General features: G+C 42.3%; 2 protein-coding genes and 1 long non-coding RNA gene across 4 annotated transcripts; 1 reads left to right on the forward strand and 2 right to left on the reverse strand.

The window, feature by feature from the left end:
• Positions 1-13,332: 13,332 nt before the first annotated feature.
• On the reverse strand, positions 13,333-18,513 carry gpr85 (G protein-coupled receptor 85). Its single transcript, XM_059652436.1, has 2 exons — positions 18,314-18,513; positions 13,333-18,160 (listed from the first exon to the last, which is right to left on the reverse strand). Exon 2 carries the CDS (start codon positions 17,864-17,866, stop codon positions 16,739-16,741), a length of 1,128 nt encoding a protein of 375 aa, XP_059508419.1. The 5' UTR covers positions 17,867-18,160; positions 18,314-18,513; the 3' UTR covers positions 13,333-16,738.
• Positions 18,514-34,130: 15,617 nt separating this feature from the next.
• LOC125460901 (small integral membrane protein 30-like) lies at positions 34,131-37,472 on the reverse strand. The gene is made up of 2 exons (XM_059652437.1): positions 36,277-37,472; positions 34,131-35,340 (listed from the first exon to the last, which is right to left on the reverse strand). The coding sequence occupies exon 1, from the start codon at positions 37,308-37,310 to the stop codon at positions 37,134-37,136; it is 177 nt and encodes a 58-aa protein (XP_059508420.1). The 5' UTR covers positions 37,311-37,472; the 3' UTR covers positions 34,131-35,340; positions 36,277-37,133.
• Positions 37,473-48,245: 10,773 nt separating this feature from the next.
• LOC125460902 (uncharacterized) lies at positions 48,246-70,973 on the forward strand. Of its 2 annotated transcripts, XR_007249359.2 has the most exons (7): positions 48,246-48,398; positions 49,024-49,106; positions 50,679-50,886; positions 55,584-55,775; positions 66,602-66,829; positions 70,065-70,283; positions 70,728-70,973. It is a non-coding gene; the product is annotated as an uncharacterized LOC125460902 (long non-coding RNA). The 2 variants fall into 2 exon arrangements; XR_009446880.1 differs by lacking the exons at positions 48,246-48,398; positions 49,024-49,106; positions 50,679-50,886 and adding an exon at positions 54,238-54,447 and having other exon boundaries at positions 70,065-70,973.
• The last annotated feature ends 73,206 nt before the right edge of the window (positions 70,974-144,179 follow it).

A 144,179-nucleotide genomic window follows, 5' to 3' on the forward strand; every position in this document is an offset into this window, starting at 1 on the left:
AAGTATCAGGAAGGCAAATAGAATTTTGGCCTTTATTTCAAAGAGAATGGAGTTTAAAAAAATGCAGCCATGTTGTTAAAACTGTACAAGGCACTAGTTCAACCACACCTGGAATATAGGTCTCCCGATCTATCGAAAGGTATACTGGCATTGGAGGAAGTCCAGGCAAGGTTCAAGAGATTGATATCTAGCATGAAGGATTTTCTTATGAGGAGAGGTTGAGTGGGTTGGGCCTTTACTTATTGAAGGTTATAAGAATTTTAGTTGACCTTATTGATTCATCAGTGATTCTCAGGGATCTTAACAGGGTATATGCAGAGAGCTTGTTTCCTTTGAGAGTCAGTCTAGGATCACAGGGCATAATAAGGAGTTGACTTGTTAGGGCAGAGATAAGAAGAAATTTATTCTCTCAGATGGCTTTAAAGACCTCTGGTTCTAGATTCTCCACAAGACAAATTATCTTTTTGGCACCCTTCTTGACATGTAATTTAAGGATCCTAATTTTCAATTAAGTCACCTCTGACTCTTCTAACTCCAGAAGATCCTTGACTCTGGTATCTCGGAGCTATATCTATAACCACAGAAATATATATCTGTTCCTTTAAATACACGAGGGAAGAGGGATTTAGAATTAAATTAGCCATGATTTCATTGAATGATGGAGCAATGTTGATGGGCTGAACAGCCTAATTCTGCTCCCACATTCTATGGTCTTTTACCTGTTATAGACCATGTAGTCCTTTTCAGTAACAGACATTGCCTTTCAGCCATCCAATTTTTAGTGCATTTTCCCAATCTTCCATAACCAGCTTACTCCTCATTCTTTCACTGTTTTGTTCAGATTTCAGACACATTTCAGAATGAACCCATATTGCATTCAAACATATTGCAAAATGTTATCATTATAGTTAATATTTCTCAAAAGCCCCATTTGCAACAAGGCTATTAATTAGCCCTTCCTCATTACACACTAAATCCAAAATTAGCCGATCCCTCATTGGCTCCTCAATGCATTGCTCCAAAATATACTTCATCCGTACTCCAGAAATTCACGATTAACAAAACAAGTGCTGAATATCCCATTAATACTGTATTACCCGCACTACATGTATTTATAATCATTTATGGCATGCACACAATTACAACTAGTTTTATGGCCTATAAACAACTGTAATCAATATTTGTTGTCCTTTGCTGTTTCATTGCTACACCTAAACAAATTCTTCATCTTGATTCTTCGATCTAAGATCCTCTCCTGTCAATGTACTGAACTCGTCCCTCATTAAGAAAGCAATCCCTCCGAGGTGTCAGTGTCTTTGGATTTCAGTTCCCAATCTTGGTCACTCTGTACCACATCTCCATAAAAGGAATTAAATCACACCATTTACTTTAATTTGTACAATTAAATCAATAATAATTTTATGAATGCTACATACAGTCATATATAATACTCTTAATCCAGTTCTTTTAATATTATTCTGTTCTGATCTTACTTGATACTTGCCTTTGCTTTGTCCATTTATTATTTTTGCGAACTGTTTTTCTACTTGATTAACAGAAATTGAGCTCCATCTTAGGTTCACATCCCCTGATTATCTTTAAACTCTCTCTTGACATCCCTGGAAAGATGTCAGTCCAGTCCTGATAACGTGCTATCCATCCATCTAATGCAAGAACCAATGTTCCAGAATCAATCTCAATGCTTGAAAAACTTGATGTCTTCTCTTTTATGCCACTTCTTCAGCCCATGATTTCAATCTTCCAGTTCTCCTATTTCTCTGCTCACTAGCATACAGGACTAAGAGTAATCCTGAGATTATTGCTTTTGAGGTAATGATTTTCAATCTCCTTCAAAGTTTTCAGAAGTCTGCTTTTAGGACCTTATCATTTTTCCTGCCTTAATTATTTTTACCAATATGGACCATGAGCTCGCCATGTCAGTCTCCCCAGAAGAATGTCCTACAGCCAATGCACAATATTTTAGACCCTGGCATTTGCAAGGCAACATAAATTCCTTGATTCATGCCTACAGCCACTGAAACACCCATCTGTTCCTCTGAATAACAAATCTTTGATTGGTATTCAAAAACAAAAGTTGCTGGAAAAGCTCAGCAGGTCTGGCACCATCTGTGAAGAGAAATCAGTATGAACGTTTTGGGTCCATTAACCCTTTGGGGTCAATGATAGCTAGGAAAATGTCAGTCTGAATGCGGAAGATAGGGTGGGGGAGAGGGTAAGGAGTAAACAATAGGTGGGGATAGAGCCCAAAGAGAAAGAGCAGTAGGACAGACAAAAAAGTATCTCGGCTACTGCATTCACTGCTCACAACGGGATCTCCTCTGCACTAGGAAAATGGAGTGATGACTGTGACCACCTGTAAAAATGACACTGAGCTTCCAGTTGCCTGCCACTTTAACGCACCCACCATTCCCTGGCTAACATCCCTGTCTCAGACCAGTTGCAGTGTTCCAGTGAAGCTCAGTGCAAGCTGGAAGAACAATACCTCATTTTCCGCTTGGGGACCCTGCAGCCCTCGGGACTCAATATCTATGTTCAAAAATTTTAGGGCCTGAGCTCTCCCATGTCCTAGACCCCAACTCCCCACATCAGGTCTTGCTATCTCATAGTCTGCCATTACAGACTGCCTATTGTGAGCCATTAACAGTGTCCATTAAGAGCTATTCACCTTCCTAGCCAGATCATAATCTAGTCCTTTGTCTATCCAACTGCTCTCTTCTCTCTCTGGGTTCAATCCCCACCTATTGTTTACTCCTTAGCCCCTCCCTCCACTCTATCTTCTGCATATAAACCACCATTTTCCTAGCTACCATCAGTTCTGAGTAAGGGAAACTGGATCCAAACGTTAACTCTGATTTTCTTCACAGATGCTGGCAGACCTGCTGAGCTTTTCCAGAAACTTCTGTTTTTGTTTATGATTTACAGCGTCCACAGTTCTTTTGGTTTTTATTCACTATTACTATTGGTCTTCTACTCTTCTTCTTCACCTGTTGTTCAGCTGAGTCACCAAGAATACGACAAACTTGGTTCTGAAATAACTCCACAGAGGCCGGTATACCATCACCAAGTCACCCTTTATTGACACGTGGACAGTCCTTGACAATGATCCAGCTTCCTCACAGCCAGCTCTGACAGTAAACACAACCTCTAACATGCCTGTTTATATCTGTCAGCTAGGGTTCCCTGATTGGACCAGATTAACTGACCCAATCGAGGAGCTCATATTCTATGAGGTCAACCTGGTTGACCTAACTACAATTACTACAATTCTGACAGCACTCTTCTAAACAACTAATATCCTATTATAAAGCTGACTGGTGAGTGCAACCTCAGGAAACTCAGGTGGTACCTTGGCTCAGTTGTTAGCACTGCTGCCTCACCGCGCCAGGGACCTGGGCTCAATTCCACCTTTGTGCAAACTCCAGACAGTCGCCCATTCTCCCTGTGTCTGCGTGGATTTTTTCTGGGTACTCTGGTTTCCTCCCACAGTTCAAAGATGTGCAGGCTAGGAGGATTGATCATGCTAAATTGTCCGTAGTGTTCAGGGAATACTAGTTTAAGTGGGTTATACGAAGATGGGTCTGGATGGGTGCTCTGACGGTTGGTGTGGACTTGTTGGGCCGATGGGCCTGTTTCCACACTGTAGGGATTCTATAATGAAAACACCTAAACTGGTTGTCTTGACCTGCCTGGTGGCCACCCTTTCCCTTCATCCTTCCATGCTCCTACAATGGAGTGTGATCACCTTTATGAATCTCCTAAATTCATAACTCTCAGCCTCACTGATGCACCACAGTGACTCTAGTTGCTGATCAAGCTCTGAAACAGCAGCTGGTGACACATCTTACACATTCAGTTGTCTAGGTAACTGGTAGTATCCTCAACTTCCCACATGCTACAGAACACAAATTCTATATGGCCGTGTCGCCCTGCCATGTCATAAATTTACTTCACTTGTGTTGACTCAGTTTTACTTTATTTATTTATATCACTTTATTTTACTTACCTTAACAATTTTAATTTCCCTTTCGCTTGAGTTTCTTAACCAAAGCAGACACTTTTAAAAAAGGATGCATGTTTTTAATTTTCAACTACACATGGACTCACCAGAGCAGCTGTTTTTCATCAACCAATCAACTTATGGTTTTTCTTGAGATTTCACTTATTTTTTCAAACTTATTCAGCTCCTGAGTGGAGGTGAAGGCACTGGGCCTTTTATCTCTATTTATCTGGGCCTAAGCAGAGGAGCTCCCTTGTGGTCTGGTGCTGTTCTCTGGAAATGTACATTGAAGGAACATTTATCTTTTTACTCGGAGACATACAGACACTTGTATGGGTCTGAGCTATGGCTGCCTCTTTATAGGACATGTGGAATTATCCCTTTTCCGCTGTTACATTGGTAGCATCCCTCACCTCTATCTCCACTATGTTGATGCCTCATGCTCCCATGGGTTGCTTGAACAGTTCATCAACTTTACTAAAAACTTTCACCCCAACCTCAAATTCACCTGAACCATCTCTGATACCTCCTTCTCCTTCCCGTTCCTCTCTGTCTCCATCTCTGGTGACTACCTCAACACCGACATCTATTTCAAACCCTCTGACTCCGACTGCTACCTGGACTACACCTCCTCTCACCCACCCTCCTGCAAGAATGTGATCCTTTACTTCCAATTCCTCCATCTTCATCGCATCTGCTCCCAAGATGGAGCATTTCACTCCTGGGCATCCCAGATTTCCTCCTATTTCACAGACCACGACTTGTCAGATCTGGTGATCAAACACGTCTTCAACAAACATGCCCTCATCTCTTGCATTTCCAGTGCTTCTGCCCTCAAAGCCCCTCCCCACAACAAAAATAAGGACAGAGTCCCCCTGGGGTCCTCACATACCACTCCACCAACCTCCACATCCAGTGCATCATTCTCCGCTACTTCTGCCACCTACAAACCGACCTCACAACCAAAGAGATATTTCCCTCGCCAGCCCTATCTGCCTTTTGTAAGACCACTTACTCCATGACTCTCTCATATTCTGCCTCTGGAGTCTACAGCCCAATGGCCTCAACATAAAATTCACCAGTTTTAAAATCTCCCCAATCCCACCCTCATTCCACACCCAAACCTCCCTCTCATCCCCACCTCCCTGACCTGACACAACCTGTCCATCTTCTTCCCTATCAGCCCCATGCATCCCACTGGCCAATCCCCATCACTCCTGACTTGCATCCACCTCTCACCATCCCACCTACTTTTCCCCACCCCTCTTCCCTCTATTTATTTCCCAGCTCCCTTACCCCCTTCGTAGTCCTGATGAAGGGTCCCGACTCAAAATGTCAACTTTCCTGCTCTTCTGTTGTTACCTGACCTGCAATGTTCCTCCAGCTCCACACTGTATTGTCATTATCCTTTTTACTTCTTGGATTGCTGCCTGTGAAAATTCTTCCAAGTGTTTGGCTGATAACCCTCCTTAATTACAGCCACTGCTGCTGGATGTCAGGGATTCCCTACAGGTGATGTCAGATTCATATTAAGTTTGAGAAAGTAAAACCATGTCGTAGAAATCACATTTGGAAGGAGGGGCATGAAATGAATGTTCTTCACAGTACAAAATCAGCTCAGTGTGATCCGGCAGCTGTTTTCACCATGTCAGTTTTTAATTTTCATTAATGTTGAAAAGATTCCCAACATTTTGTTTTAATTTCACACTGAACAAGGCAAAAGTGAAACTTGGAAATGGGATTCCAGAAATTTGAACTACTATCCTGTACATTAGTGGAAAGAAAATGTGACACTGTAAATAATCAGCTGCTGATTCACTATGAGCCTGTTTTCAATTGTTGATGTCAACCAATTTTCATCCACCAATCTCAGATCTTTGTGAACAACATTTTCCTGACCAAAAAACCTGGACCTCCCATCAGTTTATTTTATCCATTTACAGTGCAAACAGGCTGCACAATATTTCAAAATGCATACAATAAATAATACTCAGAATTCTAAATAAATCTTTCTGGTGAAAGAGCATTCTTCAATTCACCTCCTTTGTTTTATTATATAATAATGTTTTTCCTATATAAAGATGATTTTATTACCACTATGATCCTGCAATTCTGCAATGATATCATCATACTGCATGCTGTGTGTAGGTAAGACTCCACAAAGAAGAAAAATAAAAATGATAACATTTCAATCAGGGGTACTTCAACAACAGCAGCATGACTGAAACTGTTGCAATCACTACTGCAAATGCTTCTGGCTATGAATATATTGGGGAGCACCAAATCTTTCATGAAGATAACTGTGCAGTGTCAAGCAGTTTCAGATTTGAAATGCAACTTCTCAATGTGCAGCAGGTTTCTACTTAAAATTTTCCATGAGTTCCATTTCATTTTTGTTTAGTTTTTGAAAAGATGCATTGAATTTAAAATAAAAACATAGATTTGTATTAAAATAAGAAATTAGTTTATTCAAAATGTTTTTCCTCCTTTTGCAAATTGCTGTGGGTTCTTTACTGGTATTATGTTCTTCAAAGAAGAGGACCAATAAATAGTTTATTATCAGATTTCTATTGGTGCTGGCCTGGGCTGTTCACCCATTGGATTTTAGTGTAGGGCGAGTTTACTTATCCTGTATTGGTCTATTTGCTTCTAGAAGACCATTTGTCAGAGAGTTCCAGCTCTGAATAAGGATGTAATGTCCGGTGAATTTTGAGAGTTTTGCATCCTATTCACAGACTGGTCGTGCACATTTTTAGAATTCATATTGTATTGTACGTGGACCCAATTCTGTCTGGATTTGATTTTAAAGATTTGGACAGAAGCAAACCCAAAGTATTAACTAGTAATTAGCTATCACACAACTGCATGACTGTGTTAGAAAACAGGCTGCATTTCTTAAATAAATATAATCAGTTTAAGCCAAGCTGCTTTTGGTAAATTTGCAAAATATGCAATACTGCTTACCAAGGTGACTTCAAAGCAATGTTATTTTATTGGAGAAAGGGAACTTGGTTTTGTGGTTATGTAATAATCTAATTTACAATACACAATTCAATTAGCCATACCCTGAGCATAGTTAGAAGCAGTCTACAATCTCATCCTCAGTGATTTTACTGATGCTACGTAGCATGTTCAGAAATCTTTTATTTTATTATATTGTTGATTTAACATGTAAAATTTGGCTTTGAATTTGAATGATCTTAAGCAGACACTAATATTGGCTTTGGTCCAAATTTTCATCTCAATTATTTCATTTTACTGTAGTCTAAATTTATGTGCCATTTGCAAAATAAGGTATTTAGACATTGCTATGAAAGCACACTGCTAAGACACAACAAAGGATGTTTTTAAAGTGTTAATTTGGTGAAGAAGTAACACATTTCTCTCTGTGGTGCTATAGTCAGATACTTGCAGGCTCAAGCTCGCATTCTGGTTCGCAGCATGTAAACTGATACTAACACGTTAGTGTAACACCTCAGACTGAAGGGAATGCTGTCTCTCGGATTAGACATTAAACAAAGATACTGAGAATGGCATCATTTGATCAAGAATACTTTGTTTTCCCGGTATCCATGCCAATATCGCTTCTTCAACCAATATCACCAAAAACAAATGAACTGACCATTTATCACATTTGCTATTTTGTAAGGTGTCTTGTGTAGCAAACTGTCACACTGCTAAATGGTTCACAAACTGTGTAACATTATATGACATTTACAAGAAGTGAAACAATATTAAACAATATTACTCTTGTTCGGGGGGGTGGGGTTTAAAAGTTGTAAAGTGTCTAATTTCTCAATATTGTCTTTATTCATAGATTCATACAGCATGGAAACAGACCCGTCGGTCCCACCAGTCCACACCAACTATGTTCCAAATTAGTCCTACCTGCCTGCACTTGGGCCATACCTCTCCAAACCTTTCCTATTCATGAATTTATCCAAATGTCTTTTAAATGTTGTAAATAACTGCATCCACCACTTCCTCTGGCAGCTCAGTCCATGCATGGGGAAGCTGTGCCCTACTGGTGTTATCGCTGGACTGTTAATTCAGAGACCCAAATAACATTCTGGGGAACTGGGTTTGAATCCTATCATGGCAGATGGTGGAATCTGAATTCAATAAAATATCTGGAATTAAGAAACTAATAATGACCATGAGACCATTTTGATTGTTGGGGGGGAAAGTTTTTAAAGACCCCTCCCCCCAGAACAAGAGTAATATAGTTTAGAAGCAATGTAAAACTCAGATTTGCAGAACATGTTTCACTTCTTCTGGATGTCATATAATGTTACACAGTCTGTGAACCATTTAGCAATATAACAATTTGCTACACAGGACAACTTACAATGTCCTTTAGGGAAGGAAACTGCCATCCTTATCTGGTTTGGCCTACACATGACTCCAAACTCACAGAAATGTGGTTGACTCTGAACAATTAATGATGGGGCGATAAATGCTGACTGGTTAGTGAAGTCTTCATCCCATGTGAATTTTTAAAAATTCCATTTATGAACCATTCTCTGCGTAAAAAAAGTTTTGCCTCATGTCCTTTTAAAATCTTTTTCCTCTCACCTTAAAAATATGCTCCCGAGTTTTGAACATACGCACCCAAAAAGGAAGACTCTTGTCATTCACCTTATCTATGCCCCTCATAATCTTATAAACATCAATAAGGTCACACCTCAACCTCCTATGCTCCAGTGAAAATAGTCCCAGCCTTTCCAATCTAATTTTATATCTCAAACCCTCCAGCCCTGGAAACATCCTGGTAAGTCTTCAGTGTGTGGATACTCATGTTTCTTAGCTGTGTTATTGTCTCCCTTGATTTTCTGAGCCTCCAAGTTGTATATTATTTGTCTGAGAAGGTTGGCAATTCCCTGCTTTGGAGCATCTACTGTTCTAACACTAAGAAGCTTGTGAACTCATTAGTGGCAGAATGGAGAGAAACAATTCCACATTCTATTGTTTTGTAGTGTGCAATAATGAGATCTCAAATGTGCTGCCTTATTATGATCACACTTAATCAAGAAGACTAATATTTCAGTTCATTCTCAGAATACCACAAATTAAATAAATGCAATCAATTTTGAAAATCTCTTTCAACCTACGTGAGAACATTTAATAAACACATAAAAACAGAAGTTATACGAAAGTAGATACTTTCAAAGAATATTGATTAGAAAACTTAAAAACTACAAGCAGCAAGCAAAGGTCAGTGTGTTGTTAGTGAAAGTATTTTTTGTTGGGTTGGAAACTGATGATTAATCTGATACATCCAACTGCATACTGCCCATACCAGGTGGATCATAATTAAAGAATTATGCATTCTGGATTATTCAATTTTCTGTTGATCAAGACTCAACTTGTTACATTGTTAGGTTATGGATTTCATAAGCAACATTTTGACAGGTTTTTCTATCCAGGTTCAAATTGTGCATAATCCAAAGTACCACATTAGCCTTTTTATTTCTACAACATATATCTTGTCAGTTATAGAATGATTTAGGCGTTGAGTTTTCAGTCAGTTTAAATGCTTGGTTATTAGTATGTCAGTGAAAGTAATTTGGTAGCCCAGGGAGTTGGACAGACAGTGTCACTACTGACCTGCATGAGTACCAATGACAATATTAACTATCTATATTTCACAATTATGGAATCAATCAAGATCAAATTTATTTCAGTTTATTAATAATGGCTGCATTCAACAAAAACACAAGCTAGGCCATGTAATTGTTAACAGAACAACCCTCCCATAACTACTAAGTGAACTGATGGCAACAGTTAAATTCTCCCATTCATATTTTGATCAAACATCTAAATACATCATATTACCCCCTTTCTCCAATAAATGGTCACTTTCTCCACATTGTTGCAAGTCAAGTTCGTTGCTAGATATAATATGAAGCAACGGCAGAAGCTAACAGGTTAAGAGTATGGTGATTTGGAAAAATTTCAAATGTACGTAAATTAGCAGAATGGCCAAAAAAACAGAAACAATTTGACATAAAGCACAAGGTAGTACATTAGTTCACAGAATGGGAATTAAGGTCAAAATGCAAATTAAGTGTTTTGCTAGTTCAAAAACGATTTTAAAGGTCCAGATGTTGATAAAATCTTACCTACAGATATCAAATGCACCAGGAAACCGGAATAGATCTTATAAGATATGAAATATGCAAATACTACCATTATTGCACAAAACTTCAGTGAGACCTAAACTGGAATACCGTGTCCATTTTTTAAGTGACTCATTTTTGAGTTTTGGAGAAAGCATAGCAATGAATCACTAAAATTATACCTGCAATAAATTTACTTAATTCTGACATCCAGGCAAACTTGGGTTATTTCTCTCAAGATAAGGAGGCACAGAAATATAGGAACAAAAGCAGGTCACTCATCACTTTTGAGTTTGTCTTTTAATTAGATCATGGCTGCTGTGGGTCTTAACTACCACATTAGTTTTATAAGTCTTAATACTTTTATCTAAAATTTAAAGATACTTAAGACAAAAAAGTGCATTTTATAATTTCTTTTATGAATTCATAGACCCAAAGCATTCTACGTATGTGAATACAGACTGTTAGAATAAAAGTTGGCTAATTACGATAACTGACCCAGATTGAAATTTAAAATACTGATCTGGCAAGGTGTTTAAAGATGAAGAAGGGAGTTGCAAGACATAGAGTTTGGGTAATTGAGTTGCAGAAGCTCGGATCTCAATAATTGACACCCTAGCACCAAGTCGGAAAAAAATGAGGGGCTGGGCAGGGGCACACAAAGGGGTAGATACTGATGCATGGTACATTGAAGTCAAGAAATCAAGTCACGGAACCATATAAACCTAAAATGGTGCAAAAGGACATCATTCAGTTCACATGCTATTCTGATACTCTCTAGAACAACCCAATCAGTCCATTGCTCTGTTATATTCCTATAACTGTGCTAGTTTCTGTCCTTCAAATGCCCATCCAATTTCCTTTTGAAGTCACTGGTCGCCTTCACTTCATTAGCTACACACAAAGTTCTTCCTCACTTTCGCTCTGCTTCTCTTGCCTAAAACCATAAATCTGTGTCCTTTTTTCCATGTACTATCAGCTAATGTGAAGAGCCTAGATTTTTCTATCTTATGCGAATTTGTCACAATCTTGTATATTTCTATCAAATCATCCCTAACTTCTTGTGCTCAAGACAAGTTACACTACTATCTCTAAGCTAATCTTGACGACAGAATTTCTTATCCATGGAAAAACTCTGGTAAATCCCCACACTTTACTAAGAACTTTCAAGTCCTTCATAAAGTGTAGCAAACAGAAGTGCATGCGGGAGAAAGCAAGAACTGAAAATGCTGGAATCAGAGACAACAGTGTGGAGCTGGAGGAACACAGGTCAGGCAGCATCAGAGCAGCAGGAACGTTGAGGTTTCGGATTGGGACCCTTCTTCAGAAATGGGGAGGGGGAAAACAGCTGGGAAAATAATAAAGCAAAGGGGCGGGGCTGAGGAAGGTAGGTGGGATGGCGGTAGGCACATGCAGTTTGGGCGTGGTGGGGATTGGTCAGTGGGATGGATGGAGCAGATGGGTGAGAGAGAAGATGAACAGAAGTTTCCCCAGTCTGGTCAACCACTGGATCATTGGGCGATTTTGCAAAGGAGGAGTCAATGAAAATTAAGGAAAGCAATGAAATGAAGTGAAAAATGAAACTGCCAATGTAAAATACAGACTCATAAGCATTTACACTACAGAAGAAGCTGTTCAGCTCATCATGCCTAAACTGGTCATCAAAAATCTGACTACATGAATCTTATTTTCCAGTTTGTGCCATATGGCCCTGGAAACTATGGCAGCACAAGTGGATATCTAAAAATTGCTTACATTTTACAGGTTTCTGACTCCACCATCCTTTCATATAATGAATTTCAGACTCCCACCGTACTCTGAGTTAAAAAAAAGATTCTCCGTAACTTTCCACTTAGCCTTCTATCTTTTTCTCATTCATTCACAGGATGAGGCCACTACTGGCTAGGCTAGCATTTATTGCCCATCCCTAATTGCCCAGAAGGTAGTTTAAGAGTCATCCACATTGCTGCGGGTCTGGTCCCACATGTAGACCAGACCAGGTAGGGATGGCAATTTCTTTCCCCAAACAACATTACTGAACCAGATGGGGCTTTACAACAAACAACAATGGATTCATGGTCATCATTACACTCTTCATTCCAGATTTTTATCGTCAGAAGTCACAAAACACCAGGTTATAGTCCAACTGGTTTATTTAAAATCACAAGCTTGCAGAGCGCAGCTCCCTTCATCAGATTAAGTCACGTTTCACTTGATGGAAGGGCTGCACTCTGTAAGTTTGTGATTCCAAATGAACCTGTTACTCTAATCTGGTTCCATGTGACTTCTGACTTTGTCCAACCCAGTCCAACATGTGCACCCCCAAATCAGGATTTTTACTGAATTCAGATTCCACCATTTGCCATGCAGAATTCAAACACGGGTCAGCAGAACATTCATTCGGTCTCTGGGTTAGTAATCTAGTCATATTACCACTACGTCATCACCTCCCTGTAAACCTCTAACCTTAAATCAATATTCCCTGGTAATTGACTGTTCTTCTAATAGAAGAAGTGCCTTTTGATCCACATGTCATAACCTCAAACATCTTTATCAACCTTTGTCTCTCCAAGAAAAACAACATCAGCCTATCCTATCATGTCTCGTAGCTCAGACCCTCCAGCCCAGGCAGCATTCTGGTAAATCTGCTCTGTGTCAGGGACAGGATGCAAGGATTTGGGGTTTTGAAGTGGCTTAATCTATTATCAGGATTAGGTCAAAATTTAGGAAGGCAGCTTTTGACAATTAAGTCTCAAGTTACTGAAGCAAAAAGAAATTCAGCAGTAGCAAGGAAAAAAAAGACAGATCAGGTATGTATATATGGTGTTTAGTTCTTGGTTAGACAGCACATCCATTTGCTTTGGAGTTTTGGGGGAGCCGAATAAGATTACTTTAGAAAGAGATACTCTCCCAGTTTAAACACAATGAAAGGAGATACTGAATACTAACTTACCACAATTTAAAATTATGTGTCAATTGTTTAGCGGTAGATATAAAGGCCACTATAGCTTCAGTTATAAAGTGTTGAAATCTCAGGGGATATTGAACTTGAACCCCATCTCCAACATTCAAACTCATTTTTCTTTTATTGAATGAACTAGCTGTCTGTCGTGATGGATATAATTTACCTCTTATTGGAGTTGCTTTTTGCTTATGATTCTCTAAATATTACATGACTCAAGTAGCTCGCCAGGAAAGTTGCATAGGCTCAATTCTCACACAAAAAAAGCCTCCAAACCCATGAAGGGAACATCTTCACACATAATTTATATCTCAAAGTAAATAGAAGTGTTAAAATACACTTCCATTTTTACAGCTCATGTACAGCATATATGTCAGTGGCACCATATTATCATAAAACATAAAATTTAAACAAATATTCACAATGCTTGTTGTCCAGTAGGTTTTATAGTATAGCAAGTTTGCATTGTTTAATGAATAATTTGCAAATGTAAGTAAATGCCTAATGGCAGTGGTAATGGATAATCTAACAGCAGCAGTTTTCAGTGCAATGTCTTGTGATAAGAGAAAGGTGTATTCTGCCAAACAGCCAAAAATGAAACAATGTAATTTGTCAAATCATGGTGATTGAAATGTTTCAAAACAGGAAATTACAGCAGTGAAATGTTTTCACAAAGGAATAGTGCAAACCATCTGTTGATAATTAATTGAAATCATTCATATCATAAAATCAGTAAAACATACATTAATCACAATATATATATATTCTTTTAAAACATACAATCAGCCTCATTACAACTTGTCATGATATTTTATGGATTTAGGAGCGAAATCTCCAAATCTGCTTTGTGTCCTGGACTTCCAGAAAGGAACATCAGATGCATGGGAATCAAACACCAATACTGTTCTGAATCAAACATTAGTTTAGCTCTACTAACTGCAACACAACTGCAACAGAATGAAAAATTGCGAAGGCTTGGTGTCGGATAGGTGAGCGATTCAAATTGCAAATGAATGAAGCCAGAAACAAAACGTAAATGAACGCATTTCATTCTGTTACATTTTTCCATTCTAGGGGCCTGATTTTTGCTTACTCAAAAACAACTCACTTCCACAGATTTCAAAACAGGACCAAAAAGTGGGTTAAATCAACATTACAGATTCCCTCAGCATCTGTAGCAAAATTCTGAAATCAATTACATATGTACCAAAGGAAGATAAAATGAATGCTTTCTTCAACTTTATTGTGTTAGTCCATCATATATTTAATGCTATCAACACTCAGGTATCTAACTTAAGTACACAGAGATCACTGAATAGGTTTGATACTTAAACTGTGAAACTCAACATTAACTAAAAACAAACCTAATTCAGAGCCTTTGACCATTATTTAGTTTTATTAACAAAAAAGAGAGAAAATTATCCAGAGGTTATTTGCTACATCTTCTTTACACAAGGGCTGCTTCCTGAGACTTAAATCTTCATGAATTTGACTTATGTTTAGTCTTAATAAATTAGTTTTGACCATAAACAGAAGATTTGGCAGTATGTGAGGTGTTGTCACTCCTGTCAGGTCAGTGCTTTGCTTCTTTGGTGCTGTGATAACCTACCTGAGATAAGCAACTCACAACCTTGTAAGAAGCAAGTTAGGTGCAGCTGAGACTGGGGCTGGATTCTATTCTTCCATTAGCTAATTTTAATCATGTAAATGATACCTAATATATGATTACACTTGAACCACTGTTAAGTTTCTAAAAATTAAAGAAATGTTATAAAATCAATGTGTTTCAATTACAGCTACTAAAATATTGTTAATTTTGGTGCAATTCTTGGTATTGATTGGAGACTTTAGTCATTGTGAACAACTGTTACTTCCTGAAAACTAATCTTGTAAATAATATGAAGAATTAAGGTACTTGGCATATCACTTTAATTTTATAGTGCTATAGAAAAGTATTGAAAATAGCAAAGGCCAACTGTGATAACAGCAAATGGAAATACAACACTTAAAAATATTGTGAAGAATAAAATGTTTGAACTAGAAAATACAGCCTTGAGCAGAAAATTGGTGAAGAAAGAATTAGCAGAATGAAAAACAGATTCAAAAAGAGGCAAGTTTTCGAAAAGAAAACTAAAGAAAGAAACCAAATGCATAAATGACATGAGAAAATGAACAAATAATAGAAATGAGAGTGGGGATGAAAATGCTAAAATCTCAAGGAGAGCAAGCTGAGGGTAAATTAAGGTTAAATGAAACAAATATGACGTGGAGGAATAAAGACAATTCAAACTGGCAACAGAATTTTTCAAAATTCTCTTATAAAAGGTCAAAGGTCATGAATTATATGGCTCTGTAATTAATATGTTTCAGGTTCAATTCGTTTCACTATTGTTATTACACACACAATACCCATAAGCCACATTACATTTTTGTCTCTGATTTTGCAATGTTAAATTATTTTACATTAACCCACAAGACACATACAAAGAATGTTACTTAATTTAAACATTAATAACAATCAAGTACACAGGGATTCTTTGGTATTATGCCTTCAATCAATCTTATGCTTCCCAAGTGTCAATTTATTACATCAGATGTTAACCTTTTAGCCTAATTACAAAGTATCCATGTTGAAATTCAGTGCATACTTGGACTTCTAAAAATAATTATTTTCAATTTCAAGAAAGCACAATTGAACTTATGTAAATTGGGAATTGTACTGCGATACACATTTTATATCCAAAATGAAATCCCATACAACTTTTTTGCCAGATGTAGATGTATTTCATTTTGTACATACCTCAAGCTCCTAGCAGTAAGGAAACCACTCACATCATGTCACATTTTTAGGTATCACAGGAAATGATTACAAAAAGGACAAGAAACTCACAGTCAGGATATGAAAGACATAAGTAAACAAAAATATTGTAAACAATATGACCCACAGAATAAACATTTCACACATTTTGAAAGGTCTGATACTAACTTGTTCTGTTCTGAGCAAGAAAGCAGTCTACTAACACAGGAACAGACATCCATTGTGTGCAGTTCTGTAGAAATGTGATTGGGCAACAGAAATAAACATTTATTAATGGTGAAGACACCGAGGCCTAATGTGAATCAACCAGAACCAAGTTGTGGGGCTTAAAGGAAAGTTGAAGGGACTAATTTGTACATATTCAAATGCTAACTCTTTCATGCATTTCCAACAGTCAATTGATGTGTGTATTCTGTCACCTTAGATTAACTCAAAAAAATTGTAAATCTCTCCAGTCAGATCTTAATTAATTGATTCAAAAGATTTTGTTTTAAAAAATACAAAAGGAGTCTAATGCTCTCAATATATGTTCTAAGGTTGTAGTCTATGATTTCTGCATTGGTTACTTCAGAAACAAAGCCAAACGTAAGATAATGTGCAGACTTTACGGTAATAGTATTCTTTTCAAATTGTATTGAAAACACCTTCATCATTAAGACAACAGCAGCAGAACTAAATTAAGGACCATTCTGCCAAGGCTTGATGCATCGCTTGGTGAACATCAGAGGGCAGTCCACCGTTGCAGCCCACAACTGCTGTTTCATCTGTTGCTTGGTAGAATTTCCATCGATTAAATCTCAGACATAAACAGACACAAATAGTCATATAACGCAGTAAGGTTCCCGCGGTAACCTAGATTTTCGACAATAAAGGATGTTGGTGCTGAAACAACGTCTTAGTTCCCGGTTGGAGAAGATGCAGATGAAAGGGTTGACCCCAGCCTGGGCAAAAGTCATCCAGACCGCAGCGGTCAGGTAACCCCGGGGAACAGCGGGGCCCTTCACAAAGACACGCCAGTAACATGCGACCAGGTATGGGCACCAGAGGGCCACGAAGAAGAAGGTGATCAGGTAGAACATCCTGCCTATTCTCTTCTCGGTTTTGAACTCGTCCATGACCAGCAGCCTCCTCCTCATGCCCTGGCCCTGGGGGTTTTGCCTGATGCCCAGCAGTGTAGGAGGAGTAGGTCCCCGGCCGAAGCCAGCGATCCAGTTGGCCGCCGCCTGCCCAGTGGCCCCGGGTCCGTGAAAAGTCCAGTTCTGGCTGACGGCAGGCACCAGCTGGACGGGCTTCATTTTACGCCGGTCGTAGACGAAGAAGATCAGCTTCAGGTAGACAATGTGCGTGGCCAGAACGATCACCGCGAACATGAGCATGAAGCCCAGCGAGTCGTTCACTTTGAAGTACCTGTGCTCGAAGATGCACTGCTCCTCCTCCCGGATGAAGGTGTAGGTGCCCACGTCGAAGACCGGCGGGAAAGCCATGGCCACCGACAGGGTCCACACCATGCAGATGACCGCCAGGCACGTCCAGAAAGTCAGTCTCTTGGAGTAAAAGCGGTGGTGGGCGATGGCGATGTAGCGGGTCACGCTCACACAGAAGAGCATGAAGACGGCGTGGAAGCAGGACAGCACGCCGACGAAGGCGACCACTTTGCAGCTCAGCGAGCCGTAGGGCCAGGACGAACCGTTCTTCACCGAGAGAAAGACGAACGGGAAGCAAACCGCCGAGCGGATGATATCCGAGGAGCAGAGGTCCAGCAAGAAGTAATAGGGAGCCCGGTGGAGGGTTTTGTCTTTGATCAGGAGGAAGGAGATGAGTAGGTTTCCCAACACGCCGACCCCGATGGTGAAACCCAGGGATGTCAGCTTGAAGAATGTCGCCAGAGGAGACACATTTTCCAAAAGGTTCTCGCTGCTCCCAGTAGGTGCATGGCTGTAGTTCGCCATAGATCCCGTCAGTAGGTCTCTGGGAATAGATTCAACCACGGTGTCGAAGTATCATGATGGAAGGGGGGCACTTAAAAATCATACAGCAAATAAAAACATTCGGCCCCCCCACTCACCCTAGCCGAGCTCCTAGCTGTGAATTAACAGATGTATGTGGTGGGGGGAGTGGAGGGGAGAAAAAAAGAACCATTTAGCGATAGCATGTCCGGCCCTATCCGGGCACCATTCCCATTAAAGGCATCTATCATATCCACCCCATCGGGATATTGGCTCAATCATTTACAGTGAGGGACCCTGTAAAATGAATCATGTTTTTTTAAGTCTCTCATTCCTCACAAAAAAATCCAATATACAGATTAACATTTGTGAAATACGGCTTTATCGACTTCTGCAAAATAAAAAAAATAGACGCGAATTCAACAGAGAACGAGCGGGTAAAACACGTACCTGTGTGTGTATGTGTGTGTGTGTGTGTTTTCCCCCCTGGGAGGGCTGTTGTGTTATCAGGAGTTGCTGTCTCCTACTGCCGGTTTGCTTGCTGGGACTGAATGGATTGCAAGTGGCTGGAGCCGAAACTGCGCACCAAGCCTATTTGTAATCCCTGCCGCGCCTTCCCTTGTCGCATCTCTCTCTCTCTCTCTCTTCCACAGACACACACACACACAGACACAGAGCAAAAGCAAAGGACGCCTATATGCAACACGTCCACTCCATCGAGAGCACGATTAACGCTAATTTATGTTACTTCAGCCCAACCAGGCATTGAAAAGCTTCACTGGCGGCTGGGCCTGGCTAAGACAACCTTTAGTGCATCGCTGCGTTGTCAGTTTTTAAAAATATTTCACTAGTTCTTCGCTGTCAATTTGTTGATCCAGATTCTATTGGAAAACTTATACACAACCATTTCATAAATAAACCTTTACTATATACCTTCTGTAGGTATATTAGTACGCATAATGTGTGAGAATGCATAATTATCACTGCACACACCCAGGTATCATTGTGCATAAACTGATCAGAGAGGGCTGAATTGCTCATTTTGACTAAATATTAATTAAGTATAAAATTAAAAACAAAAGTCATTTTTGTTCCTCCCTTTGTGGATGCTAATATTAATGAAGTTGTTCAGTATAGTTTTTGATTAATTGTATTGCAAGGTTGCAAAAAGTTGCCTGCCGAATTTGCCTCCATTGCAATAGTAATTAGTCTTCCAAAAGTACTTTAGAAGCGGATGTAAGCTTGTGATGGGCTCAATATAAATACAATTAAATGATTCCTACACTTGAAGCTGGTACTCTCCATCAACATGGATTTTTTTCATCAATTCATCCACATACTCAGCACCAACCATGGCACAGGCAACAAGTACTTGAGCACATGTTGGCCTCTCCTGCAGGATATATAATTAGATTACCTTCGTGGAATCCCCCACTATAAACACCCTGGAGTGAGCATTGACCAAAATGTTAACTGGATCAGCTGCAATAAATGCTTTGATTACAAGAGCAGGTCAGAGGCTGAAAAGTTTATGCTGAGTGTGTCATCTCGTGATTCCCCAAATCCAGCCACAACGCGCAAGTCAGGAGTGTGATGGAGTCTTTTCCAGTTGCTTGAAAGGGTGTGCCTGCAACAATGCTCAAGAAACTGAGCACCATCCAGGACGTAAACATTCTCTTTCTGCATCGCTGGTATATATAGCAGCAACGTGCTTCATCTATAAAATTCACTGTAGCAATTCACTAATTCTCATTCACCAGCACCTCCCAACCTGCAATCTCTACTGACTAGAAGGAAAGAAATCAGCATGATCAGAAAAATAAGATATGCAAATATAATGACCCTGCCCCACCACCAAACAAGCACCCTGAGCTGGAAATCTATTTCAGTTCCTTCAATCTGAAACTCCACCCTTAATGGCACAGTGGCTGTGTGTACATAAGGCCTGTGGTGGTTCATGAAGAGGCCTAACCAGCACTTTCTCAAAGGCAGTTACAAATAGGCAATAATAATTGGCCTTGCCTATGATGCCCATACATTATAAACAAATAAAAAGTATTGACCAGCTCCTATCAGCTACTCCCCTGGCCAGTTCTTCCCCAAGTGGTCCACCCTTCCCCTGGCCTCTTTATTAACACATAGACCTCTTCTCTGCAAACGGTGTCCTCTCCAGAGATCTCATCTCCCCTCCCAGCTGAGAGGCACTGCTATAAACTGGTCTTTTGAATACCTTATTGGGGACTTGGCTTTTGGTGGCAGCTTGTATTCGTAAATTTGACCATTACTACTGCTGGAGTTGCAGAGAAAAGAGACCTGCCAACCAATCAGATTGTGGCCATTCCTTCCGGATTGTGAGGCAGAAGTCTCATCTCCATCCGCTTAGTACTGCTGGCCATGGAGCTGCTATTGTTGATGGGGAGGCACATTCCGAACTAACTTTTCAGGTGGTAGGAAGGATAATTCTGTTATGCTAAAAGTTTGTCCAACGAGAATCATTCCACAGATTAGGAGAAGTTTGGGTATCATTCCTCAGAAAAAAGTTGAGAATTGCTTTGATAGAAGTGTTTAAAATTAAGTGGGAGCAGGGCAGAAAGGGTAGGGACAAACTGTTCCATTTGACAGACAGATTGAAATCTAGAGGACACTAAATGTAAAGTGATCGCCAAAAGAATTGAAGGCGACATGCAAATAAGTATTGTTTTATGCAGTGTAGTGTTGTGATCTGGAATGAATTGCTTGAAAGGGTGCTGAAGACAGATTAAATCATGACTTTAAAAGGGTAATGGTAATTACCTGAAGGAATAATTTGCAGGGTTATGAGAGGGATTGGGATCTTAGACTAGTTAAATTACTCATGCAAAAAGACAGCATGTGTTGGCTGAATTATCTACTTCAGTGCTGTAGCCATTCTGAGTATGTTGCAGAACATCCTAAAGATTACACAGATGATCATTGAATGAATGTTTATGTCAGAGCATAGAATAAAAGAAAAGGAAGAAAAGGAACAGGAGTAGATTATGCTGCCCATTGAGTCTGCTCCGCTATTCATTAGAACATAAGGAATAGGAGCAGGAGTGAAGTATTTAGCCCTTTGAGTCATTCAGTAAGATCAGGACTGATTTTCGACTTCAAAACCATTTTCCGGCATTATCCTATATTGTTTAATATATTTAATATGTAGAAATCAATCTCAGTCATGAACCCATTCAACAATTTAATCTCCAATGTCTTGTGGGGCAGAGAATTTCAAAGATTCACCACCCTCTGAGTTAAAATATTCCTCATCTCAGTTCAAAAAACGTCCTTCTTTAATTTAAAGACCACATCATTTGGGTCTAGACCCTCAATCAGGTGTAACATCCATCCCCCCATTTACCCTGTCAATCACTGTAAGAATTTTCTATGTTTCAATGAGGTGACCTCTTATTTGAAATTTCAGAGAATGAAAGCCTGGAGTATTGAATCTTTCTCCACAGGATAGTCCTTCCATTCTAGGAATTAGTTTGATAAGCCTTCATTCCAATCCATCCATGGCAAGTATTCACCACAATCATGGATGATCCTCAAGTTCAATCCCATGTTCTTGTATCTCTCGAATCCTTGAGGGACCAAAAATCTGTTTATTTCAATGTTAATATATTTAATGACGGGACATCAACAAAAAAACCTCTGGATTCACAACACTTGATGTAAAGATATTTCTCTTCATCTTGGTTTTGAATAATCATCTCCTTATCCTGAGACTGTTCCAATGTTTTAGACTCCCCAGCAAAGGGGAAATAATCTTACAGTGCCTATACCCTTAACAATCTTGCATTTTCCAATTAGAACACATCTATTCTTCTAAACTCTAGACATTATAAATCCAATTTACTCAGTTTCTCATTGTAAAATAATGTTTTTATCCAATTTAAAAAACCCTTGCCTTACTACCTCTAATGCAATGTATCCTTTTTACAACATGGAGGCCAAACTTACACACAGTAATTCAGGAATGGTCTCAGCAAAATCCTGTACAATTTTAGCAATAATTCTTATTCTTCTACTCAAGCTTACTTGCAATAAAGTCCAAAATATCAATTGCCTTCCAAACCACTTGCTGAATGCTAACTTTCAGCATCCCTTTTTAGAATGCACTAAAATCTGTCTGCATATCGACAATTACACGTTTCACGCCCTTTTTTGAAAAAAAAATCTCGTTTTCCATTTTTGCAACCAGAGTGAATAACTTGACATTTGCACACATTATGCTTCATCTGGCATCTTTCTCCCCACTGACTTAACCTGTCTATATCCCTTTGTAGCCTCTTTGTGTCCTCCTCACAACTAACACTCCCACAAAGCTTTGGATCTTTTAGAAATTTAAAGATACTATTCTTGGCCTCTTTGTCTCTATCATTCATATAACTTATAAATAAATTAGATTTCAGCCCTGGTCCTTGCAGCACTGCATGATTCACAGCCTGCCAACTTGTTAACTGATGCTCTATCTGTGCTAATATATTACTCCAAACTCCGTGAATCTTTATCTTAACCACTGGTGTAGCACCTTACTGAGTGCCTTTTACCCAAGAATATTATATCTACTGTTGTGCTTCATCTGCTGTAATAATTATACCTGCAAAACTCCAGTAGATTTGTCAAACATGACTTTCCTTTCATAAAACTATATTGGCTGTGTGTGATCACAAAGAATTGTGTAAATTGTACATTGTTACTTTATCCTTAATAGTAGATTTGCTTTGGCAGGAAGAATAAAGAGAAAAGCACAGTATTATCTTAATAGAGAACAGTGCAGAATATTGAGATGCAGAAGAATTTAGGTGTTCTAGTGCATGAGTCACATAAGATTGGTGTATTGTAAAGTCACCATCAACCTATCAGATCATACAGCTGCTCCCTCATTATAGACAGGGGCAACTAGTTGTGGTTTAATTTGAGTGTCTCCACATCTCAAAAAAGGGTGGAGGTTGAGGAGAGATAATGGGAACTGTAGATGCTGGAGAATCCAAGATAATAAAGTATGAAGCTGGATGAACACAGGTTGAGGAGAATCCTTCACAATAACCTTGGCTGGGAGCAGGAACTAAACCCAGGCTGTTAATATTGCTCTGGATTGCAAACCAGCCATCTATCCAACTGAGCTAAACCAACCCAAGTTTGACACACAGATACAGCAAATAAATATAGAGGCTAATGGAATGCTATCCTTCACAATGAGAGGAATTGACCATAAAAGTAAGGATGTTATGACTCAGTTATATAGGGCATTAGTAAGACCATATCTTGAATACTATATGTAGTTTTGGTCTCCTTATTTAAAGAAGTATACAAAAAAAATGCAATGAAGGCAATTCAGAGGAGGTTTACGAGATTTCAGTGTGGAATAAATGGACTGCCTTATGAACGAAAGTTGGACAAACTTGACCTATTTCTACAGGAGTTTAGAGCAATGAGGGTGACTTGATGAGAGTCCTGAATTCGCTTGACAAGGCTGACTTGTAGGTGAGTTCAGAACTAGGAACTAGTTCAGAACTAATTAAAAATTAGTTGTCAACCTTTTAGGACAGAGATGAAGAGAATTTTCCTTCTCTCGGATGGTAGTGTGACTTTGGAGCTCTGCCTCAGAAGGTTGTGGAGAAGGTGGGGAGGGCTGGTGCTGTTGAATATTTTTAAGGTGGAGGCAGATTTTTTTTTAGACAATGGAGTCAAAAATTATTGGTGACAAATGGGAATGTGGAATTCAAAACAAACAGATCGGCATGATCATACTGAATGCAAAGTAGCCTTAAGGGGTTGACTGGCTCATTTGTGTTCCTAAGTTGCATGTTACTATGTCAAAACAATTAGTGATGAAATATTTTAGAGATCTGAGATTCCGAGGGATCTGGGTTTTCTCGTGATTTGTAAAGGATTTTGTTTTAAATCAACCTGTTTGGACAAGATATGGCACACCATAGGTCAGATGGCACTTGAACCAAACCTTCAGATACATAGGTGGTGAAACTTCCACTTGCCATAAGACCAATTGAATAGTTAGCATGCAGGTACAGGAGTAATTAGGAAAGATAACAGAATGTCGTTGTTGATTGCGAGGTGAATTGAATACGATTGTAGGAAGGCTATGCTTCAGTTGTACAGGAATTGTTGGGACTGCATCTGGAGTAGTGCATGGCAATGGATTCCTTATTGAGGAAGGATGTAAATGCATTGGAAGCAGCTCAGAGAAAGTTTACCAGATTAATACCTGGAATGGTTATCTTATGAGGAAATGTTGGACAGGCCAGGTTTGCATTCACTGATGCTGAGAAGAGAAAGAGGTTATGTGATTGAAACGTAAGCGGTGTCTTGACAGGGTCCACGGGAAAAGATATTTGTTGTTATGGGAGAAACTAGAATGGGAGGTCACTGTTGCAAAATAAAGGGTCACCCATTTAAGATAGACAGAAGGAGATTTTTTTTCCCTCAGACAGTTGTGAGTCTTTGAAACATTCTTCTTCAAAAGACAGTGGAGCAGGGTCCTTAACTATTTAAGGCAGAGGTAGATTGATTCTTGATAAGCCAGGCAGAAAAAGGTTATTGGGCTCTGCAGGAATGCTGAGTAATCAGGTAGGCCATGATCTTATTGAATGGTGGAACAGGCTTGGGGGGCTGAGTGGTGTAATCCTGCTCTAGTTCATTTATAGGTATCCATAAACATCGATAAATGGTTTTGACAGATTTAGAATGCTAAGCATCAATAACCAAGCTGTCAGTTAATAAGTGCCTGTAAAACAGTTAATGATTCCTTCATCCACTTTTGTAAAGAATGCGTTTGGCACCTGACCATATTAGAATTGTTCTGTTTTTTTGGTAACAGAACATAACAGGCTGGTTTTCCCTATTTCTGTATGTCAGCATTGCACCTGCCCTGGGGGAGTTCAGTAAATGACACTACCAGTTCTGAAGTACAGGACTTTAATCATATAACCAGAATGTTTGCCAGATCCAGTTGTTTTTTCAATGCATTTGGCTGGTTGTTGATGGCACCTGGATGGAATCAAATTGGCGGAAGACTGGCATCTGGGATTACTGGAACAACTGGAGAAGGCAGTGGATAATCAGCCAGACTGTGAGGTTCACACTGCAGCAAAACACAATTGCTGCTTCTGAAAACCTACAGTTCCCTGTGAATGCCTATTTTGAGTTGCAACTCTGTTGTTAATCTATTTCACCAATTACAGTGATAGTGCTACATAATACAATTGCGATTGTTTGCACTGTGAAGACAAAACTTAGTCACCATGAGTACTGTGTGGTGGCATGTCTACCAACACTGACATGGCTAGATGCATTTACAAATAAACTAATTAGTGAGGATGAGATCAAGGAAATTACATTGTGTTATTTCTCACATCACTCACTACAGGCCCAGTCTGACAACTCTTTCCATCAGAACTCTTTCAATTGATTCACAGCTGAGCTGTTCTTGGTAATGGATTTAGAGGTCCTGTATTTGGTGTATATTCTATTTTCTTCTAAAATCAGTGTTAAGCTATGGAGAAGTAGTAATTCATTGGCTGACGGAGAAAGCAATAGGTGGCAGTCAGTTCATGTTGGCTGGAAGCCACGACACTTCATGGGCAAAGTCGATATCTTCTAGGGCCAGTCCCTGCCAACCACCATTTCTACATCACTGATGGGTCTGTATTGCTAGTGGAATAACTCATCCTCCAGGAGGAGCAAAGGGCATAGGTAGGCTCTTTTAAGTATGAATATCAACATGTATCAGGCCAATGCTTGAGTAGATTCTGAGGTCACTAGGTCATTAATGATTTTCAAGAAAGGAGATCTGTGGTTTTAACCCAGCCTCGTCAACATGTGTCTCTAGACCTTTATTAATGTGATTGACCATTAGAATATAGGAGCAAAATTAGGCCATTTGGTCCATACCACCTGCTTGTCATTCAATCATGATTGATACCATTCTCAATCCCATTCTCTTGCCTGATGATGAACAGGTATTTCAGAGATGGGAAGTGAATTGCATACTACAGAATTCCCAAGCTCTGACTTGTTCTTGTAGTTACAGCACTAGTCCAAGTCTGAATGTTGTCCAGGTTTTGCTGCTTTGGGGTCATGGACTGTTTCAGCATGTGAGGGGTCACAAATGGTACGGAACATTGTGCAATCATCAGTGAACAAATTTAATCCTGACTTTTTGATAGAGGGAAGTTCACTGCTGAAGCATCAGAAGATGATTGGGCTGAGGCCATTACTCTGACAAACTCCTGCAATGGTAATTGACCTCCAGCAATAGAAACCTTGTTCCTTTGTGCCAGGTCTTCTTAATAACATGATTGGTCAAATGCTGCCTTGATGTCAAAGACAGTCACCATCACGGGAGTTCAGCCCTATTGTCCACATTTGGGCAAAGGTCTATAATGGGGTTAGGATTTGAGTGGGCTTGGCGGAATCCAAACTGGGTATCAGTGAGCACTTATTGGCATGTACTTTCTGCTTGATAGCACTGTTGAAAACACTTTTCATCACTTTCTTGATGATTGTATGTAGACAGATGGGGCATTTATTTGTCTAGTTGGATTTGTCTGGCATTTTGTGGACAGGCCATACCTGGACAATTTTCCACATTATCAAGTAAATGTCACTATTCTAACTGTACTGCAACACCTTCCTATGGGTGCAATTAGTTCTACAGCACAAATTTCCAGTGCGTTTGCTGGAATGATGTCAGGGTCTACACTCTTGGTAGCATCAAGTGTCTTTGGTCATTTCTTGATATCATGTGGAATGAATTGAATTGGCTGAATGCTGACATCTGTGATGCTGGGAACCTCAGGTGGTGACTGAGATGGATTGGCTACTTTGCTGTTCTGGCTGAAAGTGAGTGAAGCTGCTTCAGGTTTGTCTTTTGTACTGACATACTAAGCCATCCAATTATTAAGAGTGGGGGGAATTTGTGAAACCACCTTATATAGTGAGTTGTTTAATTGTTCATAACTGTTCAGGACTGCAGAACTTAGATCTGATCAGTTGGCTGTGGATTGTATAGTTCTGTCTGACGCATATTACTTATGTCACTTGATACACAAGTACAGGGTGTCCTCAAATAAAGTTGGAGTTACATTCCTGAAAATCACAACTTTAAGTGGAAAGACTTTAAGTGCAGCTTCTCATAAAAATCAATGTTGTAGTTAGGGTTAGGTTCAAGAGGACATTTCTTTCTGGGCAAATGAAAGCAAAAGTTGAAGCACTGTATCATCCATGTGCAGAACTGTGCAATCCTATCTGAAATAACTTGCAAAACAAATAGTGAATATAGCAGAAACATAATATAAATTCAAGTTTGAGAACACTCACCAATCTTCAAGGAGCAATCCCTTGGGTTGAAGATGATATGCTTCTGCTCCAGCAGATGGGTTCTGAATCCACTGCATGAGTTGCAGACTCTGTATTTATAGCCAGGTGTTGCTTGGAAGATTAGTGTCTCTGTGTTGGTGCCTTCACAAATGTACTACCGCCCAATCTATTTGATTACTAGAAGTTGCTGGAGAAATTTGACATTTTCAGAAACATTGCAGCATATTCATAAAGCTTTTCAGCGGCTTTGATTGATTTAGAGCTTCAATGCTGGGCATTTTGTCTTGGGGGAAGATTTTGTTCTTGCACCAGCCTTCCTGTCACTAGGTTTTTGAGGACACATCTTTTGAAGACATTGATTTTGAATTGATGACAATATGCAACTCTTGGTGGAATTAATAAGAGGAAGGGCTAGGATTACCAGGAGCTTTGAAAAATCTATCCGAGGACAATTGAAAAGTTCTGATTTGCTTTTCTGGGTATATCTCTGTGTAAAAGTTAATAGCATCAATGATCCTTCTGTTTACTCTGAGACAGTGAGAATTTCCATCACCTTGTCCAAAAGTTGGAAAACTTGTCAGCTGTTTCTTTGTCAAAATTTAAGTGGACAGTGGTCTTTCAGTACAGTCTTCATCTTCAGCTCATTGATTCCTCAGTGAGACCTAATTAGACAATTCCTCTCCATGGGTTTCAAGCAAATTAGATCAGCTTCATTCATTTCATCAAAAGCAGTCTGCCTCACCAAGGCCATGTTTATGTTGTACCCCAGAGGCATTGATCTGAGATTCATCTTGGCCTTTGGCTCTCTTAGGCCACAACCATTGCCTGCTGTTTTTGGGCACATACACATAACTTCATCCTATGAATCAGCAATATTGTCGATATTGCCGTTATACCAAAATTCTCTGATTGATGGCTTTATTCTTGCAGTCTGTTGCATTCATGAATTAGGAAAAAACATGGTGGAGTTAATAGGCCTTGAATATTGCTATTTTTCACTCATGGGTTGTGGGTGTCGCTGGCTGGCCAGCATTTGTTACCCATCCTTAGTTGCCCTTGAGGAAGTGGTGGAGAGCTGCCTTCTTGCACCACTGCAATCCAAGTGCTGTAGGTTGACCCACTATGCCATTAGGGAGGGAATTCCAGGACGCTGACCTAGCAACAACAAAGGAACATTGATATATTTCCAAGCCAGGATAGTGAGTGGCTTAGAGTGAAACCTACAGGTGATGGTGTTCCTATATATCTACTGCCCTTATCCTTTAAGATGGAAATGGTTGTTGGTTTGGAAAGTGCTGTGTAAGGATTTTTGATGAATTTCTGCAGTGCATCTTGTAGGAAGTACACATTGCTGCAACTGTGCGTCAGTGGTGGATGGGGTAGATGCTTGTGGAGGCAGTGCCAATCAAGTGGGCTGCTTTATTTTATATGGTGCCAAGTTTCTTGAGTGTTGTAGCTGCACCCATCCAGGCAAATGACTAGCATTCAATCATAAGCCTGAATTGTGCCTTGAGATGATGGACAGACTTTGGCGAGTCAGGAGGTGGCTTACTCGCTGTAGTATTCCTAGCCTCTGACCTGATCTTGTAGTTACTACGTTTATGTGGTGAGTCCAGTTGAACTTCTGATCAGTGGTAACACTAAGCATGTTGATACTGGGGATTTAAGTGAGGTAACACCACTGAATGTCAAGGAACGGTTGTTCGATTTTCTAGGATTCAAGATGGTGCCAACACCAGGTGACTCCTTGCGAGCTCCCTCCAGCAGATCTTACTCTAACTTTTCTTATATCTGTATGTCCTTGCTTACCATGATCTGTGTGTATTGCTCGCAAACAAAGCTTTTCACTCTACTTACACATGACAATAAATCAAATCAAATCAAAAATTTTATTGGAGATGGTCATTGTCTGGCATTTATGTGACCAAATTACTTGTCACTTGTCAGCCCAAGCCTGGATATTATCCAGAATTTGGTGCATTTGAATATGGACTACTTCAGTAACTGAAGCATCGTCAATGATGGTGAACATTGTGCAATCACTGGTGAATCTCCCCATATCTGACCTTATGACGGAAGGAAGGTCATTGATGAAGCAGCTGAAGATAGTTGGACCTAGGACACTATCCTTAGGAACTCCTGCAGAGATATCTTGGCTCTGAGATGACAAAAACCACAACCATCTTCCGACATGTCAAGTATGGCTCCAACCAGCACAGAGCTTTCTTGGATGCCGACTGATTCCATTTTTGCCAGGGCTCTTGATGCCACACTCAGTCGAATGTGGTGTTGATATCAAAGGCTGTCACTCTCACCTCACCTCTGGAATTCAGCTCTTTGTCAATGTTGGAACCAAAGCTGTAATGAGGTCAGAAGTTGAGTGGCCCTAGCAGGGTGTCAATGAGCAGAAGTCGCTTGATCACATTGTTGATGACACTTTCTATCACTTTACTGATGACTGAGAGCATACTGACGACACGGTAATTGGCTGGGTTGGATTTGTTCTACTTTTTGTGGACAGTACATACCCAGGTAATTTTCCACATTGTTGGATGGATGCCAATGTTGCAACTGTACTGGAAGAGCTTGGTTAGATGAGTGGCAAGTTCTGGAGCACAAGTCTTCAGTACTATTGATGATAACAAGTTGTAGAGCGGGATGAACACAGCAGGTCAAGCAGCATTATAGGAGCAGGAAAGCTGACGTTTTGGGCCTAGATCCATCTCCTACCTACTAACTTCATCCCGTACCCTTGACCTGTCTATCCTCCCTGGACTGACCTATCTCCTCCGTACCTCCACACCTACACTCACCTTTACTGGCTCCATCCCCACCTCTTTGACCAGTCTGTCTCCTCTCCACCTATCGTCTCCTCTATCCCTCTTCTATTCACCTCCCCCTCTCTCCCTATTTATTTCAGAAGCCCCCTTCCCATCCCCTGTTTCTGATGAAGGGTCTAGGCCCGAAACGTCAGCTTTCCTGCTCCTATAATGCTGCTTGGCCTGCTGTGTTCATCCAGCTTCACACCGTGTTATCTCAGATTCTCCAGCACCTGTAGTTCCTACTATCTCTTCAGTGCTATTGCTGTTATGTTATCAGGCCTCATCGTCTTTGCGGTATCCAGTGCCTCTACTTGAACTACATTGGCTGAAAACCGGAATCTGTGTTGCTGGGGATCACTGGGGCACGTCAAGATGGATCATCCATTGGGTAGTTCTGGCTGAATATTGTTGCAAAAACTTCAGTCTTATCTTTACACTGATGTGTTGGGCTCTTACATCATGGAGAATGAGAATATTTGTGAAGGCTCTTCCTCCAGTGGGTTGTTTAATTGTCCACCACAAATCATGACTGGATATGGCAGGATAGTAAATCTTAGATCTGATCTGTTGGTTGTGGGATCACTTAGTTCTGTCAGTCACTTGCTGCTTATGCAATTTGGCATGCAAGAAGTCCTGTTTGGTAGCTTTAACAGATTGACACCTCCTTTTCAGGCATGCCTTGTGCTGCTGCTGGCATGCTGTACTGCACACTCTATTGAACCAACGTTGATCCCCTGAGTTGATGGTAATGGTTGAATGGGAGTTATGCTGGGCCATGAGGCTACAGATTGTGCATGGTGTACAATTCTGTTGCTGTCATTAGCCTACAGAGCCTCAAGGATGCCCAGTCTTGAGTTGCTAGATCTGTTTGAAGTCTATCCCATTTAGCACAGTGCTAGTGCCACACAACATGATGGAGAATATTCTCAATGTGAAGGTGGGACTTCGTCTCCAAGAGGACTGTGCGGTGGTCACCCTTGCTGATACAGTCATGGACTGTTGCATCAACAGATTGGTAATTATGATGTCAATTATTTTTTTTCTGTCTTGTTTGTCTCCTCACCACCTGCCGCAGACCAAGTCTAGCAGCTACGTTCTTTAGAACTCGACTAGCTTGATCAGTACTGCCGTTGCTGAGCTACTGCTGACGATGGACATTAGAATTCTGTGGCCTAGGATACTTTGCTGTCTTGTCATTCTCAGTGCCTCCTCCAAGTGTTGTTCAACATTGAGGTGTACTGATTCATTAGCCAAGGGAAGATAATCAGTGGTAATCAGCAGAAAATTTCCTTGCCCATGTTTAACTTGAAGTCATGAGAATTTATGGGGTCCAGAGTCAATGTTGGTGACTACTAGGGTAACTCCCTCCCAAATGTATACCATTGCATTGTCACCTCTGCTGGGTCTGTCCTGCCAGTGGAACAGGACATATCCAACAATGGTGATGATGTTAACTGAGACATTGTCTGTAAGGTGTGATACCATGAGTATTACTGTCAGGCTGTTGCTTGACCAGACTGTGAGGCAGCTGTCTCAGATTTGGCACCAGAACCCAGATGTTAGTAAGGAGAACTCTGCAGGGTTGGGGGAAATGTATTTGTCATTGTCTTTTTAGTACCTAGGTCAGTAACAGGTGGGCCATTTGGTTTCATTTCTTTGTTGAGACTTTGCAGCAATTGTTACAACTGCATGACTTGTTAGGCAATTTCAAAGGGCAGTTAAGATTCAATCAAATTGCTGTGGGTCAGGAGTCACAGAGTCAGAAGAGCCATGTAGCATAGAAACAGACGTTGCAGTCCAACCGACCAGATCAAGTGAAGATTGCAGATTTCTTTTCCTGAAGGACATTAGTGAGCCAGATATTTTTCTGACAATCGACAATGGTTTCATGGTCATCAGTAAATTTTTATTCACTCCTTTGATTGAATTAGAATTCCACGACTGCTCCCTGATCCATGGGTTGTAGCAATAAGGTTGTGTCTACTGGTAGAAAAGGTACTTAACATTAACAGTACAATATTCTGTTCAAGTGGGATGGCAGACAGAGTGAATCATTCCTCAAAGAGTAACCCCATTCTCCAGGCTTTCTTACTCGAGCACCAAATGAAATGCAGATGCTCCTTTCAGTAAAACCACCACATTCCAGGATAATATAATCAGGGGATGTTTGGTAGCTTTCAAATCTGATGCTGTCTCCTCTGCTTGCAAACATATGATTTCTGGGGAGATACCAAGATGTAGAGCTGGATGAACACAGCAGGCCAAGCAGCATCAGAGGAGCAGAAAGGCTGACGTTTCAGGCCTAGACCCTTCTTCAGAAATTCTGGGCCCAAAACGTGAGCCTTCCTGCTCCGGTGATGCTGCTTGGCCTGCTATGTTCATCCAGCTCTACACCTTGGTATCTCAGATTTTCCAGCATCTGCAGTTCCTACTATCTCTGATTTCTGGGGGAGATGTGTTTCCTAAAACACCACATTTGATTAATACTGAAAAGTTGTTTTGCTAAGTAGCAATCCTCCTCGCTGAATCTTAGGCAGCAATTTCATGAGCTGCTCCTGTTTCTGCACCAGCTGCCTCACCAGACATTGCAACAACATGCAAACCATCCAGACTAGCATTGAAACTCAATGACTGTGAAATCTCACCCTGCTCATTGTGTAAATTCTTATGCTGGCATCTGGCTCTTTCTTGAATTATCATTAATTTAAGGCAGTTGATGCTGGTTTTGATTTTTGATCCAGAAAGTCAAGTTTTTCTATGTTCTCCCTGATGCTGCCTCCAGACCAACTCACCCTTCTAGCACTCAGCATTTTGTGGGCATTATCACACATTACTCTCAATGTCATAGCTCAACTATTCTGGCAATATTAATTGCTCATTCTCCTGCTTCAAGGCACCTTAAATATCTAGTTTTACCATGAGGTTCATGGTTTTCCTCAATCGCTTTGCATGTGAATGCTCACATTTGCTGGGTGTTTCCAGCTCAAACTGAAATGCAATTAGAGCTTGAGGCAAGAATCAGGGACTTCAAAATTGCCTTAGCCTCATGTGTCCTCTTGCTGACTTAAAATGGCTCCTCATCTATCAACAGCAGAAAAAAGTTGACCAGCAAAACTCGCTTGAGTTCTACACTGTATCTGCATAGCATCTTGCTCAGAGCATCAGGGCTTCATATTGCACAAACTCAGAACTGTTAACTCTGCTTTCTCCACACAGATGCTACCAGACCTGAGATTTTCCAGCAATTTCTTATTTCTGCTTTACAGCTTCACCTCATTTTTAGATGTGCCTGGTGCTGCTTCTGGCATGCCCTGCTGCACTGTTAATTTAACCAGGGCTGACAGCATTAACATCAAACTGGGGGAAAGTGGCGCATATGCTGAGCCATGAGGTTACTCAATATGTTGGAAGTAAATCATGCTTCTGGTGACCCACAGCACCTCATTGATACCCATCTTGAGTTGCTAAATTTGTTTGAAGTCTGTCCCCTTTAGCATAGTGGTGGTGCTAGACGACACAAGCTGAGAGGGCGAGGTAAAGTGTGTTTGCCTGATGTTGGTTCCGTCCTTGTTGCTGAACTAGGTTGGTGACAGGCAATGTCCTTTAGGACTTGACTAGGACATTTCCTTATCAACGTTTAATCTGATGTGATGAGACTTCACAGGGTCCAGAGGCAATACTGAGGACTCCAGGACATTTCCATCACTACCCTGACTGTATAATCAATCTACCAGTGAGACGTGACATACCACAGGTGGTGACAGTATTGTCTGGGTATCATTCCATGACTATGACTTTGTCATTTGAATGATTTGTGAGACAGCTCTTGAATTTTTGTACTGGCCCCTAGATGTTTACAAGGAGGTCTTTGCAGGGTCGGTGAGCTGTGTTTACTGATGTCATTTCCAGTACCTTAATTGAGGTCCAGTTTCACTCATTGTTAAAACTTTCTAGCAATTGATACAAACGGCCTGCTAGGTCATTTTAGACAGCAGTTAAAACCACATTGTTGTAGGTCATGATGTCACATGTTGGCTAGACTACAGTAAAGACAACAGATGGGATTTTATGACATTCGACAATGGTTTCATGTTCATCATTGGAGTAGTTCCAGATTTTTATTGAATTCAGATTTCACCAAATGCAATGGATCAGACATGGATTTGAATCCGGGTCCCCAGAACATTATCTGGGTATCTTGATTACTGGTCGAGTGACTATGCCACTACTTCCCCAGAGTACAGCTTGAGGGGAGAAGTTACACAGACCTCAATACACCAAAAGGAATGATGACACTGAAACATAGGTATAGTTTTGCATTTCTGTTCCATCATGACTCAAAACATCACCACAGCAGATGGCTAGTTAAAACACCCTTTTTTTTTGACAAGATGGAATCTTCAGTGAAGATTCAACGACTGGCACGTGCAACAATTTGAGTGATTAAATTTAAACTAAGTTTGCTAATACTTGGAAATCTGGTGTATCTTTTGGTATACACTTAGCACAGCACAACATTTTAAGATGTATATACATACAAAATGCAATTGCTTGAACACAATTTTTGATGTGTGCATAATTCATAAAATCTAGTACATATCATGAATACAATGTCAATGCATTGTGCACTACAAATAACCCACAGGATATATGAATTTCATGATGCAGCATGTTCAGAAATAACAGTCACTGAAGCACCAAGAAGAAAAAAGATCAAGCTGGAAGCTAAAAAAAACAGCAAGTGCAGCCTAAGTAAATTTCACATTTGACTTTGATTTCAAAGTTTTGAAACAACTTTGCAGGCCTAGTTTATAAATTTGACAGTCCTTACCTATCACAAGTTTAATTGATCCTAAAAGCTTGAAACAAACACGTCCAATTCACAGTGCAAAGTAAATATCATTTCAAGGAAGCTTTGGGGCTACTAATAAACAAGCGTAAGTGATTTCATTGAACTGCTCTAATGTTTGTATCATCTATATAAACAGGCAGAAAAACCATACAAAACCTACAAACATCCAGGGTATTTAAGGTGTTTCACCTCCACCCACTCAAATTTGTCATTTAACTACATTGCCATGATATAACAATGTCAAAGGCCACTAACTGCTAATACCTGCTGCACGACACATTTAAAAAATAAAATCCGATGACAAGAGGAAGATTTTTACATTTCAAAGTTAGCAGCCTTCACAGTGAATGGGTTGGCCATCGCTTGATTGTTAGCAGTTCTCTAAGCAGACCCAAATAGTGCTCAGCCTGTTTGATTAGATCAACTTCAGCTCTCAGCCTGGTCTGTAATCAATATATAAAATGAGGGATGTTGAGAGGATTCATCAGTTCGTTGAACAATGAATGATTTATTTACTGTTACATACATCTTGAAAATACAGTGAAAAATGTTTTGTCAACACTATCCGGTGGCACTTTCAGTTTCAATAAGGATAAAAATTACCTAAATAAGAATTCATCTTGTTCAAACTGGGATCTCAGCACAACTCCAGGGCTTCTGTTACTTTTACTACACAGCTGGTTCTTCACTTTTTAAAAAAAATTGTGTTCCCACAGTCTTACCAGATCATTAGAGAGAGAGAGATATGACTTGTGGTGATTTAATCTGAGGGCCACCAGCTCTCAGGTGGGGAGAGAGGTTGAGAAAGAGAATCCTTTGTGGTAACTTCAGCTGGTGCTGGAATTGAACCTACACTGTTGGCATCACGGGATAACAAAGTGTAGAGCTGGATAACACAGCAGGCCAAGCAGCATCTTAATGCTGCTTGGCTTGCTGTGTTATCCAGCTCTACACTTTGTTATCTCAGATTCTCCAGCATCTGCAGTTTCTTTTATCACTGTTGGCATCACACTAGTTTGCAAACCAAGCATCCAATCAACTGAACTAAACCAACCCCTATATTTCATCTAAGCAACTGAACAAACTACTACTAGGAATGGAGACAAACAAAACTGAAAATGATCTCAAATGTACAAAGGGCTTTGATTTTCATTTTGGCAATTAAGATTTACAGAAGCAACCCAACTGTAGAAAGGTGCTACAAAGTGGTGTTGATCTTTAACTTGCAGTTATTGAACACAGACTAAGACTGCTGTGTGTTATACCAGTCAATAAATAAATTACAACTTTTAAAATTCATTTTGCACAAATCAAGACATCAAAAGTTATTTATTATGATGTCCTTATGAAAATCCAAGTTGATACAAATCACACATTACCATTTCCCAATCATTGTATTAGTTTGCTGGATGAACCAAATGTCTTCTCTACATTAGCCGGTGAGAAGTCCAGAGAGTGATGGAGGGTAAATGTTCAGAGAACACAAACAAGGAACTGCATTTATGACGAACATCCCTTTCAAAGGGAAACGACGCTAGGTGGCAATAATCAAGCGAAGCCGAATTCAGGAACACAAGGATGGAAAAAATTAAACCAAAACCTAAAAAACGTCTACTGCTTGAAATAAGTTACTTTAACGATTTGGTGCAACAACGGAGGGAGAGGAAAGAGTGTCACAATTGCTCAGAAACATGACGACGTTTGCATCAGAGTGCGGACCGGGAGAAAGCGAGCACGTTTAACTTCAACTTCCGTGTTTCATTTTGGGTTTGGCGCTCCAAAAATCGGAGTGGTTTCTTTTTGGGTGGGGAAATAATTAAAGTACAATTTCACTGAAGCTTTTCAGAAACGTCCCGAGGGTTGTAAAACTTGGTTAGTGCAGCCTTCCCTCGCACTGTGGTTCCGAAGAGGATGGAGTTGGATGCTCCTCAATGGGCAGCTGGTGGTCCTGGGGAAGACACAAGGTGTGTGTGTGTGTGTGTGTGTGCGTGCGACGGGGCTCAGCATCGCGCCAACAGGAGCAATCAAACAGGCAACTTCTCACGGCGCTGGTGCAAAAAAAAGTCTGTAAGACCCAAGAAGACGTGTCTCCGTCTGTTCCGGCGTGACCTCCCTCTCTCTCCGGAGGATTGTTGTGTCTCTGAGGATAATAAGGCTTTCGCGACCGGGGGGGTACCCTTTGCTTGTTGCTGCTTTGGAAAGACTCTGGCTTCTTTCCTCCTTCCTTGCCCCGCTCTCAGAGTTGCGCGTTTCTCTTCCGAGAGTACCAGCCTAGACACGCACAGACTCCTACCACACTGAGAGCCAACCCCAGCAGCAGTGCCACCGCGTCCCCTCCGTCCAAAGCCTGCGCTCCGGGCAGCAGAGCCAACAAGTACATCCAAATCGCTAGCCAAACCCACCAGGAAGCCATGTTGCATGTGGCAGCCGAATCACTTGATATCTCTCTCTCTCTCCGTATCAGATGATTGCTCACAACTTCCGCCTGCAGCCTTGACGTTTAGTTATTTTTCCGCTGCTTAAAGCTTCAGGACACACACGCAGCCTCGGAACAGTAATACCGCCAAATGATCTCTGCGCTGGAAGCACTTTTTTAAAATATAAAAAATCAAAATCTGTATTGAATTAAAACATATACAGGGTCATGTGCAAACCACGCATGTCTCTTTTTAAACACGCAATTCATTCTAAAACAGTAGTAAATTGCATGAAGTGATTAGATCGTGGAATCAACTTGTACTTTTTCATGAATATTGCCTTAGAACTGTCGAGTTTTAAGCTAGTAAATTGGTAAACTAGTGTTAATGCCAACATAAATGGATAAAACTCGTTTTTTTAACAATACTTTCTCTTCAGCGACACGAGGAACAATTGCTCCTCTACAGGTTGGGAAGAGTATATGATTTTCATTATATATATTAATTAATTAAAATTTAGATCTTGTGCTTCGAATTTCTCCAGCTACTGCTCCCTGTAGATACTTTCATGTATTGGGGGTGCTTACGGTAAAATTAACTGTACACTACCTCGGTTTTCATTGAATGACAGGCAAATGGATTTCACTTTATGAATGTATCAATCTTACAATTGAAACCTCATTCACTATTGCTTTGGAGAAATAATACTTTTGCCTTTAATGGTATTTATTAAATTGTTTATCCTTATTCACAGCATAAGCAAGATTTAAGTTATAGTAGGAGCTGCAGATGCTGGAGAATCCAAGACAACAAGGTGTGGAGCTGGATGAATACAGCAGGCCAAGTAGCATCTTAGGAGCAGGAAAGCTGACGTTGCTGTTTTGTCAGCTACAGAGAGCAGACAATTAGTCCAGTTAATAATTATTTCCTCGGTTGTTTCTGTGGGTCAATGGTTTAATGTGCTCATAGTTTTTAACCATAAAGTCTTTGCCTTAACCTGACTGAAGGTTAGAGGTCATATGGTGCAATGAAGTTGGCATGTAGAAGACCAGAATCAGCTTTGCGCATCAGCAAACTAATGTACAGATTTTATGGCTGCAAGTTCAACATGATATTATCAGTCAAGAGCAAAGCAAGATTGTGAGGTGGTGTGGTGAGAGGCATACCAAAGAAATATTGCCCAATGGATCCACAAAGATAAAAATGTTTTGAAATTAACTTTTTCTGGGTCATAAAATATTGTGGATATCTTCCAATATTTGAAATCTGCCAAACCACTTCCCTGCACTCCTAAAATGTTTGGTTAAATGGAAGCACTGCCTGAATGGGCCAAGGACGCCAATAGCATTCCAAAATTACTAAATAAACAACGGGCAAAAGGAAAACAGAAAATCAATATAATAAATATCGCTAGAGAAAAAGTGCTAGGGAAATGAGCGGGGCTAAAGGTCAATAATATTACTCCAGGATGTTAAAAGATGTACATGTAGAGACTGTGGATATACCGATAATAATCTTCCAAGAATCCTTAGATTCTGGAAAAGTCCCAGAGGATTGGAAAACTACAAATGAAACACCTTTCTTTAGAAAGGAAAGGAGACAAAATCTGGTTACTATAGACCAGTTAACTTAATATCTGTTGTTAGGAAAATGCTAGGGTCTGTTATGAAGAATGTCACAGCAAAGCATTTTGAAATACATAATATGATCACGTATGATACATAAATGATACATAAATAATACATAAATACATAATATGATCAAGTTGAGTCAGCATAACTTTGTGAAGAGAACATCATGCCTTTTAACTTTAGAATTATTTGAGTAGAAAAAACACCGAGGATAGCATGCAAACAGATCCTTTGATCCAACTAGTCCACACCAACCAAATTCCTAAACGAAACTAGTTCCTTTTGCCTGCTTTTGGCCCATATCCATTTAAACCTTTCGTATTTGTGTACTTACTCAAATACTTTTAAAATGTTGTACCTGTATCTGAATCCACCACTTCCTCTGATGGTTCATTCCACACACGAACCTCTTTTTGTAAAGAAGTTGCCCCTCATGTCCTTTGTAAAACTTTTTCCTCTCACCTTAAAATATGCCCCCTCATTTTTTGACTCCCACTCCAAGATAACCATTCCACAAGTGTGGGGTAAAGTGAGGAGTCAGGCCTCAATAAACTACCACAGTCAGCAACCCTCACTGTTGGCTTTATACTTCACCATGCTCTAGTCTCCAAATGAGCTAGCTAAGTTGTATTCACTTTATCACACTCTATAAGATTGCCCGTCAACCTTCTACACTCCAATGAAAGAAGTCCCAGCCTAAGGGTGATTCAATAAGGCTGGACTACGAAGAAATGGGATTTATTACAGTTGTACAGAGCCCTGGATTGACCACATATACATTCAAATCTGAGTACAGTGCATCAGGAAAGATATGGCCTTGGACAGGGTGTAACAAAGATTTATTACAGATTGTGCCTGATCATATCACCCTATACAATAGAAATGTAAGGAGCAATAGTCCATGAAGGATCACAGGGATCTCTATCCATGAGTGAGATAGTAAGAGAGAGAGATGACTGGTTTTGTGTAGCTTGAGATAATCATTCCACAAGTGTGGGATAAAGTGAGGAGTTAGGCCTCTATCAACTGCCACAGTCAGCAACCCTCAATGTTAGCTTTATACTTCATCACGCGCTAGTCACCTATCCAAATGAGCTAGCCAACTTGTATGCTTTCAGTGATTTATGCATGAGGAAACCTAAATCATTCTGTTGTGCAGTGTTCCTCCATTTCCTAATTATATTCAGCTATGCAATTCTTTTGCCAAAGTACATAACTTCACATTTTTCCACATTAGATTCCACCTTCCAAGTCTTTCCCCCACTTGCTTCACCTGTCAAAGCCATCCTGGAGATCCTTCTGCCTTTCTCACCAATTGCTTTCCCACCTGATTTTGTGTCATCTGCAAACATGGCTATTGTACATTCACTTTCCTCATTCAAACCGTTACTATATATTGTAAATAGTTGTGGTCCCAGAAGTGATCCCTGCAGCACCCCACTAATTAACAGGTTGCCATCTTGAAAACCCGCCTTATCATTATTCTGTCTACTATTAATTAGCCAATCCTTATTCCATGCTAATCTACTACATCTAAAATCACAGGTTCTTATTAAGTAGTCTGGCATGTGGTACCTTATCAAATGCCTTCTGAAAATCAAAATGTATTACATCCTCTGCTTGCTCTTTATCTATTTATATAAACTATTTGGATGAGAATATAAGAGGTATGGTTTTAACTTTGCAGATGACACTGAAATGGATGGTCTAGTGGACAGTGAGGAAGGTTATCTAAGAATACAACGAGGTCTTGATCAATTGGGTCAATGGGCTGAGGAGTGGCAGATGGAGTTTTATTTGGACAAATGCGAGGTATTGCATTTTGGTAAAACAAACAAGGGCATGACTTATACAATCAATGGTAGGGCATTGGGTAGTGTTGTAGAACAGAGAGACCCAGCAGTTCAGGTACATGTTGCTGTGGGTCTAGAATCACATGAAGGCACATCAGTCTGCCTCCCTGAAGAATGTCAACGAACCAGAAAGGTTTTTCTGATCATTTTGTGGTCATTGGCAACTGCTTTTAAATTGAGATTTATTGATAAAGTTCAAACTCTACTGGCTGCTGTGGTAGAATTTGAACCCATATCCTCATGACCTGAGTCTCTGGATTATTCCTCCATGGATATTTCTGTGATGCCACTACTGTCCTCCAAATCTCTCCACTCACAAACATATTCCAGTTTCTTATCATTTGTAAAACACTCTCATGCGCCCTTCTTGGATCTAAGGTGGATGACCTCTAACTTTCCTACTAAACTGCACTAGCCAAAGTTTTGCCCATTGAGTTAATCTAGCAATACTTCTTTGAATCTTTCTATTCTGATCTACATTATGTACTGTGCCAGCTAATTTAGCTTTACAAGCAAACTTAGAGTTTTCAATTCATTTATCCATGTCATTTGTAATGATAATGAAAATCAGAGGCCCCAGTACAAATCCCTGGGGCTGCCATTATAGTCACATGATGTCTATTTATGTACATAGTCATTATTGCTGTAATTTGTCTTTGAACCCCGAACCAGATCCCTTGGAAAGTCAATAGTTTGCCTTCAGTTTCAATCATTCTTATGTTTATGAGCAGTCTCTTATGTGGATTCTTGATTTTTGGGAAACTACATCATTAACATTCACAGGCATTCTCCGACTTATCATGTTTGTTGTCTCCTTTAAAAGATCAGCTAGATTCATCAGAGATAATGGGAACTGCAGATGCTGGAGATTCCAAGATAATAAAATGTGAGGCTGGATGAACACAGCAGGCCAAGCAGCATCTCAGGAGCACAAAAGCTGACGTTTCGGGCCTAGACCCTTCATCAGAGAGGGGGATGGGGGGAGGGAACTGGAATAAATAGGGAGAGAGGGGGAGGCGGACCGAAGATGGAGAGTAAAGAAGATAGGTGGAGAGAGTGTAGGTGGGGAGGTAGGGAGGGGATAGGTCAGTCCAGGGAAGACGGACAGGTCAAGGAGGTGGGATGAGGTTAGTAGGTAGCTGGGGGTGCGGCTTGGGGTGGGAGGAAGGGATGGGTGAGAGGAAGAACCGGTTAGGGAGGCAGAGACAGGTTGGACTGGTTTTGGGATGCAGTGGGTGGGGGGGAAGAGCTGGGCTGGTTGTGTGGTGCAGTGGGGGGAGGGGATGAACTGGGCTGGTTTAGGGATGTAGTAGGGGAAGGGGAGATTTTGAAACTGGTGAAGTCCACATTGATACCATATGGCTGCAGGGTTCCCAGGCGGAATATGAGTTGCTGTTCCTGCAACCTTCGGGTGGCATCATTGTGGCTGTGCAGGAGGCCCATGATGGACATGTCATCAAGAGAATGGGAGGGGGAGTGGAAATGGTTTGCGACTGGGAGGTGCAGTTGTTTGTTGCGAACTGAGCGGAGGTGTTCTGCAAAGCGGTCCCCAAGCCTCCGCTTGGTTTCCCCAATGTAGAGGAAGCCGCACCGGGTACAGTGGATGCAGTATACCACATTGGCAGATGTGCAGGTGAACCTCTGCTTAATGTGGAATGTCATCTCATGATTATTCTTAAGAGTCTGGCTAACAATTTTAGTTTATCATCCATAGCACTGTTTATCATCAATATAACCTGAAGCATCTCTTTTTTGTATACTACTTTGGAACACCCTAATCTATCCATTGTTCTGAGATAATGGGAACTGCAGATGCTGGAGAATTCCAAGATAATAAAATGTGAGGCTGGATGAACACAGCAGGCCAAGCAGCATCTCAGGATCACAAAACGAGGCTTGGGGACCGCTTTGCAGAACACCTCCGCTCAGTTCGCAACAAACAACTGCCCCTCCCAGTCGCAAACCATTTCCACTCCCCCTCCCATTCTCTAGATGACATGTCCATCATGGGCCTCCTGCACTGCCACAATGATGCCACCCGAAGGTTGCAGGAACAGCAACTCATATTCCACCTGGGAACCCTGCAGCCATATGGTATCAATGTGGACTTCACCAGTTTCAAAATCTCTCCTTCCCCTACTGCATCCCTAAACCAGCCCAGTTTGTCCCCTCCCCCCACTGCACCACACAACCAGCCCAGCTCTTCCCCCCCCCACCCACTGCATCCCAAAACCAGTCCAACCTGTCTCTACCTCCCTAACCGGTTCTTCCTCTCACCCATCCCTTCCTCCCACCCCAAGCCGCACCCCCAGCTACCCACTAACTTCATCCCACCTCCTTGACCTGTCCGTCTTCCCTGGACTGACCTATGCCCTCCCTACCTCCCCACCTACACTCTCTCCACCTATCTTCTTTACTCTCCATCTTCGGTCCGCCTCCCCCTCTCTCCCTATTTATTCCAGTTCCCTCTCCCCATCCCCCTCTCTGATGAAGGGTCTAGGCCCGAAACGTCAGCTTTTGTGCTCCTGAGATGCTGCTTGGCCTGCTGTGTTCATCCAGCCTCACATTTTATTATCCATTGTTCTGTTTGCATTGTACAGCGCAGAGGTCTTATTAAGAAGCATTCTTTATGCAACACTTTTTGAAAATGGATACTTTGGGAAAAACAGCACAGCTGTTAATGAAGATAGCAGGTTCTTTCACATATGCCTGTGTGTTGGAATAGTCTTTGACGACTCTCACATTTTCATAAAGATGTTTTCAGAATATATAGTTGTAGAACCATTTAAAATCCTGACTTTCAGCCAATAAATATTGTTTACATTTGAATTAGGTCATGTATAAAAGTGGGAGAACATATTTGAAAGAATAGTTTTAAACTACAACTGGGGTAAATGTTAACATTGACATTTATCTTTCAACTTATTTAATTAACATTCATTTAGAGATTTTTTCCAGTCCCACTGCTGAAGCCATGGGACTTCTGTGCAATGAACAGATGTTTGCTGGAAGTTCATTGCTTCAGTCTTGCAGCATGTTCCAAGATCAGCCTTATTATTTATGGATAGCCAACTCTCACCTAATTTTAGAGTTAGCAATGACAAGAGAATGTGGGAGATAGTGATTCGCCCCTGAGCCATAAGGAAGAAATGGGCTTGTAGTGACCTTGAAAACCCATGGTAGAGCCATCTGTGCATTAAATGTTTGGAAGTCAGTTTCTAGGCAAAAATAGACAATAGGACAAATGTAACTCCCAATTTTTAGTTACTATGAATCAAGTGTGCTGTATGAAAAGGATTTTATTTATAGAGTTTGGACCAAGAGTTTAGGCTAGGAATGTAGGAAATAAGGATAGGAGCAGACCATATGACCTATCATGCCTCCTTTACTGTTGAATAAAATTGTGGCTGATCCTCGCTTCCCATCTCCCTTGATTCCCTGAGAAACTGAAAATATGACTCAATCTTACAGGTATTCAATAAAAGAACATCTACATCTCTATAAAAAAGAATGACAAAAAAATCACCACTTTTTGAATGGAGAAACTTTTCGTCATCCACGTGATTGTTGTCTTATCCTGATCCGTGAGCCTGTTCTAAATTACCCCGTCAGTGGGAACAATTTCACCATGCCAACCCTATCAAGCCCCCATTAGACTGAAATATTTTTAGTTGCTATAATTATACAAGATGCCCCTTAACACACTCTGTCCTTGTAAAATAACAATATTTTCAGCATTTTTCACAAGAATAGATCTTCATTTAATGCTGCTACAAAGACAAAACTAGATGTACAAATGCCAGTGAAAGTGGTAATGAATCTGTCAGATTGTCATAAAAAAATTAGATTCACCTTGCTCATTGGGAAGGAAGCTTGTCATCCTTACCCATTTTGGCCTTTGTATTCTCCAGTTCAATACCAATGTGATTGACTCTTAATTGTCCTCTGATGGCTCATAAAGTCACTCAGTTGTATGAAACCATGAAAAAGGATGAAACTGAATGCCCAGAAAATGTGCAAAGTCCTGTTTACTACATTCTCATACTGCGTACCACCTCCACTACTCGGCACCCACCCCACCCACCCAACACCACCACCACCACCACCAAACAGGACAGACCAAACGTTGTGGCACAGTGATACAAATCAAGGGGGGGGGGGGGTGTGATCTGGGAGTCTATAGCTTTAACTCAAGACCCCATGAAATCTCAGGACATCAGATCTAATAGAGAATCTTCCTGTTACTGATCAACTACTGCCCTCCCTCCCTCTGAAGATAAGCCAATATCCCTCTACGTTGAAAACCACTTGGAAGAAGTGAACTAGGGGCACAGGATGTACACTGCATTGTGTGCGTTCGTATCCATCACCAAGAGTGCTTGACATCATTTAACACTAACTGAGCTTGCTGAGTCTTGAAAGAGATGCTTGCTAGACTGACAGGTGTTCTTGTATGTCCAAGTGGTTGCACAGTTTTGAAGCAGCATTCCTCCTGATACCCAGTGCTTTTCCACCACCGACAAGTCACACATCGGAACTGTGATGAAATACTTTCAATTTGCTTGAATGAGTGCAGCTTCATCAACATTTAAGAGCCTTGGCACCTTCTACGACCAAACAGCTTGCTTATTTAGCACTACGTTCACCACTTTAAACGTTTACTGCCTCCACCACTGGTGCACATGCTGCAAAAAAACCATCTAGATGGTGTTCTGCAACAATTTACTAAGGATCCTTCAACAGCAGTTTGCAAACCTGGGTCCTGTACCACAATAGCAGTGACATCAGAGCATGGGAACACTACTACCTTCAGATCGCGCTCCAAGCCACAGAGCATCCTTCCTTGGAACTGCATTGCTATTCTTTCATTGGCCCTGGGACAAGATCCTGAAACAGCCATGAAGGTAGCGGTCATGTTTGAGGGGGAAGAAGTTAGGTTCAGGAGATCAAAAGGTGGGTGGTCTTGGAGCATGTTGGCGTATTTGTCACAAAGGTTGATGCCAGCAGGGGATTCCCTCGTTGGGATGTGGCATGTCCATCAAGAAGAACCATCACCTGGAAGGTTACTTAGCCATCCTCTGGTGAGTTTACCTAGTGGTCATCTGTATGGAAACAAACCCTCCCAATGTGTGCAAAATGCCCACTGAGCTGGTAAGTGCCCTTAATTGGGCAATCAATGGCCAACTGCACTGCAAGTTTCCTGTCACTGGCATTATGACAATGAAAGCCGAATCAGCATTCACGGTGATTTTCAAAATCCATTTGGTCTTTAATTTGAAAGGCTCAGGAGCCTGCTAGGCTGAAGCTCAAACATTTTAGTTTGTTGCATTGCTGCATCAGAAAGTCACAAAGGCTCTAACTGCAAGGAGAGGGAACTTAGTTGCCTTACATTAGAAGCATAGAAACTACCAACAGGAGTAGGCCATTGGGCCCCTCAAGTCTGCTCCACCATTCAGTATGATCATGGTGATCCTCCATCTCAATCTGCTTTCAATTTCTGCTTTCTTCCCATATTCCTTGATGTCTTTAAAATCTAAAGAGTTGGCTATCTCCTTGCTGAATCAGGGAAATCAGGGAAAACATCCTCTTTACATCTAGTCTGATCAGTGTTAGAATTTTATACATTTCAATCAGACCTCCTCTCATCTTTCTAAACTTGAGCGAAGGTCGGCCCAGTAAAACTAATCTCTCCTCATAGGAGAGTCTGCGAATCCCTGTATCGGCCTGGTGAACCTTCATTGTACTCCTTCTCTGACAAGTATATTATTTCCCAGGAAGGGAGACTGCAACTGAATGCAGTACTTCAAGTGTGATCTCACTAAGGCCCTGTATAACTGCAGTAAGATATTGCTATGTCTGAACTCAACTTGTCTTGCAGTGAAAGTCAATCTACCATTTGAGAAGCAAACCAGATATGTCAGATTCACAGCTAGCTTAGGTAAGTCTAACTAACACGTGGGTTTAAGGTAAACATTACCTCGTTAAAATACTTTTATGGTAACAACTAAAATTTAAAACTATAATTCTCTACTAGGAAAAACACTGCACTACCTTTCTTTTTCTTAGACTGAACCGATAAGGGACTTTGTGTTGTGTATGTGATTATTTAATGAATTTTTAACTGTTTTAGAATTTATATTATCTCACATTGTGTTCTGTATCAGTGATTTGAGAATCTGATTTCATAATCCCTTCGGTGGGGATATAATATCCAAAAAAATTATAAACTGGCTTTAACTTACTGAAAAGCTGTCCAGAATATTGTGGTAATCGTGACTGGCATTTCAGCTTTGTTCAGGCGTGTGGGGTGTTGGAACATTCCTTCAAATTCACTTTAGTGAATCTGAGATCTGTTTTTCTTATCTTAAATTTGAGAGGAATCAACTGAGATCTGTCTGATTTCAGATTGTCCCAAAAAGGGATACTGCACCACATAAACTAGCCGCAGAGAAGGACAGGGGTTATCTGTAGTGTCTAGCACTGCATAGATGTATCTGGGAATGTTAAAGAAATTAGCAGGGGATACAGGTCATAATTTTCTAAACTTCCTTAGAATCAGAAAATGATGCCAGAGGACTTGAGAATCAAGATTCTCGCAATCATTTTCAGAAAGGAATACAAGGATTACCCCATCAGTTAATTCAACATGCATGTTTTCAGAGACAATAATCTAGGCAGAAATTAGGAGTCATTTGGAAATTCGATCGGGAAAGCCAGCACAGATTACTGACTTGACTGAGTCTTCTGTGGAGTTAACAGAGATGGTTGTTGGGAGTAATGAAACCGATATGGTTTTTATGGCTATTCAAAAAGCATGTAATAAAGTACCACATAATAAGCCTCCCATAAGCATGGGGTCAATGAAATAAAAGGGAAGGTGTTAGGGATGCTGCAACATTGGTTGAATGATAGAAAACAGAGAGTGGTTGTGGACAGTTGCTTTTCAGACTGGAAAACAATAGAGTTTTCCATGGGATGATGTGAGGGCCACAGCTTTAACTGATGCATATTAAAGGTGTGAACATGGATGCTGAAGGCACAATGTCCAAAATGTGCAGATGTCATCGAACTTGGAAATGCAATAAAATCACTTCAACTGAGTCTCAGGGGCTTGTTCCCAAACTGGTGTTAGGTAAGTGGTGCTTTGAAATAATCCAGGAAGTAACAATGTATTTTAGCTGTGCTTACAAATGTGCTATATCTCAAAAACAAACAAATAGAAGTATAATAACAGAATAAATATGTATACAATTTTTTTTTGATGTTATCTTGCATTGTAAAATATGTTGAAAATGTTAGGATATAGCTCTGGAAAAGCTCAGTAACCTTCAGCTGCTTAGTGCACTGTATTTAGACAAGTGCAAAACAGTCACTACGTTGTCAATGCAAATATCTTTTCTGTGTTTTTCTGCTGGAATCCAAAATCCTGGAACATTTCTACAGTCTTTGCTGCTTCACCTAGGAAAACAGGCAAGTGAGTGTGTTTGTTTTCATCGGACTCTTCAGGGTCATCGGTCTTCTTGATTGAAGAATCTACCACATCTACATTTGCCTTATTTGTGAGTTCACTTGTGCAGCTTACAGCATCATCCACATTGGGGTAAGCCTCTGCTGGAATTTGCCTGCCAACCTTCCAATATAACTTGTTTATTGCACCTGTTCATCCCACACTGTTCATTCTCATTCTCGGTGTGTCGTGCAATTGTGGCCTGTTTGAACCAGAGTGGCAGGCGTAGTTGACAATTATGATTTCTGTTGCCATCTCAATGAAGATGACACCTACAACAGTTAGGGTTGTCCTCCTTTTTATCAATTGTCTTGATCACCTGAGAGATTCATTGCCTGCAATAATTGGCTTTGAGGTTCTCAATCACTGCTTAATCCATGACCTGAAGCTTGGCTATTTTGTTGGAAGGCAAGAAAGTCTGCTTGATGTTTTTGAGACCATTGATGTTGGTCTGCAAGGGACAACTGTCTGTAGCAATGATAAACTTGCTTTTCTGCCATTGGTATGTTTTGTTCATTTTTCCTGATCAAAAATCAAGAAATCTTCAGAAGATCATTCAGGCAGTGTTGTTAGCATTGTACTGTGTGGGTAGAAAGCAATGTGGATTCTTCAATAAAGCAGCAACTATTTAGTGCCATCTAGGCTGGCATAGGCCATAACAGCTGGATGTTTCTTCATTCACTTTCCATCATTGCCTGTTTCTTCTTTAAACTTGTAGGAATGATCCAGTAAAAGATGGTAAAACAGGCCAATTTCAACCACACTAAAAATGTCAGTTGGTGCATCCTGTTTCGGAAGTGGGTAAGTCCATTTTTCAGGCAATCATGTCATAACTGCTGCCCTGTCATTGTTTACTACATGAAGACAATGTGCGCTTTGTTTTCAATCTGTCCAGCCATTCGTTGCTGCAGGTCAGCTTCTTGTGGCCCAGCCTCTTTCCCAAGGAGATTCTCCTTTCCTGCAAGATTGAACTGGAGATGGGAATGATCTTTCCTTGTTGGTCAATCTGTCCTGAGCTTTTCACCTTGTATATCAGAATAGCTGGCAAACTCAATGGTATAATCTCCCACTCCCTGACAATGTCATTTTTGTTTGCTTTGCATCATGGTTTTACAGACCTTGTACCATTTTCACTTTGTTTCCAATTGATAGCATTTACAACTTCCTTACAGATGTAGCCATTCTTGTAGAATTGCACAAGGGGTCTCTCTTAGGATCCCATAGATCTCAATATTAACTAATGGTGTGCCTGTGATTTCACATTATAGTGTAATCGAATTACATTCTGAATTGTATGGTCACATGATAAGCTGGCATGAATTCAGCTAATATGAAGTTACCAATCCAGAACTTCAGTTTGACATGAGTAAACATCCAACCAATCTGCTATTTAGTCAGTCAATCAACCAGTCAACCTTGTATGTAATTTACTTGTAATCTAAGTAATTATATAATCCAGACTGTATATGTAAGTCAGATGTTGTGTTAGTGTACATATTTAGTAATATCTGACTCAATATGAATACAACACTCAAGTTTATGTTCAAGGACAAACAAATAGAACACCACAAGCACACCAGGTGGAATATTGACACGTGGCAAATTAAGTTGAATGCAGACAAGTGTGAGATGATACATGCTAGACAACAAGGTGTAAAGCTGAATGAACACAGCCAGCCAAGCAACATCTTAGGAGCACAAAAGCTGATGTTTCAGATGAAGGATCTAGGCCCGAAAATGTCATCTTTTGTGCTCCTAAGATGCTGCTTGGCCTGCTGTGTTTATCCAGCTCCACACTTTGTTGACTCAGCTTATCCAGCATCTGCAGTTCCTATTATCTCTGAGATGATACATACTACTGTCCCTGGTAAGAGGAGCGAAGGTTATGCTGATCAAGCAGGCAGATTTGTTTTGCATGATTTCAAGATTTTTGAGCATTGTTGGAGCTGCACTTGTCTTGACATGTATGCTGTAGGTGAATGAAATGGTTTGGGATTTAGGAATGCCCAGTCTTTCACTGGTTTTCCAGCCATTGTATTGTTGTTGCTGGTCAAGTTAAGTTTCTGGTCAGTGGTGACCACTAGAATGCTGAGGGTAGAGAATTAATCAACAGTCATGCCCTTGACTTAAGGGAAGACTATTAAATTCTTTTGTATTGAAGATAATATTTCCCTGTTTAAACAGTTTCCCTTAATTCATGGTAAAATGAAATTTTTGAGAGAGGCATGTGACCGCATATGAATCTGCTCATATAGAAGACGATGTCACCTGGTTGCCATGCAGCAGAGGTCCAGGTCTGCATTTATTTAATGTAAGGTGCCAATTTTAACATCTGTTCATTTAAGAGAATGCAGCTGCACTTGTTGTTAATAGATTCAGTGACTCACAGAGACAGTTAAACCAAGAGATTTGGAGAAGAAAACATGCAGCAGATGCTGTTATGCCTTGCAGAGGAAAGGACAGATTTTGAGCTAATCACCAGGCAGAGAATGGAACCCATGTTCAAGGAATCAAGAATAGTGATCAACTAAAGACCACAGCACCATTACAGGATACCTAACAATGGCTTATACACAATGAGGTGAGTGCAGAAGGCTTTGTTTAACAGGATTCTGGAAAATTCACCTTGGAAGCAGGCAGAAGAAATCTTGTAAAGCAGTGAGGACTTTTAGCTTAAATGTAATACTATCTACTTATGAACCATTGAAATTACAGAGAAATCTGAACACTAGTTTTAACTAATGGAACTACACAATTTCACTTTTTTAACAAGAGCTTTATTGCATATAAAGTAATTTATCAATGGATGCACTACTAATTTAAATAATTTGGTCTAGAATTACATATGTTATACCCTCAGGTTTACTTTTAACTTCCCCAGGAATTCTTTAGGAACTGCTCTAATTGTGCCACAGTTCTATGTAGAATTCCTTGAATTCCAGTTGGTCTCATGGCATAAATGTTAGAAATAGGAATGGTTCAAGTTTGCTTTCATTCATAATTCAGAGGAACAAATAATTGTCAATAAAACTCATAATTTTAATGGCGTTTGCTGGTTATAAAAGCCTCAAATGAGCAAGTAAACAGTGCATTTTGCTACACTGGAGAATATTTTTATAACACGTCTAACGACCACCAATTGTATCTAATTGGAAATATGATGGCCACCACTCTGAAAATATCATGGCAGAACTTAATTAGCTGACATTATGAAAATCCCTGCTACAGTTTAAAGTATCTTCTAGCATATATGTTACATATGGCAGCAATTTTTGCAGAAACTGGAAATAAAGATTTTTTTTGAACTGGTTGCAAAGACAGTTGATCTCTTTGGCATTTTAGAACACCCCATGCAAGCAAGTCAATCTAACATGCCTGACCAGGGTGAATGTTATATACTCTGAGCAAAAATGGGAGATCACACTCTTTAAAAGGCATCAAGGTAAGATAAACCAAGAATTTAAGTGGCCAGTACTAAGCATGATTTCCACAGGGTGTTCTTGTCAATCTGTTCCAATATTTAGTACAGGTTCACTCTGAGTCCATCATTATTCACTGAGGAATGATATGAGAGTAGTGGCCTTGGTGTCCCTTATCTATTTAATATCACATTGGCTGTTACTGTTAATGGAAGGAGTTAGAGGCAAAATATTAAGAATTAAATAAAGCTTTCATTTAAGCAGCACATTTCAGGGACCATCGGACATTTCAAAATAAATTAAAAACAGAAAGTGCTGGAGAAACTCAAGAGGTCTGCCAGCATCTGTGGAGAGTGAAAAAGACTTCACATTTTGAGTTCATTGACTTTTCTTCAGATCATCAGACACTCTGACATTTCAAACCGCCTTATTGTCAATTAAGTTACTTCTGACTTGTATTTCGTGTTGTGCTGTTGGAAATGGAGTGGCCAAGGACAACAACGTGATAACTACCTAATTTTTTTATCGGGTTGTTAGAGGGATATATTTTGACCAGGACAATGCAGATTAACAGTGGGGAATCTTTTCACATCTACCCGAGAAGGCAGATGGGACATGGGCTTAACATTTCCTCTGAAAGTCAGCGCATATCTCATTGCTGCACTGGAATGTCAGTTTTGCTTTTTGTGCTCAAGTCCTAAGTATGATTTGGACCCAAAGCCTTGTGACTCAGATATGATGGTGCCAAATAATTTGTTTAATTATTTTCAACCACTTGGTGACAACTCTGAATCTGCATGTTTAAACCCTTAAATTCCAAACAAGAATTGGGAAGTTGTCTGCCTGCTGATAGGAAGGAACACTGAATTTGATGAACTAGTCAGTTAGTTTTTCCGGCTTGCTTCTGAAGGTTTTGTAAATATTTGTAATAATTATACATAAGGGTTACTTATAACTTATTTTCAGAACTTTCAGTCTACTGAATTGCAGAATAGAATCATAAAGTGACTACAGCACAGGGGAGGACCTACAACCTGTGGAGCATATGCTGCTGTTAAAGAGAGTGCTTTAGTTTGTCCTGCTCCGCATCACTTACCATGACTCTCTAATAATTTTCCTTTTAGTTGCTTATCCAGTTCTCTTTTGAAGTCTTGAATGTATTTAAGTTACAATTGATTTTTAATTACAAAGATTGTGTAATTTTAATATACAAACAAGCTAGAAAGAAAATATATTCCATCAAGAATGAAAAGAGACTGGCTAAAAATGTATTGTGTAAGAGTGAAAATGAAAGCTCAAATTCTTTCAGAGCTCCTTTAGCCATGAATCTTCCATTGGCCAACTCAATGCAGACAAGGGAAGTATCCAGTCCCATGCTGGATAATTAAATCTCTTTGTTGGTAAAATGACTTTAGCTCTATTTGCCAGAAAACCATCACTAGCTAAAATGATGAGGGTATGATCATATGGGCCATAATTAAGGCTCCACTTGTTCAACTTGGTACCACAAGCTTTAATGGATTGTAAAATTTATGGTTGGATGCTTAAGCTAAGTGACCTCCCTCATGCCTCAATGGTAAAATAAATTTAGAATAGTGTGAATATCCCATAATTCTTACCCTGATGTTGAAACTTTCATCTACAGCATACTTCTGAGACTTGGTAAATAAATGTTCAAACTTAAAAAAATACATTTCTATACATAGAAATTGTACAGGCACCTTTAGAGAAATAAACCTAGCTTCTGTCCAGGGATAAATTGGAGGAATGTGACTCACTGGATCATTCTGCACAGAACTGATATTGATTCATTGGACAAAATGACCTCCTTGCCATTGCAACTGCTCTTTGACTCTATCAATTTGCTTTTTATTTCATTTTAATGTAAGGCCATGAGCCTCACTTATCAGGCATGTGACAGTAGCTTCATGTAACATAATTGAGAAAAATGCATTCTGTTGAACATTTTTTCTCTGGGATTATACTGAATGTATGCCAAAAATGCAAATTGCAATGTTGTATGCAATTAGATCTTTCAAACAGGAAATGAGATGTGTTTGAACGTTAAAATTAATTTGCAACTACAAATTTGTTTTTCTGGCATTTTATGTTTAAGTGCTTGGTAGATATCACTGCTGTAATACGTTGCAACAATAAATAGTACTATGATCATTCCAGGAGCAGGAAACCAAAAGATGGTTGTGTAACTGGCTGGAGTTTTGAGATAAAAAAAGGAAATGAAGTATACCTTTTGTTCTTTGCATAAATCATAGTTACAATGACACAGAGAGCAATTGGACGACAACTTCCATAGAGGTTTCAAATTTAAGAAACACCCTCGTGAGGCATGAAAAATTGCATGGCAAAGAACTAGGTTTTAGCAGTTGTGCTCAGAAGCTTGGTCATGACATTCAGTCACTTGAAGCTTCAAAATTTAGGACAAATTTTCCAGAGTTTTAGAAGTTGCATTTGCTGATTGGAGAATTGGTTTTGCACTGCCTCTTGCAGGAAATTCCCTCCAAACCATACGCCAATTAGGCAATAGCCAATCCACTGTTTGGCCTTCCACTGGAATCATGACCTTGGTTTTGCAAGTCCTGTTTTATGTAAGCTTCCAGGCATTCAGAGGGAGCTAGCTCTACAGAGCAGCACAAAGGAGGCTTGTGGCTGCTGCTAGAAGAGCACCATTAGAGTCCCAGGATTATAGAAGATCCATGACAAAGGTAAGCGATGTGGTGGGAGGAGGGTTTCTCAGGTTGGGAATCAACTAGAGATGGAACGGGGTATCAGTAACAAACCTAATGTCCAGCTGTGATCAGGCACTGCTTTGCCTTTGACTGTGGCACTCACTCAGGTGTCAAGCTGCCTGCAGGGGCCCAGAGTTGTGCATCCCACAAGGCAACAGGCCCATTATTGGAGTAGGTGGGACCTGAACCCAGGCCTCCTGGCTTAGTAGTAGGGACACTAATACTCCATCATAAGAGCCCTCCTGTTTATACATGCTTCTCCTTTCAATTGTTGACAGCTGTGAATAAATGAAATGTTCGAGCTGAATTGCCTTCTAAGTTATAAATTCATATTAGCTATGTTAGATTAGATTAGATTCCCTTCAGTGTGGAAACAGGCCCTTTGGCCCAACAAGTCCACACCGCCCCTTGAAGCATCCCACCCAGACCCATTCCCCTATAACCCACACACTCCTGAACACTACGGGCAATTTAGCACCACCTAGCCTGCACATTTTTGGACCGTGGGAGGAAACCAGAGCACCCGGAGGAAACCCACGCAGACACGGGGAGAATGTGCAAACTCCACACAGGCAGTTACCCGAGGCTGGAATCGAACCCAGGTCCTGGTGCTGTGAAGCTGCAGTGCTAACCACTGAGCCACCGTGCTGCCCCAATAGTTTACTGCATTAGTGGACAATAGTTTGCCTATTTTAAAATCAACATTCATTTATTTTGAATCGGCCAATATTCCCATTAAAATAACTCTCAGAAGAATTTTACAGCAATGTGTGTAGTGTTCATCTGCTGACACAATATGTTTCTAGGTTTACTGCACACAGCCATTCTGAAACTAAGGTTGAATGCCATTATTTTTCAGTACATATAATAGGGACTGATTTCTGTAGGTCCTTATTTACACATTATTGGTGGGCTGCTGTGATGATGAGAATAAACAAAATAATACTTATGAGGGAGGTCACAAGAGGCTTAGAGTAATAAAAGAAGGAAATTAATTTAGTATAGTAGAACTGCCATCTGAATACAATAACTGCTACTTTCCTCATTCATTACACACTCCCTCAGCGTCTCACCAACGGTTCTAAAACAGTTGCTTTCTTTATGTTTTTCAGAGTATTTACATTACAAGCAGCTCTACTCAGCTTTAAGTAAACTAGATCACCTGCTTATCTATACCATCAGCTCAAAGTTTCAATCATGTCAAAGATAATCCTCCTGGAACCCCATCAATGAACCGTGTAAACAAGTACTTCCACTCTAGCTGATTGAGATTCTTCTCTGCATGAAGTGAAACTAGATGACAGGTGGCATTTCTTTTATGATCATTAAATAATTACAAACAAGCACAGAAAAGATCGTATTAAAAATAATGTTATTTCATATTCAGAGAGAGGAGATTTTATACACAAATGCACTCTGTATGATAACAAAATGTGAGGCTGGATGAACACAGCAGGCCAAGCAGCATCTCAGGAGCGCAAAAGCTGACGTTTCGGGCCTAGACCCTTCATCAGAGAGGGGGATGGGGTGAGGGTTCTGGAATAAATAGGGAGAGAGGGGGAGGCGGACCGAAGATGGAGAGAAAAGAAGATAGGTGGAGAGAGTATAGGTGGGGAGGTAGGAAGGGGATAGGTCAGTCCAGGGAAGACGGACAGGTCATGGAGGTGGGATGAGGTTAGTAGGTAGATGGGGGTGCGGCTTGGGGTGGGAGGAAGGGATGGGTGAGAGGAAGAACAGGTTAGGGAGGCGGAGACAGGTTTGACTGGTTTTGGGATGCAGTGGGTGGAGGGGAAGAGCTGGGCTGGCTGTCTGGTGCAGTGGGGGGAGGGGACGAACTGGGCTGGTTTAGGGATGCAGTTGGGGAAGGGGAGATTTTGAAACTGGTGAAGTCCACATTGATACCATTAGGCTGCAGGGTTCCCAGGCGGAATATGAGTTGCTGTTCCTGCAACCTTCGGGTGGCATCATTGTGGCACTGCAGGAGGCCCATGATGGACATGTCATCTAAAGAATGGGAGGGGGAGTGGAAATGGTTTGCGACTGGGAGGTGCAGTAGTTTGTTGCGAACTGAGCGGAGGTGTTCTGCAAAGCGGTCTCCAAGCCTCCGCTTGGTTTCCCCAATGTAGAGGAAGCCACACCGGGTACAGTGGATGCAGTATACCACATTGGCAGATGTGCAGGTGAACCTCTGCTGAATGTGGAATGTCATCTTGGGGCCTGGGATAGGGGTGAGGGAGGAGGTGTGGGGGCAGGTGTAGCATTTCCTGTGGTTGCAGGGGTAGGTGCCGGGTGTGGTGGGGTTGGAGGGCAGTGTGGAGCGAACAAGGGAGTCACGGAGAGAGTGGTCTCTCCGGAAAGCAGACAGGGGTGGGGATGGAAAAATGTCTTGGGTGGTGGGGTCGGATTGTAGATGGTGGAAGTGTCGGAGGATGATGCGTTGTATCCGGAGGTTGGTGGGGTGGTGTGTGAGAACGAGGGGGATCCTCTTTGGGCGGTTGTGGCGGGGTCGGGGTGTGAGGGACGTGTTGCGGGAAATACGGGAGATGCGGTCGAGGGCGCTCTCGCACACCACCCCACCAACCTCCGGATACAACGCATCATCCTCCGACACTTCCGCCATCTACAATCCGACCCCACCACCCAAGACATTTTTCCATCCCCACCCCTGTCTGCTTTCCGGAGAGACCACTGGAACCCCACTCTCTCCGTGACTCCCTTGTTCGCTCCACACTGCCCTCCAACCCCACCACACCCGGCACCTTCCCCTGCAAACGCAGGAAATGCTACACTTGCCCCCACACCTCCCCCCTCACCCCTATCCCAGGCCCCAAGATGACATTCCACATTCAGCAGAGGTTCACCTGCACATCTGCCAATGTGGTATACTGTATCCACTGTACCCGGTGTGGCTTCCTCTACATTGGGGAAACCAAGCGGAGGCTTGGAGACCGCTTTGCAGAACACCTCCGCTCAGTTCGCAACAAACTACTGCACCTCCCAGTCGCAAACCATTTCCACTCCCCCTCCCATTCTTTAGATGACATGTCCATCATGGGCCTCCTGCAGTGCCACAATGATGCCACCCGAAGGTTGCAGGAACAGCAACTCATTCCACCTGGGAACCCTGCAGCCTAATGGTATCAATGTGGACTTCACCAGTTTCAAAATCTCCCCTTCCCCAACTGCATCCCTAAACCAGCCCAGCTCTTCCCTTCCACCCACTGCATCCCAAAACCAGTCCAACCTGTCTCCGCCTCCCTAACCTGTTCTTCCTCTCACCCATCCCTTCCTCCCACCCCAAGCCACACCCCCATCTACCTACCTACCTCATCCCACCTCCTTGACCTGTCCGTCTTCCCTGGACTGACCTATCCCCTCCCTACCTCCCCACCTATACTCTCTCCACCTATCTTCTTTTCTCTCCATCTTCGGTCCGCCTCCCCCTCTCTCCCTATTTATTCCAGAACCCTCACCCCATCCCCCTCTCTGATGAAGGGTCTAGGCCCAAAACGTCAGCTTTTGTGCTCCTGAGATGCTGCTTGGCCTGCTGTGTTCATCCAGCCTCACATTTTGTTGTCTTGGATTCTCCAGCATCTGCAGTTCCCATTATCTCTGCACTCTGTATGATTCTACTTTTGTTTGAGCAAAAACTTGCTTTCAAAGGCAAGATGTATTCTGTATGAACAAAATGGAATTTGATATTTGAATTTGTTGAGAAGTGTCCAGTTGGAACCATAAACTGCTCTTCCATCATTACATATGCTGGGTACTGTCGGGACAAGATTTTGTTTGAGCAAATATTGGGCAGGCAGTGATACTGGCAATGCGTGGGTTTGTCTGTTAAATCTGTGCAATAGCATTGGGTTATGCTCCTGTTAATTTTCATGTTGAGACTTTCATTAATTGCTATTGGTAGCATCCCTATTCAAACCCAGGCCCTGTACCCGTACAGTGATTGGCAAAGGTGATTAATCGAGGCTGAGTTCGTGAAGTATGACCTTCACTACAAGTTCTTTGATGCAGCTCGGAGATGGTGCTCACAGAACCAGCGGTATTATGAAGGAGGTTCTCTTCCCTTGTGATAGGCACCCGCTACCTTGCCATATTGTCCAGCAGTAAGGAAGAAACCTGATGGAACAAGTGAATACCAATGGTTGTGATGACATCATGTTGGACTTTAAATATTGAATCTGTTTCTCTCCTTTTTCTTTCGTTCAACTGCATTTGGAATATTACGTACAGTTCTGGTCGCCGCATTACCAAAAGGATGTGAATGCTTTGGAGAGGGTGCAGAAGAGGTTCACCAGGATGCTGCTTGGTATGGAGGCTGCTAGCTATGAAGAGACGTTGAGTAGATTAGGATTATTTACATTAGAAAGATGGAGGTTGAGGGGGGACCTGATTGAGGTCTACAAAATCATGAGAGGTATAGACTGGATGGATAGCAGGATGTTTTTTTCCCAGAGTGGGGGACTCAATTACTAGGGTCATGATTTCAAGGTGAGAGGGGAAAAATTTAAGGGAGATATGCATAGAAAGTTCTTTACGCAGAGGGTGGTGGGTGCTTGGAACGCGTTGCCAGCAGAGATGGGAGAGGCGGGCATGATAGCATCATTTAAGATGTGTCTAGACAGATACATGAATGGGCAGGGAGCAGAGATATACAGATCCTTGGAAAATAGGCGACGGGTTTAGGTAGAGGATCTGGATTGGCACAGGCTTGGAGGGCCGAAGGGTCTGTTCTTCTGCTGTAATTTTCTTTGATTTTTGTTCCATCCACAGGTGTTAGCCAGACCACAGGGACTCTTAGCATTTTCTGTTTTTATTCATATCTCCAGCATCCAAAGAACTTTGGCTTTCTGTAAATAGTGGTATCATTGTTCTAAAGACCTGATGCAGCGCAGGAACAAATTTGAATTTGTGACCAGATTTGAGTAGGTAAGACTAGAATGAGTTGTCATAGCCAACATGTATGTCAACTTTAAGAGCTGCACACTGAACCTAAGAAGAGCAGCCCAGTAGTTACTCCAGCTTGCCAGACATAAACCTGGGTCCTATACTGATCATACAACCAGAGACAGGCATGTTTAGCACTGTGCTGCATTCCACAATTATAGAGATAGGAGGCAGCATAAAGTTCACTTTAATCAGATGTGCGGTAAATATGTTTGGTCATTCACCTCTCCCCTCACATCAATAGTGGGCATTATCACAATGAATAATCCTTAACATGATCACAGAATTATCAAAACATGATAATTTTGTTACATTTCACACATTTTGGAGTTAACAGAATTCTTTTAAATGAATCAGTATTCAACAAAAATAATTTTAAAATTTGCATTAAGTTTTATTTGTACTTTAAATCAGAATCTCTAATTAGAATCAAATAATTAGAAACAATTACAAAATGCAAATAAAGTAATATGCATGAATATCTTTCTAACTGTACATCATGGCACTATTTTGAAAGCTGCCTATTTCCCTTCATGCCCGTCTTCACCACTCCTAGTCATGTGATGTCTGCAAACTTTGTCTTAAAACTCAAAGCTGCTTTTACACCATTAATCATATAAATATTTTTAAGTCCCTAAGCAGTTTGCTGAAATGCTAACTGCAGCACAATCTCCAAAACAACACACAGGTTCATTTAAAACTGCACAGAGCTCACTTCCAACCTGACAATGGCTTTGTCCCAAACGGCTAGGAAAGCTAAATCATACCTTTGCCAAATTAATGCATTATTAATTCTGATCAACTTCCAGCCGATTTTCTTGCCATAATGCACTTTTTCTTCATTAGTTCAGTACATTTTTTTGCAAAGTCATTTATCATGGAGCTTCCTGAAACTGTAAAGCCACACAGTGTGCATTTTAATTAAATGCCAGTTTTTTTTTACTTTTACACCTCCACACTCTTTTCAGCAATCATTGTTTCAGCCTTTGACTGCTCCAGAACTAATGCACCATCAACACAACTCAATATTTTCTGACTGGGTGCATATTTCATGGACATTATAAAGGCCTAATGGCTATTTGAACAGAAACTGTTCACAATATGCCTCAAGCTTTGTTCAAGCTTGCCATTTCCTATTCTGACTAACTGAGGCTGGAAGTCACACCCAGATTTTTTAGGAATTGAAGTGGTATTGGAACTTTTCCCTGATTTATAAATGGTCCCGAATTCCATTCCAATTCAGGAACCAGGTGTAAGCAGGTGTCTGTGCCAACATGGCATCAAGCAGTGGTTCACATGTGATTAAGGGGAAAATATTGCTGGACAGTCTTGCAAAAGGATAAGTTCAGGCCTGGCCCAATCTATTTACAAAATATGTGATACCACACTATTGTTAGTTTTCAACTTTTGTAACATAGTCTGCAGCCATGATGGGATTGTATGATGTGTCTGGTAATAATCCTAATCATTGGCCCTGAAAGACTGTATGCCAGAACGGATAGGTCCAAAGCCGACCAGCGGTTGTGTCCCCAGCCACATCAGTCTGGGAACGCCAGCAGGCTGTCTCAAATTGGTTCATCTTTGGTAGTCTTTACAAGGGGAATAGGTGCACTCAGGCGGGAGGTAATCAGAGAGGGATGGAGGCAATAAAGAATGAATGCGTGAAGAGTGGAAACAATAGAGACAGGCAGTGAGATTGAATTGGACTCAGAATCTGGCTTCCAGTTCCACATTCAGATCATCAATTTTAAAAACTCACCATTTTCCTAGCAGACTGCTGCTGAACCTAATGGTGACTTAAGTTTTTCTTTATGCTGTGACGTGAGATCCACACTCAAATGATTGGCATTAACAGACTGTATTAAAAACAACTACTGACAAGGCATGTTAAGAAAGGACATACTATCGGAACATTAATGACTCAGGTTCCATTCAAGGGCCTCTGACATTGGCATCACATAGTTCCTTTTGCAAATTCTCAGTAGTTCTTCTTTCAATAAAGCTATAATTAATGCTTTATTCCAAATCTCCCCTCAGATCTTTATACCCTTGACTATATACACAATTCACACTATTATACCACTTTCCCTCTCCACATGGCAAAGTCTCTATGGTTTACTCAGAGTAAAGTATCATTCCCATCACTCTATGTCACCATCTGCATTCTTGTACCATTAAAGATACTTTTTACCGTTAATGGTATTCCTTTTTACCATTAATGCACATCTATGAGCATTTGTCTCTTCATCCAACCTCAATGACTAACCCCTCAAAGTCTCCTCTGGCCAAGATTTCAATGTCATATTGTATTCTTGGCCCGTTTTGAGCCCAGGTTGGCTGGAAATACTCATGTGTTTTTGCTTGAAAGGAAGAAACACAAGAGCAGATTGGAGCTCAAACCTCAGATGATAAATCAAACGTAAAGGCAATGGCACTACATCTGCACTATCATATGCTTGAGGCTGGTTTGTAGTCGACAACAACACCTCTGGATTCAGGGTAAAAATTCACTATTCCTGTAATAGTAAGGGGGACTGACACACACACTTCAACTGGAGACTCACCCATCACAATTTAGATCAAGATTCCTAGGATACCAGGGAAAAGTGAAGCTTCATTTTCACAAGCAAGAAAAGGCTTCAAAAGCAGGCCTTCAGGGATTCATTCATCAGAAATGGGACCTCCAGGAAGCTCTTCTGCAATACTGTGATCAACTTCTTTTTCACCTTTATAAGCATTCTACTCATTCACTGTTGATTGCTGATGGAAGGTTGGAAATGGCGGCACATGCAGAATCTGTCATCTCCCTATTAGTTGTAGTCCCATCCAAGAGTTTGAACTGGTTAGATGCTGAGGGCTTGAGCTCTGTAACTTACTTCACATTTTTGTCTAATTCCTTCTTCAATAGATCATACAATTCTGTAGTTGATTGCTTTCATTAATAAGGGCTTCTTTTATCAGGATTGACTTTTGAAAACTTAAATGAAGATTCCCGTTCTACAATTCAGGAATTTCTTTCCCAGATGCAAGAACACTTCTTAGTCAGTTATTCACAGCAATCTTTGAGCTCTGAATATTTCAGCAAGAGAAGCAAAAGTTCTTATTTGGAAATTTATGAATTTCTAGATTATGTCAAGGTTTACTTCTGAGAATAGTTTGTTGCAGAACCTAACTGGGAACAGACTATTTTAGATCTAGTAGTGCGTAGTGAGGTAGGATAAATAAGAGGTGTCATCGTTCAGGATCGTCCACAGGGCAGCAATCATAACATAGTCATATTTCAGTTCAGTCAGAGGGAGGGAACTCTGGTGTCCTCAACTTAAGTAACAGCAATTACAGAGATATGGAGAAACAGTTGTCTCAAGTTGGATGGGAAAATAGACCGAGGGGAAAGCCATTGGTTGAGTAGTAGAAAACATTTAAGCAGAAATTTCAAATTGTTCATCAGAAAATTATTCAAGTTAAGAAGACAGGATTTGATGAGAGTGATGAACCACTGTGGCTAACAAATTCCGTGCAGGAATGAGTCCAGTCAAAAACTAAGATATACAAAGCAGTGAAAATTCCTGGTAGGCCTGAAGATAAGGATTTTTCTAAAGAAATCAGTGATTGACTAAAATGCTAATAATGGCAGACAAAATTAATTAGGAAATTAAATTGGCAAAACTGTAAAAACAAACAACATTAACTTCTATAGTTAAATAAAAAGAGAGTAGCTAATATAAGTGTGGTATTCTTAAAGGATGCAACTGGGGGATTGATAATGGGGGCAGGGAAATTACAGATAATTTAAATTAATATTATGCATCTACACTACACTATAAATGTCACAATGATATCAGACAAGGTGTTCATGCGAGGAAAGATCTTGTTACATTTTCTGTCATGAAGCACAAAGAATATAACAAACGAATAGGTCTAATGGCAGTTTTTTTGTTGATTGTAAAGTGTCAGCGATTTAGTTTCGTTAACCACTCCTTTATACCAGACTGGGGGCTCTTTTAACAGATTAAAGGGTGAGGCATGCCTCTCTGGGTGTTTCACTTTTAGTTGTCAATGGGCCGGGGGGTGGTGGGGTGTGGGGGGTGGTGGGTGGTGTCAACCTCTGCTTTAGAACTGTAGGGGTGACCTGTACCTGGCCATGTAATGTAGCTTGTATCCGAACACGCCAAGTGGCTTATGCCTGCTTACAAGATGGCAGACTGAATCTAAGCAAAACTAAGCAGCCTGCTCACACAGTGAACTATAATGGTACCTTTGAACAGAATTGCTAGAAGGCCAGTAAAGGAATACTGTATGTTCCTATCCAAGACAGTTCTGATAAAAAGATGTCTTGGGACAGATAAATGGCCAATTCCAGCCTTATTAATGATAGGGTGATTGCCCCAGTAAATGAATGATGTCAGGTGCTAGATTAGGTCCTCAAGCAACTGCAAGGAAAACAGGTAAAGTCATTTTGTAGTAAACAGTTGCCTCTTTGAAGCTACCAGCGATATTAAATAGTTTCTAGCTAAAATTGCTCTAATTTTAGAAGTTGGTTTCAATGTATAACCAGGATATAAAACAAGCCTTAAAAAAAATTTAAGCTTAGATGTAAAGATTAACGAGCCTGAGAAGACATGTTCTCTTATGCCCTGAATGCGACAGATTGATCACAACCCATAAATAACAAAATGCCGACAGTAGAAGTAGTTGCACAACGTTACAATCATAATTAACTTTATAACAGAAGTTAACCTTATAGCAAACAGTTCAGACTAACTGAGATTTTATTTTTACATTATGTAATTGGGACAGTGGGAAAATAAATGGAGTAACTGAATGTCATAAAAGACAGCACCAAAAAACAGTGGGTAATAGAATTTGGGCTGTCCTTACTGATAAACAAGCCCGAGGAAGACCTGAAGGAATATCGCCATTAAAATTTTCTAATTTCCTACAATGAATAGGATACATGGGAAGATCCCAAGGCCTAAAGATTGCAATGTCTAGCTAATACTATAAGATCATGGGAACCTGGGGCTGTCCATGGAACTGCCTATCACTAATTATTACAGAGATAGTAGGAACTGCCGATGCTGGAGAATCTGAGATAACAAGGTATAGAGCTGGATGAACACAGGCCAAGCCGCATCACAGGAGCAGGAAAGCTGACGTTTTGGGTTTAGAGATAATGGGAACTGCAGATGCTGGAGATTCCAAGATAATAAAATGTGAGGCTGGATGAACACAGCAGGCCAAGCAGCATCTCAGGAGCATAAAAGCTGACGTTTCGGGCCTAGACCCTTCATCAGAGAGGGGGATGGGGGGAGGGAACTGGAATAAATAGGGAGAGAGGGGGAGGCGGACCGAAGATGGAGAGTAAAGAAGATAGGTGGAGAAGGTGTGGGTGGGGAGGTAGGGAGGGGATAGGTCAGTCCAGGGAAGACGGACAGGTCAAGGAGGTGGGATGAGGTTAGTAGGTAGCTGGGGGTGCGGCTTGGGGTGGGAGGAAGGGATGGGTGAGAGGAAGAACCGGTTAGGGAGGCAGAGACAGGTTGGACTGGTTTTGGGATGCAGTGGGTGGGGGGGAAGAGCTGGGCTGGTTGTGTGGTGCAGTGGGGGGAGGGGATGAACTGGGCTGGTTTAGGGATGCAGTGGGGGAAGGGGAGATTTTGAAACTGGTGAAGTCCACATTGATACCATATGGCTGCAGGGTTCCCAGGCGGAATATGAGTTGCTGTTCCTGCAACCTTCGGGTGGCATCATTGTGGCAGTGCAGGAGGCCCATGATGGACATGTCATCAAGAGAATGGGAGGGGGAGTGGAAATGGTTTGCGACTGGGAGGTGCAGTTGTTTGTTGCGAACTGAGCGGAGGTTTCCCGCGACACATCCCTCACACCCCGCCCCCGCCACAACCGCCCCAAGAGGATCCCCCTCGTTCTCACACACCACCCTACCAACCTCCGGATACAACGCATTATCCTCCGACACTTCCGCCATTTACAATCCGACCCCACCACCCAAGACATTTTTCCATCCCCACCCCTGTCTGCTTTCCGGAGAGACCACTCTCTCCGTGACTCCCTTGTTCGCTCCACACTGCCCTCCAACCCCACCACACCCGGCACCTTCCCCTGCAACCGCAGGAAATGCTACACTTGTCCCCACACCTCCTCCCTCACCCCCATCCCAGGCCCCAAGATGACATTCCACATTAAGCAGAGGTTCACCTGCACATCTGCCAATGTGGTATACTGCATCCACTGTACCCGGTGCGGCTTTCTCTACATTGGGGAAACCAAGCGGAGGCTTGGGGACCGCTTTGCAGAACACCTCCGCTCAGTTCGCAACAAACAACTGCACCTCCCAGTCGCAAACCATTTCCACTCCCCCTCCCATTCTCTTGATGACATGTCCATCATGGGCCTCCTGCACTGCCACAATGATGCCACCCGAAGGTTGCAGGAACAGCAACTCATATTCCGCCTGGGAACCCTGCAGCCATATGGTATCAATGTGGACTTCACCAGTTTCAAAATCTCCCCTTCCCCCACTGCATCCCTAAACCAGCCCAGTTCATCCCCTCCCCCCACTGCACCACACAACCAGCCCAGCTCTTCCCCCCCACCCACTGCATCCCAAAACCAGTCCAACCTGTCTCTGCCTCCCTAACCGGTTCTTCCTCTCACCCATCCCTTCCTCCCACCCCAAGCCGCACCCCCAGCTACCTACTAACCTCATCCCACCTCCTTGACCTGTCCGTCTTCCCTGGACTGACCTATCCCCTCCCTACCTCCCCACCCACACCTTCTCCACCTATCTTCTTTACTCTCCATCTTCGGTCCGCCTCCCCCTCTCTCCCTATTTATTCCAGTTCCCTCCCCCCATCCCCCTCTCTGATGAAGGGTCTAGGCCCGAAACGTCAGCTTTTATGCTCCTGAGATGCTGCTTGGCCTGCTGTGTTCATCCAGCCTCACATTTTATTGTTTTGGGTTTAGACCCTTCTTCAGAAAATCTGAAAAAGGGCGTAGACCCTTCTTCAGAAAATCTGAATATCTGAAGGTCAGTTCTCAATAATTAGGTGTCCCACAGAATTGGATGTTTGAATTAAGGGAATGGATGATGACTACATTGCATTTGATTACTGTAACACAACATGTATAAAAATGCTGCATTTCTTTGTAAAAGCAGAGGATGTGTCATTGATCAAGCTTCTGAAGCCAGATTCAGGGAAGATCCTTTGGCCCTCTCCCTGCATTAACCATTAACTGTTTTCTGCTTGAATAAACATCTTCCGCTTGCCTGAATCCTGCCTGCCTCCTGAGTCTTTGCCCTGGATCAGGAAAAACATTCTTACAGATTGGCGCTGTGAGCAGGGTGCCCTGCCTGAAGCTGGTACACCTCAGACCACATTCTGGGGTGAGTATGTTCATTTGCCACGCTTTCTAGCCAGTGTGGCACTTGTTTTGGCCGGGGTGGGGGGGGGGGGGGGGGGGGAGGTTGGTGCTTCCGTAAGCCAGGGCATAAAACAAACTTCTAGATGGGAGAGAATATGAGACACAGGATCAGGCATAGTGTAATTGGGCACCCAGCACAAGGGCATGTGAAATGATGTGAAAACATGCAAAATAACGTGAGAACACGTGAAATAATGTGAGAACACGAAACAAGGAAGAGGGATTTGAGAGTCCCAGTGCACAAAATAGGAGTAAAATTGTTGGGGCGGAGTGTGCTAGTCCCACCACTATCATGTGTGGAAATAAGAGAAAAAGGGGTGAAATTAGAAGAAAAATGAAGTGAAATAAGCAGGTGGGGGGTAGGGGGGAAGCGATGCACAAAAAATACCAGAAATCCCTGGCACGAGAGAACTGCGAGGTAGAAAAAGAACAAGGGGCTGGGAAATAATAAAACTGTAAAATAGAAGGAGCCACAGTTTGGAGAGAGTCTGGGGAAATGCCAGGGAAGGACTGTGGAAAATTTTGGACTTTGGGTAAATTTTAATTTCAGAAATTACCATGTTTGGAATTTCATTTACTGGCCAGAAATGAACTTCCAAACATTGTTTCAGCACAAGTGAATCTTTAACTCCAGATGATAAGATTTAATCATTGAAAAGGTACTGTGATGTGAAAGTATGCAAATAATAGGAAACTTGGAATCTTGGCAATGCAATTCTCTTTGAAAAAAATTCTGATATGTTCTAAGGTCTGGGAAAGCTGATAGATGAATTAGAAAAGGCAAACTTAACAGAGGAGGTGGTTCAATACTAATTAACCTATTCTGCTTGACATGAAATAGGTGGAGACTTGCTGAGAAATTTTAAGTCTTTGTACCATGATATTTTACTGCTACTGGGTGAAGTAATCTGTGGATAGAAAACTGGAGGATAAAAAGCAAACACAAATTAATAAAGTGCTCAATTGGGCCATGAAAGCAGAAAAGAACCAAGGGAATAATAAGAAACTAGCACAGTTGTTACAGTGTGTGGTAGCAGGAATCAACCAGTCACCCTCAGCCAACAGATTGAAACAAAAATTGCAGATTGAGTGATCAATGCCTGTATATAAATACTGAAGGCAGTATATTAGGAATGGATTAGCTGGAACAATTTGGAGCTGTAATTAACATATGAGAAGTGAAAATTGATTGGGATTGTCGGTTTAAGTTTAGAAGGTCAAGGATTGCATACTTCCTTAAGAACATCTGTGCTGTTCCGGAATGGGACCCTGAGAATCGCTATCATAAATTAGCAATGATGTGCCCCGAATTATGGGCAACCACCAAAACCCAAATTTGGGAGATGAGATATAAAACTGATTGAAATACCTGCAAGTGTACACCCACCTAAAGTCAGTACCCCATCGATGCTGTTGAGGCAGTTAAAGAAATTATGAAAGATTTGGAGAAACAAGGAGAGAGACATGATTGTATCCCCCTCTTTGGAGCAGGGAGCAGAAAGACAGAATCGAGTTAAGGAAGAGCCATTCAAGGGGCCAGAGGTAAAATGTATGTTTGTAGATGGGGTGTGGATGTATTATCATGGTGAGGCCCAGACAGTTGTCGCTATTTTGAAAGGGGAGCTTTTAGCAGGAGAGACAATAGAAGGCTGCCACTCTAGACAGGTAGTTGAATTAAAGGCACTTATTTGCAGCCCTGAAATTAGGAAGAGGACAAAGGGTTAACATTTAACAGACAGTAGGTATGCTTTTGGTGTGGTCCATGACAATGTGAGGGCATGGGCAAGGCGAGGTTATGCTACCTCTAATGGTAGTGTAATCCAGCATGAGAACCCCATCAAGGACCTAGTGGCTGCAGCTACTGAATCAAAAGAAGCAGCAGTAATTAAAATAAAAGCACACAGGAAAATTCAAACACCAGACCAAAGAGGGAATAGTCATGTGGATAGTGCAGCAAAAGCAATATCAGAACAGGAAGTGATAACGATAGCAGCTACAAGGGAGCGGGAAGCATTTTAAATTTATAAGCTGCAGCTAGTTCAGAAGAAAAAACAAGATAGTTTAAATGTGGGGCAGCGTTAGAAGCAGATGATATTTGTAGAAAGTAAGGCAAAGTGGTAGCTCCCAGATTCTGCTAGCAGACGTCATGCAATGTTTGCCAGGAGTAGCACTCACAGGAAGAATGGGAGAAATAAAATGATACAGCTAATATCCAACAGCTGGTGGTGGAAAGGAATGGGAAGAGACATAGCCAAATTTTGTCAATGATGCACTGCATGTGCACAGACAGAACCAGAACAGGGAATTAAAATGAGTCATCAGTTCTGTCCAAGGGGGCCATGGGAACACATTCAAATGGATTTCATTGGGTCACTCCCACAAAGTCAGAATAAAAAATTCTGTCTGGGCATGGTTGATCGGTTTGCCAGATGGGTAGATGCTTTCCCCACAAAAGACTGTGCTGCATCGTCAGTGGCAAAAACACTGAAAGAATAATAATACCTAGGTGTGAGGGGGAGGTCCACCAATAAATAGATTCAGACCAAGGGACCCACTTCACTGTCAAGTACCTGAAGGAAGCATGTAAATTACTGGCAATAACACAAAGGTATCACATCCCCCACCATCCACAGAATTCAGGGATGGATAGAATACTGAAAAATGCTTTGGCCAAGGCAATAATAGGGGAAGGGGTTAAAGGGACCCTTTCCTTGCTATCTACTCTGATGGTCGAGAATGCAATGCTCATTAGGACCACTGGACTAACACCCTTTGAACACACGACAAGACCAGAAATGACACTCCCCCAGAACCTAATCACAGGGGGAGCAGAATTGACTAACAGAAAAAGATGTGTCTGGGATTATATGAAATCCCTCTGTAAGTATCTACACATACTTCATGGACAGGCATGAGAGGATTGGGAGTCTAAGGGACACCCAGAACAAACAGAAATGCCAGCTCCAGGATCAAAAGTCCTGGTAAAAATAATTCCAAACGAGGGAGCCTTGTCACTGCAGTGCGACAGACCTCATGAGGTCATATTAACAGGTAACAGAAACACGTTTATTAATGGAAATGGAATTGGTAAATGGAGACACCCTACACAGTTAAGAATATATAATTGTTAATGGGGTGACTGTCAAGGTTGCTAGAATGGTATACTCTCTCTCTCTCTCACTCTCTTCCTCTTGCAGGCTTTAGAGGACCCTCATCTGTGTACACCAACAAACAGCAGGAACAGGATCCACAACCCCAGGACAACAGCCAGAACTGATTAAGGTCACATGTAAGGTCACATGACGCAGTTTAGTGGTAAAGACTGTAAATATGAACATTGCTGACATTAACATGAACATGAAAATGCTAATCCTCTGTTGGATCCTCTTACTTTTGATCCCATCAGAGGCTGATAGGTGAGTGGAGAAAAGGAATTTGAATATTAGAATGTTTTTGTATTTATCACATGTTTATGCTCAAGAGCATAATGTTTCCAGTTGCTGGGTCTGCATCCATGTCCCTGTGCACTCTAACTCTAACACAATATACCAATGCGACCCATCCCCTTTACTGCTACAGAATTAACCAGATGGGTATTAAGACAGAATAGCTCAAAACAGAGAGACAGAGACAGGCATCCGACCAATAATGGAAAGTACATAGTAACGACTGACCAAGATAGGGCATAATGGAAATCAGCAGGGTATAATCTGAACACCTTTACAGGATGGTACCAACTCAATTAAACTACCCCCATGACCAACCCCCTTCATCACATTGACTAACGCATCAGGGATAGGGAGAAGCTCAGAGGAAGGGTCATTGGACCTGAAACATTAATTCTGTTTTCTCCTTCACAGATGCTGCCTGACCTGCTGGGCTTTTCCAGCAACTTTGTTTTTGTTCCTGATTTACAGCATCTACAATTCTTTCAGTTTTTATCTAAAGATTACAATGTCTAGCTAATACCATAAGATCATGGGAAGCTCGGCTGATTGGGTGTTTGAATTGATGATAACTACCTTGTATTTGATTACTGTAACACAAGATGTATAAAAATGCTGTATTTCTTTGTAAAAGCAGAGGGTGTGTCATTGATTTATCTTCTGAAGCCAGATTTGGGGAAGACCCTTTGGCCCTCTCCCTGCGTAAATTGGTTTCTGCTTGAATAAACATCTTTCACTTAACTGAATCCTCCCTGCCTCCTGAGTCTTTGTCCCAGGCCGGGAACAACACTCCTACAATAACACATAATTACAGATACCTCAGAGCTTTCTACAGTGAATGAAGTACTCATACAACTGCTCCAAGGTTTCAAAGGTCACTGCTGTGCGTGAACCTCAGAGGCACATGCAGCTGGGAAAAATTTGAGGAAACACTGTTTTGTAATGGAGGACGCCATCAACCAAATTGCACATAACAAGGCTTCACAAACAGCAATTGTAAAATGACCAAATATCTAAGTGATGTTGCTTGAGGGCTGCCACAATATTTATATCTTCACCACATTATTTCTTGCACAGGTAGAACTTTCTGCAGAGATAATAGGAACTGCAGATGCTGGAGAATCTGAGATAACAAGGTGTGGAGCTGGATGAACACAGCAGGCCAAGCAGCATCTTAGGAGCAGGAAAACTGACGTTTCGGGCCGAGACGTTTCATCAGAAGTGGGGGAGGGGAAGAGGGTTCTGAAATAAATAGGGAGAAACAGGGAGGCAGATTGAAGATGGATAGAGGAGAAGATAGGTGGAGAGGAGACTGACAAGTTAAAGAGGCGGGGATGGAGCTGGTAAACCCCCATTTCCTACCTGCTAACCTCATTCCGCCCCCTTGACCTGTCCGTCCTCCCTGGACTGACCTATCTCCTCCCTACCTCACCACCTACACTCACTTTTACTGGCTCCATCCCCTCCTCTAACTTGCCTGTCTCCTCTCCATCTACCTTCTCCTCTATCCATCTTTGATCCGTCTCCCCCTCTCTCCCTATTTATTTCAGAACCCTCAACCCGTCCATTTCTGATGAAGGGTCTAAGCCCGAAGCATCAGCTTTCCTGCTCGTAAGATGCTGCTTAGCCTGCTGTGTTCATCCAGCTCTACACCTTGTTATTTCGAACTTTCTGCATCTAGCTATAATAGTTTAAGCATTTGATAGAAATAATTGTACATCTTCTTCCTCCTGCATTTTATAAGTGTTCTTTCTCTATTACTTAGGTTCATTGTTATCGCTGATTCACTGTTAGTATGACTCTTGTCATCACACTGTTTAACTCCTGACTTGGTTCTTTGACTTCTCTCATAATACCAAATTTCTTCAGATTACTTAGTTCAGCACAAACTGTATCAAAAGTGACTCTTGTAATTTCCTTCACTGAAAGTCAATGCCTTAGTTGAGTGTAAACTTTTCCTGTTATGTACTACAATCCTTTAAATATATCAGAATTTTTCTCTGTCACCTTAGGGCATTTATTTTTAAAGACTATGTCAATTCTTTTGATTAATTCATAGATTAAAAATTAATCCAAATTAAAATAGAAAATGCTGGTGAAACTCGACAGGTCTGGCAACGTCTGTGAAAGAGAAATAGAGTCACCATTTCAAGTTCAATATGACTCTTCTTCGGAACATCAATGTTCAAGCATAGTTTGTGAGGCACTGTTCCAGAGGATGAAATTTTGGGATCTCATATTTATCTGTATTAACACATCATGTTAGATTTTTTTTTCGGTCAACTCTATATTATAGTCAGAGTGCCATTTGTTTTAGTGACATTTATACTTAGCTTGTGTAATTTACAATGGTGCAACATTGCACTATATTTCAGTGATTGGCTTGAAACATACGGTTGTATCATTTATCTTAAAGTTGACTGCACATTCATCATATGTGGATGAGCCAACGTTTTTGATTGGCAGAAATGGGGCCTAATTGGAGGTCATGTCAAGGACCTCTCATCATAACAACAACAGAAGGGTCCTGATGCAAAACGTCAACTTTCCTGCTCCTCTGATGCTGCCTGGCCTGCTGTGTTCATCCAACTCCACACTGTGTTATCTCTGACTCCAGCATCAGCAGATCTTACTATTAATATTGTCTGCTTATAACAGTGTCAGGGAATTATTGAGCCATCAACAAATATTTCTTCAGCTATGTTTTTGGAAAATTGAAACATAGAATCATAGAATCTCCATTGCGTGGATCAGGCCGTTAGGCGTATTGAGTCTACAGCTTTGAAGGGCATCCTACTCTGTCCCACCTCCTTAGCTGTGCATTTATCATGGCTAATCCTCCTAATCTGCACATCCCTGGACACTATGGGGCAATTTGGCATGGCTAATCTACCTAACCTGCATATATTTGGACTGTAAGAGAAAACTGGTACACCCGGAGTAAACTCACACAGACATAGGGAGAAGGTGCAGTCTCCACACAGGCAGTTTCCTGAGGGTGAAATCAAACCTGGATCCCTGGTGCTATGAGGCAGCAGAGCTGGCCACTGAGCCACCATGCTGCGAAACAGTGGCTGACAAATGCTCTTGCCCCACTTTTCTCCTGTGATGCCCACAATGACATAGGCACATTACCGACCATTTTTTGCCAGGTTAGATGACCTCATTGTGACCCAGGTTTTTCAACTGAATCAGGAAAGAGGATTTCCAGTTCTTATTTGTCCAGACTCGAGGAATTTTGGTCCGACATGTTTTATCCAACCGTCCCATTGCTGACCACTAGATGGCTGAAAACCATTTAATAAATTGCTGAGATGACCTTCATTATTTAATAGATTAGATTCCCTACAGTGTGGAAACAGGCCCTTCGGCTGAACAAGTCCACACTGCCCCTTGAGGCATCCCAACCAGACCCATCTCCCTATAACCCACACACCCCTGAACACTACAGGCAATTTAGCATGGCCAATCCACCTAGCCTGCACATCTTCAGACTGTGGGAGGAAACTGCAGCACTCGGAGGAAACCCACGCAGACACGGGGAGAATGTGCAAACTCCACACAGACAGTCACCCAAGGCTGGAATCGAACCTGGGTCCGTAGCACCGTGAGGCTGCAGTGCTAACCACTGAGCCACCGTGCCGCCCCAATAGTTTGTGTTTACTGCATAACAGTCCTGTAAAGATAGCTGTGTATTAGTTTCTATGTTATCATCTGAAAGTAAATTATCAGCCTTTAGTAATTTCAAATTAGGACACAAGAAACAAAAACATAATTATTTTATGTTGTAGCAAATATTTGTATCAGAAACCACACTTTAAAGCACAACAATGGTTGCAAAACATTGTGGGATGCCCAGTGGCCATAAGGAGAACTATAGTTACTTACCTTCTTCCTTTTTAGCCAACTCTGGGAATCTTGTTAAAAAAAAGAGGTTTTACAATTAAATACTACTGAATACTCACAAACCTTATCAACAAACTTGCTGGTATATTTTCCCCCCCCACAAATCTAGAGTCAGCACAGTCCTTAGACTAATAAATACTGATTACAGAATACAAGAAAGGTTTATAATTCCCCAATGAACTATAACACGTTTTGTTGCAGTGATAAAATACAGGAGATATAAATTGCAAAATTAAATGCATTGTAATGCAGGAGGACAGCAGAGCATGCCAGGAGCAGCAGCTGGTGTATTCGAAAGTGAGGTGTCAACCTGATGAAACTACACCATGGGACTACTTGTAAGCCAAAGAGCAGAAGCAGTATGCAACATACGGGGCTAAGTAATCCAACCGGCTTCAGTTGCACTGATATCGGAGGCGTTCCTGGATGTTATTACAATAGACAATAGACAATGGATGTAGGAATAGGCCATGCAGCCCTTCGAGCCAGCACCGCCATTCATTATGATCATGGCTGATCATCCACCATCTGTATCCTGTTCCTGCCTTATCCCAATAACCCTTGATTCCACTATCTTTAAGAGCTCTATCCATCTCTTTCTTGAAATTATCCAGAGACTTGGCCTCCACTGCTTTCTGGGGCAGAGCGTTCCATATAGCCACCACTCTCTGGGTGAAGAAGTTTTTCCTCAACTCTGTTCTAAATGGCCTTCCCCTTATTTTTTATCCTCTGATTCTGGAGGTATTACGTAAGTAACAGAGTTTTGGTGAGTAAGTGAAGACATTCTCCCTGACACAGAGATGGAGAATGGATAATTGTTCATCAGATGGTTGCATCACCTAGATATCATCAGAAGATATTTCGAGTAGGACATGATATTTCCATTGCAGAACATTTAGGAATCCAAATAACACAGGTATCAATAAATAGGTATTTTAAATTGTTTCAGAGATAGTAGGAACTGCCAGGATTTTATTAAGGTATAGTGTAGTTCTATATAACATGTCATACCATGTCAGATGGAACCAAAGCCTTGACATGTTATCAAGTACCTTTGAAAGTAGGACATCAGTATATCCTCACAAGACAACTTGAGGGTTTCCTTTGAGGATAATTGGAGCTCGGTTAGTAGTGGAAAAAGTAACTCAGTTATTTACTTGTTATTGTTAGAACCCTTGTTGATTTTTCATTTTATAAAAATCATTTTTGGATTGGAGCTGTGACTGTGAGATAAGAGCTGAAAGGTGACCTTTGGATTGTGGGCATCAGCTTGAGTTGGAAAAAAAACAAGAGAACAAACAAGCTTTTATTTATTTTTCAGGCCAGACCTGAAAGTTAATAGCAGTTAGGTTCTTGATCAAAACAATTCTATAGGCTCTTCAACTCTGAAGTGATAGTATGTTTAATCAGATTGCAGATGTTTTGCCTTAACTGAGTTCAGTACCCTGGGAAGTGGCTCCAGTAAGTCGGGGAGAAAATATTGATCAAGTGGAGGGAGGGCCCAGAATATTCTTGAACTGTTTTGAACTGGGGGTTTCTGAGAGGAGTTTGGCATTTAGTACTACAGCACAAAGATTTGAAAGCATGCAGGCTGTCTTCCCATTTTCAACTTACTGAGTGTTCAGAGAATAGAATGTCATATTATAAGTATTATGTGAATATTCCTTGGAGCCAACTGGAAGTTATCTGTGTGCAACAGTATTGTCAGAAATCTAAAAGACACAATCACATGTGTCTGTGAGATTACAAATTGTGGAAACAGCTTAATTAAACACGCCAGTTACACCATTTATTTTTCCCTTTTGATTTATCATTAACTGTGTCTGTTCATCCATCTGTCTTTGTATGAGAGTGGGGGCTATATTTAAGGAGGGCTGGGTTTAAACTTTAGAAGTTAATTTGATTACCTTGTGATTTAACTTTGCTTGGCTAAAGCGATTAATCTATTAACAAATTGTTATGCCTTTTGTTTGGTGTCTGGAACCTGGTGTCTAGAAAAAGTTAACACAAAACTTGGTACTTTTATTCAAAAGGTCTGTTTAGGAATTGTTGGGATCAATTTGGGGGTTATTGAATATTTTAATTTTGCTGTGTTATGAATAAATGGATAGGGGAGCTGATTTGATTTGGCTGTCTGTCGCTGTGTCGCGACATTGTATACTACCAAGTGGGGTTGAGTCTGATTAGGATTCTAACATTGTCTAAAGTATCTTAGGAAATCATCAATTTGGGTTTAAAACAATTGAAGTCAACTACATATCATCCTCAAACACAGGAGACTTTGGGAACGTACCTATTTAGTCACTGGTGGGCACTTCTGTAAGAAATTAAACAAGTATTGGAAGATGTACTCGACTGTGCAATAGAGATTTTGAGATTGTTCTTCACTTTTCAACACTTTGAAGTCTATATCCAATACAGAAACAAGTGAATTCTAGTTTCCCTGTATGTTTTAAAAAACAAGTAGTCTAATATCCATTGCAAACATTATGTAAACACCTGTGTGAAAAAGGAGAAATTGAAGTTTAAATTGCAGACAATTTGGAACTAAGTTGAGTATACAGATGCAGCTTTTGCTTGCAAGAAGAAGTTGATTGGTCTGTGCACCATTTGACAGTGATAAATCTTTTTTGCTTGCCAATGAGTATGTGATAGGTTCTTCAGTACCTGAACAGCTTGGAGCTAAGAACAAGTTACAGACAGAGAGAATGAAGTGTTCTGTTCTTCCTGAGCTCAGGAGTGGTCTCTCTGATCTTTGCTACCAAAACTCACTGTAAATTTGAAATAGATCAGTTTATCTTTTCTATGGCAGCAGTTAAAAGCTGTGACTTTTAAGTGAGAAGTCAAGGACAGTTTATGAGTCAACCAGCCACCTTGTATCTCTTATCAAGCAGTGGAAGCATCTGGAGAAAGATGATTGAAAAAGCATGAGAGTCATAAGAATCATCTCAATAGTTGAAGATGGCAAAAAGACTACTGAACTGCTTCAAAATCTCCCCTTCCCCCATTGCATCACAAAACCAGCCCAGCCTGTCTCTGCTTCCCTAACCTATTCTTCCTCTCACCCATCCCTTCCTCCCACCTCAAGCCGCACCTCCATTTCCTACCTACTAACCTCATCCCGCCTCCTTGACCTGTCCGTCTTCCCTGGGCTGACCTATCCCCTCCCTACCTTCTCACCTATACTCTCCTCTCTACCTATCTTGTTTTCTCTCCATCTCTGATCTACCTCCCCCTCTGTCCCTATTTATTCCAGTTCCCTCTCCCCACCCCCCTCTCTGATGAATGGTCTAGGCCCGAAACGTCAGCTTTTGTGCTCCTGAGATGCTTCTGGGACTGCTGTGTTCATCCAGCTCCACACTTTGTTGTCTTGGACTCTCCAGCATCTGCAGTTCCCAATATCACTGAACTGACTGTCCTGATTTTCCCTGTCTACCCTTAACATAAGTAATGCTATCTGTTTGTCAATATGAGGATGAATAATTTTAATTAGTAGTATATGCTGATGATTAATAGTTTATCTGTAGCTAGAAACTAATTATTATAATAAATCATGATTCTTGCTCAGTACAGAAACCTAGCCTATGTTTCTAACAACCGGGATCTGAAAATTTAGTTAAATTGGGGAACTTTGCATACATTTCTAAAATCTTTAATTTTTGTAATGACTCCAGGAATAACAGAGCTGGATTTTCAGGGCCTAAGCCAATGAGTCATTAATTTAACTAAAACTGTACGATTTAACAAAAACCAACACGTCACAATTATTCCAAAAGGAACCAAATAGTTCTTCCTCCCTAAGTGAAATGATCAGTGTGAACATTTTGTACTTTGTCCAACTGAGTGTATGTAAGCAATTTGTGCCCTCCACAATGCTAAGTACAATAGAAAATATTTTTAAAGAAAATGTGTGAAATAACCAGTCAATCAAAACCATCTTTAAATTCTCCCAGTTATTGTTTAGCTGCCATGATTGAAAATGGGAATAGATATTTAAAAGAAAATGATAGACCCTACCACTATTCTAATAGAATGCATTGTCACAGAGTTCTCAGCTTAAAAATTACTTTGCTCATAAAATAATGTAAATGTACAATCACATAATCTTTCCACTGGGAATTAAAAGTTCAAATTCAACCAGTCTCCATACAGCATGTTTCACACTGAAGACCATCAATATAACTGTAATAGTTTTAATATTTACAATTTACACTCCATGTCAAACATGAGATCTGAGGGAAACACATGTTAGTTTTGCAAACTTCAGAGAGGACAGTAGGAATAAACTTTTCTCCATATTTCACTCCAACAGTTACAATTTCAATATTCATGAAGTTTGTAATGTAAAAACTTTGTTAGGTATACACCCCAAGTGGTTTTACAATATCCATCCACTTGGCATATTATGGCTGAAAGACCTTAAACAGTGGCCTATACCCAATTCACTTCTGTAATGGAAGCCCAAGCTTTTGTGCATTACTCAACATTATTTAAACATTGAAATGTATCAACTAGCAGCACTTGACCAAGGACATGCAGGTTTCGGACAGACCAAAGAGATTCTTTCACTGAGGTCATGGTACTCCAGTTGTATTTGATATTTACCTTATGCCTCTGAAAAGCCAATAGAGTACAGACCCCTGTGTCACAGAGCTGATCTGGATAAATCCTGACAAAAATGATCGATATCTGTACTGCATCTATGTTCAGATATTCTTTGCAAAGGCACAGTCCACGAGGAGATGGACAATGGACTTCCTCAGTGCAGCAACTTTGAGGGAAACAAATGGAGGGTTTGAGACCTCTGGAAAGAAGTGATAGGGAAGGTCTTTCTTGCTATTCCAAGCAATGTTTTGGTGCTTTTTTGTCAGTTCTTGCAGATGCTGGAGAATCTGAGATAACAAAATATGGAGCTGGATGAACACGGCAGGCCAAGCAGCATCTTAGGAGCACAAAAGTTGATGTTTCAGGCCTGGACCCAAAACGTCAGCTTTTGTGCTCCTAAGATGCTGCTTGGCCTGCAGTGTTCATCCACCTCCACACTTTGTTGTCACATGACTTTGAGAGATGGCTTAGGACCCCAACTGACAGGATCCTCCTTCTCTATTTCTCACAAGGCCTCTCAGATACATTTTCTGATCACTGCCTGCGAGACTCATGGTGTAAGGTGCTCTATGTGTAAATTTCTCCACAAGGGGCAGGTATCCAAGTAGAAAATGAGGAACGTGAGTTTTGACCTGAGTGCTTCACTACCTCAGAATACCATCCCTTGTATGCTCACAGGCTTCCTGACAGATCTATCAAATGCTAAAAATGAACAGGTCAAGGCAGCAATGGCAGCGCTTCCTGAGACCAGATTTATCTGAAAGGTTCCTGATTTCCACCCCTTGATGAAAAATGTGCTACTGTTGTTTGTGTGGAGAAGTCAGATGCATTTGGAGATTCCCTACTCAATGCTATTTTGGATAGCTCATCCATTTAGTTCTGTCTAAGGCCTTCTTCTAGTTCAGACTGCTACATTACTACATGTTCTTTCAGCAGACTGATTATATCTCTGATCTAACAGAAGCAAGCAGGGAAGATCACCAACTGTGATGTAGAGTGTGTGATTTATCTATATTTTGACCTAATTTATTTTTGAGTTTGGGTTTGAGCTATTGACGTATGGATTTGGTTTGTGTCTGAAGGGGCTTAATGATTAACTTAAAAATTCTGAAGTCTTGATGATTATGTTTTAAAGCAGTATGATAGAAAGTTCTTTGTGTGTAATAGGGGTTTGTTGTAAGTGAACAATATAAATGGCGTAGTGTATTTAGCTATCAGTGCAAAAGCTTCTGGAAATTGTGGGGTTTTTTTATCAGGTAAATACCCAGTGTCTGACAATACTTTTGGGTTTTAGCTTGGCAGTTTTCTGCAGAAGTCATGGCTGAAACTGAATGAATAAAACTGTTGCTCCTGAAGAAGTGAGATAGTTCAAAACTTAAGGAATAGGTTACCTCAGTATAGAGAATTTTATTGTAAAGTTTCAGACCATAAATATTTGGTTAAATCTCTGAAGGTTTTACTCAAAGCTGAGAACGCCGATCTTAATTGGACCAAAGTTCAAGGAAGAGACAATAAAATTCTCCAAACTAGGGATTTAAGCTGCAGCAAAGTCAAACCCCTATGTCATAGATTTGGAAATTCTCTCAGGTGTTTTGAATATTGGAAAGGAGTGCTTTTGTAACTAATAGGATCATAGTGAAACTGCTTTCCTGTTAAAACTAAAGATAATGGGAACTGCAGATGCCAGAGAATCCAAGATAACAAAGTGTGGAGCTGGATGAACACAGCAGGCCAAGCAACATCTTAGGAGCACAAAAGCTGACGTTACGGGCCTAGACCCTTCATGAGAAAAAAAAATTCTGAAACGTTAGCTTTTGTGCTCCTCAGATGCTGCTTGGCCTGCTGTATTCATTGAGCTCCACACTTTGTTATTCCTGTTAAAAACAAATCTGCAGCTTGTGCTTCTGAAACAGTGAGAGAGAGAGTGGAGATAGCAGCCTCATAAAGAACAGGAGAGTGGGCAAAATCAGCAGCTTCTTAAACAATCTGAGTGAGAGAGTCAGCAACTTCACAAAGAGCAGACCTGTATGACAAGACCCTTCATCAGAGAGGGGGATAGGGAGAGTGTTCTGGAATAAATAGGGAGAGAGGGGGAGGCGGACCGAAAATGGAGAGAAAATAAGATCGGTGGAGAGGAGAGTATAGGTGGGGAGGTAGGGAGGGGATAGGTCAGTCCAGGGAAGACGGACAGGTCAAAGGGGCGGGATGAGGTTAGTAGGTAGGAAATGGAGGTACGGCTTGAGGTGGGAGGGGGGATAGGTGAGAAGAAGAACAGGTTAGGGAGGCGGGGATGAGCTGGGCTGGCTTTGGGATGCAGTGGGGGGAGGTTACGAGCTGGGCTGGGTTTGGGATGCAGTAGTGGGCGAGGGGGAGATTTTGAAGCTGGTGAAGTCCACATTGATACCATTGGGCTGCAGGTTTCCCAAGCGGAATATGAGTTGCTGTTCCTGCAACCTTCGGGTGGCATCATTGTGGCGCTGCAGGAGGTCCAGGATGGACATGTCGTCTAAGGAATGGGAGGGGGAGTGGAAATGGTTCGCGACTGGGAGGTGCAGTTGTTTATTGCAAACCGAGCAGAGGTGTTCTGCAAAGCGGTCCCCAAGCCTCCACTTGGTTTCCCCAATGTAGAGGAAGGCACACCGGGTATGCTGCTTGGCCTGCTGTGTTCATCCAGCTTCACACTTTGTTATCTTGATGAGCAGGAGTTCTGAGCTGCAGCTCACCAGGAAGGGGAAGAGATACCTGAATAGTGTGTTTCAGGAACCAGTCATACCCTTTAGACTAATTACATCGAGCTTGGCCAGTGGTCAGTACAGGAGGGTGTGACTGCAAGTGAGGCGGGCATGGCGATCCAGCATTTAGCTCTGGAGGTGCCTCAGCCAGTGCCCTCATCCTGTAGGCATGCGATTCTTGCTCCCAAATGGACAAGGGCACAGACTGCAAGGAGTATGACTGAACTGAACACGGGGCCTTGGTTGAGAGCACCATTCAAGTGGGGAGAGAAAAAGAAATGTAATAATTTTAGGGGATACATAATCAGGGCAATAAACACTGTCTACTGTAGCAAACACTGAGCTCAACACAATATGGCTATATTGCCCTCCTGGTGTCAAGGTTCAGCATATCTTTTCTGGAGAGGGAGGGGAAGGATCATGCAGATATCAATAGTACAGGTAGGACTAGGGAAGAGGCTTTGATGAGGGATTACAAATATTTTAGAGCTAAATTAGAAAACTGAACCACTCAAGGCAATAATGACTGGGTGCCACGTGCCAATTGGTGTAGGGTAAATAAGATTGGAGAGGCGACAGCACGGTTTAAAGATTGATGTTGGAGAAATGATTTCTTATCATGGGGAATTGGCATCAGTATTAGGGAAAGATGGAGCTTTTTTTTTGGAATAGGCTTCATTTGAACCATGCTGGGACTCGTGTCCTGGGATCTGGATGTTCTGGTCCATGAAACACAAAATGTTAATATGTAGGTACAGCAAACAATTAAGAAGGCAAATGGGATTTTGGACCGTATTGTTGAGGCCTGGAATTTAAAAGCAGGAAATTTTGTCACAACTGTACAGGATGTTGATTAGAATGCACCTGGAGGTTTGAGTACAGTTTTTGTCCCAATATTAAAGAAAGGATATACTGGCATTTGACTTTCTTCAATAGAAATTCCTGGGATGAAGTGATTAACTTATCAAGAACAGCTAATATTAGGCATTTACTCATTAGAGTTTAGAAGAACGAGGGGTGATCTTATTGAAACATACAAAATTCTGAGAAGGCTTGACTGGGTAGATGTTTCCAAAAGTGAGGGAATCTTGAAAATAAATAAGTGAACGCTTATTTGAAATGAGATGCAAAGGAATTTTTTCAACTAGCGGGCAGGGGATGTCTGGAATTCTCTATCCTGGAGCGTGTGGAAAGTATTTGAAGAGGAGGAAGACAGAGTTTTGAAATATCATGGAATAATAGACTGTGCTGAGTTGGCACAAAGGAGGAATTGAGGCATGGGATAGATCAGCTATGATCTTGTTGGAAGTTGGGGTTGGAATGGCTGAAAGCCATATTTCTTATGTTCTTATTTTCCACCCGTTAAAATATTAGCCCACAAATCTAGCTTGTAATATAATAAAATTATACATTTTCTCATTTAGAGTCATAGAATCATATTTGATGGGATTTTGTTCAAAATTATAATTAATTTAACACTCAGAAAGAGCATTTACATCCAGCTGAGAAGAACTTGAGATGATGTCTTGTCTATTTCGAATAAATGCCAGAAATAAAACTGGACATGTTGAAGATTGATCATTTACTCATTGATTTTTTTCTTGTCACATTTCTACTGAAACGTTTTATTATTGAAAAATATTGTACTGATACAGCACTGAAACCTTTTCCAACTAGACCTTAGACATGTCCAAATTCAGCATTTACCTTCAGGGTAAAATATTTGCTGCAGGCTATACAAAGTGTTTGGAGGCCACGAGTTCTCAGATCTGCTAGGAAAACTCCTCATACATCCGTGCCAATTGTGCACTGAATTGCAACTATCCATATGACCCCACCACAAAGGATCAGGAACAGATGCAAAATTGATGGTCCACACAAAAGAGAATACTAGCCGAATCAAAAATCCAGGCTCCTGTGCATGGAGACAATTCACCAAAACAGTAAGAAAGTTTGAGAAAAATCAAATAATTCTATTACAAAAAAAAACTGAGAAATTGTTGGAGAAACTCAGCAGGTCTGGCAGCATCTGTGGAGAGAAAATAGAGTTAATGTTGCCCTTCTTCAAAACTAGAAGCTGCGAGGAAAAGGTGACATTTATGCTGATAACAGGGGTGTTGGTGGGCAAGAGGAGTTTCTAGATTTGTGGAGAAGGAGCTGTGAATAAAACAAATGATAGGCAGCCAAGAGGATTGTTAATGGTAGGCCAAGGAAGAAGGGAAGTCGAAAACCTCAAACCATAAACTTTGTTCTCTCTCCTTTGGTGCTGCCACACCTGCCGAGTTTCTCCAGCAATTTCTGTTTTTTATGACCTTAAGAAGAGAAGCTATATATGTGATAATGGGGACTGAATAGTTGAAAATAAGTTGGCACTACTGAAAGTAATCCATTTCATGACAGGGCCTGGGGTTGTGGGAGAAGGTAATAAATAAGGAACAGAAATGTTCATGTTCGGAAATTCTTAAACTCGATGTTGAGACCTGAAAGTTTTAAGGTGCGTAAAAGGGAGCTGGGGTGTTATTCCTCCAGCTTGCATCAAGTACCTCTGGAGCAGGCCTGAGACAGAAATGTTGGCGGTCTGTTGAAGTGGCAGGCAAATGGAAGCTCAGGGCCATGGTCATATACAAAATGATCACCCAGTTCACATTTCATCTCCCCAGTGTACAGGAGATTTCTATTCTTCTCTGGCTTACCATCAATAATCCCTTTGTGAGCTGTGGCAGCTGCAAATGCTCAAATGAAGTAAAAATCTAAAGAAGCGAGGCCAGAAATACAAAAACAGCACTGAAAGAAACAGGGCATCAAAATCGGCCAACAAGCAATGTATGCTAAGAATGCCTGAGATGAGACAGACACGAAAGATAATTCTGAAATAGTAAGAACTGCTGATGTGGAGTCTGAGATAACACAGTGTGGAGCTGGAAGAGCACAGCAGGCCAGGCAGCATCAGAGGAGTAGGAAAGCTGATGTTCCAGTTTTCTGAAAAAGGGTCCTGCCCCAAAACGTCAGCTTTTCTGCTCTTCTGGTGCTGCCTGGCCTGCTGTGTTCCTCCAGCTCCACATCGTCTTACCTGAGACAATTCTGCCTGGGGACAAGTCCTTGCAAGATCCAAGCTCAGGCAGTTGAAACCAGAGAGGCACCAGAACACATCAGGAAGTGTGAAAGATCAGTCCAACCCGTGCTGACAAACAACATTGGATGCATGAAGCAGACGTGGCTCAGTAAGACAAAAGACCAGTTGTCTATTCTGGGATAAAACCAAACATCCAGGCTCCAAGAACAGACATATCAAAGGGGTCACTGTTAAGCAAGCCATTGAGAGCCATTAGCAGCATTTAAAGTGACAAAGCCAATTATCTTACAACCTCTGATTGGTCAGGCCCTTGAAAAGTTCTGGAAGATAACTAGAAGGTTATAAGAACCCAGCCTAGCAGAGGTTGGTACGCTCGCACTCTCCAGCCTACCTAGAGGTATATTGTGATACAGGAGGCAGCTCACACAGAGACAGAGACAGAGACAGAGACAGAGACAGAGACAGAGACAGAGACAGAGACAGAGACAGAGACAGAGCGTGAGAAAAAGAGAAAATCTATCTGTGAGGAGAGGAACAGATTGAACAATTTGTTAGACCAATACATTTACAAGCATCTGGTAAGTATTTCAAGTTTCTAAAGAATCATATGGTTAGTGTTATAAGTGTAAAATTTAACTCCTAACATTTGTTGTAAAATAAAGTTGTGACCTGGTTCACTGGCTGCAGACTCGTGCTGTGTAGTCTTTCCTGATATATATACTAAGGTGCTGGGGTAGATTCTAATATTGTGCATGCTGTCAAGGAGTCTGGGGGTGTCTTAGAGATACCCTGCTCCAGACAACACTACCTGCTTATTTTCTGTCTCTTGGGGATCTCTCTTCACCTGTCTGCTCACTCATTTACATTCCCACCCCCTCAGCCACATCAATACCACCTTTTCCGAGTTATCTCTTGATCTGAAAAATGTCACTGCTGGGCTTGAAATGTAACTCTGCTTTCTGTCCATTGATGCTGCCAGACCTGCTGAGTTTCTCAAGCAATTTCTGTTTTTGTTTGCAGTTCCTTGTTTCGTGGGTTTTAAAACTGTCTGAAACGAACCGTGCAAGCAATCATACAATTCTAGTTCTGTTGTGTCGCCATAAAATTTGTGATATTATGGTATTGAAGTGGTACTACTGTGACATATTAATGTAATTTTGTATTAGCACAGTCTGTGTTATTGAATTTTGAAAATTCAATAACGCAGACTGTGCTGATACACAATTACATTAATATATCAGAGGTGAATTAATTTCGCTCCAGCAGAAAGGTACATCCTCTCAGTTTAAGCTATTTGTGATTTTCTTCAAATCTGTTATGGCACTCTGACAAATGATAGCTCAATCTAATTACTTAGACCTTGTCCATCTTAAGAGCTATATGTGTGATGATAGGTTCCGGCTCTGAATCCCACTGTCATCACCTTGGTAGCCCCATCAATTACAGCAAAAAGTCAATATATTTCTGGCTGGAGTCAGTATGATCTCTGGCTTCTTTTACTTTCCAGTAGAAGAAAAGGATGTGTTTTAATGGATGTTCTTGAGGAGTGAAAGGAGAATGATTGCAAATAAAAGGCACGTGTTTGCATTCTTATTAAAATTCTTTATGATACAACAGTGCTTTCCAAACGTTTTCTAACCGTGACCCCATTTCAAGGTCAGCACATTGTCAAGGACCCTCAGTGATGACAGAAAGAGTGAGGGTCTGTGAGAGTGGTGTTACAGTTGTAATGACTCTTTCACAGTTTGTGACCCCAGAGGTGCAGCTCCCGATTTCTGTTGGCATCCCAATCACCACTTTCGGAAGCACTTTCTTACAGGTTGTGGTAGTGAGACAACTGACCTCACTTCTTCATCTGATGCCACAAATCATATTGAGCTTGCAACAAGCTGTATTACACAGCTCAATCACATTACTATATACAGAATAAAATAATTTCTGGTCATTACAGTTATATTTCACTATCAAACATTTGATACACGTGGCAATTTACAATAAAGACAAGTACCAAAATAGTTGGAAAACGAAATGGGACAGAGATATTTCCACTCGTGTGCTTGAGTTGGTCTGTCAATTCTCAACTCGACTGAAGTAGTTGGCAGGCCAATTGGGGGAGGTGATAGTCTATGAGCATTGTCATTAGACGCGTAATTCAGAAACCCAGGTAATGTCCTGATGACACTGTTATGAGTTCCACCATGGCAAAAGGAGGAATTTGCATTCAATAAAGAACCTGGAATTAAGACTCTAATGATGGCCTTTCACCTTTGGATCTTTGGGTACTGGCCAAGTGCAGGAAATTGGGATTAGCACACTTTTAGCAGTAGTTTATGTCAGTGCAGACTCAATGGGACATTGGGCCTTGTCTGTTCTTTATGAATCTATGATGACTGTGAAACAGTTGCTTAATGCACTTAAAATCCATCTGGTTTACTAATGTCCTTTAGGGAAGGAAACTGGTATCCTTTCCTGATCTGGCCTACATGTGACTCCAGACCCACAGCAATGTGGTTGACTCTTAACTGCTTATATGGCTATAAACCACTGGAAAGCCTAAAGAAAGGAGTGAAAACAGATAGACTACTGAGCACCAGAAGCAACAATGGCAAATATGGTTCTGTTGACCCTGCAAGGTCCTATTTACTAACATCTAAGGTCAAGTGCCAAAAGTGGAAGATCTGTCTCACAGACTGATCAAGCAACGGCCTGACACAGTCATATAGAATCATACCTTACAGACAACACCCAGGCACCACCCTCTCCAACCCTGGATATGTCCAATCCCACCTGAGAAACAGACCCAACAGATCAGTGGTATACAGTCAGGAGGGATTTGCCCTGAGAGTCCTCAACATTAAATCTGGAAACCATAATGTTTCATGGCATCATATCAAACATGGGCAAGGAATGCTGCTTGTCACCACTTAGCTTTCTAGCCCACCTCCACCACCTCAACTGATGAACCAGTACTCCTCTGTATTGAACAACAATTAGAGAAAGCACTAATAGAATCAAGGGTGCTAAATGTACCCTGGGAAGGGACTTCAATGTCTGTCACCAAGCTGCCCCAGCAGCAGCACTACTGATCAAACTGGTCGATTGAGTCTGCAAAGAGGGCATAGGTTTAAGGTGAGAGGAGTAAGACTTAAAAAGGACCTGAAGGATAACTTTTTCATGCACATGATGGTGCATGTCTGGAATAAGCTGCCAGAGGAAGTGGTGGAAGTGGGTACAGTTACAACTTTTGAAAGGCATTTGCAAGGGTACACATATAGAAAGGCTTTAGAAGGATATGGGCTAAATGCTGGCAAATGGGGCTTCATCAGTGTAGGATATCTGGTCAGCATGGACAAGTTAGACCAAAGGGCCTGATTCCATGCTGTGTCACTCTGACTCTTATGGCATTGTACCTGTGTCCTTAAAACTTTTCCTTTGGTTAACTGCATGTTGCCGGTAAGTTCCTTCACCAGAATACTCAATGGTTGTAGATACTTGCTAAAGTAATTTGTCATCTTAGCAACCAAGGCCTTGATAGGAGCTACATATATAATCACGAACTCATCCTTCATCAGCAAATTCAATTCACTCCAAGTGATATCTCCAAGTGTCTGTAGGCTCTGGATGCTGCAGAGGCTGCAGAGGGCCCTGACAGTAGCCCTCACTCAATAGTCCTGAAGATTTATGCTGCAGAACATGCCATACACCGAGCGAAACAGTTCCAGTACAGTTAAGACATTGACATCCACCCAACAATGTGGAAAATTGCCCAGGTTTGTTCCAGGACAAACAAGCCTGGCCAATTACTGCACATCAGTGTCCTCTTGATTATCAGTAGAGTGAATGAGGATGTTATCAGTAGCATCACATTTTGTGAATGAAGGTAAGAAGTAAAGCATTGTGCCTATTGTAGATCTGTAAATAGAGTGCAACAGACACTGAGTTCCAGCCCAACATCTAACTATTTTTTCCTGCTTATAGTTTAGTAACCCATGATTCTCAACTGTCCACTTGGAACAGACCCCAGAGTTTAAAAACCAGGCGGGAAAACACACCGATGCTTCATCAGTGGCTGCACTGAGGATGTTACCAAGCACGGTAATGAAACGTCTGTGGAACAACAAACCAGCTCAGCGAGCCAACCAACCTCAATGTCCACTGGGAAAATTAAATGATGTGAAACTTGTTTGATGGAGTGGAATTGCCTAAAATACCATGAAATATTTTCTGGAGGGTGAATATGGAATAAGGGAAATGCAAGGATTTTAGAAAAATAGTATTATATTTATTCATTAACAGGATGAGGGAGTAGCTGCCTAGGCAACAGTTATTGCCCCATCCCTAATTGCCCAGCGTCAATCACATTGCAGTAGTTCAGGAGTTACATGTAGGCCAGACCAGGTAAGAATGGCAGTTTCCTTCTCTAAAGGACAACCAGATGGGTTTTTCCGACAGTCGACAATGGATTCATGGTCATCATTAGATTCTTAATTCCAGATATTTTTAATCGTCTTTGAATTTTGCTATTTGCTGTGGTGCGATTCGAACTCCGGTCCCCAGAATGTTACCTGGGTCTTTTTTAACAGTCCTGCGATAAAACCACTAGGCCTCCCTCTACAACAATTCATTTAAATTTCAGTAGAATAGAAACATGAGGTATTCACTATTTATAAAAGGGCATTTAATATATATTTAACAGGAATGCATGGGAGAGTTTATTATCTAACAGATAATAGGTACAAGTGGTGGCACAGCCAGATTGCTTTAAAAAAATTAACGTTAAATATTTTAAATGGGAATTAAATGCTTTTGTACAACCACTTCTTCTACAGTGACTCTCAACCTGCAGGAATCACAAATATGCACAGTGTCTGTCATTGAGGCAGGGCACAGTTTGTTGGGTACAAGGAGGGCATTGCTGTAAGCTGACTGACAAAGTAAAGCTCTTTTAAATGAAGCCTACTAAATTATAAAGTTTAACACATCCTTTGTATAGCTAATTTATCACATACCCTTTTAATTAGAAAGAAACATTAATTACATGCTTCACTAGCTGTAAATAAATCAAAGTGTTTCGTTCTTCCCCTGAGCAGTCTGCCAATGGCAGTCTATAATTTTTAAATTTTAATCACTGCTAATTTTCATGCTGATTACAATTTCTTCCCATAAATACAAGAGAACCATTAAACTGACCACTAAATTTACAATGGGTCATTAATTGCTGTCAAAATGATGCTGAGGGTAATCTCACTTGCTGCTGTTTATGTGCAAATGCGACAGAAACTTCAAAAAAAGGGAGATCTGAGGTTAAAAGTGGAAATTCACAACTGGCTGTTTGAGACATGCTGTTTGCTGTTAGCTCCACATAAATGGCATCTGGCTGTGTGTGCCACCATTAAACTGGATTGAATGACAGTAAATTGCTGAACTTGCACAATAGTTTTGGACTAAACGTGTCACACGAAGGTAAGTTTTGTCCATTTCAGTCTAAATAATTTTGAAACAATGAAATAAATATTAATCACTGCCAAATAACTGACCTGGTATAGTAAATTAGATATTACAAGTTCAGAGTTACATTCCATTAATTTTAAAAGTAGTGGAGATTATAAAAATGTCAAATGTAAAATCAATCACTCAACATTTACAGTGTTACTTTCCAGCTATTTGTCCAACTTTTCTTTCCAGCTTTTGGAGGGCAATTTTACACACAAAACAGGCAGTCAAGGCTGTCTGGGAAAGTTTTAAATATTTTGAACTTGAAGCTAAATCGACTTGAACCTGTCCACTTCAAACTTTAAGATAACAAAATGTGGAGCTGGATGAACACAGCAGGTCAAGCAGCATCTCAGGAGCACAAAAGCTGACGTTTCGGGCCTAGACCCTTCATCAGAAAGGGAGTTGGGGGGAGCATTCTGGAATAAATAGGGAGAGAGGGGGAGGCGGACCGAAGATGGAGAGAAGAGAAGATAGGTGGAGAGGAGAGTATAGGTGGGGAGGTAGGGAGGGGATAGGTCAGTCCAGGGAAGACGGACAGGTCAAGGAGGTGGGATGAGGTTAGTAGGTAGGAAATGGAGGTGCGGCTTGGGGTAGGAGGAAGGAATGGGTGAGAGAAAGAACAGGTTAGGGAGGCAGAGACAGGCTGGGCTGGTTTTGTGATGCAGTCGGGGGAGGGGACAAGCTGGGCTGGTTTTGTGATGCAGTGGGGGGAGGGGACGAACTGGGCTGGTTTTGGGATGCGGTGGGGGAAGGGGAGATTTTGAAGCTGGTGAAGTCCACATTGATACCATTGGGCTGCAGCGTTCCCAAGTGGAATATGAGTTGCTGTTCCTGCAAGCTTCGGGTGGCATCATTGTGGCACTGCATGAGGCTTATTCCGCTTGGGAACCCTGCAGCCCAATGGTATCAAAGTGGACTTCACCAGCTTCCAAATCTCCCCTTCCCCCACCGCATCCCTAAACCAGCCCAGTTCATCCCCTCCCCCCACTGCATCCCAAAACCAGCCCAGCCTGTCTCTGCCTCCCTAACCTGTTCTTCCTCTCACACACCCCTTCCTCCCACCCCAAGCTGCACCTTCATTTCCTACCTACTAACCTCATCCCACCTCCTTGACCTGTCCGTCTTCCCTGGACTGACCTATCCCCTCCCTACCTCCCCACCTATACTCTCCTCTCCACCTATCTTCTTTTCTCGCCATCTTCGGTTTGCCTCCCCCTCTCTCCCTATTTATTCCAGACCCCTCACCCCATCCCCCTCTCTGATGAAGGGTCTAGGTCCGAAATGTCAGCTTTTGTGTTCCTGAGATGCTGCTTGGCCTGCTGTGTTCACCCAGCTTCACACTTTATTATCTTGGACTCTCCAGCGTCTGCAGTTCCCGTTATCTCTCACTTCCAACTTTAAATGCTTTGTTAAGTGGTTTGGCATGGGGTAGGAGGTTAGCTTGCTAATCAATCTACACCATGTGTTAGATATAGCTGAAATTTAAGATTTTTGGCTTAGTGTCATTCATCAATTTTCTCGCGGTGAGGCCGAGCGGGACCTGACAAAACTCTCCTCATTATCTATCTGCCCACCCATATGCATTCTTAATCACCTTATCAACTTATTCTTCTGCCTTCAAGAATCTGCAAATATTTACACCAAATTTACACCATTTAATGTACATATGAACAGCAAAAGACCCTGCACTGAACCCTGTGGTTTGCCCTAATGTAATCAGATTTGTTAGACATGATCTCGCCTTTAAAAATCATGACTATTCTTGATTAGTTCTTGCTTCTCCAAGCAAAGATTAATTCTGTCCCTGAAAATGCTTTCCAATAGTTTTCCTACCACAGATTCACTGGTTTATGGTTTCCTAGTTTATCCTACCACCTTTCTTGAATATCAATTCCACGTTAGCTGCCCCCCTCCAGTCCTTTGACGCCCCTCCTCTAGCCAGAGGATTTGAAAATAAATATCAAAGCCTCTGCAATATTTTCCCTTGCCTTGCACAGAGTCCTTGGATATAATTCATCTGGGTCTGGGGATTTATTCAATTTTAAGCTGATTTTCTCCTTCTTAATGTTAATTTGTTCAAGTATATCATAGACCCTTCCTATAACTCTATAACTACATTGTCATTCGCTATTGTGAGTACAGATACAAAGTACTCATTTAAAACTTCAGCTATGTATTCTGAGCCCCACATAGTCGTATATAGTGGGCCATACTCTTTTGCTGGTTATTCTTTTGTTCCTACTATACTTATAAAACTCCTTTGGATTTTCTTTAATATTTTCTGTCAGTGTTTTGTTATGTCCCCCTTTGCTCTGCAAATTTATTTTTAAGCAAACTCCCAGTTGATAGTTAATTTTTTAAGTGGGGGAAGGCATGACAATACTATAGCTTTAAGAAGTGTATTTTGTGCAGTTATTTTTATGAAGACAGATTCAGACAGATGTATCTAGTGTTCTATTTCCAGCCAATGAAGTAAACAGCTTGTGAGACTTAGGTTTTTATTGAAGTTGGAACAATAGAAGCAGCATGAAGGAGTGAATTTAAGTTTCCACAGAACCAAGATTTTAGTTTAACTTTTATCAGCTGTTGGAGTTGAAAAGCTGCTATACATTTCTCCCTGCTACAGAAAAAAATTGAGTTCTCTCTCTATCTCTCAGAGTTTTCTCTTAATGATGTATTTTTCTTCCTAGACTAAAGAATTGTATGTGAGACAACCTATTTCACCGAATTAGCCTTTGCCAAGGCTGTGTTTCTGGGATCTTACTGGGATATTGGAACAGTAGCTATTTAGTAGTTACATAATCTATTATTCTGTTAAGTTTTCCAATCGAGTTGTTATTCCAGCTCTCCCACGGTATGGCTTCAAGCTGGTTGCATTCTTCAGAGGAAGTGTCACTCTCACCACTTACGAACACAGAAAATATGTTCTTAAGTGAGATGCAGTGTCGAACTAATCTTCTTCTGACTGAAGGTCATCTGCTCCCTCTGACTGCACTTAGTTAAGCTGTGGGCTGACCATGTCCAAAAATGTGTTACCCACCAAACTCTCAGCCACTGCAGTGCCTCAATGTGACACTTAAGTTCCAAAACCCAGCACCCAAACTGATCGAGCTGGTGGTACTTCTTGCAGATGTGGTCATCTAGGCTGCTAGGATCATCTCAGATTTCCTGCATACTGCAGGTCATGCTAAACAGAGCTCACCTGCCATACTTTATCTTAATCTTAAACTTACTTCCCTTACATTAACTTTACCTTCCTTCCCTTATCGCACTTTGGCTGGCTTACAGTATTTTGTTATATTGCTCCTGACTTTCACTTACTTCTGGTGCTTAACTAGAGAGGCTGCAGAGGAGATTAGAATGTTGCTTGGGCTAGACAGTCTGAGCTTTGAGGAAAAATTGCTGAATGACATAATGACACGCAGAGCCTGTTGAGCTCCACATTCTGTAAGTAGTCCCAACACTCTCAGGCACAAACAACATAGAAAACAAATAGTGTGAATAGCAAGTTATAGATAACCCCTAACAGCAATTTTGTACTACAATGAACTTGCACATTTTCTATTGTCATTTGCTTTTTTCATCAAGAACTGCCTCCAGGACATTCTTTGCAGACTGCTTCATGCAATGCTGACCGTTGAAAATTCTCCCCAGACTTCTCCACTGCGATACTGACTACAGCATACCTTTCCAAGAGGAAAGGAGGTTAAACTGGAATGGTATCAAATGCTGAAGTGCTGCAGGCTCCTCCAGTGACATTATAAAAGGAATGTGATTTTGCAAGAGAGGGCGCAGGGAATATTTAGGAGGATACTGCCTGGGCTGGAGGGTCTATGTTGGGAGCAAACATTGCATAGGCCGATATTGTTTTCCTTGGAGTGGCAAAATTTGAGAGGGGATCTGATAAGGGTGTATAAGATTATGGTGGGCACAGATGAGATGGATTCGAAGGCAGATTTTCCATGAGTGAATGAGTCAATAATTAGGAGCATAGATTTCAGGTAAGATTAGAACGCTGAGGAGAGTTGAGGAGAACTTTGTTTTCAACCAGAGAGTAATGGGAGTCTGGAAATCACTGCCTTGTGAGGGGACTTGAGTCAGAAACTCTCAAATTTAAGTATTCACTTGGATTCACTTGTGTGGGGAGGTGACAGCCTAGTGGTCCTATCACTGGGGACTGTTAATCCACAGACAGGTAATGTTCTGGGGATCCAGGTTTGAATCTCACAATGGCAGATGGTCGAGTTTGAATTCAGTGCAAAAAATCTGGAATTAAGTGTTTAATGCTTACCATGAGACCACTTTCAATTGTCAGTAAAACCCATCTGGTTCACCAATGTCCCTTAGGGAAAGAAACTGCCATCCTTACCTGCTCTGGCCTACGTGCGACTCCAGACTCACAGCAATGTGGTTGACTCTTAACTGATCTCTGGGCAATTAGGGATGGGCAATAAACGCTGCCTGACCAGCGATGCCCTCATCCTGCGAATGAGTAAGTCTCCATAGTCTCCAGGGATGCCTGTCAAATGTAGGAAAATATGATTAGTGCATGTAGAACTTTGTTATCAGTGCGGACACGGTGGGACAGATGGTCTTCTTCTGTATCGTAAACATCATTGAGTCTATGAGATACCATTAAATTCACTCCAAGAGCAACTGATAATCCATTAATTTAATTAAATAAAAGTAGAGAAACTAACAAATCAGTAAGCTCAATCTTAAACCTTTGAAATTGATCACTGCTGTGCTGGAATGATGTATCAGGACAAATTTCATGACCCTGAAAATACACAGAGAAGCCATGTTGTAGGGAAAGCTTTGAAATAGCTGTATATAGCTGTTTTAATCCTGCAGTTGCAAGACTGATTTGTTCCTGAGTTGCTGCTAATTGGAAATTCAAAATTATCATCCTGGTCCCCATTCATGGAAGGATACTAATCCTGACGTTGTAATGACCAAGGTAAGAACAATTTCGTCATTTACTTTTGCACTTTCATTCTGCAATATGTGGCTCATTTAAATTGCTCTACATGGAAACTAAACTGAATAGAAAGCATTAGAAACATATTTCCAGAAATCAAGAAAAGCACACTGACACAGAATTGTATCTCTGATACTATAGTCTCAGAGCCTGAGGCATCTCCTGACTTTGAATCAGATGATGCTGTAACAGCAGTGTAACTCTGAAATCCTGCTGTTGGAGAATTTGACATGCTCATTATGATAATCATGTTATCTTGGCATGTGTAGACGTTAGAAAGTAATACAAAATAATTTAGCTTAGGTTAGAATAAGAGCAGTAGACAACATAGATATTCTTCTTTCTTTGGTTGGGCTAATTTAACAAATTGGGACATTGATGAGAAACCTTAAGCATGCTGACTGGGAAATTATGTGTGTGTGTGTGGTCCATAATTTTCAATTCATTAAAATGAATGAGGCACAAAAATTCTAACCACCTCAAGACTCGTTTACCTATCACCTCTATGCTCGTTGACCTGTGTTGGTTCTCATTCACCAATGTCTTTACTTAAATCTCACACTTCAACTCTCCATTAATGATTCCATTTATTTTAGGGGCACTCGTGCGCTGTCTATTAGAGCTAGGTGGCCCAGGTTCAAGTCTCATCTACTCCTATCGGTGTGTAATAACAGGTTGATATGGAAAATATCTCCCTTCCTTTCATGGGATTACAAACCTGCAAGGATAAGCCTCGGATTTCCAGGAATTGAAGATCAATCTGCTATGTGCAACCCTGTAGAAAAGTTATGGTGATATTTAAAGGTTCTTTTCAATTGTCCTTACCAGACATAAAAGTATTGAAAAAGGGAAGAAAATGGCTGTATGACTGACAGACTTTCCAGTTAGTGTGTATAGGAATGTGTCAAAAGGATGGGTCCATTGGCTGAAAAACGACTGGATTGTGTCAGCTGGTCGTGTGGTGAAACTCCAAGCGTAGTGTTAATTACAGTTGGCAACGCTACCTTTCCCTAAAACTCTCCCCAGAGCCACAGCTCTCTGAAAATTAAGAAACCCTCGTGCATTCTCACATAATTTGTCACACCGTCGACATCATGCTTTCTCCAGCTTGGACTTTAAACTCAGGAACCTCTTCCCATTCTCTCACCTGCTTTAGAATGATCCTTAAAACCTCTTTCACCAAACACTTAGGCAACAATGAAAACCGTCAGCTGAGTCTTGCTACATTTTGGCAAAGTGTCAAATTTCCTGTGTTTCAGGGAAGGTTTCTCTCTGATAAAAACAGAAAAAAACTAATGATGCTGCAAATCAGAAACAAAAACAGATGTGGCTAGAAAAAACACAGCAGGCCTGACAGCATCAGTTCTGAGGAAGGTCACCAGACATGAAACGTTGGTTTTTATTTTTTCTTCACAGATGTGGCCAGACCTGCAGAGTTTTTCCAGCAACTTCTGTTTTTGTTCAGGGTTTCTCTCTGAGATTTCTCACACAATCATTCCAGACTCACTTCATTAAAGACCTGGAACATCCATTTGGTACCCCTGTCGTCCAAAATTAACTGAATTGTCCTACTTATCGTAGCCAGAACAACACGCCATTCCCAGAATAGACCATCATCCCTGGCTTTGGCATAATCTTTAAAAGGCTGCAGTGCACCCAGACAAGCACTGTTGCTCCAGAGCTGCCTTGCACAGTTTGTGACATTTTCCTCTGACAAGACAGAAAAGGGGAAGTTGGTGCTGAATTTTGTGGACATGGACCAGGAGGTCCTGCTGGACAAGGTGGTATAAAGAAGAAATGTCCTTTTACTACAGGACAGGCAGAGGAGGCCACGATACCAGACCCTGCCATTCTGGTCAGTGTGGTCTCAGCTGTCTGGAGGAATATTCAGCAGTATAAGGATTATAATGTAATATTGTAATGTAATGTATTGTAATATCTCCCTTCCCTTCCCATTCTGAAGGAATGGCTGAGATTGAATAAAACAAAACGCATATATTAGTTAACAATAAATTGATGTGAATTAATTGTATTGGTAGAGGACCCAATAACCAGCAATGGGAGTTTTATGCAGTGTGGTCTTGTGCATGGCATTGTAAGATATTCAATGACCTTGCCCCACCGGTGTAAGTTCCACTATCTTTTCTGTGCTACCTCACTTTCTCTCTATTTTACAACTGTACACACCACCCACCAAGGCTCATGCTCCACAACTCTTACAATTGCAGGCAAAATCTCTCCTACTTATGTGCCTTATAACCTCCTACACTAACCCTGCACAACCTCTGAGCTACCTCCTCACTCAGGACACCTCACTACCTTTCCCCTAGTTAGTACTAACACTATGCCAATCATTTTCATTTCACTCAATTCCTCCTTTTCTCTCATTCCAAACAGAAAAGATACTTTGGTGAAATTTAGATCAAGTGATGTAGCTTGACTCTGTCTTCAATTTTCTCTTTTACACAATTACTTTTGAAATAAAAATGTATACAATTTCTTTCTTGACATTACTGGCGCTGTTTAGCTGGCAGTTAGAGGTTTGCTACTTTCAAAGTCATGTCGATAATGTGGCTCAACTCTTTCTTGTATTTAATGTCAATGTAGATTTTTTGTTCAATCATCTAGTTCATGAACAGAGACAAACAGTTAATCTCAGTTTGTCTATATTTAATGGGACTTCTGCACCTTTGTGCCCACAGTGCAGGCTCACCAAGAAGCAAATCAAATAAATTACACAAATCTATGTTAGATATGAGTTGATTATTTATTCTACAGTCATGAGGTTTGGAGACAAATGTTATGTTGCATTGAACCTGAGCCCCATCAAGGGTTCCTGGGTACATAAATAAATTTTCCTTAGACTGCTTAAGAATAAACACAATAAAAGTAAACTTTGGGCTAAGTGATGCAGTTTCCGAATGCAGCGGGTTATATTTCTTTATAACATCAGGATAATTTAGGACTTAAATGAAGACAGATAAGATTCACATTCTCTTGCCATTTGCACCATTATTACTCACAACAGAATAAATTCAGATGTGCGTTGAAGGTGATACATTATAATCTGGCTGGATTATCATTTAATCAGACAAAAGATAATGCATATGTTAACGTCGTCAATATGTTGTTTGACAAATCAGCTGATGAGTAAAGCGTTGATCTTCAAAAGCAATGTTGTGAACACTTATTGAAGGCTAATTGGACCATTTCAACATAAGCATGGATTCAAAATACTGAAATAAGATGTGTAAATAAGTTTTATCACACATACCTTTCCAAGCTTTGAGGCTTTCCAGTTTCTATAATAATAATTCAATAGCTACCTTACTATTTTGCCTGAGTACATTTGAATTAACTGCCTTGCCTTACTGTTATTATGCTGTTGAAATTAATGCACTGATAGTTAGGAACAACACTTATAATGTCCCACATTATGCCACAGATATGTAGTCCATTAGTAAAAGTCAACTGAAGTATTGCATGCCAATGAAAAAATCAGTTCCAGCGGAGACAGTAAAAGAAATTTATTCAGGATTGTATAGCTCTGGAAAAGCAAGCCATGTGTACAATTAATCAAATCACAATTTGACTTGCTAGAACTGACATTATAATCTGTAACCTTGAAAGGTTTTAGTCTTTCAAACTAAAACCTTTGAAGAAACTGTTAAATTGCATTAACCATAATACTCCTGACATTAGACTGCTAACAAAGGATCTGTAAAATATTGTATTACATGTGTTAATTCAATATGGCCTAGAACTTGACAAACTAATAATTTGCATGGTGAAGGGATCAATACCTACACTCATTCACATTCACAGAAGTCTGGAAACTTACAACATCATTGGAGATCACTCAGTCAGTCTTGCTCTTTAAAGGAAGAGTCATTCTTAGCCCCCTCACTCCCTTCCACTATTCATCTGCTCCCCACTACCCCTAACGATAGCAGAAAGACATTTGGCTACCTTCCTGATACCTTTTCCCACCACATTTCCAGCCTTCCCACTTCCTACCAATCACGACAGGATTTGGAAAATTCAGTCACTTAGCAGCATGACACGCTGCCTTTTGCTTTAGCCAGTCAAGAATAAAAATGTAGGAGATCATTGGCCAATACATTTTCTAGTATCAAAATATCAGTTCGGGGCTATTTTATTCGGGAAAGTTAGTTGAAACATTTACAAAGAAGTGGAAAGAAATTTAAATCCTTTTAAGAGTATGGTTACATGAACTGTTAGTCCCTTGGTAGAAAGTGGTATGTGAAAATCTAGACCACAGAGCCATAAAATGTCGCACGAACAGATCATTCAGCCAATAAGCTGCAGTTTTCCTCCATACACAACAGTTAGTCTTGTGCCACTACCTGACTCACTTCCCATGCCTCTTATAATGTTTTTATTCAAACAACTAAGCACTTTCTTGAAATGCACATGAATATTCCCTAAGCAATAATTTACGACATCGAATGTTGCATTCTAAACATCCTTAGCGGAAAGATTATCTCTTTACCTTCATTTTAGCATTCCCTGTGCTCCCTCATTGTCATCTCACCAACACCTCAACCATTATGTACCTCATCATGACTTTTCATGATCTTGAACTGCTAAATCAGTAGACCTTAACAATTTAAACAAAACAAGCTGAATGATGAAGTTAAGTCAATAGTTACATGTTTATGAGTACCAATCAGCAGTGTTTAACAGAGTGTAAATTCTATGGTTCTAGCTGTGAATTGGAAAAAAAGATAACCAATGTGTCTAAGATTTACTCTGACTCTTCCAAAATTAGTTTGCATACAACACATTCACGATTAATGTACTATTTCAAGTAAGTTTTCCCTTTTGTTGTCATCTACACAATGTATTTGCAGTTACAAAGGAAACCTTTTCCCTGAAGAAAATTTGTATTGAAATATGTGGTTGTATGATATCCTGCTTAAACATGTTTTCTGAGGGAGGAGAAAAAGCCAATAATGGCTAGATTCTATGCAAGTGTGGTAAGTGGATTATGTGAAAAATAAGTCCAACAACTGACTCAGACTGAATGCTCAAATTATATTTACTTACATTTGTACCTAACATTTTCAGGTTGTCAGTAAACACTTAACATTCCTGATAAAAGTCACCTTTTGATGAATTACCAGCACACACCTGTCTAGTTTACTCTGAAATGAACAAAAAATTCTAGTTCATTTGGTCTTTAGAAATTACAAGTTGAGAAACTTAATATTTCCTGAATTCCATCAGCAAGTTGCTAATTACAGAGAAAAAAATATCCAATATTTTGTGTATTAGAAGACAAAGTTCACTACTACTTTCAGTAGCGAGACTTTTATTTCAACTTCTAGTTACAATGTTGGCACATATTTATCACAACATGCATTACAATATCTCAGCCAGGTTTACCTCTTTCAGCAAATTGATTCCTTACAGCAAAAGGGGTATTTTCCTGCTGAATAACTAAATGCTCCATAAAAAGCTGTTTCAGAGAAAGCTCCATGCTTCTGTTATTTTTTGGAATATGTGGACCATATAAGTAATGACCAGCAGTGTCCATTGATAAATTAACCTATATTCCTTTGCTCTATTAATTAGAAGAATATATATGTGCTGTTTCTGTAATCATCAGTTAGAGCCCATAAGCAAAGGCTACTTCAAACCAAAACCAAAAAAAGCAAAGATCTGTGAACGCAAGAAATTTGAAACAAAAACAAAACTTTCTGGAGAAAATCAGCTGGTCTGGCAGCAGCTATGGAGAGAAATCAAAGTTAACATTTTGCATCCAGTGTCTGAAGAAGGGTCAATGGACCCAAAAGGTTGATTCTGCTTTCTCTCCATTGATGATGCCATATCTACTGGGTTTATCCAGCAATTTCTGTTTTTATTTTAGATCTCCAGCATCCACAGTTCTTTGCTTTTATTTCATTGATTTTCACTTCCTTTGGTTGGAACAGTCTGCTGAGCATCTTCCTCAAAGCTAACGGATTTTAAGAGCTCAATGGTGACTACAAATTAAAATATGTAATTGGTTGTGAAGCAATTCCCTTGGAAGTGTTGGATCAGCACACGTTCTTGATGATTGTTGGCTTTTGCTCCTTGACTTTACAGCCTTGGTCTTTAACAACTGAAAATATGCTGCTGGGGTCACAACGCATCAAGTCATCAAAAATCTGTCATGTAAAGCTGAGGTTCTGTCTGGCAGTGACATGACATCAAACAGGAATGGTGAAACAAATCACAAAATACTGTCAGCAAGCTTCAGTAAGAAGTGACTAGCTTTTACACCTGAAAGTAGCTCACATTTTTTACTGGCATGGATGCAAATGTTAGCAATAAAATTAGATTTGCCTCCATATTATCTCACTAAACATTAAGCTTTACAAAGTCTCCCTTTGCACAGTAAACTTGTTGAAGTTTGAACTGGCACAGGCATCAGTAAAAAGGAAATGGCAAAATATGTCCTTGGAGACTTTGGTTCATGCCTGGAATCATGTCAGACTAATCATCCTCTCATTCATATGGTTACAGATTTTGATGCCAGAGCCACCAACATCAGAGAGCATTACAGAGAGGAAAAAAGAAACATGCTGAAGGGAATTGGCATGCAGTCTTTGTAATTCCATTAGTGATTGGGAATGGGTCAGAAGATTCACCATTGTCCAGAACACATACAAGCATGCTATCCTGGTACTGGTGAACCATTGTGATGACTTTCTCGGGGTAGCCATATTTCTCCTTTGCCTTCAACCTCATAGCCAACCCATTTCAAAGCCTTGGTCAGATCAGATCAATGATCTGATTGGTCAGATCAATGAAAATAGCGTATAGTTCCATGTTTTGTCCTTGGCATTTCTCCTTTACTGTCCAACTGTAAACTCTAAAGGATTGGTTCCTTGACTTTTGCTGAAAGAGCAGTGACTCTCTGAGAAAAGTTCCTAATCATGATTTTGCACTAAGTGTTTCTGAAAGATTCCTGTAAAGACTTTACTGTCAATAGAGTGGAGCAACACTCTGGTTGACTCATAATTGGCAATTTCCTTCCTACTTGTATAGATGGAATTGGAATTCTTACAGGGTGGTTTTGCCCTCTCACATAGATGAAAAGAATTCAGTGAATTTTTTTCGCCAAACATTAAGAGGACCTTGTAGATCTCATCTGGGATAGGACCAGCTCCTACAGCTTTGTCACTGAACTGGAGTTTTGACTTTTTTATTCTAACAGCATGGGTTGAGGTGACAGTACGGCCAACAAGAGACCAGTTAAGTGGTAACTTTAACAACCTTTTGATTGCTTCTTTGTTGAAGAATAAAGGCTAATTCAAAATCATTAAAATGCTCTGTCCATCTTTCTGGAATTTTGGCATTGTCTATGAGTAATGCTGATTTATTGGCACAAAGATTTAGTGATGAAGGGGTAGACTGAGGTGTCTGGTCTGATCCCAGAGTATCTTTTCCAGTCTTTGTAGTCTGCAGATACATAAGTTTGTCTGTTTTCTGATTCAACCAAGTGTTTGCCTCTCCCTGAACTTGCACTGGATGGCCCTGCAGATATTGGGGTAACTGCCTCCCCGTGCCTGCGTTGGTTTCCTCTGGATTCTCCGGTTTCCTCCCGCAGTCCTAAGATGTGCAGGTTGGGTGGATTGGCCATGCTAAATTGCCCGTAGTGTTCAGGGGTGTGTGGGTTATAGGGGGACGGGTCTGGGTGGGATGCTGCAAGGGGTGGTGTGGGCTTGTTGGGCCGAATGGCCTGTTTCTGCACTGAAGGGAATCTAACCTAATCTAATCTAATCATTGTGCTTGGGTGGCATTGATTTGTCATTGAGATAAACTCTGTAGAAGTGGCGCCTCGCCTCGCTGGTTTATGGATTACCTCATATTTTCATTGAGCCAATCTTGATGCTCATGAGAGGTAGGGGCAAGGGCCTATGGAGCAGCAGCTGCCATCACCTGGTTTTGCCATCTGTCAAAATGGTTTAGTGGAATGATCACTGTTAACAGCAGTGAGTAGAATACAGTCACTTCAAAGTCTGTGATGTACTCACAATGTAAAGAGGTGCTACACCTCCCTTACACCCCATGTAGTTTCAGTTGTTTTGCTAAAACACCAAGTGAATGAACTGCGCTACTCTCATTAACCCTCCCTGTTACCTCATAACAAGCCTCAATCAAATCAATTAAACTTGGTTTGCCTTTAACTCTTGGCTTTTCTTAATTAATCCACCCTTGTCCAGGTGACTGTTACTTCCCTGAAATCTAATACAACAGGGAAGTGGTGGCCTAGTGGTAGTATCGCGCTGGACTATTAGTCCAGAGAATCAGGTAATGTTCTGGGGAGAGATAACAAGGTGTAGAGCTGGATGAACACAGCAGGCCAAGCAGCATCAGAGGAGCAGGAAGGCTGACATTTTGGGCCTAGACCCTTTTTCAGAAAATGAGGTTCTGGGGACCTGGGTTTGAATCCTGTCTTGGCAGAAGGTGGAATTTGAAATCAATCAAAATCTGGAATTAAGAGTCTAATGATGACCATGAATCCAATGCCAACTGTCAAGGAAAAGTCCAACTGGTTCACATATGCTGTTTAGGAAAGGAAAGTGCCATCCTTACCTGGTCTGGTCTAAATGTGACTCTAGACCCACGGTGATGTGGTTGACTCTTAACTGCCCTTTGGGCAATTAGAGACGGGCAATAAATGCTGGTCCAGCTTGTGGTCCCTTTATCCTGTGAATGTATTAAAAAAAGGTATAATTAGTTTTCCACCACAGACAGAGGTTGCTGAAAAATCCTCCTATGCACAAATGCATGTTTTTTCTCTTAATCTTTGTAAATGTTAAGGTCTTCTTTCATAAAGATTATTTTGAAATTCAGGTATTGAGACTGGGTATTCTTCTAAGTGGCTTGTGGAAACAACTTAGAGAGAATAAATCCGTAACTACATTATTTAAACCACAGGCTGCAAAATGTGTTAAAAATAAATCATATTCCGAATGACTTGGGGGCCCAATGCATTAACCAATGGGAGCATGTTGAAATTTTGGACCTTATAAATTTGGAAAATATAAATAGTAGCTGCTTTGAGCAGTGAATAAGTAATGTATATTGCTGTAAGGTGGTGATTGGATTTCTCCTGTAAACTAGGAATTACTCTTTATTTATTCCTGTATATCATTTGTTGTTTATTTTCTTGTCTACTTACTTCAGTGAAAATGCTTCAAGAAAGTGGTAGAAATAATGAAATCAGTGGCTTTTATTTTGAGGAATGGTGAAAGAACAATATGTTTAATGTGCAAACTAAGTCACTCAGGAAGTTACAAATGCCTCAGTTTCAGCAATTGGCCTGATGTCCTGAAAATGCTTTCTCTGAATTATTCCTGCAAATAACCTATACATCTATCTTGTTGCCTGAACTGGTAGATCATGCTATAAAATAAAGAAGAAAACACAGAATCTGCAGATTTTTACATTGTACTTCATGCCTGGGAGTTTAACCCGGGGGATATTTGGTTAGAGAGACAGCAGATTTTCACAGCATCCCTGTTTGAGGCTTGCTGCAGTGTTCCAGTGAAGCTCAGAGCAAGCTGGATGAACAGCACCCCTTTTGCCATTTGGGGACCCTGCAGCCCTCTGGACTCAATATCACGTTCAATAATTTTAGGGGCTGAACTCCCCATGTCCTAGCCCCAAACTTCACACACCAAGCCTTGTTTTCACATAGTCTGCCATTACACACAACACATTGTTAGCCACTAACAGTCTCCATTAACAGCTATTCACTCTCCTAGCCCAGTCATTATCCAATCCTTTGTTCAACTCTTCTTCTCTGTGTTTGGGCTGCATCTCCACCTATTATTTGCTCCTTACCCCCTTCCCTCACCCTATCTTTTGCACATAAACTGATATTTTCATAGTTACCATCAGTTCTGAGGAAGCACTACTGGACCCAAAATATTAACTCTGATTTCACAGATAGTGTCAGAACTGTTGTACATATTAATAAAATGTGAGGCTGGATGAACACAGCAGGCCAAGCAGCATCTCAGGAGCACAAAAGCTGACGTTTCGGGCCTAGACCCTTCATCAGAGAGGGGGATGGGGGGAGGGAACTGGAATAAATAGGGAGAGAGGGGGAGGCGGACCGAAGATGGAGAGTAAAGAAGATAGGTGGAGAGGGTGTAGGTGGGGAGGTAGGGAAGGGATAGGTCAGTCCAGGGAAGACGGACAGGTCAAGGAGGTGGGATGAGGTTAGTAGGTAGCTGGGGGTGCGGCTTGGGGTGGGAGGAAGGGATGGGTGAGAGGAAGAACCGGTTAGGGAGGCAGAGACAGGTTGGACTGGTTTTGGGATGCAGTGGGTGGGGGGGAAGAGCTGGGCTGGTTGTGTGGTGCAGTGGGGGGAGGGGATGAACTGGGCTGGTTTAGGGATGCAGTGGGGGAAGGGGAGATTTTGAAACTGGTGAAGTCCACATTGATACCATATGGCTGCAGGGTTCCCAGGCGGAATATGAGTTGCTGTTCCTGCAACCTTCGGGTGGCATCATTGTGGCAGTGCAGGAGGCCCATGATGGACATGTCATCAAGAGAATGGGAGGGGGAGTGGAAATGGTTTGCGACTGGGAGGTGCAGTAGTTTGTTGCGAACTGAGCGGAGGTGTTCTGCAAAGCGGTCCCCAAGCCTCCGCTTGGTTTCCCCAATGTAGAGGAAGCCGCACCGGGTACAGTGGATGCAGTATACCACATTGGCAGATGTGCAGGTGAACCTCTGCTTAATGTGGAATGTCATCTTGGGGCCTGGGATGGGGGTGAGGGAGGAGGTGTGGGGACAAGTGTAGCATTTCCTGCGGTTGCAGGGGAAGGTGCCGGGTGTGGTGGGGTTGGAGGGCAGTGTGGAGCGAACAAGGGAGTCATGGAGAGAGTGGTCTCTCCGGAAAGCAGACAGGGGAGGGGATGGAAAAATGTCTTGGGTGGTGGGGTCGGATTATAAATGGCGGAAGTGTCGGAGGATAACGCGTTGTATCCGGAGGTTGGTAGGGTGGTGTGTGAGAACGAGGGAGATCCTCTTGGGGCGGTTGTGGCGGGGGCGGGGTGTGAGGGATGTGTCGCGGGAGATGCGGGAGACGCGGTCAAGGGCGTTCTCAATCACCGTGGGGGGAAAGTTGCGGTCCTTAAAGAACTTGGACATCTGGGATGTGCGGGAGTGGAATGTCTTATCGTGGGAGCAGATGCGGCGGAGGCGGAGGAATTGGGAATAGGGGATGGAATTTTTGCAGGAGGGTGGGTGGAAGGAGGTGTATTCTAGGTAGCTGTGGGAGTCGGTGGTCTTGAAATGGACATCAGTTACAAGCTGGTTGCCTGAGATGGAGACTGAGAGGTCCAGGAAGGTGAGGGATGTGCTGGAGATGGCCCAGGTGAACTGAAGGTTGGGGTGGAAGGTGTTGGTGAAGTGGATGAACTGTTCGAGCTCCTCTGGGGAGCAAGAGGCGGCGCCGATACAGTCATCAATGTACTGGAGGAAGAGGTGGGGTTTGGGGCCTGTGTAGGTGCGGAAGATGGACTGTTCCACGTAACCTACAAAGAGGCAGGCATAGCTGGGGCCCATGCGGGTGCCCATGGCCACCCCCTTGGTCTGTAGGAAGTGGGAGGAGTCAAAAGAGAAGTTGTTGAGTGTGAGGACGAGTTCCGCTAGGCGGATGAGAGTGTCGGTGGAGGGGGCCTGGTCGGGCCTGCGGGACAGGAAGAAGCGGAGGGCCTTGAGGCCATCTCCATGCGGAATGCAGGTGTACAGGGACTGGACGTCCATGGTGAATATGAGGTGTTTGGGGCCAGGGAATTGGAAGTCCTGGAGGAAGTGGAGGGCGTGGGTGGTGTCACGGATGTAGGTACGGCGTTCCTGGACCAAAGGGGAGAAAATGGAGTCCAGATAGGTGGAGATGAGTTCGGTGGGGCAGGAGCAGGCTGAGACGATGGGTCGACCGGGGCAGGCAGGTTTGTGGATTTTGGGAAGGAGATAGAAACGGGCCGTGCGGGGTTGGGGAACAATGAGGTTGGAGGCTGTGGGTGGGAGGTCCCCTGAGGTGATGAGGTCATGAATGGTGTTGGAGATGATGATTTGGTGCTCGGGTGTGGGGTCATGATCGAGGAGGCGGTAGGAGGTGGTGTCGGAGAGTTGGCGTCTGGCCTCGGCGATGTAGAGGTCAGTACGCCATACTACCACTGCGCCACCCTTGTCTGCGGGTTTGATGGTGAGGTTGGGGTTGGAGCGGAGGGAGCGGAGGGCTGCCCGTTCTGCGGGGGAGAATTTGGAGTGGGTGAGAGGGGTGGAGAGGTTGAGGCGGTTGATGTCTCGACGGCAGTTGGAGATGAAGAGGTCGAGGGAGGGTAGGAGGCCTGGGGGTGGTGTCCAGGAGGAGGACTTGTGTTGGAAGCGGGTGAAGGGGTCAGTGGAAGGAGGGTTGGGTTCCCGGTTGAAGAAGTAGGCATGCAGGCGAAGATGACGGAAAAACTGCTCTATGTCCGACCGTGACTGGTATTCGTTGATGTGTGGTTGTAGGGGGACAAAGGTGAGCCCCTTGCTCAGGACTGACCGTTCGTCCTCAGTCAGTGGGAGGTCTGGGGGGATGGTGAAGATTCGGCAGGGCTCAGTGTGGCTGTCTTCTCTGGGGTTGCAGGCTGTGGAGGTTGTGGGCGGAGCGATGATGTCGTCGGCCGTGGGCGGGGTTCCGTCGGCCGTGGGCGGGGTTCCGTCGGCCGTGGGCGGGGTTCCGTCGGCGTTGACCGTGGGCGGGGTTCCGTCGGCGGTGGGAGGATCGGGGTGGGCGACAGCAGCTGAGGTGAGGGTGGTTTGTGGGCTGTAGTACCTGGACGTGGAGGTGGTGACTGCAGCAGCGGTTCCGGAAGTTCTGTGGCCGGCGGAGGCGGATGTGACGTCATCGGTGGGGTCTCCGGCCGTGTCCTCATGGTCAATGGCGGCGGGTGCATGGTGGGGGAGGGGCAGGGACAGAGTCGGGATTTGGGAGGCGCAGGAATCCTCTTGTGGGTGGCAGGGGCCAGTGAGTTTGTTGTACTTACGATTTTTGGTGTCCAGTAAAGCTGAGTGGAACTGGGTGTTCAGTCTGTGGATCCTGCGGAGGATAAAAAACAGCAGAGGTCCTTTGCTGGTCTGGGAGAGGGAGGCTCTGAGCTGGGGCAGGCTGGATTGCAGTGCCTGGAGGTGCCGGCGCATGGCTGCGAGTGTCTGTTTCAGGACTCGCAGGGAGAACCGCTTCTGAAGGGTCTGAATGTTCTGGGTGTAGAGGTGGTCACGGTTGGGGCCAAATTGGGAAGGCTGAAATGTGGACTGTAGTCCCTTGGGGATGATCTGGTTCCGTAGGCAGGTGCTGGGAAAGGTGATGTGGCTGTGGTACCTGGTTTGCTTCAGGACATGGTCGAGCAGTTTCAAGGCCGAAGAGATTACAAGAGAGTTGCAATGGGAGAGAGATTCCCTGAGGTTGGTCCGGAGGGAGGAGGGTAACTTCTTCAGGTTAGGCATCCCTGGAAGAGGCTTCGCAGTGAGGTTAAAATGTTGTACATATTAGCCTGGCAAACTTTTTATGAACTGCTTCCAAAGCATTTGCATTGTTCCTTAAATCAGGTGACTAACACTGTTCCAACACACCAATGACATGCATTACTGAAGCAGACCCTCCCTACTTTCATATCCAATTCCCCTTACAATGAAAGAGATGTCCTCTTGTACATTCCCTTGGTTATAATGTTCAATAAAGGACGTTAAATATTCACTCGCTCAGTGCACACCTGATCTTACTCCAGCACCCAGAAAGATTCGGTCACGTGGTTTTGGTCTTAAATAAACTAGTTGTCCCTTGGTCCTTTGGACCAAGGTCATGGTATTGATCTTTACATTGAATGAGAACTATTACCACTGTTGGTCAGATGAGTGCTGGGGATCACTTAGTGTGGTCATCATTTGCTAGGATTAGTGTACAGTGATGCTCCAAAGAGAGCTGCGGTCATGATGGTCACAGTAAAGCACAGGCCAGTTATAAAATACCAAATGATCTACACTTAAAACAGGAAAATGAGGTTTCTGCAGCAGAAGCAGCAGCAGCAGCAAAAACAGAAGTGTGCTGTACAATCGCAGATTGTGGTCACAGATATTCCTCCACCTTCTTAATCTTTCCTCATGGAAGAAGGCCTCAAGAATGCTCTACTTCCTTCAAATGTTGATTGAAAACAGTCCGTAGTTGGGGGAAGCAAATGATGTACTCCTTTCCCAGCTTGCTGCACTTCAATGATTTTGAAGTTGTTCAATTTTTTGCTCCCTCAAACCTTTCCTGTATTTGGCATTGTTCCAACTGCAGTACAGTAATAGCTAATGCAGTGCTAAGAAATTGATGCAAAGGAAGTTATTTTTTATCGTGGGATAATTTTCTAAATGGGATAATTAGCTAAATTTTCACAGTCTAATCAATGTAGGAATTCACGGCAGTCAGTTAGATGCATCACACTCCCCTTTAGAAAGCACTAATAAAGCCCTGTACCAAAACAGTTTTTGCTGTCCCTTTATTTGGAGGATTATAGTAGCGGATTTTTAATTGGTGTAATCATTGCAGAACATTGTGGGCAATTAGTTCGGTAGATCACACTCCACATCAGAAAGCTCCAGCAGTGTTTCACCAAAAACATACCCCCCTGCCCAAACACGCGCACACACACACACACACACACACACACACACACACACACACACACACACACACACACACACACACACACACACACAACTCATTCATTTGTTGTAGTTATCGGCTGAGAGGAAGACAAAAGTGATGTAGCACATCAAAATCACAACAGCAGTAAATTTATAACAAATCTGAATTAATTGTTGCACCAGAAATTAGTCTAGAGGAATGATCAACTATATTTTAGGAAGTAGGTTGGAATTGGAATTTGCCCATCTCTAACTATGCTGCGAGAATTTACATCTTAAATCTTTCTTAGATAGAGATCTAATTACCTTTCAATTTCAACTAAAATTAACAAGTTTCAAAAACAACATTAGACAATGCTACATATGAACACGCCCAGCACAAAATGATTCTATAAGCGTGGTGTGTGGAGGAAGCGGCTCTGTGCAGAGCGTAGCGAAAGCGGTTCAGTGCAGAGTGTGGTGAAAGCGGTTCAGTGTGGATCGTGGAGGAAGCGGCTCAGTGCGGAACGTGGAGGAAGCAGGTCAGTGCGGAACGTGGAGGAAGCAGCTCAGTGCGGAACGGGGCGGAAGTGGCTCAGTGCGGAACGTGGTGGAAGTGGCTCAGTGTGCAACGTGGATAAAGCGGCTCAGTGTGGAACGTGGAGGATGCGGCTCAGTGCGGAACGGGATGGAAGTGGCTCAGTGTGCAACGTGGATAAAGCGGCTCAGTGCAGAACGGGGTGGAAGCGGCTCAGTGCAGAGTGTGGATAAAGCGGCTCAGTGTGGAACGTGGAGGATGCGGCTCAGTGAGGAACGTGCAGGAAGCGGTTCAGTGCAGAGCGTGGAGGATGCGGCTCAGTGCGGAACGTGGAGGAAGCGGCTCAGTGCGGAAGGGGGGTGGAAGCGGCTCAGTGTGGAACGTGGAGGATACGGCTCAGTGCGGAACGTGCAGGAAGCGGTTCAGTGCGGAACGTGGCGGAAGCAGCTCAATGTGGAACATGTTGCAAGTGGCTCAGTGCGGAAGGTGGCAGGCGTGGCTCAGTGTGGAACGTGGAGGAAGTGGCTCTGTGTGGAAGGTGGAGGAAGCGCCTCAGTGCGGAATGCGGAGGAAGTGGCTCAGTGCGGAACGTGGCGGACGCGGCTCAGTGTGGAACGTGGAGGAAGTGGCTCAGTGTGGAAGGTGGAGGAAGCGGCTCAGTGTGGAACATGGCGGACGCGGCTCAGTGTGGAAGGTGGCGGAAGCAGCTGTGTGGAATGTGAAGGAAGCAGCTCAGTGTGGAACGTGGTGGAAGTGGCTCAGTGTAGAAGGTGGAGGAAGCAGCTCAGTGCGGAACGTGGCGGACGCGGCTCAGTGCGGAACGTGGCGGAAGCGGCTCGGTGCGGAACAGGGTGGAAGCGGCTCGGTGCGGAACGTGGAGGAAGCGGCTCAGTGCGGAACGTGGCGGAAGCGGCTCAGTGCGGAACAGGGTGGAAGCGGCTCGGTGCGGAACGTGGAGGAAGCGGCTCAGTGCGGAACGTGGCGGAAGCGGCTCAGTGCGGAACAGGGTGGAAGCGGCTCGGTGCGGAACGTGGAGCAAGTGGCGCAGTGCGGAACATGGCAGAAGTGGCTCAGTGCGGAACAGGATGGAAGCGGCTCAGTGTGGTACGTGGAGGAAGTGCTCAGTGCCGAACTTGGAGGAAGCGGCTCACTGTGGTGCGAACAGCCATCAGTCAGACCACATGAAGTGCCCCTGCGCTGGCCTGCAGAGGACAGATAATGCGATGTTTATGTTTTTACTTGTGCTTCTTGTTTTTCTGACCTATGCGTATATATGTAATATAAATTTTCTTCCTTCATTTCTCTCTTCTGTAACTAAAACTGTACCGAGGTACTCTGTACCTAAGTTGGTGCTGTGTGTTGATGACATTCTTACATTGTAACGAACCTTCTAACTGAAGAAGCTGTATCTTGGTATCTTTGTACCTAAGATGGTGCTGTAAGTGTGGACTTATAAACTTTTCACTGTGCTTTTTGAGTACAAGTAACAATAGAGCTAATTCAAGTCAACTATTTGATTTAACTCAATTTTTTTCCATGGCTTATTCAAGCTGCAGATTGCAGTGTTGGCAACATAGCAGCACTGCAGGAATAAACAATAATTACTTCTCATGAAACTTGCATTGTTGCAAGGCAATTCTCATAGTGGATATATTCATTCTGTTCTCTGTCTAATTGAATCCAAGGGAAAATGATCACAGATGTTTTATGGGCCATGAATGAATTACTGTTTAAATGTTTCAGCAAACTCTATCCCTGTACTGAAGTATAGTAAAGGTTTTGCGAAATTGCAAGGGATTAACCGTAGAATTAATAGGATCACTGAAATCAGATTCTATTCTTTGTCAACATTCAGAGACAGGATTTGTGATGTGGGAAGTGACTTTTCACACATAATTTCTGATTTTTCAGCTTTCTGCATCAATATTTCACAACTCCAGTAAATTTAAGAAATGTCTTGACTGAAGATATTGAGCCTTCTTTACAGACTGTGAAGAATTCTCTTCTCTTGTTTATTGCAGTTTTAAAAATCTGCTTTGATAAACTGCCAGTATTTGCAATGCAAATGAAAATCCTGATGATCAATTGTTACACTTTAAGCACATTTATTTCATAAATATTTAATTGCTTCCCTGATTCTAATAATTTAGGTAAACTGCTGGGTTCCATCAGTCCAGGCAAGAATATTGTGCTGCAGCAAGGGTAAGGTTAAATTGTTCAAAACAACACCACATTGTAAAGAAGCTAAGTATTATTTATAGCTTTCATTTGCAGGACTCAACATAAAAGAACAATAATGGTTAAACGAACTGCAAATGTTTATCGCCATGTGAATGAGAAAGAGCCAACTCCTTCCATAGCGGGCATAGTAAGAACTGCCAATGCTGGAGCCAGAGATATCACAGAAGGGTCCTGACCTGAAATGTCAACTTTCCTGCTCCTCTGATGCTGCCTGGCCTGCTGTGTTCCTCCAGCTCCATACCGTGTTATCTCCATGCATAAGGACTCTTGTGACACATTGGCAGTGACCCTACCAGAAAGGCTGGGTTAAAGTTCCACCTGACCCAGAGTGGGATGACTGAGATGACTATAAACATCATCACTGTAATATTAAGTTGCTTGAGAAACACAGTAGCCACAAAGCCGCTTGAAGGAAACTCCATTGTTCTTGATGAGGAAGGATGTATGATTGTGTCAAGCAGATTCACCATTCAATAGCCATTCCCAGGACAAAATTTGTTCACAGTCCAAGATAAGATAAAGGAATATTTATCTCAAAGAGAAGATTCTGTCGAAGTTCTGAATGTTGTGGTTGTGATAACAGTGAACCTCTGTGATGAGTGGTGATCAAAACTTTGTCAACCTTCCAGCAACATCTGAAATGCACATATGGACAGTTAAATTCAGAGTAAATGCCAGCGATTCAAATTTCTGTCACTCAGCATTTTTCACTCAAATCATTCCGGCTACCTGGTGTACCAATGCCATAGTCTGCACACCTGAACCACACTGTTAACATGATGGTCACTAGCTCAATGACAGATAACAAAGTGTGGAGCTGGATGAACACCGCAGGCCAAGCAGCATCTCAGGAGCAAAAAAGCTGACGTTTCGGGCCTAGACCCTTCATCAGAAAAGGGGGATGGGGAGAGGGTTCTAAAATAAATAGGGCGAGATGGGGAGGCGGACTGAAGATGGATAGAGGAGAAGATAGGTGGAGAGGAGAATATAGGTGAGGAGGTAGGGAGGGGATAGGTCAGTCTGGTCAGGACGGACAGGTCAAGGGAGCGGGATGAGGTTATTAGGTAGGAGATGGAGGTGCAGCTTGAGGTGGGAGGAGGAGATGGTTGAGAGGAAGAACAGGTTAGGCAGGCTATGATGAGCTGGGCTGGTTTGGGGATGCAGTGGGGGGAGGGGAGATTTTGAAGCTGGTGAAATCCACATTGATACCATTGGGCTGCAGGGTTCCCAAGCGGAATATGAGTTGCTATTCCTGCAACCTACGGGTGGCATCATAATGGCACTGCAGGAGGCCCAGTATGGACATGTCGTATAAGGAATGGGAGGGGGAGTTAAAATGGTTCGCGACTGGGAGGTGCAGTTGTTTATTGCGAACCGAGCGGAGGTGTTCTGCAAAGTGGTCGCCAAGCCTCCGCTTGGTTTCTCCAATGTAGAGGAAGCCACACCGTGTACAGCGGATGCAGTATACCACATTGGCGGATGTGCAGGTGAACATCTGCTTGATGTGGAAAGTCATCTTGGGGCCTGGGATAGGGGTGAGGGAGGAGGTGTGGGGACAGGTGTAGCACTTCCTGCGGTTGCAGGGGAAGGTGCCGGGTGTGGTGGGGTTGGAGGGGAGTGTGGAGCGGACAAGGGAGTCGTGGAGAGAGTGGTCACTCCGGAAGGCAGACAAGGGTGGGGTGGGGAAAATGTCTTTAGTGGTGGGGTTGGATTGTAGATGGCGGAAGTGTCGGAGGATGATGCGTTGTATCCGGAGGTTGGTGGAGTGGTATGTGAGGACTAGGGGGATTCTCTTTTGGCAGTTATCGCGAGGGTTGGGTGTGAGGGATGAGGTGCGGGAAATGCGGGAGACACGGTTGAGGGCGTTCTCAACCACTGCTGGGGGGATGTTGCTGCCCTTGAAGAACGAGGACATCTGGGATGTGCAGGAGTGGAATGCCTTATCCTGGGAGCAGATGCGGTGGAGGCGAAGGAATTGGGAATAGGGGATAGAATTTTTGCAGGAAGGTGGGTGGGAGGAGGTGTATTCCAGATAGCTGTGGGAGTTGGTGTGCTTGAAATGGACATCGGTTTGTAGGTGGTTGCCTGAGCTGGAGACAGAAAGTTCCAGGAAGGTTAGAGATGGTCCAGGTGAACTTGAGGTTGGGGTGGAAGATGTTGGTGAAATGGATGAACTGTTCGATCTCCTCTTGGGAGCATGAGGCGGCGCCAATACAGTCATCAATATAACGGAGAAAGCGGTGGGGTTTAGGGCCAGTGTAGGTGCGGAAGAGGGACTGTTCCATATAACCTACAAGGAGGCAGGCATAGCTGGGGCCCATGCGGGTACCTATGACCACACCCTTTAGTCTGTAGGAAGTGGGAGGAATCGAAAGAGAAGTTGTTGAGGGTGAAGACGAGTTTGGCTAGGCGGATGAGGGTGTCAGTGGAGGGTGACTGGTCAGGCCTGTGGGACAGGAAGAAGCGGAGGGCCTTTAGGCCATCTGCATGAGGAATACAGGTGTATAGGGACTGGACATCCATGGTGAAAATGCGGTGTTGGGGACCAGGGAATTGGAAGTTCTGGGGGAGGTGGAGGGCATGGGTGGTGTCATGAACGTAGGTAGGGAGTTCCTGGACCAAGGGGGAGAAAATGGAGTCCAGATAGGTGGAGATGAGTTCGGTGGGGCAGGAGCAGGTGGAGACAATGGGTCGACCAGGGCAGGTGGGTTTGTGGATTTTGGGAAGGAGATAGAAGCAGGCGGTGGGGGTTTGGGGAACAATGAGGTTGGAGGCTGTGGGTGGAAGGTCACCTGAGGTGATGAGGTCATGGATGGTTTGGGAGACGATGGTTTGGTGCTCAGGGGTGGGGTCATGATCAAAGGGATGGTAGGAGGACGTGCCTGAGAGTTGGTGTCTGGCGTCTAGTAAGGGTCAGTGCGCCATTCTACAACCGTGCCTCCCTTGTCTGCAGGTTTGATGGTGAGGTTGGGTTTGGAGCGGAGGGAGCAGAGGGCTGCACGTTCTGCAGGGGAGAGGTTGGAGTGGGTGAGAGGGGTGGAGAGGTTGAGGTGGCTCAATGACACATCTTTCTGACTTTTACTATAGCATCCTAGACTTCATTCATCACATCTTTCAGGAACATTTGTTCCAGTGGCAGTAGGGTAGCGAGAGGATTCACGTCTGACCTCTAGACCCATAGCAGAATACTTAACAGGAAGGATTGTTGAACATGTTTTCTTTATTTCCTTATTCTTCTGCCTTTATATTTTGTTTGGTTTTTTTTCTGCATTTTAAGATGGCGCTGGAGAGTGGCAACACTATACAAGACTTTTCACTGTATTTTTAAACAAAATATATGACAATAAATAATCAATGACTAAATCTAAATTCATCTGTGTCAGCAGCCAAGCTTGAAGAGCTAGCCTCATTGCAGTCATTTGTTTTCAGTTGCAAAGACTTGGGGAAGCATGGACTACCATATGACAAAGGTAACTCCCTGGAAATCTTGCATACACTTGCTTATCTTTGTGCGGTTGCATATCACCTGCAGATTGATGGATCGGAAGCTTTTGTGGCAGATGAATATATCTGGGTACAAGAATTGTCATGAGCGTGTAGTCAGTGAGACCCTGTGGAAAACCAGACACAGATGCAAGTAAAGAAGTATCAGACATAATGGGAACTGCAGATGCTGGAGAATCCAAGATAATAAAATGTGAGGCTGGATGAACACAGCAGGCCAAGCAGCATCTCAGGAGCACAAAAGCTGACGTTTCGGGCCTAGACCCTTCATCAGAGAGGGGGATGGGGTGAGGGTTCTGGAATAAATAGGGAGAGACGGGGAGGCGGACCGAAGATGGAGAGAAAAGAAGATAGGTGGAGAGGAGAGTATAGGTGGGGGGGTGGGGAGGGGATAGGTCAGTCCAGGGATGACGGACAGGTCAAAGAGGTGGGATGAGGTTAGTAGGTAGGAGATGGAGGTGTGGCTTGGGGTGGGAGGAAGAGATGGGTGAGAGGAAGAACAGGTTAGGGAGGCAGAGACAGGTTGGACTGGTTTTGGGATGCAGTGGATGGAGGGGAAGAGCTGGGCTGGTTGTGTGGTGCAGTGGGGGGAGGGGACAAACTGGGCTGGTTTAGGGATGCGGTGGGGGAAGGGGAGATTTTGAAGCTGGTGAAGTCCACATTGATACCATTTGGCTGCAGGGTTTCCAAGCGGAACATGAGTTGCTGTTCCTGCAACCTTCGGGTGGCATCATTGTGGCACTGCAGGAGGCCCATGATGGACATGTCATCTAAAGAATGGGAGGGGTAGTGGAAATGGTTAGTGACTGGGAGGTGTAGTCGTTTGTTGCGAACCGAGCGGAGGTGTTCTGCAAAGCGGTCCCCAAGCCTCCGCTTGGTTTCCCCAATGTAGAGGAAGCCACACCGGGTACAGTGGATGCAGTATACCACATTGGCAGATGTGCAGGTGAACCTCTGCTTAATGTGGAATGTCATCTTGGGGCCTGGGATAGGGGTGAGGGAGGAGGTGTGGGGGCAAGAGTAGCATTTCCTGCAGTTGCAGGGGAAGGTGCCGGGTGTGGTGGAGTTGGAGGGCAGTTTGGAGCGAACAAGGGAGTCACGCAGAGAGTGGTCTCTCCAGAAAGCAGACAGGTGTGGGGATGGAAAAATGTCTTGGGTGGTGGGGTCGGATTGTAGATGGCGGAAGTGTCGGAGGATGATGCGTTGTATCCGGAGGTTGGTGGGGTGGTGTGTGAGAACGAGGGGGATCCTCTTTGGGCAGTTGTGACGGGGGCGGGGTGTGAGGGATGTGTTGCGGGAAATGTGGGACACGTGGTCAAGGGCGTTCTCGATCACTGTGGAGGGAAATTTGCGGTCCTTGAAGAACTTGGACATCTGGGATGTGCGGGAGTGGAATGCCTCATCGTGGGAGCAGATGCGGCAGAGGCGGAGGAATTGGGAATAGGGGATGGAATTTTTGCAGGAGGGTGGGTGGAAGGAGGTGTATTCTAGGTAGCTGTGGGAGTCGGTGGGCTTGAAATGGGCATCAGTTACAAGCTGGTTGCCTGAGATGGAGACTGAGAGATCCAGGAAGGTGAGGGATGTGCTGGAGGTGGCCCAGGTGAACTTGAGGTTGGGGTGGAAGGTGTTGGTGAAGTGGATGAACTGTTCGAGCTCCTCTGGGGAGCAAGAGGTGGCGCCGATACAGTCATCAATGTACCAGAGGAAGAGGTGGGGTTTGGGGCCTGTGCAGGTGTGGAAGAGGGACTGTTGCACGTAACCTACAAAGAGGCAGGCATAGCTGGGGCCCATGCGGGTGCCCATGGCCACCCCCTTAGTCTGTAGGAAGTAGGAGGAGTTGAAAGAGAAGTTGTTGAGGGTGAGGACAAGTTCGGCTAGGCGGATGAGGGTGTCGGTGGAGGGGGACTGGTCGGGCCTGCGGGACAGGAAGAAGCGGAGGGCCTTGAGGCCATCTGCATGCGGAATGCAGGTGTATAGGGACTGGACGTCCGTGGTGAAAATGAGGTGTTGGGGGGCAGGGAATTGGAAGTCCTGGAGGAGGCGGAGGGCGAGGGAGGACCCCTGCTGTTTTTTATCCTCCGCAGGATCCACAGACTGAACACCCAGTTTTACTCAGCTTTACTGGACACCAAAAATCGTAAGTACAACAAACTCACTGGCCCCTGCCACCCACAAGAGGATTCCTGCGCCTCCCAAATCCCGAGTCTGTCCCTGCCCCTTCCCCACGATTCACCCGCCGCCATTGACCATGAGGACACGGCCGGAGACCCCACCGATGCCGTCACATCCGCCTCCGCTGGCCACACCACTTCCGGGACCACTGCTGCAGTCACCAACTCCACTTCCTGTTACACCACCACACACACCACCCTCACCGCAGCTGCTGCCACCCACCCCGATACTCCAACCGCCAACGGAACCCCGCCCACAGCCGACGACCTCATCGCTCCGTCCACAACCTCCACAGCCAGCAACCCCAGAGAAGACAGCCACACTGAACCCTGCCGCATCTTCACCATCCCCCCAGACCTCCCACTGACTGAGGACGAACGGTCAGTCCTTAGTAAGGGGCTCACCTTTGTCCCCCTACAACCACACATCAACGAATACCAGTCACGATTGGACATAGAACAGTTTTTCTGCTGCCTTCGCCTCCACGCCTACTTCTTCAACTGGGAGCCTAACCCTCCCTCCACTGACCCCTTCACCCGCTTCCAACACAAGTCCTCCTCCTGAACACCACCCCCAGGCCTCCTACCTTCCCTCGACCTCTTCATCTCCAACTGCCATCGAGACATTAACCGCCTCAACCTCTCCACCCCTCTCACCCACTCCAAACTCTCCCCTGCAGAACGGGCAGCCCACTGCTCCCTCCGCTCCAACCCCAACCTCACCATCAAACCCGCAGACAAGGGTGGCGCAGTGGTAGTATGGCGCACTGACCTCTACATCGCTGAGGCCAGACGCCAACTCTCCGACACCACCTCCTACCGCCCCCTCGATCATTACCCCACACCCGAGCACCAAACCATCATCTCCAAGACCATTCATGACCTCATCACCTCAGGGGACCTCCCACCCACAGCCTCCAACCTCATTGTTCCCCAACCCCGCACGGCCCGTTTCTATCTCCTTCCCAAAATCCACAAACCTGCCTGCCCTGGTCGACCCATCGTCTCAGCCTGCTCCTGCCCCACCGAACTCATCTCCACCTATCTGGACTCCATTTTCTCCCCTTTGGTCCAGGAACGCCGTACCTACATCCGTGACACCACCCACGCCCTCCACTTCCTCCAGGACTTCCAATTCCCTGGCCCCAAACACCTCATTTTCACCATGGATGTCCAGTCCCTATACACCTGCATTCCGCATGCAGATGGCCTCAAGGCCCTCCGCTTCTTCCTGTCCCGCAGGCCCGACCAGTCCCCCTCCACCGACACCCTCATCCGCCTAGCCGAACTTGTCCTCACTCTCAACAACTTCTCTTTCGACTCCTCCCACTTCCTACAGACTAAGGGGGTGGCCATGGGCACCCGCATGGGCCCCAGCTGTGCCTGCCTCTTTGTAGGTCATGTGGAACAGTCCCTCTTCCGCACCTACACAGGCCCCAAACCCCACCTCTTCCTCCGGTACATTGATGACTGTATCGGCGCCGCCTCTTGCTCCCCAGAGGAGCTCGAACAGTTCATCCACTTCACCAACACCTTCCACCCCAACCTCAAGTTCACCTGGGCCATCTCCAGCACATCCGTTACCTACCTGGATCTCTCAGTCTCCATCTCAGGCAACCAGCTTGTAACTGATGTCCATTTCAAGCCCACCGACTCCCACAGCTACCTAGAATACACCTCCTTCCACCCACCCTCCTGCAAAAATTCCATCCCCTATTCCCAATTCCTCCGCCTCTGCCGCATCTGCTCCCACGATGAGGCATTCCACTCCCGCACATCCCAGATGTCCAAGTTCTTCAAGGACCGCAACATCCCCCCACGGTGATCGAGAACGCCCTTGACCGCGTCTCCCACATTTCCCGCAACACATCCCTCACACCCCATCCCAGCCACAACCGCCCAAAGAGGATCCCCCTCGTTCTCACACACCACCCCACCAACCTCCGGATACAACGCATCATCCTCCGACACTTCCGCCATCTACAATCCGACCCCACCACCCAAGACATTTTTCCATCCCCACCCCTGTCTTCTTTCTGGAGAGACCACTCTCTCCGTGACTCCCTTGTTCGCTCCAAACTGCCCTCCAACCCCACCACACCCGGAACCTTCCCCTGCAACCATAGGAAATGCTACACTTGCCCCCACACCTCCTCCCTCACCCCTATCCCAGGCCCCAAGATGACATTGCACATTCAGCAGAGGTTCACCTGCACATCTGCCAATGTGGTATACTGCATCCACTGTACCCGGTGTGGCTTCCTCTACATTGGGGAAACCAAGCGGAGGCTTGGGGACCGCTTTGCAGAACACCTCCGCTCGGTTCGCAACAAACAACTACACCTCCCAGTCGCAAACCATTTCCACTCCCCCTCCCATTCTTTAGATGACATGTCCATCATGGGCCTCCTGCAGTGCCACAATGATGCCACCCGAAGGTTGCAGGAACAGCAACTCATGTTCCGCTTGGGAACCCTGCAGCCTAATGGTATCAATGTGGACTTCACCAGCTTCAAAATCTCCCCTTCCCCCACCGCATCCCTAAACCAGCCCAGTTTGTCCCCTCCCCCCACTGCACCACACAACCAGCCCAGCTCTTCCCCTCCACCCACTGCATCCCAAAACCAGTCCAACCTGTCTCTGCCTCCCAAACCTGTTCTTCCTCTCACCCATCCCTTCCTCCCACCCCAAGCCGCACCCCCATCTCCTACCTACTAACCTCATCCCACCTCCTTGACCTGTCCGTCTTCCTTGGACTGACCTATCCCCTCCCCACCCCCCCACCTATACTCTCCTCTCCACCTATCTTCTTTTCTCTCCATCTTCAGTCCGCCTCCCCCTCTCTCCCTATTTATTCCAGAATCCTCACCCCATCCCCCTCTCTGATGAAGGGTCTAGGCCCGAAACGTCAGCTTTTGTGCTCCTGAGATGCTGCTTGGCCTGCTGTGTTCATCCAGCCTCACATTTTATTGTCTTGCAAGTGAAGAATATTTGATTGTGTAGAGCAGATTCACCATTCAATAGCCATTCCCAGGACAAAATTTGTTCACAGTCCAAGATAAGATAAAGGAATATTTATCTCAGAGAGAAGATTCTGTCGAAGTTCTGAATGTTGTGGTTGTAATAACAGTAAACCTCTGTGATGAGTGGTGATCAAAACTTTGTCAACCTTCTAGCAGCATCTGAAATGCACATATGGACAGTTAAATTTGGCCTGATGTTACCGGAGTTAAAGTTCATGTTGGTTGTTTGCCAAGTCCCACAACTATCAGACACATGCATTTGTCTTCTGCCAACTGGAAGATCACAGGTAGTCTTTACTAAATCTGTGGAAGGGCATGGAAACAAATTTATTGAGGAGGGTGGTCACTTTGACAGCCACTTATAATGCCCGGAGACCAGATCCAGCAAGGAGCAATTGTCTTCCAAGAACGTTGCAGGTATCTGACAGGAGAACCTGACAGCTGCTGTTTTGCTAAGGCGAGGTGATTCGTAGGTTCTGAGGAAGAGTCACCAGGGCTAAAACGTTAGCTCTGATTTTACTTCACAGATGCTGCCAGACCTGCTGAGCTTTTCCAACAACTTTGTTTTTGCTCATGATTCATACTACTGCTTGTCTAATTTCTAATTGAAAGCAAGCCAAGCTGGCAGTCATCCTAATCTGATTCACAACTCCAAAGTGTAGAAAGTAAACTCTTAGCAAAACTACTATGAAAACATTCCCACTATCAAGTAAGAGATGTGCACTATTAAGTTTAAATATACTGAAATATTTTTCCAGTCATGTGATTAGTATCTGATGAGTTGTATGCAAGTAGCCTAAGACATCCAAATTAAAAACAGAAATCAATAGATTACATTAAGTTTCCACGTAATGTCATACAGCATGGAAGCAGACCAGGTGCAAGGGTGTGGATAAGGATTTCAGATGAGCCGGAAGCTGTGTATGTTACAATGGTGCAAACAGGTCTTAAAGGGTGGTGCAGATATGTGGTTGTAAGCTGTCGTTGTAAGTGGTAGCAAGGTTGTGAAGAGTCTGATTCAGTCTTATAGACAGATGATAGAATGCAGGGATGCAGACAGGGATGACAGAGCAGAGTTGAGATTTAGTTTGATGCTATTTTAGGGCAGGTTCATAGACTCAGAAATCTACAGCACAGATAAAGGCCCTTTTGCTGATTGCATCTACACTGCTCAAAAACAACCACCCAACTATTCGAATCCCAATTACCTGCACTTGACACATCGCCTTGTTTGCCTTGGCATTGCAAGTGTACACGGAAATACTACTTCAACGTTATGAGAGTTTCTGCATCTACTACCCTTACAGTGAGTTCCAGATTCCCATCACCCTCTTAGTGTAAAAGATTTTCCTCACCTTCCATCTAAACCTCCTGCCCCTGACATTAAATCTATGCTTCCTGGTCATTGATCCCTCCATCAAGAGGAAAAGTTTTTTCCTGTCTACCCTGTCTACGCTGCTCAATTTTATACATCTCAATCATGTCCCTCCCTAGAAAACAACCCCAGTCTGTCCAATCTTTCTTCATAACTGAAACTCTCTAGCCCAGGCAACATCCTGGTAAATCTCCTCTCCAGTGCTATCACATCCCTCCTATAATATGGGTTCCAGAACTGCACACAATATTCCAGCTGTGGCCTGACTAACATTTCACACAGTTCCAGCATCATCTCCCTGCAGTTAAACTCAATGCCTTGGCTATAAAAAGCAATTATACCATAAGACGGCTTAACCAGTTTATCCAACTGTCCTGATAACTTAAAGGAAAGAATGACATGCACACCCAGGTCCATCTGATCTTCAGTGCTTCTCAGCGTCCCACTAAGATCTTGCAGATAGTATTTCCAAGTATCTGCAGCCCTCATCCTTGTAAATTGAAGTGTTTATGGGTTTGGAAAGCTCTGTCAAAGGATCCTTGGTGAATTTCTGCAGTACATCTTGTCGATGGAGCATAGTGTCTGCAGTGGACAGTATGATATTAATTAAATGGGCTGCTTTGTCCTGGATGGTGTCAAGCTTCTTAAGTGTATTGGAGCTTCACCCATCCAGACAAATGTGGAGTATTCCATCACACTCCTCACTTGTGCCTTGTAGGTGGTAGACAGCTTTGGGGAGTCAGGCGATGTACTCACAGAACATACACCACAGAACTCCCTCCTTAAAACCTTTGTGGGTCTATGTACACCAAGTGGACTGGATGAAGACAGCTCACAAACATCTTCTCAAGTGCAGTTGGATACGCGCAATAAATGCTGGCCCAGCCAGTGAAGCCCACATCCTCTGAATAATTTTAAAAAACGCAAAAGCCTCTAACCAGCTTTGCAGCCGCTGTATTTATATAGTTAGTCCAGTTCAGTTTCTGGTCAATGGTAACCTCATGTTATTGATAATGGGGGATTCGGTGATTCTGATGCCATCAAATGTCAAAGGGTGATGTTAGATGCTCTTTTGTTAGAGATGGTAATTGCCTGGATTTTTTGTTGCACAATGTTACTTTCCATTTGTCAGTTCAAACATGGATATTTTCCAGGTCTTGTGGCAGATGGATGCAGGCTGCTTCAACATGGGGTGTTGTGAACAAAGCTTTTCACTGTATTTTGCTGTTTTCTCATTGTAAAATACATGGGACAATAAAATCATTCATTCATTCACCAGTGATCATCCTTACCTCTGACCTTGTGATGACGGATACTGCTGAGGGTTCAGTCAGACATTAGAGTTTTGACTGATTTCATACTTGGAGAATAGAATACAGGAGGCCAACCTGGAATGTGCTAGAATCATCACATCCAAAGGTAATATAGTCAAGAATGAGGGTCAGAGTTTACCAGGACACGTGTGAATGATATGAGATTGGTAAGGATTATCCAGGTATCTAGAAGTACCCCACAATCATGGGTCTTGTGCTTCTTTGATGCCATTAATTTTTTGATGACTTTAATATCCTCAACTGAATCTCAACCTATACATTCTTCTTGTTTAAATTTCTCTCAATATGTCTCCATATTTGGGCAGCATCTTGCAATGGCATGAATATAGAAATATATGATCTACCATTCACTTTTGCTGTTTGTGCCCTTGTAACGCACCACAAATATTGAGGGGATTTATTAATAGAAGATCACCAACTAATGGCATGGTGCTTGATTGAATCTGCAAAGGTATTCTTTGTTCCTAAAATGTTTTTGCTAGTGGGAGTAATCTTGAAACCACACAGCACGTTACTCTGTGATAAATGCCTTGAGCCTGGTTTTCTTGAACCACATAAAATATTCTAAGAAACTCGACCCTGCAAGTGTGACTGGAATCAGGAGCACACTACTCAGGCAAATAGAAACCTCAATGTAACAAGGAGGGTTGGGGATCAGCCACTTTTCATGTATAGACAGCAAGAGCAGAAATTTTGGTTCATAAATGTAGTCTGCGCTCTGAGGGAGGTCTAACCTCTAGATAGCTGTTGTTTCTTTATCCTCATGGCCCCGCTCGGTTTCTCCAGGATTTTACGTTGTTCTCTTCCTTTATATAATGTGTTCTGCATTAAGCAAACTATCAACTAATATTACCAGCTAAGGACAAATTGGAATGAGAAAATAAAGCTTTTTGCTCTGACACATCCTCATTTAAAGACAAGAACAGCATAATTTACAATCAAAACTGTGGAAAAAACTGACAGATGAAATAGATTTATCTATAAATAGCAATGATGCAAATTGCTTTTGTATTCATGTATCAAGAAAAAAGTCTATTGTCTATCATTGTTTGCACAATCATTGCAAGTCAAAGTGTAATTTGAAATAAATGATGATTTTTATGAAAAGTAAGGGCACATGAAAATTACTGCAAATAAATAATTCATTTGGCTCCAGGTAAATCAGCTTTAACAAAAAATGATGGACTCTGATGTCAATAATTCACTATAAGCACAATCAAACTGATTCCAGCACAATTAAAAATAGCCTTCTGCTGGAGAATTGAACAGGAATAGAGCCAAAGGAAAGTGCTGAGATTTAGCTTATGCAGAAGAAAAGGACAACTCCTGAATGGATATCAGATCTTGGTAAATAACAGTGAAGTACATAGGGTCCATTAAAACACAGGATAAAGAACTATGCAAAATTCTAAACACAGTCAGCACTTTGAAGTCTGCTTTCACACAATGCTAATCATTCTGTTGAAGATCACAACCTGTTGTTTTCACTGCATGGCTATTTTTACCTCAGCATCATGATAAAAGAATTTAAAAATGACTGCAATCCCTCCCACATGATGAAGCACACCTCAACCGCTTCAAAGACAGATGTCTTTGAAAATGTTTTCGTTGTACTTTAAGCTAAGCCGCACATCAAAGTGGACCAAAATAAAACCTGGTAATCAAAACAATAAAAGGCCTCTTCAAGCGACATATTCCTAATGTAAAGTAAGCATTGTAGTAATTGCAGGCTCATTCAAATCAAAACTACAACGAATTTTCTCCTATCCACTATGAGTAAAGCTGTTTTGTGCATCCATTGAAAGGAAAACATATTGTGACTCCAAATGAGATTAAATGGTTTTATATTTCAAAAAGAAAATTCTGATGCAATTTTAGAGTGGAATTGAGGCACATAAATTCCTTTGACAGCAAAATGGATCAGAAATCCTTTGTGTTAGATTTTCTCCCAAGAATCATTCCTGTTAAATGTATTTGCATTTTTAAAATCAGTCCAGGCGATGTTATTTACAATTGTATTGAAGCTCAGAAGTTTGACACAAGGAACTCTTACCACATCAGAACACCAACAGGTTCAAACATTTTACCATAAAAACAAAGATGATGCAACACTCTGTTTGGAAATTTGGCATACTTTCACAAAGATATTCAGTTAGCTTCACACAGAGCTCTCTATTCCTTTGTCCTGATCAACTGAGATGATGAGATATCATGGTAAAAGATTCACCTGTATTCCCATATAATCTGGCGGATACACATGGCTTTAAATTCACATAATGGATTCAGCAAAGCCCAATGCAACTGGTTTGACAAAGATTACTGAGTGTGACACAATAAATTGCAGTGGTAAGACTGCTAATTCATAATGAGGGAGCGGATTCACATGCTAAATATGCTCTTGATGCTTTTTGCACATTTAAACTTTATTTTTCCTGTGATCAGTACATACATATATATATATATATATATATATAAATATATGAGGAGGCCAATCAATTCTATTTGATAAGATCATGCCAGATCTGTTTGTAGTCTCAATTCTACTTTGCTGTCCAACCCCTATACCATTTAACTCCCTTGTCAGTCAACAATCCACCTAACTCAGTCTTAAACATATTCAAGTTCCTAGCCTTGTCTGCTCTTTGAGAAAGAGAATTCCGTTAACATACGATCCTATTAAGAGAAAAAAACTGACCTCAGCCTTATGTAGGAGACTGCTCATTTTAAAATGTGTCCCCTAGTTCTAGTCTCACCCACAAGGGGAAAATGGCTCAGATTTTAACCTATCAATTTCCTCTAGGATCTTATGTTTCAATAAGATCATCTCTCAATCTCCTAAATTCCACTGATTACAAGCCCCTACGTTTTGGTTTCAACTTCCACCAGGATCTCATCCAGACATTCTATGGGATAGGTCTCCACAGAGGCAATACTGACAGATAACGTTATTCTGCCTGATTGTGAATCTGGTTAGTGCAGACTAGGGAGGTTATATCTATCAGCTAGGCTTCCAACCCGAGTTCTGAGGAACGGTTGCTTGGCCTGAAATGTTAACGCTGACTTCTCTCCACAGAGGCTGCCAGACATGATGAGTTTATCCTGCAATTTCTGTTCAGCCTTCCCAGCCTGCCTGGACACATGCAAATGCTTCCCACATCCTCACACTCATGAGCCTTTCAAATTAAAGTTAATTTTCATGCCAAGTTTATATTCCATAGATTTGCTGGTTGGGTTTAGTAGAAAAAAGGTGGTTTCTTGGGTAGACACATCCTGAAAGATTATTCACACATTTTAAAAAGCTGTTGGTGTCTTTTCAGAATTGTGACACAGATCGAAACATTGAGTGTCCTTAAAATAAAAAAGAACCTGCCCATACTGTGAAGATCAGACAATATCTCTGCTAATTCAGTTTTCTTTGCTTTGTTTGCATTAGTGGCACCATGAATATAGTTTTCCTGTGTTTAAATGTTTTCCAATTTGAAGAAAATTGATGTTTTCTGTAATTGACTGAAGAAGTAGTATCTGGCCAATCACTACTTCAGGGATTACTATGCTAAGATACCATTACTGTTTAACCATCTGCAATGGAAGGGACAGGTATTTCCCTCGAGGCCGGATAAAAGAAGTAGTAAGAGCATATATTGCATAAGTTGTGCTGCTTTTTACCCATATTTCTTCCTTCTGTGGCAGAAGGTAATGAATCGGGGGAGGTATTTTCAAACTACATTTATTCAAGCAAGTTATTCTTATTTTCTTTGCTACAGACAGTGTCAAGCTAAGCTATGACCGTGACAGAAGTCCAACGGTCTGTAACATAGGCCAACATGAATTGTATCTGTCCTTTAGAATATTGCAGTGATATATATTATTATTCAACAAAGACTTGAGATGAAGCTGTTGAAAGAAAGTAGAGAAATAATTTGCTACAACATCCACTATATATTGTTCAATAATTTATAACCACATTATAATTTTGCTAAAATATAAAAGCATTTGCCAGCGTTTAATTTTAGTTTCATGTATGGTTGGGTTTGTGGGTCACCCACAGTGAACTTTAAAATATTTGCAAGGTTCTTGGTGATTGTTAAACACCTCGTTCGCCAAAGAGTAATTTTCTTGATTAGAATATCTCAGAATGAACCTGACATGACCGCAACATTATCAAGATTTTCTGGTGGCTCACAAACCTTATTGAGTTCTTTGAGAAGGTGACCAAACAGGTAGATGAGAGTAAACCGGTTGATGTGGTGTATATGGATTTCAGCAAGGCGTTCGATAAGGTTCCCCACAGTAGGCTATTGTACAAAATGCGGAGGAATGGATTTGTGGGAGATATAGCAGTTTGGATCAGAAATTGGCTTGCTGAAAGAAGACAGAGGGTGGTAGTTGATGGGAAATGTTCATCCTGGAGACCAGTTACGAGTGGTGTACTGCAAGGGTCGGTGTTGGGTCCACTGCTGTTTGTCATTTTTATAAATGACCTGGATGAGGGCATAGAAGGGTGGGTTAGTAAATTTGCAGGCAACACTAAGGTTGGTGGAGTTGTGGGTAGTGACGAAGGATGCTGTAGGTTGCAGAGAGACAGAGATAAGCTGCAGAGCTGGGCTGAGAGGTGGCAATGGTGTTTAATGCAGACAAGTGTGAGGTGATGCACTTTGGTAGGAGTAACCAGAAGGCAAAGTACTGGACTAATGGTAAGATTCTTAGTAGTGTAGATGAGCAGTGAGATCTCGGTGTCCATGTACACAGATCCTTGAAAGTTGCCACCCAGGTTGACAGGGCTGTTAAGAAGGCATACAGTGTTTTAGCTTTTATAAATAGAGGGATCGAGTTCTGGAACCAAGAGGTTATGGTGAAGCTGTACAAAACTCTGGTGTGGCCGCACTTGGAGTATTACGTACAGTTCTGGTCACTGCGTTATAAGAAGGATGTAGAAGCTTTGGAAAGGGTGCAGAGGAGAATTATTAGGATGTTGCCTGGTCTGGAGGGAAGGTCTTACAAGGAAAGGCTGAGGGACTTGAGGCTGTTTTCATTAGAGAGAAGAAGGTTGAAAGGTGACTTAATTGAAACATATAAAATAATCAGAGGGTTAGATAGGGTGGATAGAGAGAGCCTTTTTCCTAGGATGGTGACAGCGAGCACGAGGGGGCATAGCTTTAAATTGAGGGATGAAAGATATAGGACAGATGTCAGAGGTAGTTTCTTTACTCAGAGAGTAGTAAGGGAATGGAACGCTTTGCCTGCAACGGTAGTAGATTTGCCAACTTTAGGTACATTTAAGGCATCATTGGATAAGCATATGGATGTACATGGAATAGCGTAGGTTAGATGGGCTTGAGATTGGTATGACAGGTCGGCACAACATCGAGGGCCGAAGGGCCTGTACAGTGCTGTAATGTTCTATGTTCTATGGTCTCAACCTACGGAAACTTAATTTATAGTTTTTGGAATGTGGGGACATATCTAAGTCACTGTGTACTGTAACTCACACCAGACAAAAAAGGACAGTAGGACTGCTGTCCGACATCATTCTCCTTGGGAAGGAGAAGGTCTCACAAAATTCACACTTCTCTCAATTCTCACCTCAATATAAAAACAATCCCATAACTTATTCATGAGATTTCTAACTAGTGCATTACTGCCAACCTTACCACAATGCATTTTGACATTTCTCAAACTTTAAATTATCTCCGGAATAATTACAATGAGCAGAATTTTACATGTTTTTTGCAATGCGCAAGTTATGTTGAGCTTTTCCACTGCGAGGCCTATTGTGTTCTTTCACCATATCTTAAGAAAATCATCATATTAGTTATTTATCTCTGCCCTATGGTGTCTGTTGCATTCAATTTTGGCCCCATTTTACCACACATTGATATCCATCGAAAGACTGAAAGATCTCCTGCGTTGCGCTATCTTTGAAAGTCTGCTGTGAACCCAGACAAGCACTGGCAATCTGGCATTGCCCCTCACTCATCATCATGTCATAGCAGCCTAAAAATCACAGCACATACCTGGCATGGCTGACACTCCCTCGCATAGACAAACCCATTCTCTCACCTTGTCACTGTTTAAGCACCAGGCCATACACTTTCCCTGTCCTTAGCTACATCTCATCTGAAAATCCTTTCTAAGTTCACTGTTACTCTTTCTCCAATGTCCATTATAGACTTGCAGCTTGTCGCTGCCCAGTAGGGGAACGTCACATGCAGCAAGCAATCAAACAAACACAAATGTAAGGTTATATTTACAGACAGCAAAAGAGAACACAAACAAACCAATAGAGGCTGAAGAGCTCCCAGACAAGGCAAACCAGATTTAGATACCATGACAAAAGAATATTTTGCAGTGTGCAGTTGTTTGCTGCACCCAAGCCTTATCCATTGGAAACGAGTGTCAGTGAGGTTCTCCCTGGCTTGTATCATCCAATGCAGCTGAACTCTGTTGTGGATAATGGTAACTCTCTTCTTCCGAAAGGACTCCTCCTCAGAAGACTGCTCCTCTTTTCTCAGATCCTGAGTATTTTGCATATCACCTCATTGCCTGCTCCAATTGTGCAGAGCAAGGTAACATAGAAAGATGCAGCACCCTCTGTCTGGTCTATACTGGAGAGCACTCCAGTCTGTCCAGTCAGCAGAAATGTATCTTCAGCAGTCCTACACTCTGCTCCACCATGGCCCAGGCCAGGTTTGGTTGACATTATATTTGTGTTCTGCATTAATCAGAGTGTTATGAATTGTATGTCATGAACCATGGTTGCAATGGTTAACTTTGTCCCCTAATAACCGGCCTTTGTAAGGTATCCAGTCCCTCAAATGTATCAGGAACATTTGACTGCTCCAGAATTGTATGTGTTGTGGCAGCTGGAAGGGTAATGGCAATTTCCTCTAGGAAGTGGTAACGGTGATCACAGACAAACTGAACATTAATCGAATGAAACGTGTTCCTGTTGATGAATTTGGGAAGGCTGTGATACGGTCTCTCAGCACCATGTGAGTGCACCCTTTACCGTGGGGAAGCCAGCTCTGTTCCTGAATCCAAAACCCCAGTCGCAGCACTGACTTCATCATTGGGGGATGCAATGAACTAATGTGGCCTTGCACAAACGGAATTGCTCATTGTCCCTGAAACATTTTTGGAAGCAAGACTGAGAGATTACACACAGGTCCCCTGTTGCTACCTGGAAGGAGCCAGTCACATAGAGGGTCAGCATGCCAGTGACCTTCACAGCACTGTTAGAGAATGGCCTCCCATTCCTTCAGCCCTCTGTCCGGCATCTGGCTTGGCTCCGTCACCATTTTCTGGGAGTTATAGACCTTGTGACAGCTCTGTGCCTCAGTCATTCCCGGGAACTGGAGTCATGGTCTGAAAATTGTGGGCCTCCTGTGCACCCCATTTGTTTTGAGGAGCCCTATGTCTCTGACTGCTCCTTGAGCTGCATGCTCCTTATCCTCTGCACCGACCTGCTGCTGCACCAAAGTTTGCCACAACCTTGGTCTTTCTGCATCTGTGTTTGCCTTCTCAGACAGGCAACAGCAGTGATGAACATCCCACCAGGATCAAGGCTTGGGACTGTCAGTGGAAAGGACTGAGAACGGAGACAGAAGGAGTGAAAGGTTTCCTTCAATCTCAGAACGGTCTCAGATGCCAGACCCTGTGGGTGAGGGCTGAGCACACGTCACAACATAGTGAGACATACTGCACTCTTGTAACGGGGACACTTCTCCATCATCCATCCATATTCAGGGTCTGGTCATGCAACAAATTGGTGAAAGCCATCACTGAGTGTCCATATAATGTCATCGAGAAGGGAGAGATTACATTGCTCCAACACTCTACTATCCTAGACCCACATTAAACACTCAACTTCTCAGTGCATTCAGCACAGACCAACATGATAGATGAGGACGTGTTGTTGTGTGACTTGACACAAGACCTTGAAATTTGGACAATGGTCATTCCCCTTTCTGGTCTTTTGCAGCATTATTGCTGCTTATTTCCACAATACTGAGGTTCCCAACTTCAACATGCAAGCACTCATGGTGTGTAGCAAATTGACCTGCATCTGACCCCTGAAGCACCTTTCATGTTGCGTGCACGACAAATGGGCAAAGAAATTATTATAAATTAAATGTAGTTGGACTTTTCAAGCAGGCTGCTTCATTTTTTGTTGCCACAATGTTGTAGCTTTCAGCAAACATTGATTTTGTTCTTTCATCCATCAAACTGACACTGACTCCACCTACCCTGGGCACTTTCCTGGCTGTTTTCTGGTATCACTTCCCATTGAGAGAAAAGCAAGTGGCAGCTTGGAATGCAGCTTGGAATGGGCACTGCCAGCTCCAGGACCCACCAAGGCCTTGGCATGGGATACTTGGCAGGCCCTGGAGCTGACAGTGTCCACCACATACTGCATTCTCAGCTATCACTTGCTGTTTTGTCGATGTGAAGTGATACGAGAAAACAGCTGGGGCAATGGCCAGGCTGGAAGGATTTGACTGACTGTATCAACAAGTAAGAATCCACCATTAACTTACAACCCAATTGCTGCCTAGTGAGAAACATACCACACTGCATGTGAAAAATGTAACAGATGGCACAAGATGCTTCCAATGTGGAAGTTGGACTTTACATCCAGCTTAGAAACACATCTAGAAGGAGATGTTGTTTGAGTTTCTGTTTGATGGGAATTCATTTGATTTCAAGGGATCTTTGCTGTATTTCCGATCCAAAATGTATATGCTGTCCTACTGTGCACTTCCTCCCCCAGAGACATAAAGATTGCCTGAAGAAATTTTGGAGACGCCAGCAGCAAATCAGGACATACAGATATGCCCACCTAACTAGAAATGATCCAGATATTAGACAAAGAAAAATGCATAGGCTTCTACATTGCAACAGTTTATTTACCAGATTAGATTCAGGTATCGAACAGTGAGGAATCCCCCACAACATGAAAAAAGGAAACTGGATTAAGAAATTGATAGAAAATTAAAGGGAAGAAAGAAGAAGACATTAGATACATTCAAAGGGGCTATGCCAGAGTAGGTTGGATTGAGAGTTCTAAGGAGCAAGAACAAATAGGTTCTGCTGTGAGATCAGTCAATGACTGATTAAAAGGAATTACACATGAGAAATAATCTAATAATGGAAGATCTGGATCAGATTGACACTTACAGCTGAGAATATTATTTCAATAAAGAACATTGAACCATAGGAGGGATTTGTAAACAAGAACAAAAACCATATGTAACAAACTGGTTGGAGTGGCTCAATGGGTCCATGCAGTAAATGACTAAGACATCAGATAAAAATGTGTGATGGCACTGGAACGTAAATGGCTAGAGAAGGCCATCACACCAAAGTATTGTCTCACCTTAAAACCATGTACTCAAATGGTGCACAGCAAGATCTTTCTTTTTAGAATTACAAAATCTGGAAATACAAGGAATCTAATCCATTAACTGCCCCAACAAATCCGTTAACTGAATTTCCTTTCCCAATGCCAGTTGCAATTGAGGCTCACAACACTATCACAGTTAAATGTTGCAGGGTGTCTCACCATTCTACCCCTTAAGGCAGCAAGGTCCAGAATTTGGGCAATCTTGATATTAATTTACCGCTTGCATGATTTTTTCTGGTCAATGAGTCAATCTGATGCTCACATGTGGAATGGGGCTCGCTGATCTATTTTAAATGGGAAGGCAGGTGTTGGAGATCTGCTCATTTGACCAGAATCCAACTCCAACAGATAGGGAAACTAACCCAGTTCTATTATCATGTAGGCAACCACAGGGCTGAAGAATCAATCAGGAGGTTCCCAAAGCTTTTCTCCCTGCACAGCTGTTTTCAACACCAGTGTGACTACAACCAGGGAGCAATTTTGAAATTTCTTCAATGAGATGTGTACTCTTAATTGTTTTGAGAAGGTAGCAGGAGTAGCTTTCTGAAGCCAATGAAATCCGTCTCATGTAAGTGCTTGAGAGGTAGGTAAAGATGAGAGGCGGGGCAGAGAGAAGGAGGTGTTGGGAATAGATGGGAAGTGGTGGGAGAGGAAAAGGTCAGGGGAAGAGGAGGGGTGATGTGGACAGAGAGGGGAATTAAGAGATGGGAGAAGAAGAAGAAAAGGGAAGTGGAAGGGAATGGAGGTGGCACTAGAAGGGAAGAGGAATAGGAGAAGAGCTGGACAGTAGCAGGAGTACATTCCAGAGAAGAAAGAAGTACTGGAGCAGGGGAAAATTATTCTGGGGGTTGGATTTCTTGGGAGTGTCAACTGTTAGAGATCACTTACATAAGCACTGAAACAATTCTGAAAATTATTTCACTATTAATGAGCAATGCAATTCTTTAATCCCATACGAAAAAAAACATCAGCTGTTTAAAACTTAATACATACTTTCTGCAAAAAATGACCAAGTGAAACAAATATTTATTCTCTGCCTGTACATATGTAAAACAGAAAATATTTATGTCCCAGCGCAGAGTCACACGAAGTGTCGGCCAATGACATTGGATATTGATGGTCAAGATGGTGGCAGAGTAGGACGCTTTGGTCAGAGTTCCTTTGCTCACCCGTCCCTATACCATTTTTCCCTCTCTTTTTGTTCCCTCTTTGTGGCTTTCCCTTTCTCTCATCCCAACCCCCAACCCTCTGGAGAGTGGTGTTGCAGAGTGAGCAGGCTGAGCCCTGCGGTGGACTGGGCTAGGTGTGTGCTGAGTCCTGTGGTGGACAGAACAGAGCACGGACTGAGTCCAACTGTGAACCAGCACAGGCAGCATGGCCTTGGGCTCTGGGGCTTGCAAGCCCATCCCGAGAGGCCCAGAACACTGTTAGCAGTGAGCCCTGGTGCAGCACGTGGGCTGTGAGCCCAGGGGAGCACGTGGAAGAAGCCCAGCAGTAGCATGTGGGGAGTATCCTCGGAGCAGTGCGCAGGCAGTGAGTCCTGAATTGAGACTGGTGTGAGGGGGCAATCCTTACCTTAGAACACTGTAACATTAACCCATTAATATTTATCTACTTTTAAATTACTTTCAGCTCTGTAATTAAGCAATTACTTCAAACTTCTACTGTAACCAAAAATTGTACATAGGTACTCGTACCTAAGATGTTTCCAGAAGAAGGTAGGCATTGTAAAAATTATTTGCTGTGCTCCTGCAATGGAGTTCACATGGCAAAGAAAGGATATCGATATTGATATTGATTGATTGATTGATTGACAATGAGCTCTTCACTTGCTTGCTTTTTGCACCTATTGTAATTCTTCTGGTTACTGAAGATTTCTGGTCCCCTCGGCATACACAGTTTGCAACTGGTTCATTTAAGTCTTTCCTGAGCAATCTTGTCTGATGCACAACTACATATTCATTCAAATGGGCTTGTCAGTGTGAAAAAGGAGGTTTTCAGGCATGCATAAACATGTGACACAGTGAGGACACTAAGTGGAAAAGCTCTAGTTTACCTCAGTCTCAGTCTCTAGGTCATATGGTCCTGGCGTTCCATTTATTCCCTCTCTCCCAGTCTCTCTGTAGTCTGGGCTTCTTCCTCTGTATGTAGTGGTGATCTCTCTCTATTTAATAATTAAGCTACTTTCCTCCTTAGCATGTCTCAATATGTGTCTCAATCCATTGCCTAATTGTCTTTTTCCATCTCGATCTGGTGTCTCAGTTATTCTGTCTCCTACTCTCAGATTTTCCTTTTTTGAGTTAGTCTCTGTTTGCCCCTTTCTTTCCCTCTCTCTGTTGTCTCCCTCCCTCTCTCATTCTTTTCCCCTTTCTCACTTTTATCTCAGCATTTAAAAGTTCATTACAGTTCTTAAAAATGATAAAATGTGTTTAAACATTTAATGTTTATGACAGTTCTTCATTCAAAGAACAAAGAACAAAGAAAATTACAGCATAGGAACAGGCCTTCCGCCCTCCAAGCCTGCGGCTATCGAGATCTTCTGTCTAAACCTGTCATCTATTTTCTAAGGGTCTGTATCCCTTTGCTCGCTGCCCATCCATGTACCTGTCTAGATACATCTTAAAAGACACTATCATGTCTGCATCTACCACCTCCGCTGGCAACGCGTTCCAGGCACCCACCATCCTCTGTGTAAAGAACTTTACACGCATATCTCCCATAAACTTTCCTCCTCTCACTTTGAACTCATGGCCCCTAGTAATTGAGTCCCCCACTCTGGGAAAAAGCTTCTTGCTATCCACCTTGTCTATACCCCTCATGATTTTGTAGACCTCAATCAGCTCCCCCCTCAATCTCTCTTTTTAATGAAAATAATCCTAATCTACTCAACCTTTCTTTGTAGCTAGTGCCCTCCATACCAGGCAATATCCTGGTGAACCTCTTCTGCACCCTCTCCAAAGCACCCACATCCTTTTGGTACGCCAAACTGTACGCAGTACTCTAAATGTGGCCGAACCAAAGTCTTATACAACTGTAACATGATCTGCCAACTCTTGTACTCAATGCCCCATCCGATGAAGGAAAGCGTGCCGTATGCCTTCTTAACCATTCTGTTGACCTGCTTTGCCACCTTCAGGGAACAATGGACCTGAACACCCAGATCTCTCCGTACATCAATTTTCCCCAGGACTTTTCCATTTACTGTATAGTTTGCTCTTGAAGATACGAAGATGAATTTCCCACTGCAGCCAACAGACAAGGCAAGTTAATTTTCCTGTAGGCAGTCTGCAGTGAATGCCATTGGATTAAGCCAATGAGAATATGTTTGAGCAATGTGAAACCATCATGTTATACCCTTATTAATGCTTTGTCATGCATTTTCATGATTAATTAATTTACTTTGCAATTTGCACATTTTCCCCATTTTTAATACTTTTGAAAATAGGGAGACCTAGGGTTTCACGTACATAATTCTTTGAAAATTGTATAACAGATAGACAGGGTGGTTAAGAAGGCACTTGGCACGTTTGCCTTCATTGCTCAGACCACAGAGTGTGGGTGTTGGGATGTTTTGTTGTGGTTTTATGGGACATTGGTGCGGCCACTTTTGGCATACGGTTCTGCGTACATTCCTGGTCGCCCTGCGAGAGGAAGGATATTATTAGATTGGAGAGGGTGCAGAAGAGATTAACAAAGATGCTGCTGGGACAGGAGGGCTTGGGTTATAAGGAGAGGCTGGATGTACTGGGATTTTTTTCATTGGAGTGTATGAGGTTATGGGGTGACATGATAGAGGTTCATAAAATTATGAGGGGCATAGATAAGGTGAATAGCAAGGAGGAGGAGAGGGGAATTCAAAACTATTGGTCTTATTTTTAAGGTGAAAGGGGAAAGATTTAAAAGGGGCCTGAGCAGCAACTTTTTCACACAGTGGGTGGTACATATGTGGAAAGAACTGCCAGAAGAGGTGGTTGACAAAGGTACAGTTGCAACAACATGTAAAAGACATCTGGACAAGTACATGATTAAGAAAGGTTTAGAGGGATATGGGCCAAAAGCGGACAAATTGAACTGGTTTACTTTGGGAAACTTGGCCAGCATAGACTAGTTGGACTGAAGCGTCTGTTTCCAAGCTATAGACTCCAAAATGGATATTTTTGCTTCAATTTCAGTCTGGTTCCAAGATGGCAGCAGAATAGCAGGGCTGCTTGCTAACTCTCGTCCGGAGCTCATCTGCTCCCATCTGCTTTCTTATTTTTTCCCTTCTTATTTTGGCTCTTTTTTCTTTCATCTTATCCTTTTGTTTGTCGCTCCTTTGTTGGATTAGCTGGTAGCATGGGCGCATCAGTGAGAGTGGGCCATCCACAGAGTAGCAGCAGCCTCCCAGTGCCCTAAGGCAGCAGCGGTGGCAGATGGGGCACTTCCCAGCAATCGGAGTGGCAGTGACAGTGGCAGTGGACTTTTCAAGGTAGCAGCACCGGAATGGTGACACCTGAGAGGAGAGTGGCCATAAAGGGACCGGCCCGGGACTGGAGCCAGAAGTCTCCTGGTTGCAGTAGGCTCAGAGCAGGCACTCTTAGCATGGGGAGGTGCTGGATGCAGCAGTATGGCATGCCCACAGCGGGGACTCCTGGCACCACCAAGCAGCAGCAGAGCCAGGGGCTCCTGATTACAGTCGGCATAGACACAGAGTGGGAACCCCCCAGTTATTGGTATGGTGGCAGCAGCAGCAGTGCTAGTTGCTGGGTGAATGTGCGTTGAGCATTAGTCTTGGTGTCACTGAGGTGGGCCCAGTGGCGAAGAGATGGTGTTTAAAGAGAGGCAACTCCAATGTTGGTGGTCTGGCGCAGATGGTGGCAAGGCTATGGCATGAAGATAGACTCATTTTCAGTTATATCTTTCTATCTTTTTTATTCTGAAACTATTTAAAACAGCGCAGATCGTGGCTACAGTAGAAATTTCTCACTGTATTTTACTGTATTACTCACTGTAAAGTGCAAGTGACAATAAATCATTCAAATTCAAATTCACTAAGTATGTTTTGTGATAAGAAACACTGTAGAAAACTCTGGTCAGAAACCATTGTTATCCACTGCTAAAGTGACCACTGACTTCCTTGGAAGACATTTGACAAGTTTAAAGAACACCATCATTAAATGTTGCAAGTAAGCATTCCTATTGCTTAAGTGATATTGCACTTGGCTCCTAGCCAGTGTTTTCCATTTACATTCCTTTCAACTTCACAATTTACAACAGGATGCGAAGCCAGAGAACTGTTCCAAGTAAGGCCCTCTTTTGGATGAGCTGGAAAACTAGTCTCATTGCCTAAAATTGCTCAATGAATCAGCGCTAATGTTTATCTTTATTTCCGACTGCTGGCAGATTATAGACCTACAAGAATAGACATCTGACACAAAAGGAATCAATTTTAATCTGTTAATGCATTCAGCATTACCTTCAAATCTGCCAGCCTTGGGTTGCCCTGAAACCTCAACAAGTTTATCCAGCAATTGACTTAACCAAATATCTCAAATCAGTCAGAGAATTGTAAGAATTGATGCTGGTGTTGGAGATAACATAGTGTGGAGCTGGAAGAGCACAATGGGCCAGGCAGCCTCAGAGGAGCAGGAAAATTGACGTTTAAGGGTCAAGACCCTTTCTGAAGAAGGATCCCGACCCAAAACGTCAACTTTCCTGCTCCTCTATGCTGCCTGGCCCTCTGTGCTCCTTCAGCTCCATACTGCGTTATCTCAAATCAGTCTTTGTTCTGGCTGTGTTACCAATTTCTGCCAAAGTCTTGGTTCTGGATTAAGAATACAAATATCATCTAGGAATGCTAATCCAATTCCTATCCATAAATTCTGTTTGAAAGATGTATGTGTGACTTTCACCTCGTGCATGCCTCCTTAGATGCACGTCCTTTGACAGATTGGCCAACCAAACAGCGTCAAAGGTATCACTTCTTGCTCCATGCTGTTGTCAATCAGTCAATTCTCCTCTTCAAGGAGAAGATGTAACCCTTCAAAAGTTACAGCTTTGCATGATTTTGAACTATTGAGTCAAATATGCAACAGGTCGAACTTACCAACAACCTTTTCTTGTGCCAATAGTTCACTTGAAAGGCGTATAATATAAAATTATGGGATTTAGTTTTCAAAATAAACTCAGATGGTTGGGCATTAGTTCTCCAAGCATAATTAAAAAAAACATCAAAAATTAGTTTCATACAGTGGCCTGAGTGCATCAATTCCAAGAAAGCATGTGGCAGCAGTTAAATACCTGAGAGCACAACTGTGTTTTGATGGATTGAATATTTATTTCACTGAGTTTGCAACAGACCAAAAAAGCTACTAATTCTAGTTTGGACTTCAGAACATAAGGTTCAAGGTCTTAGTTCAGTAGAACCAGGAGTTCGGTTTAAAAAGGAAAAAAAGATTTTCCTAGCAGGAGGATCAAGTCTTTAGTTCAGGGAAAACAGTCATGATAGCTGAAGTGACGTAGTTTACAAAGCTTCCAAGCTAGGAGAGCTTGGATATAAATCTTCAAGCAATTAGAACTGAAAAGGTTTTGTTTTTCAGTGTTGTACAAACCTCATTTCAGCGGACTTGGAAATAAATCATTAACTTGGCTCAGAAGTCTGAGGAAAGGAACTGGCAAGGAATCTGTTAAATAAAGGTTTGAGATAGGAGTGATTTTTCCTCAGGAATTGACTACCTATAAATGGATAGTATTTGGGGAACAGGCTGAAACTTTTGTTTTACTGTTCATGTTAATATCCTTTTAACTGCCTTATCAATTTGTTGTTTCTTTTTTTTCTTATGCTCCGTTGTTAAAGGAAATTCACAGCCTTATGTGAATAGGTTTCTATGATTAATGACCAAAGTAACCAACTACAAAAAAACTAAGCGTATGATTCAACAAGCCAGGTTTCCTGCTGAGATCTGGCTTGATCAGTGTTACCAATCGTGGAGATTAAAGTATCATAGAGTCTCATCAGAAAGTTTCTGCCACTTTCTGCTTCGTTGCTCCTGGTGAAGTAGCATCATATATCAATCCAATGCACATTTTCATATTGGGAAAATTGTGTCTTAAATGTAGTGAAGTCAGTCAATAGATGTGAAAATATTTTTGTCTGAAGAAAGCAATCCAATAAACATCATTACTATGATATGATGCAGTTATTTGAAATGTACATGGCTGAAGTCTTTTAAAATTTTAAAATGAGAAGAACCAGTACTGTGTGAATTTGGTCGTAAGATGCTGCAGATTACATTTTAAAAACATGCTGAAATAGAATGTAATATAAATAGAAACTTAATCAGCATTTCAACAATTAACTAATTAAAACTGTTACTCAGATAGTTACGTTAAAGAGCGCAACATGTTAGCTCCATTTACTAAATATCTATAGAGGTCTTTGCCTCCAAGAATTACATTAAACTAGACAATTTTTTGAGAACACCCGCTTCAAGAAATTATTGCATGATATCTTTTCCTTTTGTTTAAAGTCTTTTTATGATTTGTGAAAAGTTTGATGTCTCCAGCAAATGATATGCTGACTATAATACACAAAAATAAGTGAAACACAATGACAGATTAGATAGCATAAATACATATCAACTATTTGCCTCAAGGCACTTTTATAGGAACAATTAAGCTACAATGTACCCATAAGACATGACTATCGAAAAGGGCCATTTATGTGATGGATTGAAACTTGCTTAAAATGATTTGAAATCATTACATAATATCCTCTAAGTTTATGGACAGCTACATAAATAAGATTAACTGAATCACATTTGGTTCAAGAATTTTCATAGGTTGGCTTGATCATTCAATAATAAAAAAAATCTCATAAGTAGTGGCTTTACAATTTTCAACACACTGACAATGCTGACTAAGATATGCATGGTGAACAGGCTAGTATGGCATTATTGATAACAAAGTGTGAAGCTGGATGAACACAGCAGACCAAGCTGCATCTTAGGAGCACAAACTCTGATGTTTCGGGCCTAGGACCGAAACGTCAGCTTTTGTGCTCCTAAGATGCTGCTTGGCCTGCTGTGTTCATCCAGCCTCACGCTTTGTTATTGCGGATTCTCCAGCATCTGCAGTTCCCATTATCTCTAGTATGGCATTATTCTTATCTTTACACAATGCAGGCAAATTATTGTCAATAAAATTTGGAGGCAAAGAAGGTTGTTAAATGATGAATTACAAGATTAGCTTTTGTAATAGTACTGGTTATTTCCATCAACTGATTACACTTATATGTAGATGCACAAATCATCAACCAAGAAACGGCTTGATAAGCCAAATTGCATGCAAGGTTATCAGAAGACCCGCGTTTATGACATAAATTATAACTATTTCTAATTTGACAGACTGCCATTTCCTATGTAATAACATGATCACTGAGGCTATTATAAAGAAAAACCGAAAGAACCGCGGACGCTTTAAATCAGGATCGAAACCATAAGTTGCTGGAAATGCTCATCAGGTCTGGCAGCATCTGTGAAGAAAAAAAAGTCGGAGTTAACATTTTGGGTTCGGTGGCCCTTCCTCAGAACTCCACTCCAGATCTGTGGTAATTGTTGTACTCCAAAAGATAAATGGACAAATAAGACAACTGTATGTTTTGGTGCAATTGAGGCTTATAAATTTGTTGTGCTTTGGAACTGTACCTTTACTTTAAGGTAAAACAGTATAGAGGAGTCAAGTGACCTGCTCTGAAGTCTTCCTAACAGTAAGCCTGGAAGGTTTTATTGTTAGATATCAAAAGAAGAGTTAGCTTTACTTCACAAGGAAGAAAATGCAAGATATTTAGGCTTTGGAGATAGTGACAGCTACCTGTGAGAGTCTCTTGATCTTGGAAAAATGTTAAGAATGTTGGGTTGTAAACAGCTGTTTTTTAAACTAAACATTTAGTTCAAAAGTTAAAGACAGTTAGGCTCTCCTAGCTAGTTAGCTTTCCTACTTAGATACAGGGCCCCTGTAATTCATGTTGCAGTGGGGAAAATGGCAGAGCAAATCATCAAAGTGATCAGGCTACAGGTCTGTAGAACAGCTCAGGGAGCTCTTTGAGTCATTGCATTTGTGTTATTCATTCATGGGATGTGATTTTGCTGGTTGGGCCAGCATTTATTGCCTATCCTTAATCACCCTTGAAGTGAATTGCTTTCAGAAGGCAGTTAGGAAGCACCCACATTGCTATAGATCTAGAGTGGAGTCACACATAAATGAGATAAGGATGACAGATTTCCTTCCCTAAAACACATTAATGAACCAGATGAGTATTTATGCCATTGTTGCATGGGTGCCATTAGGCCAATATTTTAATTCTAGATGATTAAAATTGATTTCAAATTTTACCCCTTGCCTCTGGACTGCCATGCTACCAGAATTTAGTCTGGGACTCTGGAATACTAATCCAGACATATTACTCATCTGGCAGCTCTACCCACAAGTCGGCCTCATGCAGCAGGATGTAGTTGGAAGCCAAAAACAATTCTATTGCTCACTACAGATGAATTAGAGTGGAAGCTTGCACTATTGATTTAAGGTAAGAGGTAGAAGGCTAAGGGGAGAGTTGAGGAGAAATGTTTTCATTCAGAGGATGGTGGGAGTCTGGAAGTCACTGCCTGACAGTGTGGTTAAGTCAGATAACCTTGTAACATTTAAGCAGTACTCACTTACTCACTTGCATTGCCATGGCTTCCAGGGATATGGGTTAAAAGCTGGAAAATAGGATTTGTGCAGACAGATCTTTTTTGACCCAGGGAAATGATGGGCCAATGGCCTTCTTCTGTATTATGAATGTCTATGAGCCTATAAAGAACAAATTGTTTGAAAGTTATCGTGATGTGATATGAGTCACCTAACTTGGGATAGAGAGAGTCTATGTGAAAATAAATTTAGGGAGACAATGGTTTAGCTATTAACCCAGAGATGCAACTAATGTTCTGGGAAACAGAGTTGAAATCTAGCTTTAGCAGATGGTACAATTTGAATTCATTTTGTACATTTGGAATTAGGAGTCTGATGATAACTATGAAACCATTATTGATTGTTGGAAATACTCATCGTGTTCACTAATGTCCTTTAGAGAAGGAAACTGCCATCCTTACCAGGTCTGGCCTACACATGACTCCAGACCCACAGCAATGTGGTTGACTCTTAAATGTTCTCTGAGTCATTAGGAATGGGCAACAAATGCTGGCCCAGCCAGCAACACCCACATCTAGCGAGTAAACATCAAAGTGATGTACACTGCTAAATTACCAGGTCAAGGATAGAAAAGAACAGGAACAAAATCTTGGGTGCTCTGAAGTCACTTTGGATTGATTCTGGGAGAAATAAAAGTCAAGATGAAGCTCTGCATTGTGAAGTAGTTCTTCTCTGGTTGTGCTGAAGATATAAGTTTCCACCAAAAATCATGATGTGGAGGTGCTGGTGTTGGACTGGGGTGGACAAGGTCAGAGATCACACAGCATGAAACCATTGGACTATAACTTGGTGTTGTGCGATTTCTGACCTTGTACAACAAAAACAAAAATAATATTAAGTCAATAGTTTCTTTTTACATAATTTTTAGAGTGGGAGTTTTAAAATATAATATCTTGACACGTACTTCTTTCAGCCATTAAATATTATCAGTCTCTACACAGTCATCAAGTATGTACAAGACTGAGATACATTTTCAATCACTAAAGGAATCAGGTGGGACAGGGAAATGGCAAGAAAGTGGTGTTAAGGATTATCAGATCATCCATGATCTTGCTGAATGGAGGAGCAGACTTTTT

This window comes from Stegostoma tigrinum, chromosome 18 (genome assembly GCF_030684315.1).
Source record: "Stegostoma tigrinum isolate sSteTig4 chromosome 18, sSteTig4.hap1, whole genome shotgun sequence".
NCBI lineage: Eukaryota > Metazoa > Chordata > Chondrichthyes > Orectolobiformes > Stegostomatidae > Stegostoma > Stegostoma tigrinum.

Bases quoted from the DNA above. Each gene is read 5' to 3' on its own strand.
- LOC125460901 (XM_059652437.1), bottom strand. From the start codon at position 37,310: ATGGCTTCCTGGTGGGTTTGGCTAGCGATTTGGATGTACTTGTTGGCT.
- gpr85 (XM_059652436.1), bottom strand. From the start codon at position 17,866: ATGGCGAACTACAGCCATGCACCTACTGGGAGCAGCGAGAACCTTTTG.